Source organism: Rutilus rutilus (genome assembly GCF_951802725.1).
Source record: "Rutilus rutilus genome assembly, chromosome: 1".
NCBI classification, from domain to species: Eukaryota; Metazoa; Chordata; class Actinopteri; order Cypriniformes; family Leuciscidae; genus Rutilus; species Rutilus rutilus.
Window position 1 is genome coordinate 24,642,082 of NC_140209.1, and position 144,179 is coordinate 24,786,260.

The 144,179-nt window shown below is 38.7% G+C and overlaps 6 protein-coding genes across 7 annotated transcripts in view; 1 reads left to right on the forward strand and 5 right to left on the reverse strand.

Annotated features, from left to right (window-relative positions):
• Window positions 1–5,424: 5,424 nt before the first annotated feature.
• On the reverse strand, window positions 5,425–18,329 carry slc25a38a (solute carrier family 25 member 38a). The gene is made up of 8 exons (XM_084430035.1): window positions 18,105–18,329; window positions 17,777–17,838; window positions 10,311–10,423; window positions 10,144–10,228; window positions 9,143–9,322; window positions 8,368–8,536; window positions 6,302–6,468; window positions 5,425–5,571 (listed from the first exon to the last, which is right to left on the reverse strand). Exons 2-8 carry the CDS (start codon window positions 17,789–17,791, stop codon window positions 5,449–5,451), a joined length of 852 nt encoding a protein of 283 aa, XP_084286161.1. The 5' UTR covers window positions 17,792–17,838; window positions 18,105–18,329; the 3' UTR covers window positions 5,425–5,448.
• A 937-nt stretch (window positions 18,330–19,266) lies between these two features.
• myh9b (myosin, heavy chain 9b, non-muscle) lies at window positions 19,267–78,687 on the reverse strand. Of its 2 annotated transcripts, XM_084434324.1 has the most exons (41): window positions 78,446–78,687; window positions 61,689–62,020; window positions 59,018–59,174; window positions 55,622–55,649; window positions 55,436–55,529; window positions 54,372–54,392; window positions 52,924–53,016; window positions 51,471–51,534; window positions 50,363–50,461; window positions 50,130–50,273; window positions 49,236–49,331; window positions 48,186–48,457; window positions 47,219–47,392; window positions 46,707–46,880; window positions 46,509–46,623; window positions 43,862–44,049; window positions 42,784–42,905; window positions 42,622–42,691; window positions 42,274–42,434; window positions 41,275–41,383; window positions 41,065–41,196; window positions 40,508–40,714; window positions 40,190–40,327; window positions 39,966–40,089; window positions 39,422–39,593; window positions 38,963–39,175; window positions 37,691–37,835; window positions 37,393–37,599; window positions 36,386–36,490; window positions 36,140–36,292; window positions 33,485–33,733; window positions 32,503–32,715; window positions 30,325–30,537; window positions 29,977–30,138; window positions 28,917–29,045; window positions 28,733–28,821; window positions 28,291–28,414; window positions 22,557–22,765; window positions 22,262–22,370; window positions 22,010–22,182; window positions 19,267–20,689 (listed from the first exon to the last, which is right to left on the reverse strand). In XM_084434324.1, the coding sequence occupies exons 2-41, from the start codon at window positions 62,013–62,015 to the stop codon at window positions 20,581–20,583; spliced, it is 5,883 nt and encodes a 1,960-aa protein (XP_084290450.1). In that variant the 5' UTR covers window positions 62,016–62,020; window positions 78,446–78,687; the 3' UTR covers window positions 19,267–20,580. The 2 variants fall into 2 exon arrangements, with proteins under 2 accessions (XP_084290450.1, XP_084290451.1); XM_084434325.1 differs by lacking the exon at window positions 54,372–54,392 and having other exon boundaries at window positions 78,446–78,665.
• Window positions 78,688–88,477: 9,790 nt separating this feature from the next.
• Window positions 88,478–94,678, reverse strand: txn2 (thioredoxin 2). Its single transcript, XM_084387299.1, has 4 exons — window positions 94,547–94,678; window positions 92,246–92,571; window positions 89,945–90,068; window positions 88,478–89,093 (listed from the first exon to the last, which is right to left on the reverse strand). The coding sequence occupies exons 2-4, from the start codon at window positions 92,569–92,571 to the stop codon at window positions 88,977–88,979; spliced, it is 567 nt and encodes a 188-aa protein (XP_084243425.1). The 5' UTR covers window positions 94,547–94,678; the 3' UTR covers window positions 88,478–88,976.
• Window positions 94,679–103,690: 9,012 nt separating this feature from the next.
• LOC311300423 (alpha-2-macroglobulin-like) lies at window positions 103,691–114,405 on the reverse strand. Its single transcript, XM_084424675.1, has 34 exons — window positions 114,228–114,405; window positions 111,549–111,732; window positions 111,318–111,474; window positions 111,149–111,201; window positions 111,001–111,021; window positions 110,731–110,896; window positions 110,565–110,649; window positions 110,380–110,494; window positions 110,182–110,302; window positions 109,991–110,100; window positions 109,751–109,918; window positions 109,453–109,677; window positions 109,167–109,379; window positions 108,939–109,088; window positions 108,579–108,728; window positions 108,415–108,490; window positions 108,041–108,197; window positions 106,966–107,191; window positions 106,756–106,879; window positions 106,564–106,685; window positions 106,436–106,487; window positions 106,258–106,341; window positions 105,997–106,173; window positions 105,808–105,883; window positions 105,565–105,721; window positions 105,399–105,473; window positions 105,167–105,329; window positions 104,905–105,089; window positions 104,618–104,836; window positions 104,418–104,539; window positions 104,221–104,302; window positions 104,053–104,136; window positions 103,874–103,979; window positions 103,691–103,791 (listed from the first exon to the last, which is right to left on the reverse strand). The coding sequence occupies exons 1-34, from the start codon at window positions 114,305–114,307 to the stop codon at window positions 103,751–103,753; spliced, it is 4,326 nt and encodes a 1,441-aa protein (XP_084280801.1). The 5' UTR covers window positions 114,308–114,405; the 3' UTR covers window positions 103,691–103,750.
• A 9,885-nt stretch (window positions 114,406–124,290) lies between these two features.
• Window positions 124,291–127,065, forward strand: LOC311277138 (uncharacterized protein). The gene is made up of 2 exons (XM_084387319.1): window positions 124,291–124,349; window positions 126,111–127,065. Exons 1-2 carry the CDS (start codon window positions 124,334–124,336, stop codon window positions 126,935–126,937), a joined length of 843 nt encoding a protein of 280 aa, XP_084243445.1. The 5' UTR covers window positions 124,291–124,333; the 3' UTR covers window positions 126,938–127,065.
• LOC311304461 (uncharacterized protein) overlaps window positions 127,007–144,179 on the reverse strand; it is a gene marked incomplete at its 5' end in the record, with an annotated part of 21,877 nt that continues 4,704 nt past the window's right edge. Inside the window, 10 exons of the mRNA XM_084431457.1 lie at window positions 127,007–127,987; window positions 132,051–132,169; window positions 132,251–132,273; window positions 132,352–132,582; window positions 133,301–133,402; window positions 133,514–133,938; window positions 139,279–139,767; window positions 143,231–143,349; window positions 143,431–143,453; window positions 143,559–143,789. Of these exons, the coding sequence (XP_084287583.1) occupies window positions 127,494–127,987; window positions 132,051–132,169; window positions 132,251–132,273; window positions 132,352–132,582; window positions 133,301–133,402; window positions 133,514–133,938; window positions 139,279–139,767; window positions 143,231–143,349; window positions 143,431–143,453; window positions 143,559–143,789 (2,256 nt within the window). The 3' untranslated portion in view covers window positions 127,007–127,493. The remainder of the gene's footprint in view (window positions 127,988–132,050; window positions 132,170–132,250; window positions 132,274–132,351; window positions 132,583–133,300; window positions 133,403–133,513; window positions 133,939–139,278; window positions 139,768–143,230; window positions 143,350–143,430; window positions 143,454–143,558; window positions 143,790–144,179) is intronic.

Here is a 144,179-nt window from a genome sequence, read left to right on the forward strand (position 1 = left end):
GAAAAAGAAGAAGAAAAAAAACTACACAAATGTCCCAGTAACACTGCCATGAAACATTGTGTGCGTTATAAACATGTGCAGCAAAATGTGTAGTGAATGCTCATCTATATTTACCCTCACGTTATCGGAAACTTGGTGAAGAATGACTTTGGATAATAATGTGGCTATAATAAGCAAACTAATGAAGTTCTTCTTCCTTGTGTTCTGCTGTAGCCTACTGTGTTTTCCTCGCCTCTGGATGGCGCTTGTTCTCAGTGTTGTGGTTTCTATGAGTCGCTGTACTGTGTTTTCTGTCCTCTACACTAGACGGCACTGTTGTGACCATATTAAGACACACGGGATGGATTGTCCATATTAAGACAAAGACCATATTAAGACAATGGCGAGACGCGGAGAGACTTCTCGGTTGAACTCTGTTGTACATTCTGTCGCAACTTCTGTTTGCTTTGAGACTTACTGTCCTCGATGTCGGAGTCACGAATGTTTACACAGCGAACAAACATGTTTGAATGTTTTTAATTAACGTTTATTTTATATGGAGACATGAACAAACCTCAATAAGAGAAGCAGTGAAAGTGAAAATGAACGGAAAACTAGGACGATAATGTGCGCTCTGTGTGTGTGTGAGTGTGTGTGTGTGTGTGTGTGTGTGTGTTATCAATAGGTTAAAGTATCTATGGCAAGCCGTTTTAACTTTTATTCATTTCCGGGATATGAATTGTTGATATCAACAATTACATTTTTGATATCAACAATTACATTTTTTGATATCAAAAATGTAATTCTTGATATCAACAATTTAATTTTTGATATCAACAATTGAATTCTTGATATCAACAATTTAATTCTTGATATCAAAAATGTAATTCTTGATATCAACAATTGAATTCTTGATATCTGTAATTATATTTTCACTAGTGAAATCTCACCATAGGCTGCCATTCAAAATCAATTGTTGATATCAAGAATTGAATTGTTGATATCAAGAATTACATTTTTGATATCAAGAATTACATTGTTACTAGTAAAAATGTGAATTACTGATATCAATAATTCAATTGTCACTAGTTGAAATATATATTATTGATATCAACAATTGAATTGCTACTAGTAAAAATTTTCATTTTTGATATCTGAAAATGTATTTCTGATATCAATATTATTTCAGATATCTAAAATGGCTTTCTTACTAGTAACAATCACATTCATGATATCAGAAATTAACATTGTCACTAGTGAAAATGGAATTATTGATATCAAAAATGAACATTGTTACTAGTAGCAATTCAATTGTTGATATCAAGAATAGACATTTCAACTAGTGACAACTGAATTCTTGATATCAAAAATAAAGGTTTTTACTAGTAAGAATTGTATTTCTGATATGTGTATTCAGAATTTTAACTAGTAAGAAATACATTTTTGATATCTGTAATAGTTTTGTTGCCCTTTTAACATTTAAAACACATGTAGGATATGAATTGTTGATATCAACAATTAAATTCTTGATATCAACAATTAAATTCTTGATATCAACAATTAAATTGTTGATATCAACAATTAAATTATTGATATCAACAATTCAATTCTTGATATCAAAAATGTAATTGTTGATATCAAAAATGTAATTGTTGATATCAAAAATGTAATTGTTGATATCAACAATTTAATTGTTGATATCAACAATTGTATTTTCACTAGTGAAATCTCACCATAGGCTGCCATTCAAAATCAATTGTTGATATCAAGAATTGAATTGTTGATATCAAGAATTGAATTGTTGATATCAAGAATTACATTGTTACTAGTAAAAATGCAAATTCCTGATATCAAGAATTCAATTGTCACTAGTTGAAATGTCTATTCTTGATATCAACAATTGAATTGCTACTAGTAAAAAATTTCATTTTTGATATCTGAAAATGTTTTTCTGATATCAATATAATTTCAGATATCTAAAATGGCTTTCTTACTAGTAACAATCACATTCATGATATCAGAAATTAATATTGTCACTAGTGAAAATGGAATTCTTGATATCAAAAATGAACATTGTTACTAGTAGCAATTCAATTGTTGATATCAAGAATAGACATTTCAACTAGTGACAATTGAATTCTTGATATCAAAAATAAATGTTTTTACTAGTAAGAATTGTATTTCTGATATGTGAAACTGGAATTTTAACTAGTAAGAAATCAATTCTTGATATCAACAATTGATTTTGAATGGCAGCCTATGGTGACATTTCACTAGTGAAAATACAATTACAGATATCAAGAATTATAGTTTTTACTAGTTGAAATTCAATTGTTGATATCAAGAATTATCATTTTAACTAGTGAAAATGTAAATGCTGATATCAACAATTAGCATTGTTACTAGTGGAAATGTAATTCCTGATATCAAAAATTGCCATTGTTACTAGTAGAAATCTAATTCCTGATATCAATAACTATCATTTTAACTAGTGATAATGTAGTTGTTGATATCAAAAATTCGTATCCTGCGAATGATTAAAAGTCAAAACGGCTTGCCTATTGCCATTCCCAGGATATAAATTGTTAATATCAAGAATTATAGTTTTTACTAGTTGAAATTCAATTGTTAATATCAAGAATTATAGTTTTTACTAGTTAAAATTCAGTTGTTGATATCAAGAATGAACATTTTTACTAGTGGAAATGTAATTCCTGATATCAAAAATTGCCATTGTTACTAGTAGAAACATTATTCCTGATATCAAGAATTATTATTTTAACTAGTGAAAATTTAATTGTTGATATCAAGGATTCATATCCTGGAAATGAATAAAAGTTAAAACGGCTTGCCATAAAGTATCGGCTAATCAGGATGAAACGAGAGCACGATCATCACGTCCCTAATTTAACTGGGTTAAAATGTAAAATTAAAACAACTAAAAATAATAATAAAATTAGCTGTACAGTATTTCATAGACAACTAGATGTTTACTTACACAAAAATGATATTATTAATTTTCTCCACAATTCCATTATTATTGTTGCAGCAGTAAAACTGTGGTAGTAATAATTAAAATAGACATGAAATAACAAAGATTCTGAATAAATAACTTTTTATTTAAAATAAAAGACCCTAAAAGCCTCTTTCAATTTTCTTTTTTCAATGTCCTAACCATAGACTGTAAAAAATAACATAAAATAGGTCCTAACTCTAACATACAAAAAAAAAAAAAAAATTGTGGAAATGTTCTGGTAAAATTATTATATCAGAAACAAACTATATAAACCATCCAAGTGGTAAAAATATAAATCATTGCAGTGGCATATTTGTCAGAGCCAAATGTAAAGCATTTCACTTTTTTTTCAGCCTGTCATGTAATGATTGTCCAGATCAGCATGTGTCTGTTGTCTTGTAATGGTGTTCTTTCCTTTGACTCGTTTGCGTAAGAGACTCGTTTGAGGTCATCGGTCTTATCAGCGCCCCTCATTCAGAAAGGCTTCGTTTCTGCGGATGACCCTCGTTCATATCAGAAAAATACAGATTGAGCTGGAAAAACTCAATTTACCTCACAGGTTGATCATTACAGAAACATTTGTGACAGGTTGAACTGGCAGACGAGTTTAGGAAAGGCATGTCGATTTCCCAGTCTCCTATAGCCAGTTTGAGCGATCTGCCCCAGACAGAAACATATATTGTTGGCCCAGATGCATTCCACATGTGCTAGATTTGGGCTGGATCTGGGCTGACACTTTTGAATGAGGGTACTTTACATTTACATAAATAAGGAGGGATTGTGTGAATGGAGGGAAGCGAAGAAGCCCCTCCCTACATTTGTTCTCGCCAGGGGGGTAATCGAGCGCTCGTTTTCCGTACCACCCCCGGAAGCCGCCATTGGCTAACAAGCCTTCACCTGCTGTTAGCATCCCATTGACTCCCATTCATTTTGGCGTCACTTTGACAGCGAATAACTTTACATCTGAGGTGTTTAAAGACTCCATTTGTCCATTATTTATTTCTAAAGAAACACGACAATGTATAAAAGGCTCCATTACCTTGTAGCTTCCGTTATGGCCCCGCAGCAGTTTTTGTAAAAGTAGGCTAACGATTGCGTCATAACCACGCGACTCTCTGGAAATTACCGTATAGACAGGAGGAGAAGCTCGCAGTCAATCGGGGGGACGTGGAGGCATAAAGTCCGATAAAGTCAAGGGAGAAGCCCATAGAGAGTCATGACGTTGCACCTGCTCCTAGCTCATGGACAGCTCCTACTCACGCTCTCCGTCTCTGCGAGATTCGGAAGGGAATGGTTCAGATTTCGTTTGGCACAGCTACTAGAAAACTTACAATTGTCAGGCAGGCTGCTCACGTCACATCCACGTCGTTAAAGGTGAACTAAGTAACTTTTTTACCTTAACTGAACAGCTTCGGAGTCACTGGAATGGTTATAATACTTATTTCGGGTTGAATGGTGGTCGTTTCGCACCCCTCCTGGTGCCCGTGAGCGGAAAATACGCACTTGCAACTTTGAGACGGCGGGCCGCCGGCAGCCGCGTCAGGAAGTATCGCGTGATATCAGGTCTCGCGATGTAAACAACTGCTTTACGGCCAAAAGAAATCTGCTAAAATGCTGTCACTATTGCGCTCCCTCACGCTGTTCGAACCCGAATGAAGAAGACGTTTTAAAGAATATCCCATCTGCTTTGATGTCGTTGATCTGCTAGCCTCTGGTGTCTGAGAATCGCCAACGAGTTTTTACAACAGTGTTGTCAAATATCTATTCCGAAGCTGTGGGGGGAGCTCTAGAGAGAAACCTGCGAACAAAAAGCGAGAATACAGCGTAGAAATCCCGAAGCTACTGAGTGCTGCTTTAAGCTCAGTTTGAGTCTGCGCAGTACGCTCAGCCATCAGGAAGTGAAAGCTTCTAATTTGCTTCACTTCTCTCCGTTGAAACCAATGGGGTCGCTGTTTCCAGTTTATATACTGTCTATGGTTCTCGCAGAAGCCGTTGCACTTGGATATACATCACAATAGGGAAGAAAAATGATCACAAATTCTGTTTCATGTTGGCTTTAATAATAATAATTTGATTTAAACAACATATCAAGTTAACCTGGCAATCATAACCTGCAACATAAGACTATAAAATAAAACAGATTATGACTGTCTTAAAGCAGCTCATGAAGCGACACTGTATAAAAATGTTAGAAGCAGCGTAATTTACTCAAAAACAGACAAGACAAGCTGAGCTGACATATAAAAGTGCGTTTCAAAGCTCAATATCGGTGTTCAAAACGTTTCTGGCTTCAGTTCACTGTGATTGAGAATCAAAGCAGTTTGTGATGATCAAACAGCTCAATTTCTCTGGACCCACATGATCCTCACCATGTAGGACCTCAGAGTCAAACACTGAAACATCAGACGTCCCGTGTGAAGATCTCGATCAGGCTGTGATGTGTTCGATCGCTCTCAGGACTGGAGGCCCATCTGAGCCATCAGCTGCTCGTACACCGTCCAGGCCATCGCCGCCATCATGGTTCTCCTCAGAGAGCGAGGAACCGCACCGCGGAAAAACCCCACCAACCCCTGATCCTGACAGACAGACAGACAGAGGCATCACTTCAATTAGTTTTATTTGAATATTTTAGGTATAGTAATTTTGTTGTGTGTGTTTGTCATTTTAATAAGCTTTTAATTTTTAAACTATATATTTATATGCCTTTTTTGTTATTATTATTTCAGTTTTTCGTCATTTTAGTTTTAGGAACATAATTTTAGTATTCAGCTTAATAAAAAAAAAAATATTAGTGGAAGTGGATTTACACTAGAGGTCGACCGATTCATCGGTTTTGCCGATATATCGGTAATATATACATAATGTATATAGACGACAAACCTGTGAAATCATTTAAAAAATATCACATTCAAGAGGCTCACACAGAATCTACAGACTTTTTTTTCTATATTTTTGGTATCTGTGGAATTATGAGGAACGCAGATTCAAATGGTGAAGAGTGTAATTTTTAAGATTCAAACAGAAATGTTTATTTAAGCGTCAAAAACAGAGCAGGGAACTACTAGCCGATGGCAGAAGTGTTTGGGGAAACCTGTATGAGCACAATCAGATTCAGTTCTAGCTTGTAATGACTAATCTATCTAATGATTATTATTGCACTATATTACAGTAATATCTGCCTTGCATCATGTCTATAAAACCCCTCAATCATGGTTAAATCAAAGTAATATACAGCCTCTCATAGAAGCCGAGTGCCAGTCTGAGGCAGCAGAGAGAGGTGCATGTTGGGAGACGAGCACCTGTTACCTTGTAAATGTATCGCAGCACATCTGACGTCCTGCTGAAGACGTCTGGACTCACTTGAACATGAGTTTTCACCACATCCGCCGGCTGGGTCACGACGGAGGCCAGGACGCCGGCCAGAACCCCACAGCTGAAGTTAGCCAGCGGCGCGTAAGACGACTGACTGATCTCTGAGAGAGTAACAGAGTTTATCAGTGCAGTCTGTTACACAATGAAGGAATGACTGGACAGCTCTCTTATCTCATATGGAGAAACATTTCCACATCATGAGCAATATTCCTGTTACCTGTTATCACACCAAACCTCTCAAGGCTCTGAGAAAAAAAATGTCCCAAAAGGACAAGGGGATGGAAAAAATATGAGATGGGAGGAAACACTGTATTTCTTTTTTGTTTACTTGCAAAATCTTTGCTTTCCTATGAGAAACTTTGCGGGAAATCGCAAAATTTTGGTGTTCCCGTGAGACATGTTGCATTCGCTTGCAAAACTTGTGTTCCTCCGGGGAACTGCATTCACTCGTAACAATTTTGCATTTGCTCACAAAACTTCTGCGTTCCTTCGAGATATTTTGCAACAATTGCGTGTTTATATCTGAGAAAAGAAATCAGAATTGCGATAGATAAACTCCCAATTGCAAAAAAAAAGTCAGAATTGCGAGAAAAAAGCCAGAATTGCGAGAAAAAAAGTCATAATTGCAAATAAAAAGTCATAATTGCGAGAAAAAAGTCATAATTGTGAGACATAAACTGGAAATAGCGAGAAAAGAAATCAGAATTGCGATATATAAACTCCCATTTGCAAAAAAAGTCAGAATTGCAAGAAAAAAGTCAGAATTGCGAGAAAAAAGCCAGAAAATTGCGAGAAAAAAAAGTCAGAATTATGAAAAAAAGCCAGAATTGCGAGAAAAAGACAGAATTGCAAGATATAAACTCGCAATTGCAAGCAAAAAGTCAAAATCGCGAAAAAAATAAATAAATCTGAATTGCTAGACATAAACTGGCAGTTGCAAGAAAAAAAAATCTGAATTGCGAGATAAATTGCAATTATCTTTTAAATTGCTTTATTCTCCTGAGAAACGTTGCATTTGCTTGCGATTTTTTTTTCGTTCCCCTGAGAAACATTGCATTTATTCGCAAAACTTCTGCGTTCCTTCGAGATATTTTGCAACAATTGCGTGTTTATATCTCACAGTTCTGAGAAAACAAATCAGAATTGCGATATATAAACTCCCATTTGCAAAAAAAGCCATAATTGCAAGAAAAAAAAGTTAGAATTGTGAGATATCTCGCAATTGCAAGTAAAAAGTCAGAATTGCGAGAAAAAAGTCTGAATTGTGAGACATAAACTGGCAATTGCGAGAAAAGAAATCAGAATTGTGATGTATAAACTCCCATTTGCAAAAAAAGCCATAATTGCAAGAAAAAAAAGTTAGAATTGTGAGATATCTCGCAATTGCAAGTAAAAAGTCAGAATTGCGAGAAAAAAGTCTGAATTGTGAGACATAAACTGGCAATTGCGAGAAAAGAAATCAGAATTGTGATGTATAAACTCCCAATTGCAAAAAAATCCGAATTGCGAGATTATTAGTAAGATAATTATCTTTTCAATTGCTTTATTCACGAGAAACGTTGCATTTGCTTGTGATTTTTTTTGCTTTCCCCTGAGAAACGTTGCATTTGTTCACAAAACTTGCGTTCCACTGAAAAATTCGTAAGACTTTTAAGATCAGCTAGAAATTTTGCATTTTTTAACAAACAAAATAATAACAAAATGATTGCGTTAAAATTATTCCGTTATAATAATAATTAGTTCCCCTGAGAAAGTCACGTTTGCTTGCAAAAAATTGTTTTGTGAACAAACTAATAATATAATATTTCCTCCCATGACACGGATGTTCCAGTACAAATTTTGTTTTTTAAATCCTAACTTTCTTTCTATAAAATAATTATGAGCCAGATGTTTCTTGGTAAAATGAACCCTTTAAAGCTGCTAAAATTCTATTGAATCAAACACATAGTTGAAGTACATGTAGTGTATATCACACTCTCTATCACAGTGTGTGTTCAGACCTGGTGGCAGTGAGTATTTGGCCTGGCTGTAGATCATGACGTATATCCCGGAGAACGGTGCGTCTCTGAGCAGTGTGGCCGTCAGACCGGAGAACAGGGCCTTGGGTCCCTCCGTCCGGCACACGGACCGCAGCGCTCCTGACACACTGCTGTACTGATAGCGACCACTCTGAAACACACACACACACACACATCATGGTTTCACACTCTCTCATGAGGCCAATCTACATTAGTGTTCAAGAGTTAGTAAGATATTTGAATGTTTTTTAAGGAAGTCTCTTCTGCTCAACAAGGCTGCATTTATTTGATCAAAATACAGTAAAACACTCAAATATTATTACAATTTAAAATAGCTGTTTTCTATGTGAATATAGAGTAAACTAATTTATTCCTGTGATCAAAGCTGAATTTTCAGCATCATTACTCCAGTCTTCAGTGTCACATGATCCTTCAGAAATCATTCTAAAATGATGATTTAATGATCAAGAAACATTCATTATTATTATCAATGTTGAAAACAGATCATATTTTTGTGGAAACTGTTACATTTTATGTTTCAGCATTCTTTGACGAAAGGAAAGTTCAAAAGAACAGCATTTATTTGAAACCGCAATCTTTTGTAACATTATAAATGTGTTTACTGTCACTTTTGATCAACTTAATGCATCCTTGCTGAATAAAAATAATTTTTACAAATAAAAATGCACATTTTGAATGCTAGTGTATTGATTTATCTACACACATAATGTATGTGTGTACACACACACACACACACCTCGAAGCGTGTTTTGATGACAGTGACGGGCAGCATGCAGACGCCGGCCACACATCTGGCTCCGGCTCCCAGCAGCACTGAATGCAGGGGCCCCGGGGCCCCGTCAGCAGAAAAACGCTGCTTTAGTGTGAAATACGTGCTGAAGTAGATCCCGACTCCTGGAATACAGCGCACAAACGACTGTGGAGAGAGAAACAGAGAATATAATAGGGTTGCACAATTAATCGCAATGAAACCGCACGCGATTTGGCAAAAGGCTGCGATTATTTTATACCCAGTTTGTCAGTGCAGAACGGCTGATCGGTAGTAAATGCCTCTCCATCTGAACACCAGAGGGCATCTCACACACACACACACATACACACAAACACAAACACACACACTACATATCCATCTGAACACCAGAGGGCATCTCACACACACACACACACACACACACACACCACATATACATCTGAACACTAGAGGGCGTCTCACACACACGCCAAATATGCCCCGCCGCAGAAGTAAGATAACACACATCATTCCAGGAAACCCCTATTGCTGTATCTGAATAAACAGAAGATTGAAGCGCTTTGATTAAACATGACTAATAAACACACGACTGCCTAACTGTGTAGGAAGCCTCACAGAAGGAGGAGCTCAGCTCTCGTTATGAAGTGAGTTTGGAGTAAAAGCATGTTATTAAATGTTGTCTTTTGTTGAACAAGAGGTTCATAAATGCTTCTCATGTTTGGAAAGATGTTTGACGCGTGTTGCTTTTTCAAATGCACGTTATAAGAGACTCAAACTCAGTGCTTCCAGATGGAGCAGCGTTTACAGAGCCGTACGTCACTGACAAGCTGCGCATAAAAAATAATCACAGCCTTTGCGATTTCATAATTGCGATAAGCCAAATCGGTTTAAGTGCGATTACATGTAAATTGCGATTAATCGTGCAGCCCTAGGATATAACCACACAAACAAACAGAAGTATCGTCTCGGATGAGTGTGACACTCACAGGTGAGACGCCTCTCCACAGTCCCAGGAGCTTCTCGGTCCGCAGGACACTCACAAACACCTCCACCATGCCGACCCGACCCGACCTGAAGCACAGAACACAGTTCAGTCACACTTCCTTCAGCCAGACTGAAGCGGTCCTCGACCCCATCCCATGTGTGCACTGACCCGGGCTGTAGCGTCTGCAGGCGCGTCTTCAGCAGGTCCAGGGGCTGGAAGAGCAGCGTGGAGCATGTCCCGCTCAGAGACCCACACATGAACGCCTTCAGGGCCGGATGAGCCTGAAACAGGGTTCAACAGGCATAAACAGTCAGTCAAAAACTGCTCTGATCATATCATTTTAAATAATTCTGATTATGGTAAAAAAAAATAAAAATGTGTGTTTATAAAAATAGAATATATAAATATGTAAAAATGGAAAATAGCAAAAAAATTATTCAAAATATTAATAAAAACTATAATAGTATATTAGTTATACTAAACTTAAGCAATAAAAATGTTTGCTACTTGAAATAAAAATAAATAAAAATAAAATCAGCTAGTCAATATTTCTCAATTTACTTGTTTTACATTTTATGAAAAGAAGTAATCAAATAATACATATTTTATATAACATATAGAGATGTTTATATTATATTATATATATATATATATATATATATATATATATATATATATATATATATATATATATATATATATATATATAAATTTAAATGGAAGATATATAATAAAAAAAAAACACTGTTACACATTAGTTTTAGCTGTGGTGTATTTTGGCCATCATAGACACACCGATCAATGAAAGGATTTCATGAGTGAAAGATATGAATGTGATGATGTAATGCATGACCCAGCAAAGATTCAGTTCTGCTAGACTTTAACTGAAGCTTCTCGCCTGTGTGTCTGTCTACCATTTAACCAAGCCCCACCTCTTTTCAGAGGACTGCTTCACACGGACCAATCAGAATGCAAAAAACGAGAGGCTTGGCTAAATCCCGCCCCTTCATAGGATTAACAGAGAAATTGGCAGTCTGCAAACGCTTGAAGTAAACAACAACAAACTCTGTATAATCAGCCCGTTCAGGCCTTTAACTGCATATTACAATCACTATATATGATCAAATGCACTGAACATGTTAAACCCCATGGTTTGAAACGTGACAATCCTCCAGCTACTGTGATATGGCACAGTCAGAGCTAAGTATCTGCCATATCACTAACCAGATAACATGACTGATATGACCCTGTAGAAACAGGGCAAGTTGATGTGACAGGATCGAGTCAGAGGTCAGAGTTCAGAGGGAAACTGCAGAACAGACAAAATTACACATTTCAACTAAACTGAATGTCCAGTTTTGCGTTATGTAGTGTATAGCCTACTTTCTGTTGCATACATTATACTGTAGAAGGTTGCATGTGAATGAGAAAAACATTTCAATTTCAATAGATTTCAATGTTCTCTTGCAAACTTGAATTGTCGTGAGAAACTGCGTTCGCTAAAAAAACTATTTTGTTCATCTGATAAACTTTGCGTTGGCTCTTGAAACTCTTGCGTTCCCCAGTGAAACTTTGCGTACATCTGATAAACTTTTCGTTCGCTCTCAAAACTCTTGCGTTCCCCTGAGAAACTTTGCGTTCATCCAAGAAAAAGAAACTTTTCGTTACCCTGGGAAACTTTGAACGTTGATCTGAGAAACTTTTTGTTGGTCTGAGAAACTTTATGTTCGCTCTCAAAACTCTTGCGTTCATCTGCTAAACTTTGAGTTCATCCAAGAAACTTTGCGTTCATCTGAGAAACTTTACGTTCATCCGAGAAACTTGGCGTTCATCCAAGAAACTTTGCGTTCGCTCTCAAAACTCTTGCGTTCCCCTGAGAAACTTTGCGTTCGCTCTCAAAACTCTTGCGTTCCCCTGAGAAACTTTGAGTTCATCCGCTAAACTTTGCGTTCGCTCTCAAAACTCTTGCGTTCATCCAAGAAACTTTGCGTTCGCTCTCAGAACTCTTGCGTTCATCTGCTAAACTTTGCGTTCATCCAAGAAACTCTGCGTTCATCCAAGAAACTTTGCGTTCATCTGAGAAACTTTGCGTTCATCCGAGAAACTTTGCGTTCATCCAAGAAACTTTGCGTTCGCTCTCAAAACTCTTGCGTTCCCCTGAGAAACTTTTTGTTCTCTCTCAAAACTCTTCGGTTCACCTGAGAAACTTTGCGTTCATCCGAGAAAATTTGCGTTCAACTGAGAAACTTTTTGTTCGCTCTCAAAACTATTACGTTCCCCTGAGAAACTTTGCGTTCATCCAAGAAACTTTGCGTTCATCCGAGAAACTTTGCGTTCATCTGATAAACTTTTCGTTCACTCTCAAAACTCTTGCGTTCATCTGCTAAACTTTGCGTTCATCCAAGAAACTTTGCGTTCATTTGATAAACTTTGTGTTCGCTCTCAAAACTCTTGCGTTCCCCTGAGAAACTTTGCGTTCATCCAAGAAACTTTGCGTTCATCCGAGAAACTTTGCGTTCATCCGCTAAACTTTGCGTTCATCTGCTAAACTTTGCGTTCATCCAGGAAACTTTGCGTTCGCTCTCAAAACTCTTGCGTTCCCCTGAGAAACTTTTTGTTCTCTCTCAAAACTCTTCGGTTCATCTGAGAAACTTTTTGTTCGCTCTCAAAACTATTGCGTTCCCCTGAGAAACTTTGCGTTCATCTGAGAAACTTTGCGCTCATCTGAGAAACTTTTCGTTCATCCGAGAACCATTGCGTTCATCTGAGAAACTTTTCGTTCACTCTTAAAACTCTTCGGTTCATCTGAGAAACTTTTTGTTCGCTCTCAAAACTATTGCGTTCATCTGAGAAACTTTAAGTTCGTTCTCAAAACTCTTGCGTTCCCCTGAGAAACTTTTTGTTCTCTCTCAAAACTCTTCGGTTCACCTGAGAAACTTTGCGTTCATCCGAGAAAATTTGCGTTCAACTGAGAAACTTTTTGTTCACTCTCAAAACTATTGCGTTCAACTGAGAAACTTTCTGTTCACTCTCAAAACTATTGCATTCCTCTGAGAAACTTTGCGTTCATCTGAGAAACTTTTTGTTCACTCTCAAAACTATTGCGTTCCCCTGAGAAACTTTGCGTTCATCCAAGAAACTTTGCGTTCATCCGAGAAACTTTGCGTTCATCCGAGAAACTTTGCGTTCATCCGAGAAACTTTGCGTTCATCCGCTAAACTTTGCGTTCATCCAGGAAACTTTAAGTTCGTTCTCAAAACTCTTGCGTTCATCCGAGAAACTTTTTGTTCTCTCTCAAAACTCTTCGGTTCATCTGAGAAACTTTTTGTTCGCTCTCAAAACTATTGCGTTCCCCTGAGAAACTTTGCGTTCATCTGAGAAACTTTGCGCTCATCTGAGAAACTTTCGTTCATCCGAGAACCATTGCGTTCATCTGAGAAACTTTTCGTTCACTCTTAAAACTCTTCGGTTCATCTGAGAAACTTTTTGTTCGCTCTCAAAACTATTGCGTTCCCCTGAGAAACTTTGCGTTCATCTGAGAAACTTTAAGTTCGTTCTCAAAACTCTTGCGTTCCCCTGAGAAACTTTTTGTTCTCTCTCAAAACTCTTCGGTTCACCTGAGAAACTTTGCGTTCATCCGAGAAAATTTGCGTTCAACTGAGAAACTTTTTGTTCACTCTCAAAACTATTGCGTTCAACTGAGAAACTTTCTGTTCACTCTCAAAACTATTGCATTCCTCTGAGAAACTTTGCGTTCATCTGAGAAACTTTTTGTTCACTCTCAAAACTATTGCGTTCCCCTGAGAAACTTTGCGTTCATCTGAGAAACTTTGCGTTCATCCAAGAAACTTTGCGTTCATCCGAGAAACTCTTGCGTTCATCTGCTAAACTTTGCGTTCATCTGAGAAACTTTGTGTTCATCCAAGAAACTTTGCGTTCATCCAAGAAACTTTTTGTTCATCTGAGAAACTTTGCGTTCATCTGAGAAACTTTGCGTTTGCTCTCAAAACTCTTGCGTTCCCCTGAGAAACTTTGCATTCATTCAAGAAACTTTGCGTTCATCCGAGAAACTTTGCGTTCGCTCTCAAAACTCTTGCGTTCGCTCTCAAAACTCTTGCGTTCCCCTTGAGAAACTTTGCGTTCATCCAAGAAACTTTGCGTTCATCCGAGAAACTTTGCCTTTATCCGAGAAACTTTGCGTTCATCCAAGAAACTTTGCGTTCATCTGGTAAACTTTTCGTTAACTCTCAAAACTCTTGCGTTCATCTGTTAAACTTTGCGTTCATCTGCTAAACTTTGCGTTCATCCAGGAAACTTTGCGTTCGCTCTCAAAACTCTTGCGTTCCCGTGAGAAACTTTTTGTTCTCTCTCAAAACTCTTCGGTTCATCTGAGAAACTTTTTGTTCGCTCTCAAAACTATTGCGTTCCCCTGAGAAACTTTGCGTTCATCTGAGAAACTTTGCGTTCATCTGAGAAACTTTTCGTTCATCCGAGAACCTTTGCGTTCATCTGAGAAACTTTTCGTTCACTCTTAAAACTCTTCGGTTCATCTGAGAAACTTTTTGTTCGCTCTCAAAACTGTTGCGTTCCCCTGAGAAACTTTGCGTTCATCTGAGAAACTTTGCGTTCATCTGAGAAACTTTTCGTTCATCCGAGAACCTTTGCGTTCATCTGAGAAACTTTTCGTTCACTCTTAAAACTCTTCGGTTCATCTGAGAAACTTTTTGTTCGCTCTCAAAACTATTGCGTTCCCCTGAGAAACTTTGCGTTCATCTGAGAAACTTTGCGTTCATCTGAGAAACTTTAAGTTCATCCGAGAAACTTTGCGTTCATCCGAGAAACTTTGCGTTCATCCGCTAAACTTTGCGTTCATCTGATAAACTTTGCGTTCATCCAAGAAACTTTGCGTTCATCTGATAAACTTTTCGTTCACTCTCAAAACTCTTGCGTTCATCTGTTAAACTTTGCGTTCATCTGCTAAACTTTGCGTTCATCCAGGAAACTTTGCGTTCGCTCTCAAAACTCTTGCGTTCCCCTGAGAAACTTTTTGTTCTCTCTCAAAACTCTTCGGTTCATCTGAGAAACTTTTTGTTCGCTCTCAAAACTATTGCGTTCCCCTGAGAAACTTTGCGTTCATCTGAGAAACTTTGCGTTCATCTGAGAAACTTTTCGTTCATCCGAGAACCTTTGCGTTCATCTGAGAAACTTTTCGTTCACTCTCAAAACTCTTCGGTTCATCTGAGAAACTTTTTGTTCGCTCTCAAAACTATTGCGTTCCCCTGAGAAACTTTGCGTTCATCTGAGAAACTTTGCGTTCATCTGAGAAACTTTAAGTTCGTTCTCAAAACTCTTGCGTTCCCCTGAGAAACTTTTTGTTCTCTCTCAAAACTCTTCGGTTCACCTGAGAAACTTTGCGTTCATCCGAGAAAATTTGCGTTCAACTGAGAAACTTTTTGTTCACTCTCAAAACTATTGCGTTCAACTGAGAAACTTTCTGTTCACTCTCAAAACTCTTGCGTTCATCTGCTAAACTTTGCGTTCATCCAAGAAACTTTGCGTTCATCCAAGAAACTTTTTGTTCATCTGAGAAAATTTGCGTTCATCCAAGAAACTTTTTGTTCATCTGAGAAACTTTGCGTTTGCTCTCAAAACTCTTGCGTTCCCCTGAGAAACTTTGCGTTCATCCGAGAAACTTTGCGTTCGCTCTCAAAACTCTTGCGTTCCCCTTGAGAAACTTTGCGTTCATCCAAGAAACTTTGCGTTCATCCGAGAAACTTTGCGTTTATCCGAGAAACTTTGCGTTCATCCAAGAAACTTTGCGTTCATCTGGTAAACTTTTCGTTCACTCTCAAAACTCTTGCGTTCATCTGTTAAACTTTGCGTTCATCTGCTAAACTTTGCGTTCATCCAGGAAACTTTGCGTTCGCTCTCAAAACTCTTGCGTTCCCCTGAAAAACTTTTTGTTCTCTCTCAAAACTCTTCGGTTCATCTGAGAAACTTTTTGTTCGCTCTCAAAACTATTGCGTTCCCCTGAGAAACTTTGCGTTCATCTGAGAAACTTTGCGTTCATCTGAGAAACTTTTCGTTCATCCGAGAACCTTTGCGTTCATCTGAGAAACTTTTCGTTCACTCTTAAAACTCTTCGGTTCATCTGAGAAACTTTTTGTTCGCTCTCAAAACTGTTGCGTTCCCCTGAGAAACTTTGCGTTCATCTGAGAAACTTTGCGTTCATCTGAGAAACTTTTCGTTCATCCGAGAACCTTTGCGTTCATCTGAGAAACTTTTCGTTCACTCTTAAAACTCTTCGGTTCATCTGAGAAACTTTTTGTTCGCTCTCAAAACTGTTGCGTTCCCCTGAGAAACTTTGCGTTCATCTGAGAAACTTTGCGTTCATCTGAGAAACTTTAAGTTCATCTGAGAAACTTTAAGTTCACTCTTAAAACTCTTGCGTTCCCCTGAGAAACTTTGCATTTATCTGTGAATAATTTGCGTTCATCCAAGAAACTTTGCATTCATCCAAGAAACTTTGTGTTCATCCGAGAAACTTTGCGTTCATCCGAGAAACTTTGCGTTCATCTGATAAAATTATTGTTCACTCTCAAAACTCTTGCGTTCATCTGTTAAACTTTGCGTTCATCCGCTAAACTTTGCGTTCATCCAGGAAACTTTGCGTTCGCTCTCAAAACTCTTGCGTTCCCCTGAGAAACTTTTTGTTCTCTCTCAAAACTCTTCGGTTCATCTGAGAAACTTTTTGTTCGCTCTCAAAACTATTGTGTTCCCCTGAGAAACTTTGCGTTCATCTGAGAAACTTTGCGTTCATCTGAGAAACTTTAAGTTCATCTGAGAAACTTTAAGTTCACTCTTAAAACTCTTGCGTTCCCCTGAGAAACTTTGCATTTATCTGTGAATAATTTGCGTTCATCCAAGAAACTTTGCGTTCATCTGAGAAACTTTTCGTTCATCCGAGAAACTTTGCGTTCATCTGAGAAACTTTTCGTTCACTCTTAAAACTCTTCGGTTCATCTGAGAAACTTTTTGTTCGCTCTCAAAACTATTGCGTTCCCCTGAGAAACTTTGCGTTCATCTGAGAAACTTTGCGTTCATCTGAGAAACTTTAAGTTCATCTGAGAAACTTTAAGTTCACTCTTAAAACTCTTGCGTTCCCCTGAGAAACTTTGCATTTATCTGTGAATAATTTGCGTTCATCCAAGAAACTTTGCGTTCATCTGAGAAACTTTGCATTCACCTGAGAAACTTTTTGTTCCCCCGAGAAACTTTGAGTTCATCTTATAAACTTTTGTTCGCTTACAAAACTATTGCGTTCCCCTGATAAACTTTGTGTTCCCCTGAAACCTTTTTGTTCGCTCTTAAAACTCTTGCATTCCCCTGATAAACTTTTTGTTAATCTGAGAAACTTTTTGTTCGCTCTCAAAACTGTTGCGTTCTCATGAGAAACTCTGCGTTCTCTCGCAAAACTCTTGTAATGGAAATAATGATGTAAGATAAAATACATGAATGCTTTTGCGAGCAAATGCAATGCTTTATTTTTATTTTATTATAAGAAACAAATTCACTGTCTAAACTTTTGACTATTGTATAACAGGTTTGCAAAAAGCAATAAAACACAGACTTACCAGCAAGAACTCCATGTTGTTTGAGATGATCAGTAAGTTTGTCCTTGAGAGCAGCCCAGCTTCTGAAAACACCAGTGATCTGAGAATGAATTACTGACCGCATCTATTTAATTTCACACGAACTAACATCACTTGACTATTTCTCTCAACACACACACACACACTCACTCACTCACGCGGTGCTTATTATTCTATGAGTGTGTGCACCGTGCCTCTCATTCATGCGCGCGCTTCCCACGTGAGGTGCACATTCATTTGGTTTTGACTGAGTGATGTTTTAAGCCAGAAAAAGTAACAACAGCTTACTGAGTTATAAAGATCAGCTCACCTCTTCTAGTCTATGATCCGCGGCGGGTGTTCATCATTCTGGGAAATAGGGTTTCCAATTAATGTTGCTGCAAAGGTGGAAAATATTCCCAAATGACCTCGGTGGGTAATTACTAAGCTTTCGAAATAAAAAGTAATAAAACAATAATATAATAATAACGAAAAGAAACAGAAGATGTGGCGATCACACACCGGTCATCAGTAGGTTCAGTAGCACTGTCAGTCTGTCTGCACGCGCTTCACAGGTAGGTATTAAAGAAAGGGGCGGGGCCTGGTGAAGGTGTGTCATACACTAAATCTGATTGGCCCATTACCAGCTAGCGGTTGCAGAACAGTGCCCAAATGTAACAGTTAAGAAATAGGCTAATGTTCTCTCACACAAGAAAATAATAGTGATAAAAATTATCTCAGTGAAACACAATCATAAACACACAGATTTATAAATTCGCTTCAATGCAAAGCAGATAAATCCGCTCAAAACGGCTCTGTCTGCATTTGTGCGCGCTCTCGTGGCAGAACGCGGTAAAATTGCATTTATTATGGTCAGTCAGAACTGGCTGTACCATTTAATTCATGAATACTGTTCGGGACAGGTAGCCTACCATGTGGCAACTCTCCTTTTGAAAACCATTTTCATCAGTCATTTATTACACGGTGAACATAAATATTTAATATTGAGTTCCGTTCACATATTTTGCAAAATGGATTAGCAACAATGCAGCAACAGGTTCTAGACGCGCAGGCTTTTTTCAAGAGAAAAAAAGTATGAAAAATATGTTTTGCCAATAAATACGGTTGTTGTATTTTCTTGTATAGGCCTACTTGAATATTTGTAACATACTCTCCTTTTTTTGTTAATTAAAAAAATATTTTGCCAATAAATATTTGGTGAGAAAAATAGATGAAAGAAATGCTGAGGTAGGGAACAACAGTTATGTTTTACATTCAGATTATAAACATTTATTTTATTTGTTGCTTCATTCATTTGATGTTAAAGTTCATTACTTTATAGGGCTACATCTATTATGTGGTACAGCAAATTGTTCAAAAACAGTCCATTTTACTATTTAAATTCAGTTTATGGACCTTGTTTTGTAGCTACTAGCTAGCCTAGAATAAAAAAGACAAGAAAAAAAATCAAGTAAAGAGACATACACTTTAAGCGGTTTTGGAAAAGCCATTTTATTGCATATCATTATAACGATTTATGACAAATCTCTCCAGATATCATTTAGGAGCTGCAGAGAGAGAACATAACACAACATCACAAAGTCATTATTGGGAGACAATGAGAATGAGAGAGAAAAATGCTCTACGTATCCATACATAATCAATAATAGTACATTTCTCTCACTTCCCAGCAGTGTGAGCGGAAAAGCAGAAACTGAGCACGAGCTTCGAGGAGTGAGATCGACAACCCCTTAAAATCCTCAACAGAATAATCTCTGCCTTTCTGCGAGAAACCCCGAAAGAGAAATCCAATACAGATCGCGGAATAATCAAATATGATGTCAGCGAGTTTTAAACGTGATCAGAGGTAGCCACGGAAACCGTTCCATATTTCAAAAACTCCCGCCAAACGGTGGATTCCCGCCCTGCGAAGCCGTGCTCAGAGTTTACAGTGTGTATGTGTGTGAGAGAAACCGTCAACCCATCCACCCTTCATGCCCTGAACATTAATAAAGACACATATACTTGAAGGAAAAGAGGATCAGAAAATATCCAAATAGTAGATTTAAGGCGATAGTGCATAGTCTAAATGAGTTCGTGCATTGCCTACTCTGTCTTTATTCCTTCAATCTGCAGCAACAGTGCGAAAACACACACCTTTTATTGCTCAGAACAAACAGACACAAATCTTTCCCCATTTCATGTGCATATATGGTGACAATCTCTAATATTTTCCGTGCTGGTTTGAATTACTAAATGCCTTATTTGTGTGTAAAGCCCAGAAAGCGTAACTGTATGATACTATCTGTAATTATCATCACAATCTCTTATTTACCAGCAGAGGCGCAAGCGCTATGTTCATCCTTATACCATTATAAAAACGTACGAATAAAATACAGTTGTGTAGAAAGCAACGTCGCTTTGGTCCCCTTCAAATAAGTTCTTTCTTCACTTGTTTTTTTTTTGACTCATTTTTTTTCTTTTACTTCACTTAGAAAAATAGATCCAGAATCGGGACTATCATTGAGGGAATGTGTCCTTACAAAAAATATCATTCCGCTCTTTTCTAATCTAGACGATGACATGAAAACACGAATTTGGTCCTCAGTGCGAGTGAAGCTGTTGAGTGTGATTGTCAAGAGAACCATTGTGTGTGTTTTTTTTTTAATACACTATGGCACTAAAATAACGATAATATAAAAAGACGAGAAGGAATCTCTGAGTTTTCCTGGACGTTATCGTCCGAGACGTGTGTGTGTGTGTGTGTGTGTGTCTGTGTGTGAGGGAACGCTGCGGTTCGGCTTCTTTCACTCTGGTTTGGGTTCAGGGGTTTCGCTCTTGGCCTCTGGGTCTTCATCGCTCTCGATTCCCGAGCGGCTGACGATGCGACGCATGGTGAAGGGTAAATCGCCACGCCTGGACACAAAAACACACATTTCAATGTCAGATATGCATTTGATCACATATGCAAGGTACTGGGATATTGACCCTCCGGTGACTTGTCCTGAAAACTGTTGGTTTTTTTTATTGCGTAATCTAAAAAGAAAAAGTATAGGAACATTCTGGAAGCTTGTTACACGGAACGCAACTTTCAATTTTCTTTATTTTATCTCATTGCGACTTTAATTTCATAAACTCAAGACTTTCTTTCTTGCAATTGCGTGATAGAAAGTCGAAATTACCTTTTAAATCGTTTTATTCCGTGGCGGAAATAAGATCAGATAAAAAAAGAACAATAGAAAAATTCCAAATAGTTGAACATAATTGGAATGTTTTTTTTGGAATTATTGTATACATAATTAAACCGGAGAATGTATTAATTTATATGATTAATATAATAAATCAGGAAACTAGATGAGGTAAAATAAACCATGCGTATGAGTCGACATTCCCTTTATTTGTGCTTATGTGAACCAGTGTACACTATTATAGTTTTTATGTTTATATTTTCAGTTTAATTTTAAAGGTTTAGTCATTTTGTTCCATTTCTGTCATTTTTATTAGTTTTTTTTTTTTTTTAATGTCTAAATAGTTTGTATTCATTTTTAATTTCAGTATTAGTTAAGTATCATTTTCTAGCTGAAATTGTAGCTATGATTTATTTTATAACCCTGATGTGAACGTGCTATAACTCTGATGAAATATAAAATTTCTCAAATTGACAGATTAATAATCGCAACTGAAATATTGAGCAAAATGACGAGAGTAACCGATATATGGTTTAGCTGTGCTGTTCTTGCGCACCTGAGTTTGCTGTCACTTACAGTGTAAGCCTTCTTTACTCAGGCTCATTTGACTTACTTTATTGTTGTGAACATGTATAATTTTAACATAAGGTAACACTTTATTTTACAGTGTCCTTGTTACATATGTTACATAGTAATAAGAGTAAATTATGCATAATTACATTCAACTAACCCTCAACCAAACCCTAATCCTACTCTAACCCTAGAGTAAGTACATGTAGTTGCTCATTATTACTCAGTACTTAAATATATAATTACACTGTAACAATGACACCTTCAAATAAAGTGTAACCTAATATTATATAACTTACTTTATTTGGATGGCAAAAGGTGATTGAAATTTAAACTTGTTATCTCAAATAACCGCAATGAACCGTTTATAGTTTTAGTTTACAACAACCCTGATGTGAACGTGCAATAATTCCGAGATGAGTCACAGTACGTGTCATCGGTCGTGATGAATAATTGCAGCTGTGGTGTTGTTGCGCACCTGAGTTTGCTCTTGAGACTGTTGACCTCGCGGTTCATGGCGTCGGCCGATTCGGTGGCGTCCTCCAGCTCTCTCTGCAGTTTCCTGCGGTTAGCGTTCGCTCGCTGCGCCTCCTCCTCCGCCTCCTCCAGCTGACGCTTCAGCTGCTTCATGCGGCTGTTCAACTTGTCCGACTGCAGACAATCACAACCAGCGTCACAATCTGCTCAAACGTGCTGCGGTGGTGTAATGTGCACAGAGAGCGTGAGTCACCTGGTCTTTAAACTGCTCGGAGTTGCGTCTCTCGTCGTCCACCTGCAGAATCACCTCCTTCAGCTTCTTCTCTGTACGACGCACCAGTTTGGACGCCTGCTGCCGCTCTCTAAACACACACATCATGCACAATCAGTCAAGTGCTTTTACTGTCATTAGAAATACACATTTATGTCTACAAATAAAAATGCATCCAAGTAAGTATGTAATTGATATATCTTGTATGGTACATAGTAGGGGTGATACAATATATCGCAATACAAAAATGCAACTATGTATCGTGGATTCCCCTCACTTGGTCTCGACGTCGAGCTGCTCCTCCAGCTGAATGATCTTGGCCTCCAGGGCGGCGATGGAGGCCTTGTACTTGCTCTTCACGGCACCCTCCAGTTCAGTCAGTTTGAGCTTCAGCTCCTTATTCTGCCGCTCCATCTGTGATCGAGCGCCTTCCAGACGCTGTGTGGTGCTGCGCTCGGCCGTCAGCTCCACGTTTATCTGGTCCGTCTACACACAGAGAGAGAGAGAGATATTGGTAGACATTTCGTAGACACAGAACACGTTTTGTTAATCTTGCGTTCGTCTACAGACAAACGAGAGCGATATTCGTAGACATTTCGTAGACACAGAACACGTTTTTAATCTTTCGTCAGTCTACAAACGAGAGCGATATTCGTAGACATTTCGTAGACACAGAACACGTTTTTAATCTTTCGTCAGTCTACAAACAAGAGCGATATTCGTAAACACAGAACACTTTTTTTTATCTTTCGACGGTCTACAGACAAACGAGAGAGATATTCGAAGACATTTCGTAGACAGAACACGTTTTGTTAATCTTGCGTTCGTCTACAGACAAACAAGAGCGATATTCGTAGACACAGAACACTTTTTTTAATCTTTCGTCAGTCTACAAACGAGAGAGATATTCGAAGACATTTCGTAGACACAGATCACGTTTTGTTAATCTTGCATTCGTCTACAGACAAACGAGATATTCATAGACATTTCGTAGACACAGAACTCTTTCAACCATCTACAGACAAATGAGAGCGATATTCGTAAACACAGAACACGTTTTTTAATCTTTCGATGGTCTACAAACGAGAGAGATATTCGAAGACATTTCGTAGACACAGATCACGTTTTGTTAATCTTGCGTTCGTCTACAGACAAACGAGAGCGATATTCGTAGCATTTTGTAGACACAGAAAATGTTTTGTTAATCTTTGGTCTGTCTACAGACAAACGAGAGCGATATTCGTAACATTTCGTAGACACAGAACACGTTTTGTTAATCTTGCGTTCGTCTACAGACAAACGAGAGAGATATTCGAAGACATTTCGTAGACACAGATCACGTTTTTAATCTTTCGTCAGTCTACAAACAAGAGCGATATTCGTAAACACAGAACACTTTTTTTTATCTTTCGACGGTCTACAGACAAACGAGAGAGATATTCGAAGACATTTCGTAGACAGAACACGTTTTGTTAATCTTGCGTTCGTCTACAGACAAACAAGAGCGATATTCGTAGACACAGATCACGTTTTTAATCTTTCGTCAGTCTACAAACAAGAGCGATATTCGTAAACACAGAACACTTTTTTTTATCTTTCGACGGTCTACAGACAAACGAGAGAGATATTCGTAGACACAGAACACTTTTTTTAATCTTTCGTCAGTCTACAAACGAGAGAGATATTCGAAGACATTTCGTAGACACAGAACACGTTTTTAATCTTTCGTCAGTCTACAAACGAGAGCGATATTCGTAGACATTTCGTAGACACAGAACACGTTTTTAATCTTTCGTCAGTCTACAAACAAGAGCGATATTCGTAAACACAGAACACTTTTTTTTATCTTTCGACGGTCTACAGACAAACGAGAGAGATATTCGAAGACATTTCGTAGACAGAACACGTTTTGTTAATCTTGCGTTCGTCTACAGACAAACAAGAGCGATATTCGTAGACACAGAACACTTTTTTTAATCTTTCGTCAGTCTACAAACGAGAGAGATATTCGAAGACATTTCGTAGACACAGATCACGTTTTGTTAATCTTGCATTCGTCTACAGACAAACGAGATATTCATAGACATTTCGTAGACACAGAACTCTTTCAACCATCTACAGACAAATGAGAGCGATATTCGTAAACACAGAACACGTTTTTTAATCTTTCGATGGTCTACAAACGAGAGAGATATTCGAAGACATTTCGTAGACACAGATCACGTTTTGTTAATCTTGCGTTCGTCTACAGACAAACGAGAGCGATATTCGTAGCATTTTGTAGACACAGAAAATGTTTTGTTAATCTTTGGTCTGTCTACAGACAAACGAGAGCGATATTCGTAACATTTCGTAGACACAGAACACGTTTTGTTAATCTTGCGTTCGTCTACAGACAAACGAGAGAGATATTCGAAGACATTTCGTAGACACAGATCACGTTTTGTTAATCTTGCGTTCGTCTACAGACAAACGAGAGAGATATTCGAAGACATTTCGTAGACACAGAACATGTTTTCTTAATCTTTGGTCTGTGTACAGACAAACAAGAGCGATATTCGTAGACATTTCGTAGACAACACTTTTTTTAATCTTTCGTCAGTCTACAGACAAACAAGAAAGATATTCGTAACATTTCGTAGACACAGAACACGTTTTGTTAATCTTGCGTTCGTCTACAGACAAACGAGAGAGATATTCGAAGACATTTCGTAGACACAGATCACGTTTTGTTAATCTTTGGTCTGTCTACAGACAAACAAGAGCGATATTCGTAGACATTTCGTAGACAACACTTTTTTTAATCTTTCGTCAGTCTACAGACAAACATGAAAGATATTCGTAACATTTCGTAGACACAGAACACGTTTTGTTAATCTTGCGTTCGTCTACAGACAAACAAGAGCGATATTCGTAGACATTTCGTAGACACAGAACACGTTTTGTTAATCTTGCGTTCGTCTACAGACAAACAAGAGCGATATTCGTAGACATTTCGTAGACACAGATCACGTTTTTAATCTTTCGTCAGTCTACAAACAGACCGATATTCGTAAACACAGAACCCTTTTTTTTAATCTTTCGACGGTCTACAGACAAACGAGAGAGATATTCGAAGACATTTCGTAGACAGAACACGTTTTGTTAATCTTGCGTTCGTCTACAGACAAACGAGAGCGATATTCATAGCATTTTGTAGACACAGAACATGTTTTGTTAATCTTTGGTCAGTCTACAGACAAACGAGCGATATTCGTAGACAACACTTTTTTTAATCTTTCGTCAGTCTACAGACAAACAAGAAAAATATTCGTAACATTTCGTAGACACAGATCACGTTTTGTTAATCTTGCGTTCGTCTACAGACAAACGAGAGAGATATTCGAAGACATTTCGTAGACACAGAACACGTTTTGTTAATCTTGCGTTCGTCTACAGACAAACGAGAGAGATATTCGAAGACATTTCGTAGACACAGAACATGTTTTCTTAATCTTTGGTCTGTCTACAGACAAACAAGAGCGATATTCGTAGACATTTCGTAGACACAGAACACGTTTTGTTAATCTTGCGTTCGTCTACAGACAAACGAGAGAGATATTCGAAGACATTTCGTAGACACAGATCACGTTTTGTTAATCTTGCATTCGTCTACAGACAAACGAGATATTCATAGACATTTCGTAGACACAGAACTCTTTCAACCATCTACAGACAAATGAGAGCGATATTCGTAAACACAGAACACGTTTTTTAATCTTTCGATGGTCTACAAACGAGAGAGATATTCGAAGACATTTCGTAGACACAGATCACGTTTTGTTAATCTTGCGTTCGTCTACAGACAAACGAGAGCGATATTCGTAGCATTTTGTAGACACAGAAAATGTTTTGTTAATCTTTGGTCTGTCTACAGACAAACGAGAGCGATATTCGTAACATTTCGTAGACACAGAACACGTTTTGTTAATCTTGCGTTCGTCTACAGACAAACGAGAGAGATATTCGAAGACATTTCGTAGACACAGATCACGTTTTGTTAATCTTGCGTTCGTCTACAGACAAACGAGAGAGATATTCGAAGACATTTCGTAGACACAGAACATGTTTTCTTAATCTTTGGTCTGTGTACAGACAAACAAGAGCGATATTCGTAGACATTTCGTAGACAACACTTTTTTTAATCTTTCGTCAGTCTACAGACAAACAAGAAAGATATTCGTAACATTTCGTAGACACAGAACACGTTTTGTTAATCTTGCGTTCGTCTACAGACAAACGAGAGAGATATTCGAAGACATTTCGTAGACACAGATCACGTTTTGTTAATCTTTGGTCTGTCTACAGACAAACAAGAGCGATATTCGTAGACATTTCGTAGACAACACTTTTTTTAATCTTTCGTCAGTCTACAGACAAACATGAAAGATATTCGTAACATTTCGTAGACACAGAACACGTTTTGTTAATCTTGCGTTCGTCTACAGACAAACAAGAGCGATATTCGTAGACATTTCGTAGACACAGAACACGTTTTGTTAATCTTGCGTTCGTCTACAGACAAACAAGAGCGATATTCGTAGACATTTCGTAGACACAGATCACGTTTTTAATCTTTCGTCAGTCTACAAACAGACCGATATTCGTAAACACAGAACCCTTTTTTTTAATCTTTCGACGGTCTACAGACAAACGAGAGAGATATTCGAAGACATTTCGTAGACAGAACACGTTTTGTTAATCTTGCGTTCGTCTACAGACAAACGAGAGCGATATTCATAGCATTTTGTAGACACAGAACATGTTTTGTTAATCTTTGGTCAGTCTACAGACAAACGAGCGATATTCGTAGACAACACTTTTTTTAATCTTTCGTCAGTCTACAGACAAACAAGAAAAATATTCGTAACATTTCGTAGACACAGATCACGTTTTGTTAATCTTGCGTTCGTCTACAGACAAACGAGAGAGATATTCGAAGACATTTCGTAGACACAGAACACGTTTTGTTAATCTTGCGTTCGTCTACAGACAAACGAGAGAGATATTCGAAGACATTTCGTAGACACAGAACATGTTTTCTTAATCTTTGGTCTGTCTACAGACAAACAAGAGCGATATTCGTAGACATTTCGTAGACACAGAACACGTTTTGTTAATCTTGCGTTCGTCTACAGACAAACGAGAGAGATATTCGAAGACATTTCGTAGACACAGATCACGTTTTGTTAATCTTTGGTCTGTCTACAGACAAACAAGAGCGATATTCGTAGACATTTCGTAGACAACACTTTTTTTAATCTTTCGTCAGTCTACAGACAAACATGAAAGATATTCGTAACATTTCGTAGACACAGAACACGTTTTGTTAATCTTGCGTTCGTCTACAGACAAACAAGAGCGATATTCGTAGACATTTCGTAGACACAGAACACGTTTTGTTAATCTTGCGTTCGTCTACAGACAAAAACAAGAGCGATATTCGTAGACATTTCGTAGACACAGATCACGTTTTTAATCTTTCGTCAGTCTACAAACAGACCGATATTCGTAAACACAGAACCCTTTTTTTAATCTTTCGACGGTCTACAGACAAACGAGAGAGATATTCGAAGACATTTCGTAGACACAGAACACGTTTTGTTAATCTTGCGTTCGTCTACAGACAAACGAGAGCGATATTCGTAGCATTTTGTAGACACAGAACATGTTTTGTTAATCTTTGGTCAGTCTACAGACAAACGAGCGATATTCGTAGACAACACTTTTTTTAATCTTTCGTCAGTCTACAGACAAACAAGAAAAATATTCGTAACATTTCGTAGACACAGATCACGTTTTGTTAATCTTGCGTTCGTCTACAGACAAACGAGAGAGATATTCGAAGACATTTCGTAGACACAGAACACGTTTTGTTAATCTTTCGTCCATCTACAGACAAACAAGAGAGATATTCGTAGACATTTCATAGACAGAGAACAGGTTTAGTTAATCTCGGGAGTGTGTCGGACCTGCAGCAGGGATCTCTTCAGCCGATCGTTCACCAGCTCTGTGTTGTTTTGCTCCTCCTCCAGTTCCTCCTCCAGCTGAGCGATACGAGCCTCCAGACGCCTCCTCTCCTCCGAGCCCAGAGCACTGATCACACACACGTCATTATTATATATTTTCCCATTAGGGAAATCAAATAGAAAAATCAATCGAAACACTGGAAGAATATTAATGTCTTAGTTCTGAATCATATTTTCTTAAAAACTAAGTTTTTTTTGTCCAAAAAAATAATAAAACAGTTGGGCATTTAAAAATAAAGTTTTCAATTTATTTATTGCAAATACAAAAGTCTGTGTTCTTGATAACAATGAAAGATTTTTAGCAGTATTTCCCCCCCCTAAAAATTTGTAAATCATCATCTCACATTACTGATGTGATAATGACGTGATCTAAATGTTTTCTCACCCTTTAGCGGCCTGGTTGTTGATCTCGTCCTGCAGTTCGTCTCTCTCCTGCTGCGCTTGTCTCTTGGCTCGCTCGGCGGCCGCCAGTTCCTGCAAACGCATCGAGAGACGGAGAGACGTCAGACTGGCCCGTGACCCGATGCGATGAGCGATGAGGAGAAAGAGAGAGAGAGAAACACACTGACCTCCTGCAGCTGGATCATCTCGGCCTCCATGCTCTTCACCTTCTTCTCGTTCTCTTTGCTCTGTGCCAGAATCTCCTCGCGGGACAGGCGCGTGTCGTCCAGCTCCCTCAGCAGGTCCTTCATCTGAGCCTGAAACACAACAGCACACACGATCACTCAGATCCGCTTGTAGACTGGTTAAGGAGTGTTTTGTGATGTAACGTCCATTACAACAGACAATGTGTTAAAATAACTCGTATTAAAGCATTTGCAATGGAGGCCGAATGTGACGCTAGTCAGTACGTCACATGAATTCATCCTTAAAATATTACGTGGTATTTTACTATCAGTATTAGTATTTAGTACTTATATAGTTTTTAATATTTAGAATTTGTTTTATTTTAATATTTTCCATTTTAATTTGGTACATTTGTAGTATGTTTAAATTTGTTCTATTGTAATATTTTCCATTTTTAGTATTATTTTAATATTTTTTATTTAATTTTGTTACATTTTTTGTATTTTAAATTTTTTGTTTTATTTTAATACTTTCCAATTTAATTAATTACATTTTTTGTATTTTTTAAAAAATTATTTCAATTTGAGTTATTTAAGTACTTAAACTAAATTAAAATGATAAATGTAGTTAAGGCAACTGGCTGAAATAAAAGTCAACATTTCTCATTTTCGTGGATTTTAAATTGAAGAACTAAACAAATAAAAGTGACAAAAATGCACAACTAAATTACTAAATTCAAATGAAAACCAATATAAAAAAATATTAACAAAATACAGTATATAATAACAAATACATGATATATCCTAATAAAAAAAAAAATCTGAATCAAATCAATACCTGTATTATTAAGCTCTTATGACTTGTATTTATGCTTTTCAAAAAGTGTGTATTTAATGTTTTATTGATTATTATTATTTATTTAATGACTGGTAAACATTTAATTTGCCTCACCACAGTTTTTGCGCACAAAAGGCTAAGGGTGAGTATTTTGAAGAGTTGTTGAGCTCATCACAGGAGTGTGTGTGTGTGTGTGTGAGTGTGTTTCTGGCGCTGAGTACGAACCTGCACTTTCTTGAGCTGCTTGAGCGCCTCGTCGCGGCTCTTGTTGGCCTGGTCGATGGCGGCCTCCAGCTCCTTCAGGTCCAGCTCCATCTTCTTACGCGCCGCCATCGCCACCGTACGCTGCTTACGCTCGTCCTCCAGCTCCATCTCCATCTCACGCACCTCAAAACACACACAACAACAACAACATCAACCACTGCTGCAACAACTGTACATATAAAACTCTGCTTCTTCATCCAATTAATCGAGGAAATAATCGACAGATTAATCGAATAACAAATCATCAATGAAATAATGATAAGTACAGCCGCATGTTTCATCAGTGGAGTGTGTGTGTTGTAGTGGCACCTGTTTGACGAGCTGCCTCTTCTTCTCCTCTCCCAGCTCATCGCGGCCCTGCAGGTCTCGCTCGTACTGAGCCTTCATGGCCTGCATGTTGACCTCCAGACGCAGCTTGGCGTCTTCAGTGGCCTGAAGCTCGTCCTCCAGCTCCTCCAGCTGAGTCTTCATCTCCTCCAGCTGCTGCTCCATCGAGCGCTTCGACTTCTCCAAATCGTGCACCTGAGAGAGAGAGAGAGAGAGAGAGAAACCGTCAGACTAATGAACTCCAGCGTCTCAATGTCCACACTATCCATCCTAAACAGTGTGTGAGATTAGAATAAGTGTGTCCCAAAGCATAGTGTGTTGAAAAGAGTATGCCAGAAGTCCCCGGATGATATTCTATTCCCGGTGGAAATTCGAAGTGTGGATCTGTGCTCACTATAACAGATAACATTACTAGGGCCCTATGATTTCCGTGATGCGGAAAACGCGGACGGAATCACAGAATTTACACATGAAAACACATTATCTTATACGCGCGGAATCGCACCGAATTTGCATATATTCTGTTGACATATTAAATAAACTATTTTTTTTTTACTTCCTTCTCATTTTTTCAGTTTAAAACAACAAACGTAGAAAGGTCTCTACCTAAACAGTGGCCAAATGGCATTGTTAAACATGTTGCCTAGTAACCATACGTCCTCACGTTCCCGCGTAAGGAAAAAAATGTCGAGGCGAGCTCGTCAAGGGGCCGTTCACAAGTCGTGTCTTTTGCGCGCTCTAAGTTCGTTATTTCGAATGTAGGCGCGCAGCAAGCGCGCTCATAATTGAAGCGACGCGCTCATTTTTTTCTTTTCAGAATGCCGCAAGCGCACCGCAGTTCATGTGACAAGAACCAACATATCAACTTCACCCTTTCCGTGACAACATTGAAAGCTCAGTCAACATGAAGGATGGGGGTGCACCACACACACTACGGGTGTTTTTCTCTTCTCCGTAAATAGATCTTGTAGCAGAGCTACAGCAAGCGTTTCTCGGTGGTGGAAATCTATTAGCTACTAAAACTTCTTTGTTGTGGAGAGTGCAGTGCATGGTTGCATAGCAACGACAGACGCCACGGGAAAATCGGACCGAATTAATAATAAAAGATAAGCTAATGTGCATTGTATTTGTAAATGTCAGTAATTTATCTTTTTTTGCTTACATGGAGGGGTCACTGATGATGATGATGGGTTAACACTGTACTTTTAGGCTGTAATATGTCATTGTGTTGGCTTTCTGTCAGGCACATATTGTTGTTTCAATGTTTCTGTCTCGCTGCAGCATGGCTGCATTTAATCTTTAATTTAATATTCAATCAATCCTACCTTGTAACTGTTACCTTCATGTTACTGTTATTTTTGGCCAGAGATTTGTTGAAGGTTTGGCTGAATTTTGAATGTGCTTTGCTGAATATATTAATGGTTTAAATAAAAAAGCTGAATTGTGAGTTTGTGTAACTGAATTTTTAAAGGTCAATACTGCTTAGAAGTGAAAAGAAACCAAGCAAATCCGAAAGGGCTAAAAATAAATCCAAAAAAACGGAATTTGAGAAAAAATAAAACGGATTTCATAGGGCCCTATATTACCCACAATCCACTGTGCTTTGGAGGAGGAACTACAAACACAAGTAAAAAGTGTTAAAAAACGACAAAACATGCCGGATATACGTGACCGATGGGTAAATAGAGGTTTAGATAAAAGGTTTGAGTGACTAATCTATTAAAATCTAATCTAATCTGTTAAAAAAAATCTATTTAATGTTATCCGTGTTATATTTCATCTGCACCAACAATGTGGGCTTTTATAAAGATCCGTTTGGCCATTAACTTTTATATGCATCGTTATGAATTAATATGAGGAGAGTCTCCGCATGAAAGACCCGCGACTGCAGATCAACATGCTTCTGCATTTCTCTCCGATACGGTAGGAAATTAAATGAAATGAAATGTGGAGGATTTTGACTGACAAGATGATTGACAGGCCAGTTTACTGTGACAGGATGTGTGAAACTAAGTGACAGAGAGCAACCGTTAAAGATGTGATAGTCTTTCCCAAAGCTTGTGTACTCTTCTGCTACACACTTCACGAAAGAGTGCATAGTTTGAGGGCGTGGTATAAGCAGGTGAACTGAGGTTTGGTGGAACTGGTAAAGGCCCTTACGCTCTTGCCCACGTCGTCCTTCGAGGACACCAGGTCCTCCATCTCGGCGCGGAGCAGTTTGTTGGTTCGGTCCAGCTCCTCCTTCAGGTCGGTGACGGCCTCCAGCTCTCGGGCCAGTGCTAACACACGGGTCTCCTTCTCACGGGCCTCAGCCTCGGCCCGGTCACGCTCCTCAGCGTATCGGGAGGAGATCGACTTCTCCTCCGCCAGCATCTGCAAAACACACGCACGTCAGGCACTCGCCACTCATGTTCAGCTGGAAAACTACATCCCTTAAACTAAAATAAATACAAGTGTTTTTAATTAAAAACGAATTAATATATTTCAAACTACAAACAAATAATATTTGAAAAATGTATAGTAAAAATGCAGGTCATTTACCTGACACAAAATATTTAAAAATGGGTTTATGAAAAATTACATTCCTAAAACAAAATATATATTTTTTTTTTAATTAAAAACTACAACAAGGAAAATGTAAAAAAAAAATTACTTTAAGGTATTTAAAAATACCTGATGTTGTTTTTTGATTTTTTTTTAAGGATTAAAAAAATACCTGAAAAAATATTTTAAAATGACATCCCTAAAACAAAAAAACTAAACAAAATTATTATTATTTTTACTAGAAAATGTACATTCATAAAATATATATTAAAAATGCACATCGTTTTAATATTTTATTTTTTTTAAAGGATTTTTTTTTTAAATTAAAAATACATGAAAAAAAAAATACATAAATTACTTTACTAAATTTCTAAACTATACTTTGTTACTACATTACTAAAACTGAAACTAGCAAAACGAAAAAAAAAAAATTTTTTTTTAAATTTAAAGAAAATTTGTGAAAATGCTCAACGTACATTAAAATGGCCATGTTGTTTAAAGATTACTTTATTTTAACTATAAAAATGAATTCAGCTCAAACAACCACTGAAACTACTGCAAATCAATGTCTGTCTTAGTTTACGTTCAGTCGTCTCACCTGGTCGAACTTCTTCTGCTTCTTCTCCAGGTTGGACACGATCTGCCGGAGGTGGTCCTGGTCCACCACCATGTCGTCCAGCTCCTGCTGTAAGCGGGTCTTGGTCTTGTCCAGCTTGTCGTAGGCGGAGCATCTCTCGTCCAGACGCTGCGTCACACTCTCCAGGTCTCGCTGAACACGCTTCTTCGTCTCCTCAGCGCTCTCCAGAGAGCCCGCCTCCAGCTCTATCTTCTTCTTCATGTCCACCAGCTGCACCACACACACACACACACACACACACACACACACACACACACACACACACACACACACAGAGTCAGTGTGTAATGAGACTTATTACACTGTTTCATATATTCATGCATCAAATACAGTTGTACCATTAAAAAAAGGTGAAAAACAATAGCATGCACTACACAGTATAGACTTAACAGTATGCTATGTTTTTTGCTAAAAAAGCCATATTAGCAGCAAGAAAAGAGTAGAAGTTAAAAACAATCATAATAACATTAAAATAAAGAAAATTATCTAATTTAACAAAAAAAAATTTCATTGCAAAATTCTAAAAAATAAAGCTATTCTATAACGCTTGATGACCAGCTGTCCTTCACAGATCACATTTCAAAGACAGCTCGATCATGCAGGTTTGCACTGCACAACATCAGGAAGATCAGGCCTTTCCTAACTGAGCATGCAACACAACTTCTCGTCCAGGCCCTGGTCATCTCTAGGCTTGACTACTGTAATGCTCTTTTGGCCGGACTTCCAGCATGTGCAACAAAACCTCTACAGATGATCCAAAATGCTGCAGCTCGTCTTGTCTTCAACGAGCCCAAGAGGGCCCACGTCACCCCTCTGTTCATCTCTCTGCACTGGCTACCTCTCGCTGCTCGCATCAAATTCAAGGCATTGACGCTTGCTTACAGATCTATCACAGGCTCAGCTCCCTACTATTTTCACTCACTCCTACGAGCCTACATCCCTACCAGACGCCTACGATCGATCAACGAGCAATGTCTCGTGGTTCCATCACAGAGAGCCACAAAATCACTTTCCAGAACATTCTCATTCACAGCTCCATGCTGGTGGAACGCTCTCCCCGGCCTCATCCGGAATGCAGAATCACTGGCAACATTCAAAAAACAACTGAAAACCCATCTCTTCTGTGAGCACTTAACCTCATAAAAAAAAAAAAAAAAAAAAAAAAATTCCTTTGAAACATCACTTATCATGCTTATGCTACTCTGAATAATGCCTGAACTTTGTATTCTGAGCACTTCTTGCGTTGTTGTTGTTTTTGCCTCTTCATGATGACTCGCTTTATTTAGTCCTAATTTGTAAGTCGCTTTGGATAAAAGCGTCTGCTAAATGACTAAATGTAAATGTATAAGTTAAATATTCCTATATTCTTTAAGCTATTCTATTCCACAACCATTTGTGTTCACGAAAAATCAGACCATTAATGAATCATTTAGACCACTTTATGAACAGACCCGACTGAAAAACAAATCTACAGCAGATCAAATTCTATAGTGAAAATTCTATTTTCACTATAGAACTTTTAATGAATTTCCACAATCATTTTTGTTCACTGGAGAAGGATTAAAAAGCCATTTTGATTCAGACCTTTAATGAATCATTCAGACCACTTTATGAACAGAACCGACTGAAATGAACAAATCAAATTCTATAGTGGAAATTCTATATTCACTACATCATTCAGACCACTTTATGAACAGAACCGACTGAAATGAACAAATCAAATTCTAATCAAATTCTATAGTGGAAATTCTTTATTCACTATAGAATTTTCAATGAATTTCCATAATCATGTGTGTTAAAAAAGCCATTTTGATTCAGACCACTTTATAACCAGAACCGACTCAAATTAACAAATCTACAACAAATCAAATTCTATAGTGAAATTTCACAATCATTTTTGTTCACTGGAGAAGGATAAAAAAGCCATTTTGATTCAGACCTTTAATGAATCATTCAGACCACTTTATGAACAGAACCGACTGAAATGAACAAATCAAATTCTATAGTGGAAATTCTATATTCACTACATCATTCAGACCACTTTATGAACAGAACCGACTGAAATGAACAAATCAAATTCTAATCAAATTCTATAGTGGAAATTCTTTATTCACTATAGAATTTTCAATGAATTTCCATAATCATGTGTGTTAAAAAAGCCATTTTGATTCAGACCACTTTATAACCAGAACCGACTCAAATTAACAAATCTACAACAAATCAAATTCTATAGTGAAATTTCACAATCATTTTTGTTCACTGGAGAAGGATAAAAAAGCCATTTTGATTCAGACCTTTAATGAATCATTCAGACCACTTTATGAACAGAACTGACTCAAATGAACAAATCTAATCAAATTCTATGGTGAAAATTCTATATTCACTACATCATTCAGAACACTTTATGAACAGAACCGACTCAAATGAACAAAAATCACCCAGAAATCAAACATTACTACAGCTAGCAAAGTGAATTTCACTCTGTTACACCACATAAGCTCTAAACTAGAGACATTCGTTTGCTTTGAGGATGTTTCAGACAGTTTTGATGAACTACTTTAGAACAGAACACAACTATAGAATTGTGTAGAGCGCTAGAGTTGCGTGTGTGTGTACCTGCGCCTGCATGGTGTTGAGCTGCTTCTCCAGGTTCCTCTTGGCCTCCTCCTCCTCCTCCAGCTGCTCCTTCAGGCTGTTCTGCTCGTCCTCCAGCTGACGCAGACGTGTGTTCAGAGACAGCTTCTGACGCGTCTCCTCCTGAAGCACTTCCTGCAGACACACACACACTCAGGTGAGCCACACACACACACACCTGTAGTATGAGTATCCCATGATCCCTCAGTGTTGTTCCCTCATGTGTACCTGCACGTCCTGCAGCTGCGACTCTACGGCGGACCAGTCCTTCGTGGCTTTGATGGACTTCCCTTCGGCTTCACTCAGCAGACTGTTGACGTTATCCAGCTCCAGCTGAACAGGAAGATGAGCATTAATATTACAATAACCACTTAAATACAAGTTCAAATGGAATATCATCAGATCTAGAGTGTAAAAAAATTGGTCGAAATGAAACACTTAATAAATAAAGGTGAAATATTTTATGACATGTGACCAGTGACCGTTACCAGAGGACCAGGGACATGCGAATGTGTCGTTAAATTATTGAAATAATAACTTAAATTATCCAAGGTACTTCCAGAAAATATGGGTGACGAAAGTATGGAAGCCCATTTTTGCTACAAAAATCGTAACTATGACATACAAAGTAGAAGTTATCACATAAAAATGTATGTGACATTATATTATGACAAAAGTTGAAATTATGACCAAGTCAAGATGAAGACATCAAAATTATGACAAATAGTTGAAATTGTGACATACTAAATTAAAATAATGACATTCAAAGACGAAATTACTACAGAAAATTTAAATTAAGTCAAAATTATAACATAAATAGCGATTGTTGACTTTCAAACTTCTGTGATCATATCAACTGACAATTACATCTGTGAAAAGTCAAATTATGACAAAGTCAAAATTGTGTTAAAAAAAGAGGGAAAAAAGAAGAAACATTATTTTGACGTTATCTTATAATTTTGACTTTTCATCTCATGATTTTAGCCTTTTATGTCAGAATTTCAACATTTTATGCCAATTAAGATTGACCAAAGCATGAATTTTTTTTATTGTGGCAGTTTGGAAATCACTGAAATATATATATATATATATATATATATATATATATATATATATTGTTTTGTATTTATTCACGTTGAGTCTCTTGTGGCCTGCTGATTTAAATCTGTTGTTCACTAGTGTTTTGTAACATGAGCATTCTGCAGTGTAAGTGTGTTGTTGTTGTTGTTGCGCACCTGCATCTTGTTGACTCTCTCGGCCAGTTCCAGCCTCTGTCTCTCGCTCTCGGCGTGTTTGACCTGCAGCTCCTGCACCTGCGTCTCTGCTTTCTTCCTGCGGTGCTCGGATTCTCCTTTACCCTGCATGAGCGTCTGCAGCTCGATCTGCAGCTCGTTCCTCTCCGACTCCAGAGCCTGCTTCGTCTTCTCCACCGACACCTTGTTCTGTCCACAGAGACCAGCGAGAGAGAGTGAGTGAGGACACAGTAGCGCACGCGTGTGACTGATCTCAGGTGTGTGTGAGTGTGTGTCTTACCCGTTTGACCTGCTCCAGCTGCTCGTTGAGCTCGTCGAAGGCCTGACCGTGTTTCTGCCGCATCTCAGCCACAAGCTGCTCGTGAACCTTAGCCTCGTCCTCCAGAGTCTTCTTCAGATGAGCCACTTCAGTCTCACGCTTCGTCCTGCACCAAACACACACACACTCGCGTGAGGAACGTCAGCCATATTTAACCAAACTCTGATGACAATTTACATATTTGTTTTTAAGGGCTATGTTAAGACATTACATTTCAATCACTGTTGTTAAATCAGCTATATTGAATTATTATTTTCATATTATTATTATTATTGACTATTTTAACTGTACTTCGAATATTTTAAATAGACTTATAAAATTAAGAACTGTAATGCAGTTGTATTGTTATACAAAAAATGTATCTCTAATAAGGTACAAATATATATATATATTAATCAAATAAGAATAAGACAATTCAATTATCATATTATTATTATTTTAATTGTAATGATAAAAATGGAATGAAATCATAATGTTAAATAAATAATGAATATATGATCAAATAAAAAATATAAAAATATAATAATCAAATTGAGCTATTATTTTCATGTTATTACTTTAAATATAAAACTGAAAAACTGCAATGTAATTGGACTGTTAAATAAAAAATGTATATCTAATAAGATAAAAATATAATAATAATACAATTACTATTAGTTTCTTATTTTAATTATTATTATTTAACTAGTTATACAAATCTAGAATTGTAATACAATTGTACTGTTACACTAAGTAGTAGTATCTAATAAAATAAAAAATATAATAATATAAATAAAATTAATATTTTTATGTGATCACCATTTAACTCGATATTAATTAAGAATTCTAATGCTATTGTACTGTTACATGAAAAATAATATCTAATAAAATAAAACAATTATGAAATGTATTAATAATAATAAGATTTATTAAGATTAAGATTTAAAAATTAAGAATTGCATTGCAAAATTGTACTGTTAAATAATATCTAATAAAATATAATAAAATGTAATATTTTTTATATTATTATTATTTAAACTGATTATGAAAAAAATTAAGAGCTAAATGTAATGGTACAGTAAAAATAATATTTAATAGAATAATACATTTAAATAATATTGTAATTATTATATGCTATATGTTATTTAATATTATTTATTTTTCACTTTCGCATGTAAAACTGTTCAGGCTGTCTGTGAACTGAAACGCTCTCTGTGAGAACACGTGTGTGTGTGTGTGTGTGTGTGTGCTGACCTGAGCTCCTGCTGCGCGGCCGTGGAGTCGAGTGTGTCCTCCAGCTCAGTCTTCAGGGCCTCCAGCTCCTCTCCCAGGTCCCGCCGGTGTTTCTCAGCTTTGGTTCGAGCGTTTCGCTCCAGCTCCAGGTCTTCCTGAAGTTCACTCAGCTGAGCCTCCAGCTCGCGGATCTTCTTCTGCGCCAGGTTCTTCTGCGCCGCTTCCTCCTCGATCCTGGTGTGAAACAGAAACAGTCAGACACACACACAGAACATAGACTGTGAAATGTGATGGACGACGCTTCACTCTCTTCCACTGGTGAAAAGTGAAGTCGCCAAATTCCTGACATATTGCGCAGATTTGGGACCTGATTCTTCAGTAGTGAACATGAAGTGGACATTATATTGTGCATATTAAGGCACTTAAACTTAAATTCTCAGTTGTAAGGTCCCTCACACACACACACACACACACACACACCTGGCCAGCGCCGCCTGCAGCTCCTCCTCCTTCTTGGCGAGCTGCGCTCTGAGTTCAGCGATCTGGGCCTGTAGTTCTGCGATCTGATCCGTCAGCTCGGTAGAGTCGCCCTCCAGCTTCCTGCGGTTCTTCTCCAGCTCCTGACGCTGCTTCTCCTCACGACGCAGGCGGTCTAACACACACACACACACACACACAACTCAGCACAACTTATCCTGTATCAATCCTGGCAATCCTCCACCAAATCACATCACTGTTAGCCAGTGCCTGATTTCTTCATAGCATCTATGTGTAGTTAATACACACTATAAACGAACATATGATAAACTATATATACTATATACATTATGAATTACATGCATTATGCTATATTTTGTTGTATTCCTCATTTGTAAGTCGCATTGGATCAATGAATAAACATAAAAGTACAATAAACATTAAATGCTGGTTTTATAGCCATGCTCATTCACAGCAGAATAAAGCCTAACTGTAGTTTCTGCACGTGTTTTGCTAACAGCGCTAGGATCTGAGGTTCTGCACTCACCCTCCAGGTCTGTGATCATGGCCTCGTGTTTGTTCTTCAGCTTCTGCAGGCTCTTGGACTTCTCCTCTTCCTCGGCCAGGTTGGTTGTGAACTCAGAGACTCGCTCCTCCAGAAGCTTCTTCTCCTGCAGGAGCAGCACACACACACACACAACAGTGAGGAAAACCATCAGCGTTTGAACACAACATCTAAACCAGCGCGTGTGTGTGTGTGTGGAGACAGACCTTGGACAGCTTGTTGTTCTGGTCGTCCAGGATCATCACTTCATCCTCTGTTTTCTTGAGCTTGGCCTCCATCGTGACCTTCTCCAGCTGCAGCTTCTGTCGGGCGGCTTCCTCCTCGTCCAGCTGCTGCTCCAGATCCTGTGGGAGCAAAACACACACGTTCATCACTCAGCCAATCGCAGACACACACCTGAGCCCGTTCCTGAGAGTACAACGCTCTTTAATTCAGTTCAATTCACATTTATTTGTATTAAATTATGCATTTCAGAAATGTAGAATGCAGAAACACTGAGCTCATTGAAGTAATGAATACTTTACCGCGATGTTCTGCTGCATCTTCTTCTTCTCCGTCTGCAGGTGATTGGCTCGCTCCTCCTCTTCCTCCACGCGAGCCTCCAGGTCGTGCAGGATCTCCTCCAGCTCCTGCTTCTTGGCCACCAGGCGGTTCCTCATCTCGTCGGCCTCGGCACACAGATCCATCTCCGCCTGCAGCTGCTCCTGCAGCGCCATCTTCTCCGCACTCAGCTGGAGACACAAGCACAGCGTTCACATTACCACTGGAATACCACATTCATTAACTATATACTACAGCTGCACCATTCATTGTTAAAACATTGCGAAATGTAATGAGAAAAGTGAAGTGTTTATGAGTAAGTTATTAAATCATTAATTCAAGAGATTTGTTTAAAAAAAATAAAAATTGCTGATTCATTCAGAATCATGATTAAAAAAAAGATTCTCGATTTATCCAGAACCGTGCAGCTCTATTATATACTATATGTAAAATATAGCACTATATATATATTCATGATGTATAATTCATAAAATAAATAAAAAAGTAACCCTTTGGAATACTCTGTTAATGCGCTTCACACCTGCTTCTGTTTGACCTCGAGCTCCTGCAGCTGCTGCTCAGCGAACTGCTGCTTCTCCCGAACCTTGTGCAGCTCGTCGTCTTTGGCCTGCATCTCCTCTTCCTGTCGGCTCACCTGCAGCAGCGGCTTCACCTGAAACACACACAGGGCATCAGTACAGAACACACATCAGGCACATCTGAACACCTGTGAGTGTGTGTGTGTGTTAACCTTGGTGAAGAGTCTCCACCACTGCCAGTTCCTGAGCTTCAGGTAAGCAGCGCAGTTCCTCTGGATCACTCTCATGGCCGTCAGCTGCTGCTGTCTCTTAGCGAACGCCCTGCGCAACACACACACGCAGTTCAGCACCACATGACATCAATATTAGGGATGGACATCTCAAGCAAAAATAATAAATCGCTGGGAATTATTTGATTATTATTCGAAAAATTGCACCTCTCCCCCACATGCTCACCGGTAAAACGCATTTGCTCAAATTCCGCTCCAACATTAAATTTCTCTGCACTGTAGGCTAATATATGTGTTGTACTCATTAAAGAAAACGCATTTAGTTTCATATTTATGTTTAAATAATATGTTATATTTTAATTTCATCTATGTTGACTATTAACAGCATGAGTAAGATACAATCATAAGATGCGCAATATATCGGGAGACACATGGAGTGGGTCAGACGTGATTTTGACCACTTCATTAAGTCCAGTTTTGTAGAAAGCCTTTCTTTATAGTGAATTTCGAGTCAGTAGCGTCAACCGACACTGACACAGAAAACACTAGTTTATTAATAAACAGTTAAAATGTCTCCTTGCTATATTTGACATTCATAATCATTACTTTTGCCGGTTCTTTGTGATAGCTTTTTGGTGCGTTACATCACCCTCTGGTTACATGACAGCACCACATCAGCACCAAAACATGGGGATTTTTTTAGACAATAATCGCACAACCTATTCGATATTCTATAATTAAATCAACTAATCGAATATTCACAAATCGTGACTCATCCCTAATCAATATCGCTGTTTTATGGATTACCACATAGAAACGTCCCTCCACCTGATACCAACTGCCTCTGACAAGCAATAACTAATCAGCCAATAATTTTGTCATTGGATTGTGCACTTGTTCTGCTTTCATTTTTGAGTAATTATTGTGGAAAACAAGTGTTCATCTAACTAAGCTGTATTATGGGTGTGTCGTAAGGCTCACTTGCGGGCGACGTATCCACGGCACCAGGCCTGGAAGTTGATGATGACGTCGGTGATCTTCATGTCCCGCTCTTCCTCGAGGTGAGCCAGGACTCCAGCACGGAAAAACACCTTGCTCTGTCCGATCCGGTACAGGTTGGGATCCAGCTCCAACGCTTTGATCTGAGACACGGATGAAGAGCTTATATTTAAAAACTATTTATTGCCTGATTAATTAACTTTCCACTAACTCCATGCAGTTCCCTCACCAACCACCAGGGGTTTGCAAACCCCAGTTTCAGAAACCCTGTGCTAAAGTCACACCGGACGCCTTCAAACCGGTTTATTTCAAATAATAAATTGGTCTCACCATCAGCACACAAGCCTGTTTGCCGTCCATGAAGCCCTTGGGAATGGCGTTGGGCGTGAGGATTTCATACCTGAGCGAAAAAACACAAACCACCATTAACACCAGTGAAAAAACACAATCAGGTCAGAACTAGTTCAGAACAGATGCTACATATACAGATACCTCTGTCTGAACTCCTGGAAGACGATGCGGTTGGGGAATCCCTGTCTGCAGATTCGGATGCCCTCCAGCACACCGTTACACCGCAGCTGATCCAGAACCAGATGAGGGTCCAGCTTACCCGCCTGAGACGGACCGAGACACAAAACACACACGTTAACGATGAATTCAGGACACATTAAGCCTAAATACTACAGTTATGCGTACACTAAAGCAAGTAGTTCACGTAATAGTACTTTTTTGCAGTACTTAGTTGGTCCACAAGCCAGTGTTGCTAACTTAGCGACTTTGGCGTTAGATTTAGCGACTTTACAAACCCAAAAGCGCCTACAACGTTTTGGACTGCTGGTTAACATGCATAGTCAGTCACTGTATCATACTCAGGAACGGCTTTATTGGATATTCTGCTATTTTATTGTTAAAGTCCCCCTGTGGTGAAAATGTTACTGTTGTTTATATGTCTATGTAGTGTTTTTAATATGCTTTAAGACACAAACCATGTGTAAATTCATGAGTCGACACCATTGCTGAGTATTTTCTCCTTAAAACTGCAGTGAACTAAAGACAGTCAAGCACTACTTTTTTGTTTTTTAAGGAATACAATCAGAGATCTCACTAATCAAAAGATAACTTTATTACCTTTGAATTAAAAAGGTAAATAGATACATAAAATACAGTACAAATAAAGTGCTGCAAATGCAATGACTGTGGTAACTTTAGCCATTGAAAGGAAACTATCACATCGCTTTCCTTATTCAAACTGATTTGAATAACTGACCTAAATAAATGAAAGTTGTATCATATACTTGGATTTAAGGAATATTCAGCTCATAGCCATGCGAAATGGCCCTATATCTATATCAGACGGGCTGCAGCGTTCACTTTGTGTGAAAAGATAGTTTAATCGATAAAATTAAACACTAATTTCAAATGCATTGTCTTTCAATAATTCACTCACTTTTCAAGTACCTTTTCATAAATATGGCTGTTTTGAAGGGTTTTCCAGGACTTAAATTCAAGCACTTTAAGCTCCTTGTATGAACCATTGAAATAATCATCTTTCTTCACAATCTTTTCGTACCTTTTTCTCGTGGTTGGGAATGATGCAGCGGACGAAGTTGGGGTTGGTGTTTCTGAGGGTGGCCATGAGTTTGGAGAGCTGCTCCTTATAGAGCTGACCGACCGTCCGAAACATTCCCTTACGGGTCTTAAACGCTCCCGGCAGCTCCGACATCCCGGCCACTTTATCCAGGCCCACGATACGGTCCACTGAGACAGAGAGAGAGACAGAGAGAGAGAGGGAGAGAGAGACAGGGTCACTGCGCTGCACAACGCTTCATCTCCAGCATGCAGTCGGGTCATGATGATGTGAAAACTTCCCACGGTTCAGTGGGTCAAACACACGTCAGCACTGGTGACAAAACCACAGACACACACGATGCTGGTGAAGAGTGGAGGGGAAACACACACGGGAAAACGGATCCAACTCAATGCAGTGCAGGTGACACGTACGTACGTGTGTGTGTGTGTGTTTGTGTGTGTGTGTGAGTGAGTGTTCATGGGTCCAAAATAAACACTCACCTCGTTCATGAAAACACCAGTTGGACTGAATGACACAAACTTCAGAACAATTACGAACAATTCATTCTCCTCGTGTTTCATGAATGAGGCTCAACGAGCACAAAAAAGTGCAAGTAAAACTAATGGTTTCAGTTTGCCACTGCTTTTCAATAAGCAGCACATGGTTTAAATTTGACCATGTAGGAACGACAGTCTGGTATTTTGTTGCTTTTTTTTTTTTTTATTTTATTTTTTTTTTAAATCAAGAGCAAATCAAATTAATTAAATCAAATTAGACGGCCAGGGACGGGCAGTTTTTACCTTTTGTTTAGATGAAAAAGTAATTTTATACAAACTGCATTTTTTTTCTATTTGAAGCAAATATATTAGGCAGAAAACTTGCATTGCACATGACATTACATGTTTTTGTGGGTCTGGCTAGTTTACAATGCTGATACAAGTAATATAAAAGTGGAAAAACAGCTCAATATTTATTATTTAATAGAATAATTATTATTTCCACAGAGCAAAAATAATTTTTTTTTTTTTTTATAAACCCACCATTGTCAGGTTTGGCTGAAGTGAATTTTTGAACCCTGTGTGTGTGCGCATGTGTGTAACTGCATACTGTGGTCATGTTTCACGAGTGAGAACAGAACCAAACCCATGCAGTTTATACCCATTTCTGCAGTACCACAGACCAACAGCGGGGGCGCCAAAGCACACTATTACACAGAGAGGAGAGACAGCAGAAATATCAGAGAAAAAAAACATTATCAACACCTCGGAGAAACACAGTCACGCAGGACAGCTGATGGATGGATGGAGGAGGAAAAGAAAGTCACGGGAGAGAGAGAAAAATCAAGAGAGACGTCACCTGGTTCTAAATGAAGGAATGGAAAACGCTGATAGAAATAAGCTCTCTGACATTTCTGGACCTCTGAGAGACGGACAGATGGAGACGGAGTGTACAGAGGTCCAGGAGGACAAGAAAAAAAGGCACGCACGGATGGATGGATGAAAACAGAGGACCAAACACCAGACGATACGAGCAGAAGAGAACAAATCCAGTGAGTTTCACCGATTTTGCCATGAAAAAGGAGGCCAGAGTCTAAATGCATCAGTCATCGTTCAGCTTCACGTCAACATTTCTCCATCAACCTGCAGAATTGAAAATTCCTGATAATTTACTCACCCTCACGTCATCCAAGATGTTCATGTCTTTCTTTCTTTAGTTGAAAAGAAATTAAGGTTTTTGAGTAAAACATTCTAGGATTTTTCTCCATATAATGGACTTCAATGGGGTCCAACAGGTCCAAATTAATAATAATAATAATAATAATTCATTACATTTATATAGCGCTTTTCTCTGCACTCAGAGTGCTTTGCACTGAAAATTACAGTTTCAGTGCAGCTTCAAAGTCTCGACACGATCCCAGCCGAGGAATAAGAGTCTTATCTAGCCAAACCATTGGCCATTTCCTAAACAAAATAAACATTTATATACTTTTTAACCACAAATGCTCATCTTGCACTCGTTCTGCGATGCACCACACATTACGTAATCACATTAAAAAGGTCAGGCGTCGTGACGTAGGCCGAAGTACCGACCTAGAGTTTACAAAGCGAACGTGCAAAGATCAAGGCAAACACCATTTACAAAAAACAAATAAAATAAAAGGTAAAACAACGATGTCGGACGATTTTGAAGTTGGAGGAGGGAACGAGATGGAGTTTTTCACCCTACTCTACATTTCTGAACCGGAACACGCATGACCTTTCAACGTGATTACGTAATGTGTGCCGCATCACAGCTAGTGCAAGACAAGCATTTGTGGTTAAAAAAATATATAAAAGTTTATTTTGTTTATGAAATGAGTGATGGGTTGTCTAGATAAGACTCTTATTCCTCGTCTGGGATCCTGTGGAGACTTTGAAGCTGCACTGAAACTCACATTTGGACCGTCAACCTGTTTAAGTCACTATATGGAGAAAAATCCTGGAATGTTTTCCTCAAAAACCTTAATTTCTTTTCGACTGAAGAAAGAAAGACATGAACATCTCGGATGACGTGGGGGCGAGTAAATGATCAGGAAATTTTAATTCTCAAGTGCACTACTCCTTTAATACTCATTGAAGAGCGTATCGAATGTGATCTCTCGACTCACCGTCCTTCCACAGCTCTGAAACGAACTTGTCTGTGGACTGATTGAGAAGCGTGGCCACGTTATCGTTCAGCGGGTCCATGTTCTTCATCAGCCACTCGTCCGCCTTGTAATCCACCTGAGAGACACAATCACAGACGGTTAATGTTCCCGATCGCGCCTGAAACCGCACGTGGGTTCAGCCGGGGAGCGCGTCAGCACCTTTCCAGCGTAGTGGATGACGCAGAAATCGGCCTCGTCCTTCAGTTTCTTGGGTTTGTGGAATTTGGGATGCGTTCCCTGTTCCTGCAGGACCTTCTCCACGAAGCTCTTGTCCGTGGCTTTGGGGAACCAGCACTCCTCGTCCAGCAGAGCCAGGATTCCTGGAGGACTCGTCTGGAAAACAAGCAACACGGGTTACACTCACAGAAAGAAGCAACAGAATCATTCAGGATTTAGTGTTTTTAAAATAATGGATATCTAAGTTCTCGAATCCCAATTCTAAACATCCGGATCTGAATAATATCTATCCACACATGAAAACAGCTCCAGTAAAGGTCACGTGATCATTCTAAGAGTCGCGTGATTGGTCAAGATGTTAAGAAATAATAAAGATTTTTGCATACTAACAGGTATCTAGATTCCCAAGTTTCCCAATCTTAAACATGTAAACCACCCCATTAGAAGTCAGGTGACTGTTCTAGGAGCCGTGTGATTGGTGGAGAGCCACTCACGGGTTTCTCGATGAGGTCGATGCAGGGCTGCAGGTCGAGGCCGAAGTCGATGAAGCTCCACTCGATGCCCTCGCGCTGGTACTCCTCCTGCTCCAGGATGAACATGGTGTGGTTGAACAGCTGCTGGAGCTTCTCGTTGGTGTAGTTAATGCAGAACTGCTCGAACGAGTTCAGCTGCGGAGACGAACACACACACACAGGATCAGGAATGATGGTTAATCCCACTGCAGACAAGATTCATTGCTTTGCTCTATTCCTCATTTGTGAGGCGCTTTGGATAAAAGCATCTGCTAAATGAATTACATGTAATGCAACTCTTAGGCCACAATATAAATACATCATTTAAAGTACTTTCATAAATGATAATAATTTTAATGATGATAATATATTTAATAGTTTAATTCATTCATAACAGTCACTACCAGATACATTTGTATGAAAATGTTAAATTCCTTTATGAGAAAACTATGTTTGAATGTTTTTTTCTATTATTTAAGGCTGACATATGATGTGACCATTTACAAAATGTGTGTATTTTTATTTACAGAGACCCATTTTCTTTTTGTATATGTTAATATGAAATATGAATACGAAAAGCTGAACGATATGTTTTTCTTTAGGTTTTAAGATGTCATCTTTAAAGGTGCACTGTGTAATATTGAGGAGGATCTGTTGACAGAAATGCATTATCATACACATAACTATGTTTTCAGTGAAATAATCAATGAACAAGTAACGATAATATTCGCAATATGTCGTTTTACGTAAACCTAATTTCTTAATTTATCTTTGTAAAGAAACCTCATTGCTGAACTGGCTACTCTCTGCTGTCTCAGACGACGACATCACTTCCTGTCGGCCAGCGTAACTTCTGTTGGGTGCAATTCGCAACCTCACCACTAGATGCCGCTAAATATTACACACTGCACCTTTAAGATAAAACATATCATGAACTCTCTATCCGTACTTCGAAGATCTCGAAGCCGGCGATGTCCAGGATGCCGATGAAGGAGGCGCCCTGACGCTTGGTCTTATCCAGGGCTTTGTTGATGCGCATCACCAGCCAGCGAAACATCCTCTCGTACGTGGCTTTGGCCAGAGCCTCCACCGCGAACTCGGCCTGCTCCTGCGTCTGGGCCTTCTGCACGTAATCACGGCCCACTTTGATCCGTGGCGAGAGGATGGCGCGCGTGAAATCGGTCACGTTCATGCCCATCAGATGACACACTTTCTGCGCGGCTGGAGAAGCGAAGAGAGAGTCGATTAGAGATATTCAATCTGATGGCACTCGGTTACTGGTTTACCATCTCTAGTGCTGGACTAACATGATCTACCAGGCAGCGCTGTTATTACTAACAAAAACTACAACTATTATTTTAATTTTTTTAATAAACTTTATCTTCACCAAAACTACAAAGATTTTATAAAAAAATTGAAATGTTGCCTTGGCAACGAACTGCAAATAAATGTAATTTAAGTAGTAAAATGACTAAAACTGATTATTAAAAAAAAAATTTAACTAAAAATGAAATAAATTATAAAATAAATGAGAAATATTAAGAAAACAAAACTACACAAAAAAAACACAAAAAAACTAAATACAAAAAAATTAATTAAAAAAACGAATTTAAAATATAGTTAAATATTATAATAAAATATAAAAAATAAACATTAATTCAAAATATGAATCAAGACCAAAAATAAAATACAAAAAATACACACAAAAAATCAAGAAATACTGTAATTAATTAGAATTAATATTTCATAAATTAGAAAATGAAAACTAGTTCAAAATATTAATAAAGACCAAAAATAAAAAATACAAATATTATTAAAGACTAAAATGCAATATTGAAAACTATAAATAAAAACTAATTCGAAACATAATTAAAGGCTATAATAGCATAACTCTACTACTGGTGGTCAGGCTGATTAACCATCCAGTGACCCTTTTGACCTTCCAGAGACCATGTGAAAAAGTAGTGCTAAACCAGACGGAGGTGTGTGTGACGCTCACCTGTATCATCGGGCATGGAGGCCTGGTCCGAGTGGCGCTCCTTCTTGAAGGACATGTTCCCGAGCTGCAGCACAGACGACATGACCTTCAGCAGACCTGCAGGGGGCGACACACACACACCATTACAGTCCCTCAAACACACTGCAGGCACATGATCCTATGCACTTGGGTTGGGATTCGTTTTAACGATTCGATTTTTATCGTTTCCTAATTTTGATTCCAATAAGGTAAAAAAAAAAAAAACCTTTGATATCATTCACATTTATTCTTATTGCAAACCATTTAATTGTAGCTGAATATCATGAACAAAAGTCAACAGGCTAAAGAACACTTACACAAGGCCTGTGGTTTAAAAAAAGGCTACCATAGAAAGAGAACTAGCCTAACTAATATACATTTCAATTATTAAAGACTAGTAAACACTCAGTAATTAAAAAAGAACAAATAAAAAATAATCAATGGCAACAAATAGATACAACTGAACACAGATACGAGTGAAATAAACAGTGTTTTAAGATGTTCAGGTACAGAAACTGTAATCAAATGTAAAATAACTATTTATAAATAAAATATTACTCAGTCATGAACGAGTGAATTTTCTTGCTGTTTGATTGGTGTTATTATCAAGATGGCAGTTGCAGTCACTTTAAGAGTTGCCTAATAGTTACACTCGTCTCGCGCTTGACTGGTTTAAAATCCCATTTTCTGTGAGCACACTTTGTGTGTGTGTGTGCAGCACTGAAACACAGCGCACGAGTCGTCTCACACCTGAATTGTTTAAAGTCATATGTAAATGCTCACAAAGGAATCGATAAGAGGAATCGAAATATAAATCTTATAACAAGTATTCGATTCGATTACCCGCTCTATACACACACACACACACACACTCACCGATCTGCTCCTCCTCCGCGATGCTCATGATCCTCATGGCCTCCATGGTCTCCAGGTACATGTCTCGGTCCTGCTGTCCCGGGATCGTCACGTTCCCGTTGGACAGGAACCGGTACTTATTGTAGCCCTCGACACACAGTTCAGCTGATGGACAGAGGAACAGAAACAGAGAGTGAGTCTCGCGCTGGAAGAGCCGAGATCAGACGAGCCTCGTGAAGCAGACACACACTCACAGCGCAGTTTGTCTCCGGCGCCGGTCAGCATGTAGTAGAACATGTGGAAGGCTCGCTCATCTTTGGCTTGACGGATCGCGCGGGACTTTTCCAACAGGTCTGACGCTCAGAGTCAAGGACTGACACACCAATGTTCGAATGGAGACTTAGGCTGCCGTGCGACTCCATGCAGCGCTACAATGCTAAATACTAACAGCCAATCAGAAAGCGGCTCAGCTCTGGCCACATTAATTATTCATGCTCTACATACAGTCACAAACTATCGTTAGCCATTTTTAGTTTCAGGTCATCAAAAGCAGGTCGTGCTAATGTTATCAACCTCATAAATATGCAAATAAGCCATCGTTCGCCATGAGTTAATTTCCAGCGTAAAGAAGCTCATTTTTTCACGTTTAAAACATCATCATATTAACGAGCACATTAGTACATTCCTAACAAGTTTAACACATTGCTAACATGTTTCTAGCAAGATTTAACATGTTGCTAGCATGAATTAGTCCATTGCTAGCATGCTGTATCATATTGCAAGCATGTTTTAACGTGTTGCTAACATGATTTAACTTATTTGTTAGAATAAGCTAACGTACGCATTGCTAACATGCTTCTAGTATGATTTAACTCATTGATAGCATGATTTAGTACATTGATAACATGTTTTAACGTGTTGCTAACATGATTTTACTTATTTGTTAGAATGATGATTAAGCGCATTGCTAACATGCTTCTAGTATGATTTAACTCGTTGCTAGCATGATTTAGTACATTGATAGCATGTTTTAACGTGTTGCTAACACAATTTAACTTATTGGTTAGAATAAGCTAACGTATGCATTGCTAACATGCTTCTAGTATGATTTAACTCATTGCTAGCATGATTTAGTACATTGATAGCATGTTTTAACGTGTTGCTAACACGATTTAACTTATTTGTTAGAATGATGATTAAGCGCATTGCTAACATGCTTCTAGTATGATTTAACTCGTTGCTAGCATGATTTAGTACATTGCCATGCAAATAAGCCATCGTCACTTTCGCCATGAGTTCATTTCCAGCGTTAAGAAGCTCATTCTTCAAAGCATCATCATATTAACGAGCACATAAAGATACAGGTTTCAATGTTGGCTCCAACGATGTAGCCGTTAACGTCAAAGTTGATTCTGATGAACTTGCCCTGAAACACAGAAGAGACAGAAGATCATTCACACGTATTGAATGGTTTAAGTTTAATAATTCAAACACCACAATGTCAATTAATAAACATATTTAATAGGCAAATGATTTTTTTGCCTATTAAAAATAACATTTAAAAATATACATTAAAAATCTTTTATTTATGAATTTACCATTTTTAAAGTAGATGAGCAAGCAAGTAGATGAGTAAAGTTTGATGAAAAACTTTGATGCTGGCTTGACAAAGCCTTGTCTGAAAGTTTAAAAATAACTTAGAAAAACTGGATGTTTAAGATTTTTCTTAAAATGTAACACGTTCTAGCACACTGCTAACATGTTTTAACCAACTCGTTAGCATTTTTTACACGTTATTAAAATGTTTTAACAAATTAAATTAGCATGTTTCTGACAAGATTTAACATGCTGCTAACATGATTAAGTACATTGCTAGCATTTTGTTTCATATTGTATCATATCATATTTAACATGTTGTTAACATGATTCTAATAAGATTTGACACATTGCTAACACAATTTAAGACGTTGATAGCATGTTTTAACATGTCGCTAACATGATTTAACATTTGTTCGAATGATGATTAAGCACATTGCTAACATGCTTCTAGTATGATTTAACACGTTGCTAGCATGATTTAGCACATTGCTAACATGATTCTAGTATGATTTAACGTTGCTATCATGATTTAGCACATTGCTAACATGATTCTAGTATGATTTAACGTTGCTATCATGATTTAGCACATTGCTAACATGATTCTAGTATGATTTAACGTTGCTATCATGATTTAGCACATTGCTAACATGATTCTAGTATGATTTAACGTTGCTATCATGATTTAGCACATTGCTAACATGATTCTAGTATGATTTAACGTTGCTATCATGATTTAGCACATTGCTAACATGATTCTAGTATGATTCAACACATTGCTAGCATTTAACATGTTACGCACATTTTACACAGTGCTAGCAAAATTTAAGACATTGATTTAGCATATTTATAACATATTTTATCATGTTGCTACCATGTTTTAACATATTGCTAACAAGATTTAACATATTTGTTAGAATGATGATTAAGCACATTGCTAACACGTCGCTAGCATGATTTAACATGTTGCTAGCATTATTCTAGTAAAATTTAACACATTGCTAGCATGATTTAACACGTTGCTCACATATTTTACACAGTGCTAGCATGATTTAGCACATTGCTAACATGTTTATAGTAAGCATGTTTCTGAATGTTGCCAGATAATTAGCATAATCAAACAGTTTTCAATCGTTTATCAATTTACCCCTGTAAACAGTCATGTATGTTTGAGTTGTTGAATCGACAGCTGTTGTGTGTGAGTGCTGATGGGTCTTACGAATCGAGAGGAGTTGTCGTTCTTGACGGTCTTGGCGTTGCCGAAGGCTTCGAGGATGGGATTGGCCTGCAGCAGCTGCTTCTCCAGCTCGCCCTGCGCTCAAAAACACCCATCATCAGACATGTGACTTCAAAACAACCAATCACTGTGAAGAAGAGCTCCTCAGCGCAACATCGCAAGCTATTCGCACACAAACCAGCTGAAACAAACACACAGATGAAGCGTGGTCTGATCCCCAATCCCAAACAACACCGGAGTGAGCGGCCCGTCACCTCTGAACACACACACTCGCCTCACACACACACACACACGCCTCATTCACTTTCAACACACAACTCTTACCTTGAATAGTATTAAAATATTAATAAAAACTATAATAAATTTTGCTGTGACGAACCACAAAAAAGCTACTAAAACTTCAACCAAAATTAAAGTGAAACATGATATTTCTTTTAAATAAAAATTCAGAATAGCATATTTGGTTGTAACAAAAACAGCAAAACTGCAGCCAAAATCAAAATGACATTCTAGAGACTTTAAAACAAGGAATGTAACGTTCTAAGATGAATTTATCAATTAAAAGTGTTTTGTTAATTATACGCGTGTTAATTGTCCAATTGAGCCAAGACCATGTTTCTAGGTGGATGGACTTCCAGTGGGCGGAGCCTAATCCGTTAGCTCTGACTTAACCATTACTTTACATGGACTAAACCCCGCCTACAACAGTGACATCACTAGAAGAACCTCCACCTAGGGGGCGGAGCCTAATCCATTAGCTCTGACTTAACCATCTAATTTACATGGACTAAACTCCGCCCACAACAGTGACATCACGAGAGGATCCTCCTCCTAGGAGAGCATCTCCACAGTTTAGAACATGTTTAACTAGCACTGTGTCTTTAAGTTAAACTAACCAGGAGAATCGTCTTGTTGAACTCATGTAAGTGTGTGAGATCTCCCTGTAAAGCGTTTTACATGCTCTCATAAAGCGAATCTCGTTAAACCCACAAAAACATTCCAGCAGCATGAGGTTTGTGTTTCCCAACATTGCTGACGTCATGAGACCCGCTGCAGGAGGGATTCGCTGATTCCTCACACACACACACACACACACACACACACACACACACACACACACACACACACACACACAGAGCAGTGTTCTCAAACCCAGATCCCACGAGCGCAGAAACACACACACAGACGCAGCGCGGGATTCAGACGGACGACACTGAGATGTTATTTGCACTGAAATCAAGTGCATTCACCACTAAGTTCTCAAAATGGTCTGGTTCTCTCTCTGCCAGACACTATTGTGATGAGATTGACTGGTTCTCAGGGTCGTGCGTCTGTGTTTCGGCTTCATTGGTTCACCCAGCAGCAGCGAGATTAGGGATACGGGATGGGAGATGGGAATGAGACGGAGATGGAGAGATGATGAGACTCACATGTGACAGGACGGAGATGCTCTGTTGGTACAAAGAGAAAAACACTCAAACCTTTAACTTACACACACACACACACCGGCTCAGTCCAGATCCACTCCAGGATGACTGATCAGAAACATCAGAATCCCAGGAAAACACACTGAACACATCATTTATTTTTCCCAAAACACTCTGGATTGATTCCTTTTCCATGAACAGGGAACAAATGAGGACAAGCGTATTGGCAAACCTGCGCTAGTCGAGCTCAATACTTCAACACGGTCAATAAAGTCACGGCTGCAAACTAGAGAGACATTGTTGAAATCTACAACCCGGTTACAAAATCTAAAACTTTATTTTATGTATATTTAATGTATATTCCAATATGTAAAAATAAGTATGCTATTAATAAATATAAGGTATTAATATAAGGTATTAAATCTGATTGAATATGCTGAAATACATCTCAAAAGGCTTGCAAAAATAAAGTATAATATAAACAATTGATCTTTTCATTTATTTTCATATTCAATATATTAATAATGTGTAAATAAATAAATGGTTTTAAATATGATTAAAAACTGTATGCAGAAATATGGCCTAACAAGCTTTCAAAAATAATTTAATTAATACATTTTTTATTTTCATTTCATTTATAATGTATAGTACAATTAGCAAAAAAAGTATGTTAAAACAAACGTAATATTTTTTAATTTATGTATATTTAATGTATATTACAAAATGTGAAAAAAAATTATGTGTTAAAAATAATTTTAAATCTGATTGAAACGATATGCATAAATATAGCCCAACAGGCTCGCATAAACAACTTCTATTTTATATATTTTTTTTATTTTAAGGATGAGGAAGTGACGTCATCACTGATTAAACTGGACCTACGGCTGCTCTAATCGAGGATGATGTTTGTGATCTGCTTCAAACTCCCTGCCATCATCAAAACCAGCCGGATCTGATCTGACAGGATGATGTGAACCCAGACGAAAGATCGGGGTGGAGAACGCAAGAACACGTTACTTTACTCGACTTCTGCCTGAACAGAAGCGCTTTGGTCGTCAGGAACTAACCTGGTCTTTCTTGGTCTTGTGAGACGAGGCCACGTGAGCCAGATACTGGATGACCTTCTTGGTGTTTTCTGTCTTTCCGGCTCCAGATTCGCCCCTGAACACGCAGACAAACACGAGTGAGACATCAAGCACAGATTTCATGGACAAATCATAATCAGAGAAGACATGCAAGACCATGTGACTCACGTGCAGAGAATGGATTGGTCCTCGCGGTCTGTTGGAGGAGAAGAACGAATCATTTACACAGTGCAAACACATTCGCTAAGCACTTCATTTCTCTCATTTTATGTCTTTTGAGTGAGAAACAAAGATTTTTTGTATTTTATGTATACTTGAATTGTTCACTTTTTGCACATTTTTATTAATAGTTTCAATTCCATTTCAATTTTTCTTTTATTTATGATTTTTTTTAAATGAGTTTGAGTAAGTAAATGTGGCAGGAAGTAATACTTTTAGATTTTATTTTATATTTATATATGTTTTAACTTTGATTTTATTCATATTTTATTATTATATTATATTATATAATTTATATTTATATTTAAATTTATATTTATTTATATATATATATAAAAATTATATATTATATTATATATATATATATATATATATATATATATATATATATAAAATGTTTATATATATATAAAATATTTTTGTTTTTAAAAACGATGTATTATAAGTATTTTAAATGATGTTATTTGGCAGGAAATAATAATTTTGTATTATATTTTTTATATTATATATACGTATATCATTCATATTTTAAAATAACTTGTTTTGTTTTTTAGAAAAGCAGTATCATTTTATGTATTTTGATTATTTGGCAAGAAATATTCATTTTAAGAGATTGTCTTATCAATCACAAGTTCTGTACGGAGTCCCACAAGGCTCAGTACTAGGACCGTTGCTGTTCGCTCTGTACATGCTACTCTTGGGAGATATCATTAGGAAGCATGGCGTTTCTTCAGAAGAAGAACATGAACTGATGATGACACATGATAAACTGAACAAGCTCAAGTTTGGCTTTAATGTCAACTGTAATGTTGTTCTTGTCAGTGTTTGTCAATCAGTGGTCATGTTGGTCAGTTGAATGAGGCTATAAATGGCTCCGGATGGAAACGCTCCTCTATCGGCTCTGAACAAACCCTTCTGAGCTCCTGCAGCAGGAAGTGCTCACACCACAGAACAGGAAGTCAATATCTGGCTTCCTGTGACTGGAGAAGGAGCCGCCTTTCCAGAAAACCAACAAAGATAAACTAACACTCACTTTTACTAAACGACACATTCTTAGAGATTAAACGGCATATTCTGAAGATTAATAAGATTAATAACAGGTGAAACTCTTGATAAATGGCACATTAAATGAAGATTAATAAAACTCTTGATAAAGCAACAGTTTCAGGGATTCATTTCTTTTCATGATTATTGATTATTTGTAACAAACTTACTTTTGAATCAATTCAACAGGAGTTTTTCCTCGCTCATTTATAAATATGCTTTTTTTTTTAAATGTCATCTACAAATAACGTGGTGAAATTTTACGTTACTATTTATATTTCAGGGAATAAATATGAATTAATGGTGTGATTATTTTCACTAGCATTCAAAGGTTTGGGGTCAGTAAGTTTATTTAAAGAAATGAATGCTTTTATTCAGCAATGATGCAAAAGTGGCAATAAAAACATTTATAATGTTACAAAAGATTCTATTAAATGCTGCTCTTTTAAACTTTCTACTCATTAAAGAATCCTGAAAAAATTAAATGCATCACGGTTTCCACAATTTTTTTTACTATTTTCAACATTAGTAATAATCAGAAATGTTTCTTGATCATCAAATCCTTATATTAAAATGATTTCTGAAGGATCATGTGACACAAGATGATGGAAATTCAGCTTTGATCACAGGAATAAACATATGAACATATTACATATGAACAAATATTCACATAGAAAACAGCTGTTTTAAATAGTAATAATATTTCACAGCATTGTTCAGTAATGAAGCGCGTGTCTTGTAAAGGCCTCCACATGAGCGCCTGCAGAGCTCAGTAATGAGTGTGGGTCAGAGACTCACTGCAGGAGGCTTGAGGAGCAGTAAACCCTGACACAGCGGGACAAACACTGCATTATTGAGCAACGGTCAGAATCACATCAAGATGCAGTTCAGTTTCAGGATCTTTATTCTCATCGGGACTTCAGTCGCATTTCTGAACAAACACAATGTAGAATTGCAATTCAAATTTGGATGATACATTGGATGATTAATGCTACTTTTAACAATGAATCTGCACAGCAGAAAAATGTAGAGAAACTGTTGTTTTCCAACTTCTCTTCAGGATCTAGAATTGCAATTCAAATTTGGATAGTTTTTAATACTACTTTTAACTCAATGTTTATTTTTATGAGTAAAATTGAATCCGCACAACAGACAAAAGAATGTTTTTTTTTTTTTCTATTGGATCGTTAAGCCTTATTTTTCTTTGAATATCGATTCAGCGTGTGGATTCTGCTTTAACTGTAAAACTTTTTCTTACGTATTTGTAAATATCATATTTTTCAAAGAATTTGAACTGATGTAAGAAAACAGGATGTAGAAGTGAAATTCGAATTTGAGCATTAACTAAGTAAAACTAATTTATTAAGTAAATATAAATGAAATTGAAGTAAATTAAGTAAAATAATGAAATTCATATAACTGTTGTAGTTTAGTTTTAAATACATTTTATTCAAATATTTTTTTTTTATTACTTAATTAGAATCCACACACCATCCTAATTTAAAGAAATATTAAGGTTTTTTATATATATATATATATATATATATATATATTCAAAAAGCCAAAAATATTATAATATATCACTTTTGTTGTCTTGTGTGTTTATAAATATTTAGTTTTTGAAAAGGCATCTTTAAATCACGGATTTTCATTAACATTTTTATGTTGTTGCATTTCAGCATTCAAATCTGTTTATTGTCCCGACAGCAGAGAAAACATCTCAAATCAGCTGATAAAATCTATTTACATTTCAGGGAATAATATAATTAGTCTATATTAATGATGTAAACATTTATGTTTTGTCTGCGCTGGCCTAATGAAACCACATTGTTGTGTGACTTTAATTTATTTGAATGACAGGAAGAGGAACTGACTGAAGTTCCAGTCAGAATCTACATCCTGTAGGACGTGTGTGTGTGTGTGTGTGTGTGTGTGTGTGTGCGCGCGTGTTTGTTTGTGTGTTTATGTGTGTGCTTGTGTGTGTTTGTGTATGTGTTTTTGTGTGTGTGAGTGTGTACATGTTTTTCTATCCCGGCAAGGACTTAAACCCGAATGCACACACTCATGAGGACTTAAACTGAGGTACACAAGCTTATAAATCATACAGAATGAGGTTTTTTTTTTTTTTTATGTAAGTGTGTGTGTGTGTGTGTGTGATGGGTAGGGTTAGTGTAAGGAGACAGAAATAACAGTTTGTTCAGTATAAAAACCATTACGTCTATGGAAAGTCCCAACAAAGATAGCGAACCAGACTGTGTGTGTGTGTGTGTGTGTGTGTGTGTGTGTGTGTGTGTGTGTTACCCTGCATCATGCTCCTGTAGGCCGTGTCAGTGATGGCGTAGATGTGCGGTGGCATCTCGTGGCGTTTCTTGCCCTTGTACATGTCCACGATCTCCTCGGAGTAGATGGGCAGGTTCTTGTATGGGTTGATGACCACACAGAACAGACCCGAGTACGTCTGCGGCACACAACAGAAGCATTCAGTCAGCGTGAGCTCACACACACACACACACACACACACACACACACACACACACACCATCCACACTGGCCTTCAAACGTCTCAAAAATACAGTAAAAACTGTGTAAAAAACAGTAACATCACACAGCTGCTTTATTTAGTCCCAAACCGTCAGATGAATTTACGTTTACAGTGTTTTCTGAAGTGAAATGGACGCGTGTCCACATCAGGTCTGGGTTTCACTGCGGTTCACAGTCGGTATGAAACTAATCTGGCCTGATTTGCATAAGCAAACCGCACCTGATGAGCAGGATCGCATGAACTCGGGGCCTTCAGAACAGCACAAAGCATCAGGATATTATTAAATATCAGTTCTGTAATCATCACTAAACACATTTCATTTGAGAAAATGCAAGTCCACAAAGTCCGTCTGCTAATAAATGTTGCATTTCTTTATTGCAATATAATGTAATATAATATAATATATGTATAATCCTCACTGCAGAAAGAGCCTGTGAGCAAGTTTCATTTGTTTTCGTCATAAAACCACAAGAACAAAAATAATCGGCAAAAAGGTGAAGTGAGAACTTTCCATTGCTGGCATGTTAGTTCTCCTCATGTGTGTTAATCGAGTTAACGTAATCAGATTGAGCTTTTCCAAAGACAAAACCTCTTTATTTTCTGTTAATGCAACTAAATTGTTGCACTGCAAAAAAAATGTATGTGGTTGTCGTGCTAGTTATGACTCAAATCGGCTTCAGAACGACATAACAGACCTGTTAGATCCAGATTCAAGAACCGGAACCAGTGTGAACCCAAACCCGGATCAACCAGGCCTGACTTCTCTTAACCAAATGATATGACTGTCTAGTAGAGACTCTCTCTTTCTCGATCACATTTAACTCAAACCTGCTCTCCCCTCCCGCACGCATCATTTCCTGTCCCTCGGGGGCACATTGTTCTTAAAGCTTCCTGTTTGGAGAAACGGCACTGAACAGTTTCAGCGATCGAGTCAGTGAGACCCCGTTATCTGCATTCAAGGCTGTTGAATAACTTAAAATTTCTCAAAACAAACCTCTGACCCACAAAAACACTGAACGAGCTCCTGTTTTACCTGGGGAAACAATCAAACTGGTGGGACTGTGGAATTGTGGGAAATTCAATTGTAGGACCTAGTTCTCGTATTAACCCTATGAAGCCTGCTGGTTTTCTAGATTATCCAGACATCCTTTTATGGAAAAATCATCGTTATATTGCATTTTATGTTTTAAACCTACAGAGCTTTGATCATAAATCTAAGCATTTAAATATCATCTTATTAAGATATTATTGGCAGATGACTGATATTTATATGCATTTTTTGCCATTTATAGGCAAGTATCTTCCATACTGTTATAAAGATCTCATTAATACAGATTACAAGCAGAATTTCATACTTTTTTTCCGTATAAATATCATAATATCTGAATAAATGTCAGTCCTATCTGCACAAAATGGCATAGTTTTTTCAGTTTGGGGTCTCTGAATAAAAATTTGCTGTTTTTTTCCTCCATATTCTCACTATATCATACTTATATGAGCCATAAAACCCTGGTGTATCAAATATGAAACAAAAATGTTGTATGTATATATATTTGGCTACTATTTCATGTCAGGCTTTACAGGGTCTAAAAATATAGACTATTCCAAGAACGTTTTTTCTAATATTCCCATTACGTTACAAAAAAAACATTTCTGAACGATCTCAGAACGTTCAAAACGTCCAGCATTTTAAATGTTTTAAAAAGGTTATTTCCTGGTTTTGCGAACGTTCCGTTTTGCAAATGTGAAGGAAACGTTACTTTTGAACATTCTAAAACTGGTAACATTTAAAAACGTTAAGAGTTTCAGAGAAAACTCTTCATGTGCGATGTATAAATAATGTTTCTGTGCTAACATTTTGAGAACATTACAGGTAACACTTTACAATAAGCTTCATTAGTTAACATTACTTACCTACTTTAGTTAACATGAACTAAGAATGAACAATACTTCTTCAACATTTATTAATCTAAGTTTATATTACTTTCAACATTTACAAATACATTATTAAAATCAAAGTTTGTATTTGTTAACATTAGATATTGTATTAACTAACATGAACTAACAATGAGCAATACATTTGTTACTGTATTAGTTAATCTTTGTTAATGTTAGTTAATAAAAAATACAACTGTTGATTGTCATGGTCATGTTAGTTCACAGTGCATTAGCTAATGTTATCATTAATGATTTTAATAATGTATTAGTAAATGTTGAAATTAATATGAACTAAGATTAATAAGTGCTGAAGAAGTACTGTTCATGTTAAGAAAGCTTGTTAACTAATGTTAACTAATGAACCTTATTGTAAAGTGTAACCACATTACTTTGAACAAACGTTCTATTAATGTTCCTGGAAGAAGGTTTGTTCAGAGATGTTCCCTGTGATCTGTGTTGGCTCTCTGAGTGTGTGTGTGTGTTCAGACTCACGTATATGAGTCCGGAGTAGTATCTCTCCTTGAGGTTGTGCAGCACGGACGCCTCGTTCAGACAGGTGAGCTCCGCCATGTCCTCCACCTTACTGAACTTGGGCGGGTTCATCTTCTGGATGTCATCCTTGTTGACCCGCACCTTCTTCCCCGAGTCTGCGAGCTCCACCACCACTTCGTCCCCGTGCTCCTCCTTCACGGAGCCCGGCTCGAACCCCAGCCGCTCCGACGGCACCCATACCAGCTTCTTCGTGGCCCAGTCGGCCTGAGCCAGAGGGTTGCTGACCAGGTTACGGTCCACGTACAGGAACTTGTCTGCGTCCGACATGGTTTCTGGAGGAGAGAGAGGAGAGCGGGGTGTTACGGGGCAGAGGAACGACCTTTAATACACACACAAATATTACAGATGTGTGAGTGAGTGAGTGAGTGAGTGAGAGAGAGAGAGAGTGAGAGAGAGAGAGTGAGAGAGAGAGAGAGAGAGAGAGAGAGTGTGTGAGAGAGAGAGAGAGAGAGAGAGAGAGAGAGAGAGAGAGAGTGTGTGAGAGAGAGAGAGAGAGAGAGAGAGAGAGAGAGAGAGAGATGAGTGTGTGCGCGTGAGAGTGTTTGTGCGTTTGTGTGACAGTGAGTGAGTGAGTGTGTGTGTGTGCTTTAATAATAAGCATGTTTAATAATGTACACAGTGTTTATTTCAAACCCTGACTGGCAGAATAAACAAGAAACAGCAAAAATAGACAATTACATCATCCGCCTGAAGAAGCTTTTCCAGTTTATTTTATCAGCAAATTGTTTGTGCATGCTATTCTAAATACAAAAATGTGTTATAATGGTTTAGAAAAATCAGATAACTTTGTAGATTTTTGTAGATAACAAGATACAATGCTAGGTTGTCGCTACGCCATTGCTAGTGTGTTCTGAATGGTTTTGCATGTTTCTATGTGGTTGCCAGGGTGTTCGGGTGGTTGCTAGGCCCATCACATTCACAAGGGTGAGGAGGATCTCTGATATCTGCGTTTAACATCTTAAATAAACAGCAGCTGAAGAGGCTCTTGTTAGCTAATGCTAGCAACGCGAGCGGACGAGAAACAGATCTACAACGGAGCAGTTTCCTGCACGTCTTACACACTCGCTCAGGAATGCTGGGTCTGTACAGCTCGTCCAAACACAGGTTAGGTCAGCAGCAGCTCGTAAAACACAGCATACATCTCGCTCCTGGCGGACACATGAATTGACACCGCCGCCTGTAATTACAGCTAAGCGTCTCGAACACACACACTTGCACTGATAAATGAACGTGGGATGTTTCGTTTTAAATGCGGTTCAGCCAAACACATTGTTGATTATACTATTCAGAGACGTGTTTGGACAACGGCGTGCTTGTTTAAACTTCGTGTCAAAGAGCAGCGGGTCTCCGGCGGGTCACAGGCCTGTTCAGATCAACGAAGGCAGGGAAGAACAAAGCTAAACGCTAATAAAACTACACAACTAACCTTTTAACTGTGCAGAGTTGGTTACTATAGTGCAATAAAAATATAAATTAGAGAAAAACACTTCCCAAATCATTTACGTTTACTCATTTCCAAATTTCCATTGATTCCATATCCAAAACGACTTACAAACAAGAATTACGACAAAGTGATTCATCCTAAGGAGGCAATACCATTAACAAAGGTAAAATTTGACATTTCAAACACTGTTTAGAAGAATACAGGGAGGGAAATGAGACATATTGAGGATTCAGTCAAATGGTGAAGGAAAAGATGCGATTTTAGGTGTTTTAGAGTCATGCAAAGATCAAGCCACCACTGAGGAACAGCGAAAACAAAGGTTCTGGAAAAATGACTTTGCGGCTTTTACTTGAAATCCTATATAATATAATATAATATAATATAATATAATATAATATGATATTATAATGCAGTCTAATTAAACCAACAAACGTGGGTGATGGAAGACCTTTGACTATCTTTGTGTACTACAACTTCATAATAGTGTTTTTTTGTTTGTTTTTAAAAGTGCATAATTATTGTGATTAGATTGAATAACCACGATCAGATGCTTAATCAACAATCGCGACATGTCTAGTTTCTGGAGGGGGTGTAAATCTATGGTTTTTTAATGCTTTTTTCCCCCTCACATATTTTAGTAATCATCATTCGAAAGCTTAAACAAAACAAAATTGTTTTGAAATTGGTGTTATCATAGAAATTGTACTTTAAAACCTTTAAGACGGACAATTTTTTTCTGGTTAAAGCTTGGTTAGACAGCCTATGGTTTTAATTTATAGTGATTTTAGAATCCAAATTATTTAGAAAAATATGTATTTTATTTAAAATATAATTCAGAACATTTGCTTTACAGTAAACCTAGGCTAATCTTCTTTAACATTTGTACACTATCATTTTTTGAAATGCTTTTACTTCTGCAATAATCTGTTGAGTGTCTTCCTATATATAAAAAAGTCTGTTTTTCAAAGCTTTCATGAAGTACAATGTTTAAGTTCGGATCTATGCTCAAAAAGCGGTGTGAAAGTTAACAGGTTAAACCATCCAAATGAAATTTTGCACAATAAACCATAAATAATAGAGCGGCCCAGTGGTTTGGATCTTGCAGTGTTTACAAAAACTCTTGGCGCGAAGGAACTGGTAAGGCAGGTGAACTCACGCAGGTGTCGGGTTAGAGCAGTCGCCCAAGGACACAAACAAATCACTGAGTTCAACTGAACTGCAACACTGCAAGCCCAAACAGGCGCAAGATGGCCGACAGCGGTTCCCACGCGCCACTGAATCTCACAGCGCTCGAGCTGCAGGAGAGGGTGGGACACAACAGGTCTGACCAGATCATACCAACACACACAACCAGAAACAACAATGTGTGCGGCTTCAATGGACAGTCCAGAAAACACCTTCCTTTTGGCACTTTCACAACAAAACATTCTTAAAACACGTTTGTTAGCTGGGTTTATAGTGGATAGGAACGTTATAGTGGAAAGTTTATAGTGGAAAGTTAATATGGGCAAAAGTGGCAGGAACAAGATTGAACCTGACTAAAAATTAGGGGTGTAACAATATATCGTGTCACAATATGTCGTAATACAAAAATGCATCAATATGTATCGTAGATAGTGACAACCTGTATTGTGGATAGTTCACCCAAAATATAAATTACTGTGAGAAAAAAAAGCTTACAGAGTTTTAGTGTCAGTACTATATTAAACTACTGTATATAATGTTGAATATAATGTATAATAATGCAACAGGGGAATATTTGTGGGTCCTGATAATGACAAATGTCTGTTACCAGTAAAAAGTGGCCTACATTATTTTAAATATATCTAGTCAGTGAAGGAGTGCAAACATATTCGTTTCAGAAATTTAATAATGCTTCAGCTTCAGAATCATGAATATTGTTATTCCGGTGTCTCTATTGTCCTGTGCTTTGGGTTTCCAGCACAAGTCCAAACCTATTCATTTTACACACACAATGTAACACCAAATTTAACATTTTAATCAACAGTGCGTTTTTTGTTAACCTTTTATCATGTGTCTTGGAGTATCGCAATAATATCGTATCGTGAGTTAGTTCAGTATCGTGATATGTATCGAATCTTGACACCCCTACTAAAAATAATCGTAATTTCCAAACAAGCTTGCCAATGGTGGGCAAAACACATTTTGTGAAGATTAACATTGACAAAAAGCAATTTCTAGCTAATTAAATCTTTTACAGCTGAACAGATCAAAGGCAATTTAGCTTTAGACATTTCTAGATGTTCCAAACATGGGAATCACAAATGTCCCCTATTATTTCCAGGTTTAAACCTGAGCAGCAAAAGGGTTGTTCTGATAGCGGGACTCATGGCGTTCCCCCGCGCCCGGGAACTGGTTTGGGTGGTTAGTGATTCAGATCTGCACACTCCATTGAGTCTGTCAGGTCGGTGAGTTATTTTAGTGTTTGACGCTCCTCCACACCCTGAGCGAGTCGCAGATTCCCACATGGGACGACTTTGGCTGATCCAGATTTAAAATAGATGATTCGATGTATTTGTAATGGCAGACACTTGTATGTTGAGTTGATAGTTTGACAGAACTATGACCAGTGCTGATATCTAGAGAGCAGAGACTGGTATAAAGCCAAAACTGAACAGTAAACTGGACAATATTTAATCATTCTGCATCAACAGCCAGCTTGCCAACGCCTGATCAGTTAAAAATGCATTGTTGTTTTCTTGTTTTCCAACATTCATTCGTTCATGCCATAATAGCAGCACAGGCTATTTTAATTGCAAACCTAAGAGAAGTAGAAAATAAAATAATCATAAATAAGACTTCAATAAATAAAGAAAATTATACATAATAATTGATCAATATTTTTCATATATCAAAACACAGTAATTATATAAGCTCTGTCAGTTTCTGATTTCAAATATTTTTGGCTGATTTTCAGTCATATTTTGTGAAATATTCATCTAAATTCCATTTAATGGATTTAGTTTCAATTAACTACATTTGTTTTCATTCGATTTTAATAACATTTTATGACATAAACTCGTAAACATACTTTATCAGTAGAAAAAAATTTGTTGGAAAATAGCCCATTGAACATGAAAGTGTTATGCAATCATTTAAAGGGATAGTTCACCCAAAAATGAATATTGGTAACCAAAAAGTTGAGGGCCCCTTAACTTCCATACCATAGAATAAAAAAATAAAAAAAAACAAAGTCAATGGGGTCAATCACATGTTTGGTTCCCGTATAATAAAGAATGTAAATTATGACATTCAAGACATTTTTCCTTATTAAGAACCTTTAATGGCAGAAAGTGTTCTTTAAAATAGAGTCAAGAGCCCTAGGATTACATAGAACTCATCTGAACCTTTCTGCATTATCCATTAACAACGGCTGTAGATTTGGGAAAACGTCTGTTGACCAGCCATTTGGTCTCAAAATAGCAAAATACTGGTTAATTAATGGGAATGGTTGGTTAATACAGTATTACTGGTTAATCATTGGTTCCAATTTTGTGTGTGTGTGTGTGTGTGTGTGTGTGTGTGTGTGTGTGTGTGTGTGTGTGTGTGTGTGTGTGTAAAACCCTTGAGAAAACACATCTGCAACACAGTCCATTTGCACCCAAACGACAGACAGAGAGTGAGGCGACCGCTGGGATGTTCTCATGACCCCAAATACATCAACAAAACCTCAAACACGACGACCTTACACAGCTGCTCGCCAGCTCAGAGACTGAAAAAGAGAGTTCTGAAAGAGAGTTCTGAAAGAGAGTTCTAAAAGAGAGTTCTGAAAGAGAGTTCTAAAAGAGAGTTCTAAAAGAGAGTTCTAAAAGAGAGTTCTGAAAGAGAGTTCTGAAAGTAGGGATGTGCACGAATATTCAAATTTTAGAATATTCGATCTGTAATTATTATTCGAAAAATAAAATACTATTCGAATTTTATCGAATTTATGAAGCCGTAAATACTTTGCGGGTCGTAAATGCAGTGAATCCCTGATGAATCCCAAGCACTAACTCGCAGTTATAATCAAATGCACTGGGTGGCACTGTGGCGCGTGTTTAACAAGTTGTTTGTATTTGATCATAATGTCGTCGTCTGCCTCGCGAAGTTTGGAATTACTAGTCGAAAATGAGGTTACTAAATGATTTTACAAAATGGAATTACTTTTGATCAAATTAATTAATTAATCTGGAGTTATAATATCATCACCACAATGAGAAATCACATGAAATCCAAACAGCAGTTGACCGACAGGTAAGCGCAGCTGTAGTGCGAGTGATCCGAGATGATAACTTATCTAAAAGCAAAATGATTTTGAGACATAGGCCTATTCTTCCTTTAAGTTTTCTTTGAGAGAGGTTTAAGAACAGAAAACGCACAGTGCTGTTAGAAACTTAGAACTAGAACACCGTTATCTTTATTTCTCTGAAACGTCTGTCAGCGCAGCGCGTTTTCTCACTCGAGCATAAATTGCTGGCAGCGCCCCTCCATGTGGATATTATTGTTTTTCTCAACATAAACGTGAAACAATATAAACACGATAATCATATGCTGACTCGAGTGTATGTGTAACGTTCTGTACGATAACTGGCGCAATCTGCTACTCTGCTTTATTAGGCGTTTTTTTCCGTTCGCGCTGCTTGAGCTTATATCCTTTTGTTCTTTATATTTTTTTGTTTACACATAGGCCTACTGTTTAATGTTTTCAATTAAAAGAAAACTTTAACATATATTGTAAGATTGTTGTGTATATTGCAAGCTTGTTGTGTACATTGCCTAATCGTAAGCTTCTTCAGAAATGGTGACAAAAAAAAACAAAAAAAAAATTACCTTAAAAAATAACGTCTTTTTCGTTAAACGACATTTAAATAAACGAATATTCGGATTTTATGAGCCCGAATATTCGAATGCAATATTTTTGAAAAATGCCCATCCCTATCTGAAAGAGAGAGTCCTAAAAATAGTTCTGAAAGAGTCCTAAAAAGAGTTCCGAAAAAGAGTTCTAAAAGAGAGAGTTCTAAAAGAGAGAGTTCTAAAAGAGAGTCCTGAAAATAGTTCTGAAAGAGAGGATGAACATTAGCAATGCAACTGATCCTGCTGCCACCGAGACTGATGGGAAATGTAGTTTTATTGCTCATAAACCAGCTGTGTAAGCAATATGAACTAAACTGCCCAGTGGATGAACTAGGGATGCGCGGTATACCGGTACTGCAAAAATACCGGTATATATTATATTTCAAACGGTACAATATCATAATTTTGCTCACTTCGGTATTTGATGCGCTGCTGTTTCGAAGTTCACCGCTAGGCGGCAGTGCACTATCCAAACTGACGCGGGTCACGCAAAACCGGCAAACGGTGACAACGGAGGAACACGATGGATCAAACAGATGAAGCTCATTCTACACGCCCGAAATTAATAAATAAAGAGAGCAATAGGAGTGAAATATGGCATTACTTTGCCTACAAAAGTAATGAGAAAGGTGAAGCAACAGACCTCAATGCACCACTGTACAAACGCTGCTTTAAATTTGCCACGGGAGGCAACACATCAAATCTGGCTAACGTTGACCACTTGTCACTTGATCATCCTGACTTGTTCAAAGAGTTCAGAGATCGACACGTGAGTCCATCATTCAACTGATTTAATTTAGACTTTTATTCACAGCGCACATAGAGCTTATCAATTAAATATGACACGGTAAACACGAAAGCTCAAATGTGCTTTCATGACACGCTAGAACCAATGAAGTTTAGTTCTCATATTTTTTTTGCCCTTTCAAACAATCATATATTAATTGAATTTGAATGAATAAAGAGATAAGTGATATTAATTTTAGTATTGGTGATAGTAAAATGAAAGGCATATCTATCACTGCTGCTGTGGCGACCAACTGAGGAATCAGCTGAGAGAGAGTAATAGTAGTAATATGGATATTACTAATATGAATGTTAGAGTAACACTTTACATTTAAGCTACATTTGTCATCATTCATTAGGTAACCTGACCTGACAGTATTATAGCATTTATTAATCTAGAATAGATCAATCCGTAATTATTATTTAAATATACTAATACATGTTTAGCATGTTAACATTACTTTATGCATTAAACTAATATGAACCCAAACCAAACAGTAATCAAACCAAGATGAATAAATGCTATAAATGTTGATAATTCTTTTGATGCATGACAGCTAATGGTTTACATTTCATTTCATTATTCTATTATTATTCTATATTAATCAATTATTATAGATAATAGATATTAACCTATTTTAATTGTATCATTTCAGGTGTCCTTTTCTTTTTTTTCTTTTTTTTTTTAAATCAAAATTTAACCTACTGTAAGTTCCCTGACTGTTTTTTATTTATTAAAATTTTTTTTTTTTTACATTTTGATAACTTTTTGTTTGCACATTCGGTGCAGCAGAGTTTCAAGCAGTGTTTTTTAATAAAACTGTTTCAATTCACTTAAATTTTGAGGCTGGTTATTTGTCACCTGTGGTATCGATTTAGTATCGATACCGAGGTATTAGGTTCTGGTACCGTACCGAAACCAAAATTGTGGTATCGAGCCATCCCTAGGATGAACACGTAATTATGATCTGCTTACGCCGTGACTCTTTAATGCTAGACTTGAGTTTTCAAGGTTAATGTTTTCCACAATTACAACATGTGTTGTCGTTCATCTCGTAAATACAGTCATTAGTCCCTCTTATGCTCGACCACCCATCTGCGTTTCTTTATCAGAGAGCGCTTGAGTTATTCCACCCGTTTCTTGCCCTATTCCTTTCATTTCTGCTGTTTTCCCCAATCCTTCTCTCCCAGAATGGGTCGCACCCTTATTCTCAGTCTGACGAGTACACTCAACACTGAAACTCAATCAGACTGTACGGCGTTACTCAACCTGCTACATTTAACGCATTTATTCATATTCCTACACATATTAAAAACATTTTGTCTGGAATCACATCTAAATCCATTCAGATTACTCCAAAAATCAGTTTGTAACCAGATTGTGTGTGTTTTTTGCTGCTTTGACTACAAACAACTAAACACTTTAACTTTATTTGGATATACAAAAAAGGCGCTGTTCTACCTCTCGTGGTTTCAGACCAGTTCGCAATCAATGAATATCACGCATTTATGACCTACTAGAGCTACGATTAATCGTTAAAAGATTAATTAATCGTTGTTGTTTTTTTAACAATTCATTCAGTTTAATTAAACATTTGAACCTTCAGTTAATTTCATGTTTTTCGTTTATGGTCATGGCCTACTGTTAATGAATTGTGACATTTACTTTAAGGTGTTTATATTGTAATATGTTTTAGAGAGTTTATCAACCCCATCTTTTTTTTATTGACATTTCAAAATAAAAGTCCCTCTGTAATTCCAGGCTCGTTTACAATGAAAAGTCCATCATTATGCATAAAGTTTGTTTTTTTTTTGGGGGGGGGGGTTATTGGTTTTTATTTATCTAAAGGTTCCTTGTAGTTTTTGGGCTGTCCCGTAACAGGAAGGAAAGATAAACACACACACACACACACACACACACACACACAATTTACACAGCTTGAAACAGAAATATTCAAATGAAAAAACACATAATTTGATCATTTTCATTGCAATCCTGAACCTTTTTAATGCACTCCTAAATTTTTTAAACTCAGGTGCATGCATTGTGTAATAGTACATTTATCTAAGTAAACGTAAAATAAATAAATAATGTTTTTTTCTTTGTTGTTTTAAAGGCAGACTGTTGAAGCACATTCTCAAGCTCGGCGTGAAATGATTGTAAACTTCCTCGTGAAATCAGATCTGATAAGGGCAGTAAATCTTCGACTGTGTTGGAATCACACAAAGGTGTAAAATCTGACGAGGAGGAGTGTGACACAGATCTGTCTGACACACTTGAGCCTCCTGGTGCTTCTGTCAATCTAATTTTACCCGTCCGTCTCTCAAGACTTCCTTCAATACAATCGTTTCAGAGCAAACACTCTTTCTTTAGGCCCCGCAAACCAACCATTTCATGTGATCGCTGACAGATTCACTCATATAATCCCTTCAAGAATATGAATCCAGTCAGCGAAACTGGCAAAGATCACATTTCAACCCACAATCAAATGAAAAAAACACTAAATTATAATACAAAAAGTACATTATTGCTTAATAGATGTTTTGCATTGTGATATTATTCTCATCATGACTGTAATATTTCACTCTATTATAGCAAAACAATATTGTGCAACAACTCATTTAAATCACCATGATTTAAAGTCATAATGTGTAAATACTTCATTTAAATCTTTTTATTTTTTTCCACAAGAACTTAATTCATTCATTTACTCATTCAATCAATAAATCATTTAAGTTGTTGCAAATAACATCACGACGCAAAACATCTTAACACACCTTCAGTTCTTCATGCTAATTAAAAACACTTAACTTATAGCCTAATATATATTTTTATTTTGGAGGTAAAATATAACCGTTTAAAACTGTTATTTGTTTCTGGATTCGTTAAAGCACAAGAAAATAAACCGTTCTGTGCAAATAAACAGGTGGTTTTTGTTGGTTTTTTTTACGTCATTTTTGGAAGCTTTAATCACGATTAATCATGATTTAGAACAAAAGAGAGAGATGCAAAAGTGATAACACACACACACACACACACACATATCTAATCCAGACCACATTTGTGTCTTTAGATCAGTGTTCTGACCGAAGGTCTCCGGGGAAAAACACGCAAATGCTCCAGTCGCCAGTTAAAATATAACGGAATGTTCTGCTTTCCGTGTGTGTGTGTGTGTGTGTGTGTGTGTGTGTGTGTGTATGTGCGAGAGAGAGAGGAATCCCTCCAGCCAATCAGACGAGAGCTGCTCATCTCAGATTCACATTAATCAGCCACACCTCATGTCCTTCACATCATCACAGCTGTAAACAACACGCCTCCTGCGGTACATATTTGACTGAGCACTTATAACTTCATGATAAATGTGACCGCCGGGTAATAAAGTGTTTTATATCTGACTTTATTATGACTCTTCCACTGAAATCTGCAATGAGGGGATTGTTTTCCAAATATTGTCCTTCCTCGACCTCATGAATCACAACTCTGTGTCACTGGTTCATGAATCCATTCTTACACAAACAACTGAACTGAACTGAACGTGTGAAGAGGTTCATGAACATTAGGCTCCTCATCCTGAACCTAAAGATTTATGAGACACACAGAGAGAGAGAGAGGTGGAGAGAGATGGAAAGAGAGAGAGGTGGAGAGAGAGAGAGAGGTGGAGAGAGAGAGAGAGAGAGAGAGAGAGAGAGAGAGAGAGAGAGAGAGAGAGAGAGAGAGAGAGAGAGAGAGAGGTGGAGAGAGAGAGGTGGAGAGAGAGAGAGGTGGAGAGAGAGAGAGAGAGAGAGAGAGAGAGAGAGAGAGAGAGAGAGAGAGAGAGAGAGAGAGAGAGAGAGAGAGACACACAGGAAACCGTAAACAAAGAAAAGGAAATGACAGAAGTATCTGCCACTGAGAGTTATGAAAATATAATTACAACAATATAATACACATATGTATAATAATACATTTACAAATGCATGATAATTAATAAAATAATATTTTTATAATGTGCAAATAGACATTAATGCCCACTGATTGCTGATTATTCTAAAAATATTTTATGTGCAGATTAAGTATAAATGATTTTAATAAAAAAATAGTTTATAATAAAATGCACAGTTTAATGCATAATTACATACATAAATGTATCCATTACATGTTTTATAATAAAACGATTAAACAATACTTATACATATATTAATTAATTAATAATAAATATAAAAATGTATTATATTAAAATACTGATAATAAAAAAGCGAATCTATTTTTGATCAATAAACTAATCTATAAACATACATTTATTTATTAATAATTATAAATTTGCATTCATTTATTATTACATATAGATTGTAAATAAATATACACATGTATAATGAAAAATAAATGAATAAAATAATATATCAATAATATCAAATCATTATTGTTATTTCAACATTAAAATGTTTTATATCCATACATATGAATAATACATGAACATTCATTTATTTAAGAACTAAATTGTAATTTATTAATAATTATATTGAATTAATAACAACAATAATACATATAAATATATTACACAACAATAAATATGAATATTTATAATTATTTTAAATATAATAACCAAAAAAATGAAATATAAATCAAATCAATATTTTTTATTTGCACATTAATTAATTAATCTGGTAAATATTGGTCGAGTTAACAGGTTTATTTGCACTGTGGGGTTTGTTTAGCAGTAATAACGACCTGAAATATATCCGATAGATCTCTGTTCATCTGTTGCAGAAGATTTGAGCTTTATAACATCAGGAGACGTGGATCTCTGACTGGAGTAAGTCAATATTTATGAGTGTCTTTATCTGGAAATCTTGCGTCTTTCATTCGGTGGTTTAGCATCTTATCTCACTCTGCTTATCAGCGTTTGTCGACGCCACACCCAAATCAAATCAAAGCTCAAAGTCTACGAGCTCTAAGCGGACCCTGACCCGTCACGGACCGGAGCACACCATCATTTCTGCAACAGGAAGTGACATCATGAGCCTGGCAATCAGCCAATCAGCAGGGGGGATGAGTCTGCAGTGCATCATAATGCAGAGTCATGCAGCAAATCATGCGCTGAACGACACGGACGGAGGAGGAACTAGACGACTATTCACATGTGCATGCGCTCAGCAAACAACCAGGACGTGGAGGAGCGCTTTGTGTGTCTGGATATCAGCTCATATCCTGCGATTGTTGCGTTCTCCAACTACGCAGGTGCACTGTGGGAGGGGCCGCTCGATGGGAAAGAAAAGAACCAAAAAAGGAAAAGGAGGATGAAGAGCAATTGTATGGACACTCCCGAAAGCCTGGAAACGACAGCGGTGGGAAATGTAGAAAAAGCAGGCGGGCTTCACTGTGGAAAAACACTTTCCCCATTCATTTATGAATGTTTGAAAAACAAGACAAGATACAAGAATATGATATCGCACCTAAAATGATGATTCTGGCATCATTTACTGGCCCTCGTGTCGATCCAAACCACGGACAAAACACACTGAGACACTCTTCAAAATATATTCTTTTGTGTTCAATTTAGTTCATAACAAATGTACATTATTTATATATTTTTATTTAATTTTAAATATATTTAAAATTATTTCTTATTAATTTAATTTTAAAATATTATTTATTTATTATATATTTATTCATTTAAATGTATAATTATTTATTAATTTAATAAAATATTTATAATTTATTATAATTATTAATAGTATTCAATAATAATAATAAATTATAATACATAATATAACTCAATAAAAATAAATATAAAATGTATTATTATTATTATTATTATATTAAACATAATAATTAATAATTTTGTCAATCTGGAACAGACAGAAGTCTAATCAGCAAAGACAAAACAAAAAACATGATCTCTGACATAAAAAACAAAAAAAATCATAACTAACCACAAATGATAAACATAATAAACAAAGAGACATTCTCCGAAATGTTCCACTGAAGTCATTTGTTTATTAATAATAAATGTCCATTAATTTATTTTAAAATTAAACATTATTTTTAGTTTAATTTATGTATTAATATATAATATTTTCAATCATTTATCAATCATTTACTTAATATTAATTTAGAAATAAATTCATATGTATTTACTACTAATAAAAATACATATATAATAATAAATAAATATAATATATTATAATACTGAATGTAATAGTTAATAAAATAATTAAATCGGCAAAGACCACACAGAAACAGGCATGATCTTATTTCTAAAAAACAAATCATAATAAATAGCCATAAATATTAAACATATTTGACATTCTTCTAAAAATCTTCCACTGTGTTCTTCTGAGCAAGAAAGACAGTGGCACGAGGGTCAGAAAATGATCATTTTAAGGTCAACTATGCCTTTAATGAGCTACGCTTCCCATGAAGCACTGCAAATGATGTAATCCCATAAAACAACAACGCTCTATGGAGAGAAACAATGGGATTGTAACTCCCAGAGTTCAAATGCAGACAGAAAACAGAGGAATTTAGGATAAGATCAGAGGAAAAGACATGAATCAGGTGGATGACATCATACAGGCGAGACGATCACGCATCATTGGACCTCGCACCCGAACATGACCTCACTCCATCAAACCCTGCGGCCACTCGCATACTTTTCCCACAATGCCACGGGCTCAGGGTAAACAACACCTGAAGCTGGATACAGTCCTGCAAGTCCACACCTGTTCACCACCACACACTGCGGTGCCTGTGGATTAACATCTATCCGCCTGCGGGCATTTTCCCTCCACTGATCCCGGCAAAGCCAACAAAAACAGCTTTTGAGAACGCAACGCTGCCATTAAATTATGAAAACATCATTTCGGGTTGATCTCTGGACGTTCAAAGTGTTTCAAACATGCTTTTTTTCTTGCCGATTCGAACCTTATGGAACATTCCATTTTGCAAACATTATTGGAATGTTTTTTAACATTCCATTTTTATTGGAATTATTGGAACATTATTGGAATGTTTTTTGAAATTAATGAAATTTAGGGATGCACGATATATCGGCCACCATATCAGTATCGGCCGATATATGATCATTTTTTACGTTACCGTAATCGGCGATAAGAAGGTTTGTCTTTGTCCGATATATTAAAGCTGATAAATAATGTATTATTTCCTTCAGCTGAGACACTTCAGATGCGCACTGTTCAACATGATGGTTTTGAACTGCTTGAAATATGATTGGAATCACTTCAAAAAAGGAAAATACATTTCAGCGCAAGTCTGTCATATCGGCTACATAAAAGTATGATGAGAACATCATAATTGTGTGTTTGTGACATGGCTTTTAATGGTGAGACTTTTGTTTTTGTAATCAGGCTGTCAAAAAATTATCTAAAAATGTACATTTATTGGCCAATATATATCGGTTATCGGCTTTCAAATATAAAGAATTATCGGTATCGGCCAAAATTTTCATATCTGTGCATCCCTAACAAAATTCCCAAATAAAAAAAACGTTCCATGAATGATGTATAGATAATGTTTTTGTGCTGACATTTTGAGAACGTTATTAAAGAACAGATAACGTTGCACGGATGTTTTATTAATGTTACTGGAAGAGCGTTTGTTCATAACTTTGAGAGAATCTTGCTAGCTGAAGTTATGAGAACGTTCCCTGTTAGCTGTGACATGTCTCAGGAAACACTGTGGTTTAACTCGCGGGTCTCCTGAGGATGCAGAAAGATGGCGGCGAAATATTCACACAAAGCACTTTATGAGATCCACAACAGCCTAGAGAGGCATAGCTCAGTACAATTAGTGTTACTGATGAATGCAATGATTTATTTTATGAAAGAAAGCAACAAGTAACTCAAGTTACCGTGATTTTACCGCACTTGCATTGGGACTAAGACCCTGAGCACACGGTAAAATCACTGCAGTGCATGGCTTGGCTCTACATTGCTTATTGCTTTATTCTGCACTGAAGCACACAATAAAGCTGAAAATGTTTTAGTTTGTCACGTTACCAGTGCAGTATGGCTATTAGCTTACTTAATATTTTGCATTTTTAAGGTTATTTGTATTTCAAAACGTCCTAATCTATGAGTGTTTGATGAAATGATGAGTCATAAAGCGAGATAAATATGGTGAATGTTATTGCCTCTGGCTGTATACTGTACATTTTGGAAAACAGGTGCAGGTATTTCATGCGTATGGTGTGTTTAAGTACTCTCGGGATGCTGGGAAGATGTTATATTACAACATCAGGTGTGTTCAAAACACTTTTCAAGATGGTGATTGAGGTGAAAAAAAAGGACATTGCAACAAATGTACCGTAGTTGCATCCATTGTGTCCGTCATATTTTCCCACTTAAACTTTTACACTGGTACTGTGCAGTAGTAGTATTCCCAAACATAACATGTCAGGGTTAACAAACGAGAACAACTAAAACAAAATGCAGAATAAGACCAGCATGTGCTTTTAATGGGTCACAGCGTCCTAGACACACTCCCTCACAGGAAACCAGGTCACACACACACACACACACGCAGCAGACGTCCTCTAAGAAAGTGAAACTGGTTTGTCTATGTTAATATTTGCAGATTTGTGTGAGTTAACCTACACCACAACTAAATCTAAATCAAATCAGTACCTGAACATTAAGCTGACGTCATTGTGTGAACTAACTGTCAATCACTCAATGACTAACTTCAGTTCTTCATGAACATCCTGTTCATTTTCCTGTCGTCGTCGTGTAAGCCATAAATATGTACATCTATGGTGAGTTATAATGGATAAAGCTAAAGTCCGTTATGCTATTTTACATACAATCTTCCTTAAAGTACAACACAAACCAATTTATTTGTAAAACTAAAAGAGTTGATACTGTACTGCAAAGTCGGCCTAAACAACAGGAGCACGGGCTCGCGCAGCGCGCTCCCACGGACGACCGTGTGCGCGCTTCACAAATATAAAACATGTAAAACTGTCTTATGTACGTTTCTTGCAGCCTCTGATTAATATTATACAGTTTTAGATCGCGAGCGCGCACGCAAATACAGTAAATACGCTCATCGAAGTTTGAGAGCGCGCGCGCGCGCCGCGTAACCTATTTGTAACCGTCACTTGCCCAGAACCCCCTAAAAAGTGTCAGAAACCGTTCAGGACCAACCGTGTGCACGTTAATGTTCCCACCCCGGGAATAATTCGTTAATTCAGCTTTGTCCTGAAGCTCGTGCGGTAACTTAACGGAAAACGCACCGCTCGGCCCAGTTTAACGCGAGCGATGACGTAATGAGCGCCCGTGAAACGTATCTCGTCACTGTAAGTTACATCAAGCTCACTTCGCCCTGCTGCACTACACAATAACGGGTTTCTGTCCCGTTAACGCATTTCCGCGTGCCCGGAGACCCCGTGAAGGCCCGCGCGAGCCGGTGAGCACGAGCACTTCCTGAAACTCACCTCGCGTCTGTTGTGGCTGATCTGATCTGACGCGTCACAGGTTATCAGCTCCCATTCGCACGAAATAAAGATGAAGCGTTATGATTTCTCGCTCGGAAGTTTGAAAGTGCAGTGAAATCAGGTCGCGTCAGTGAGCGCACCGGTGCGAGCGGTAACAAGTACTGTTCTGGAAGGTTTACCTGCGAATCAGATGCAGACGTTCGGGAGGACGGTTGTCAAAAACTCCAGGGATTCAGTGTGGATTCGTGTCGCTGCGCTTCCAAATTTCAATTTTCTCAATCCACAGCAACTGCGCACAAGTTTTCTCTTTTTTCTTTTTCTCCTTTCTTTCTCTTCCCTCCCTCTTCCACACTCAGTAGTTGAACTCCGTCCTGCTGTAATGGTTCGGGGTGCGGTCCCGGCGGGGGGCGTGGCCTGCGCTGCGCGTAACCGCTCCTCGTCCAATCACATCCCGCTCGCTCTGCATTCTCAAGGGCTTCGGCCAATCACAGGCGGCGTGTGGGCGTGACGAAGCGGCAAAGTTCGCGTCAGAGGGTGAACTTGAAATAGTTGGAGCCGCAGGGGCCCGTATGTGTGTGTTTAATGACTGAGGTATGTGCGCGACTTTGGGCTTTTGTGACCATATAAGTCGCCGGACCGTGTTTACACACACACACACACACACATAAAGGAATGTCGGGAATCAGGAAATTTCTTCACAAAACCTTTTTTTTTTTTTTTATAAATAATGAGTGGCAGTGCTGACATGCATTCCACAATATGAAGCGTTTATTTTACTATCTCCATTCAAATATTTGTGTCTATATAGTTCATTTTACTATTTAAAAAGTTTATTTTTGTCTTGTCACAGATATCTTTGTCTATCCATACATCTTATGGGTTTGTATGTATTTTTTTATTGAAATACAATTTAACATGTATATGTTTAATATGTATAATATATGTATAATATATATATATATATATATATATATATATATATAATTATATAAATATAACATAAATATATTATATATATTTAATTTGTTTTATTAGCATGTTATTAATTTTATTGTCATATTAATTTCTGAATATTTAAACAGGATTTATTGCCATCTCAGTGCTGTGGAATTCAAAAACAAATCGAAACTAATCCAAAACATCCGAAACATGAAAAAGATAAAAGATAAAAGCATGCAAACACGTAAAACCTGAATGATATCTGCACAACTCAGCGCACATGTACAAAAATAAATGTGTGCGAAAGCATTGATCTGCTCTATTTTGTGTTTTGTGTGTTTTTAATATTATTGTCTAATGTTTTTTTTTATTATTATTCATGTATACAACACAAATATTGTATATGAGCATTATTCATGTATATTCATGAGCTATTGGAACATTTCTCATGTAAGTTGCTTTGAATACAAATTGAATACAAGCTAATGCAAATGTGTGTTTTCAGGAAACACTGTCACTCATGCAAAAAAAATCAAAGCTGCATAAAAACGCATGCATGAATGATCCCGTGTGAGAGTCTGGAGAGTCTCGCTTCACTGAAGTATGTGAGGAATGCGGGATGATGTCCAGGGAAAGGGACGCAGGACCTGCCGGGAGTCTTTATCAGCACGCGAGGAATGTTTGTGGAAGAGCCTCGGTCGCTCTGAATCATCACTAACTCTCTCCACTCGGGAAAATCAATCCAGCGTCTCTCTGCTGATTGGGCAACTAGAGGAATTTCGAACTCAAAGTCAAAGGTCTGTATCACACACACACACACACACACACACACACACACACACACACATAAAGTCACTTATACACACACAGTCACTTACACACACACACACACACAGTCACACTAACTCACACACACAGTCACTTACACACTCACACATAAACACACACACTCACTCACAGTCTCTCACACACACACACACACACATACACTGAGCGATACCAGATGCAGAGAGACAGACAGAGAGAGAGAGAGAGAGACAGATTACCAAATAAGGTCACTTCTGACCTCTCTCTCTCTCTCTCTCTCTCTCTCTCTCTCTCTCTCTCTCTCTCCTGCAGTTGTGTGTGTGTGTGTGTGTATGCTGCCCGGTCTGGGTGTGTCCCGGCCGCTGGGTGTGTTTCCCTGTGAATGCATTCATGCAACGTCTGCAGTGTGTTTGCAACCTTTGTGCTTTCTTTATTTCTGAAAAACTAAATGAGATTTAATGTATGTTGTAACGCAAGCTATTTGTGTGTCAGAACTGTTTACGGCACTCCCATGATCCTTTCTCTGTGTGTGTGTGTGTGTGTGTGTGTCTGTGTGTTTGTCCTTAAACGGCTCCAAAGAAAACCTCAGAATAATTAAAAACAGCAGCATCAACAGAAGAACGGGAGCAGGCCGACGCATCCTGATCTCTCTGTGTGTGTGTGTATCTGTGTCTCTGTGTGTGTGTGTCCTCCCGCCTGCTCTCCTCCAATCAGAGTGCAGGAAGCACCGGTCGACCGGACGTTTGTTGACTCACTCGCGTCGGGAATGTTTTCGAGAAGTTCCCTTTCTTGTGAAATTTAGCCCTAGTCTGCCTCCCTCACAGTGAAATCACACATCACACACAGCAAAAAGAGAAGTGTGTGCGGTTGAGCGTGTATCAGATTCAGAGTGTTTAAATTACAAATAATGCATATGCAAATATTACTAAATACATATTTAGTGTAAACACAGACTAGATTAGAGGTATTTAGTGTTTCGCACACACACACTCACAAATACATACACACACGCACTCACACACAAACTTACTGTAAAAAATGTTTTTGTTTTTTTTTAACGGTAAAAGACCGTAATAATGATACAGTGAAAAACTGCTAATTGGTTAACATATATACAGTGAATAACTGTGATAGATCTAACCGTACATTTAATATGCGCTCTGAAGAAGCAGTTGAGCAACAGGAGAGGACATCAACTTGTGTTGAGTGTTTACTTTTCTCATTAGATTTTAGTGCGGTTCTTCATTGCTAGGAAACTTTGTTTTGTTTACTGTGTTTACCGTGGTAAAACGCGCGCTGAAGTCGCGCTTGTTTGTTTGTCGTGCATCTCGAGTGGCTTTTGAGTTTTGCTATGCTAAGTAGTAGGGCGTGGCCTGCTGAATTCAATAACGAGATATTAGGCGTGTATATAATTGGTTAGTGCACCGCGGCCGCCCTAGTGTGAAGCCCTCATTGTGTGAAGACCGAAGAGTGTAAAGACCAGCGACTCTACCTGCGCGACTCCACCAAGCAAAGACACCGACAAGGCACTTGAGTATCATTTTCTTGTTTGCTTTCTCTTCTACACAACTTTTCTTCTCATCTATTTGTTTGTGACCTCTCTTTCACTGTGTGTTTTCAAATCCCTACTATTACTAACACGCGTAAATCAAATGTCACAAGTAGGAGGCAGCACAATCCTAGCAACCTGCATACCTTTCCGGTGTCTTCTAGTACTTTATTCTCTTTTCCCATCGGTCTCTGGAATTGCCAGTCCACTGTAAACAAAGCTGATTTCATTACATCTATTTCTAGTCATTCAGGTCTCAGCCTACTTACTGGCCCTGACTGAGACCTGGATCAGACCAGAGGACACTGCCACACCTGCTGCCCTCTCCACTAACTTCACTTTCTCACACACCCCTCGCCTGACCGGTAGGGGTGGAGGAACTGGTCTGCTCATCTCAAACGATTGGAAATTTGATCCTTTACCACCTCTGTGTGACAACAGCTCATTTGAATCGCACTAGTCCTATTAAAATCCATTTTGTAGTTGTTTATCATCCCCCAGGTCAGCTTGGCAGTTTCTTGGAAGAGCTTGATGTGCTTCTCTCATCCTTCCCTGAGGATGGTACCCCTCTCGTAGTTCTTGGAGACTTCAACATCCACCTAGAAAAACCTCAGGCTGCTGATTTCCACACTCTACTTGCCTCATTCGACCTCAAACAAGTATCTACTGCGGCTACTCACAAATCAGGTAATAAATTGGACCTTATTTACACACGCTACTGCTCCACTGACCATACACTGGTCACTCCGCTGCACACCTCAGATCACTTCCTCCTCACTCTCAACCTCAACCTGTCTCAGAACACAACACACACTCCTCCACAGGTCACCTTTCGGTGAAACCTACGCTCACTCTCACCCTCTCGCCTATCCTCTTTGGTCTCATCTACACTTCCTCCACCTGTTCAGCTCTCAACACTAGATACTAACAGTGCAACTGATATTCTTTTCTCCACTTTAACATCCTGCTTGGACAACTTCTGCCCCCTTTTCTCCAGGCCAGCCCGCGCCACACCCCGCGGAAGTGGCGCAAATCGAAAGATCCTACTGACCTTGGTCTTTATCAATCCCTCCTCTCTTCCTTCTCTGCTAATATCTCTACTGCTAAAATGACTTTCTATCACAACAAAATTAACAATTCTTCTGACTTTCGCATGCTTTTCAAAACCTTCTCCTCTCTTCTCAACCCTCCTCCTCCTCCTCCTCCTTCATCAACCCTAACAGCTGGCAATTTTGCCACATTTTTCATAATGAAAACAACCACCATCAGCGGCCAATTTACCAATCCACAAACTGACATGCACATCTTACCAGCTAACACACACATTCTACCTTCCTTCTCTCCACTTTCAGAGGCAGAAGTCTCCAAACTCCTCCTTTCCAGTCGCCCTAATACCTGTCCGCTTGATCCTTGATTCCCACTAATCTACTTCAAGCCATTTCATCCTCAGTTGTACCCGCACTCACGCACATCATCAACACCTCTCTTCACACTGGTACTTTTCCCGCAGCATTTAAGCAGGCTCGGGTAACCCCACTGCTTAAGAAACCCACTCTAAATCCAGCATATCTGGAGAATTACAGACGGGTCTCCCTTCTTCCATTCGTTTCGAAAACACTTGAACGAGTTGTTTTCAACCAGATCTCTTCCTTTCTTACACAGAACAACCTCCTGGACAACAACCAGTCTGGTTTCAAAAGTGGACACTCAACTGAGACTGTTACTGAAGCTCTGAGACTTGAGAGCAGCTTCCAAATCCTCAGTTCTCATCCTGCTGGATCTGTCTGCCGCCTTTGACACGGTTAACCACCAGATCCTCCTGTCAATCCTAAATATGAAGGGCATCTCAGGAACCGCACTCCAATGGTTCAAGTCTTACCTCTCAGGTAGGTCCTTCAGGGTGTCGTGGAGACCCAACATCTAGCCACTGGAGTGCCTCAGGGCTCAGTGCTTGGACCACTTCTCTTCTCCATCTACATGACATCACTAGGATCAGTGATTCAGAAACATGGCTTTTCCTATCACTGCTACGCTGATGACACACAACTCTACCTCTCATTCCAGCCTGATGATCCGACAGTAGCCGCTCTCATCTCAGCCTGACAGACAGACATTTCTGGCTGGATGAAGGACCATCACCTTCAACTAAACCTTGCGAAGACAGAGCTACTCGTGGTCCCGGCCAACCCAACACTTCATCACAACTTCACCATTCAGCTAGACTCGTCATCCATAACTCCATCAAGGTCAGCCAGGAACCTTGGTGTGGTAATTGATGATCAATTGAACTTCACAGACCACATTGCTAGAACTGCCCGGTCCTGTAGATTTGCCTTGTTCAACATTAGGAGGATCAGGCCCTTCCTATCAGAGCATGCTACACAACTCCTTGTCCAAGTGCTTGTTTTATCCAGACTGGACTATTGTAACGCTCTCCTGGCTGGTCTTCCAGCTTGCACGGTCAAACCTCTGCAACTGATCCAGAATGCCGCAGCCAGAGTGGTCTTTAACGGGCCGAAGAGAGCGCACGTCACTCCTCTCCTCACAAATTTGCACTGGTTGCCAGTTGCCGCTCGCATCAAATTCAAGTCACTGACGTTTGCCTACAGAACAACCACTGGCTCTGCTCCCTTTTACCTAAACTCATTACTTCAGACTTGCGTGCTATCCAGAAACTTGCGCTCTGCAAGCGGACGTCTTCTTGTGGTGCCATCTCAAAGAGGCACAAAATCTCTTTCTCTGACATTTACCTTGACTTGGAGGAATGATCTGCATAACTCAGCCAGAGTGGATGAGTCCGTAGCCATTTTCAAGAAACGGCTGAAGACGCATCTTTTTTGGCAGCACTTGATCCACTAATACTAACACCTTCTCTATGTATATAAAAATAATAATAATAATACATGTACTGCATTAGATTAAACTGAGAAGGGTCATAGCACTTGCATATTGTTGTCCTATTGTTAGTGTAACTGTTTCTATTGTTCTCATTTGTAAGTCGCTTTGGATAAAAGCGTCTGCTAAATGAATAAATGTAAATGTGATGTAAATGTAATATAAAAGTTTTTGGAAGTGAAAAAGAAGTCATTGTATAATTTACAGAGAAAAAAAATTTAAATTGACATTCCCACAATTCCCTGCATGACACAATTGATGTATTTTTGTTGAAATCACTGTTTCTTCATAGTTTTTCTTAGTTTTTTGTTGTTGTTATCAGTTATGTACAGTGGGGTTTCATGTTCCCATTAATGTTAAATTAATGTTTATTGCATTTTAAATGTTTCGTGTGTTACCGTGATGGTGTTTAGTGTTTGTGTGAATGACACTGTGCAGCTTCTATATATTACTATTATCTTTCTTGAGAAAAAATAACTTGCCATGAACTATGATTCATCATGTGACTATCATCACCAGTGAGATTGGTGGTTGTCAGTGTATTACTATGGTACAAAACAGATTCACACTCACCCACCCACACACACACACTCTCACAAACACTTAGCTTAGCTGACATTATTTACTTTATTTATAGATCATTTATATATATTTTTGTCATCAATATGGAGAAAGATCTTATGATATTTTGTATTTATGTATTTAAATCAATCAACCAATAAATTAATTAAACGCATAATGCATTTAAATATTTTAAAATAAATTATATATATATATACATACACACACACACACACACACAAACTTTTCTGTTGGATGTGATTTATGTTAATCGCGATTATTATTTTTTTTATTTTCTGCAATAATCCATTGGAATAAATCCTATTGTCCACGTCACTGCAGCAATCATTGGCAGTTGTTCATTATTTCCCCTCAGTCTCTCCTGTGCACACTTAAAGACTAGCTCGTCAGCTTTGACACAAGTATGAGAAGAACTGTCGTAAAGTGTTGAGTACTACTTGTCATAATATACTGTAATATTAATGTAAAATGCGACGAGCTTGAGTGTTGAAAGTTGTTTTCAGCTAAACACACACACACACACACACACACACACGTTATCTCTAGCATCTGAGGTATGTAGCAGAGCAAGAACAACGCGAATAAGCACACTTCTACTTTCAAGTCAAACAGCCTGAGAGAGAAAAAAAATTATTAAACGTGAGAAAGGGAAAAGTGACGGAGTGTGAAAGAAACGAGAGCGCGGAGGAATTCTGTTCATGCTCTGTGTTTTTGCCTTATATGGTCACACAGAGAGAGAGAGAGAGAGAGAGGTGGAGGTGGAGGTGTGGTCTATTGTTTCAGAGCGGAAGAGGTGTTGAGTTTCTCTCTCTATTGCGTCATTCTTTCACTTCTGCCATGTTGTTTGTCGCTCGCGGACAACGCGCCTCTCAGCAGCTCATAAGTCTCTTCACAATCATCCAGTATACTGGAGTGGAGATCTGTGGAGTTTAGTGACTTTGTCCAGCACTTCCTTCACGAACGCGTCGGGTTAATCAGCTCCTCTAAAGCTCATGGAGACTTAGCCTAATGTTGTATAAATTGTTTCACCTCAAAATAAAAAGATAAAAACAATAAATATGTTGCATATTATGTAGGACTTTTTGTTTCTGTAGGCTATTTAGGCCCGAGTATCGTTAACTAAAATAACTATACAACTTAAAATAAAATAAACTTTAAAGACATATACATTTTTTTTTTTTTTTTATTATAGCAACTAATTAAAATATGAATCACTTCACAGTCATCCATGATACTGTAGATGTGGAGGTCAGAGACTTTATCCAGCACTTTAAAGCATTAATCATATTTAAAGCATTAATTAAATTTATCCAGCACTTTCTCACAAAAGCGTTAATCAGAAGATTTCATGGAGACCTAATGATGTATAAATTGTTTCACCTCAAAATCTAAAGATAAAAACAAGAATTTATGAATCATTGAATAAGAATTAGAATAATTTATAAGATTTTTTTTTTTTTTTTTACGCGTGAGCATTGTTAACTAAAATAACTATACAACTATCTACAACTAGCAACTAATTAAAATATGAATCTATAACAGTATCTCAATGATAGGCTACTAAAATAACACTGAGCTCTTTTGAGAGGAAGTGCTCGTGGCTGATGATGTGAGGTGATGATGTCATGTGCGGTCAGGTAATAGCAGGCTGTCATTGGTGGGCTGGAGTTCTGCTGGATGATGTCATGCGGCGAGATTAAAGAACCGCAGCGCAGATGTCCGAGCAAGACGGACGCCGTGACGTCATGAGAGAGAGAGAGAGAGAGGTGGAGAGAGAGAGAGAGAGAGAGAGGTGGAGAGACAGGGAGAGAGGTAGAACGAGAGAGAGAGAGGGAGAGACAGGGAGAGAGAGAGACAGGGAGAGAGAGAGACAGGGAGAGAGAGAGAGGTGGAGAGACAGGGAGAGAGAGAGAGAGAGAGGTGGAGAGAGAGAGAGAGAGGGAGAGGTGGAGAGAGAGACAGAGAGAGAGAGAGAGAGGGAGGGAGAGAGAGAGAGAGACAGGGAGAGAGAGGGAGAGACAGGGAGAGAGAGAGAGGTGGAGAGAGAGAGAGACAGGGAGAGAGAGGGAGAGGTGGAGAGAGAGAGAGAGGTGGAGAGACAGGGAGAGAGAGAGAGAGAGAGACAGGGAGAGAGAGGGAGAGGTGGAGAGAGAGAGAGGTGGAGAGAGGTGGAGAGAGAGGGAGAGAGAGAGAGAGAGACAGGGAGAGAGAGGGAGAGAGAGAGAGCGCGCTGCCTTAGCAGGAAATATAAGTCACTTTTAAGAGCCCTAGAAAAAACAAAATCTGAGTCTGGATGGAGTTTGAGTCATGAAAAAGCTCCAGTTGACGATGATGATGTAACGGCAGCTGCTGACGGACCGTTATGAGTTTAAACACACCTGTTGAATTGCATCATCACTGCTCTGTTATTAGAGAAAATGGTATTTGGCTTTAGATGACAGACATGTATATGAATTCCCCAGGCCACAGTTATTTAGGTTATGAATCCTTCAGTTAAAAAGAGCCTCAGGCTGAACTAAAACAAGACCGGCCTCTCTGGAGATTCACACACACGCTACACACAGACCGTAAAAGCAGTGATCATATCGACCATTATCTCACACACTCACTCACACACACACACACACACACGCACACATTTATACATGGGGGAAGATGCCACTTTCAGAACAATGTGGATTTACTTTTAAACAGTAACATATTTAGATACAAGTTTAGCATGTGTGCTAATGTGTTATTATAGGAAATTATTAAAACATTTGCTAATTAGTTATTATAGCACAAAATGTCAAATATTAAAAGAGGGGTAAGAAGCCCCAGGGCTAAAGTTTTACAGAATGTATAAATTACCTCTGATATAATTCTTATTAATATTTATATCTTTTTTAAAAGTGTCATTGATGTAAAATACTAAATCATCTATTCTATTAAATTTTTTTTGACAATATAGTTGATAATGATTTAATAATAACCGATGAATCCGACAAATCCGAATGCTAGTAAAAGATATTAATCTGAAAGGTGAAATTATTTTATGACATATGAATATATACATATTTAATTGCAATAAGAACTCAATTTTAAAATAATAACACCAGTAACAAGATGTCGCTCAGGCCCTTCTGTGTGGCACATTTTACCCCAAGGGTTTACTTTTATCTTTTCACTTCAAAATAAAAACTTTTACTCCACAAATCTTAAAACATGAATGTGTCCACAAATCCCTCATTAACAAACAGACACATAAAACTTCTGTCATATTCATAATATTATAATGTTATAGATCACTATATTTTCCAGAGACACAAAAGTAGACTAAATGTTGATATTCAGATGAAATAACCAAATAAAAAAAAATAGTGTAGCCATTCATCAAAAAAGTGCTGAGATGAGATTGTGTGTCATCTATGTTATATATATATTCAACACCAGCCATCAGTCAGAGTTAAATATTGTACAGTTTCTTTATTCATAATTTTACTTGACTAGTTGGTTATATTACAGTTTATTTGTGTTAAAGTCTAAACAAAACCATCATCAAACTCATGCATTCTGCACAAAATTCACAGTCATATCCAAAAAAAGAAAGAAAGAAAGAAAGAAAAGCAAACAGAGACGAACACACACACACGTCTGTAATCATCACACACTTTCACATTAATAGGCATTCAGGTGTGAAATGCTGTAAGGTCGCCCTCCTGTGGCCCGGATGAGTCGACCAGTTCTCCGACAACACTTTACTACACTTGTACCGCGGTAAACACGGTTAAAGCACTGCCCTCTAAAAAGCACATGATGACACAGACACAGTCAATAAAAGCAGGAGAGACGGTGAAGCGAAGACAGTCCAGGTTGCAGCAGTTGTCCGTGTTTGTAATCAGATGTAATGGCGTTTCCAGAGGGAGGTGGGTGGGGCTAGAGGGGCGTGACTGACAGCTTCACTGTCCAATCAGCTTCTGCACAAAGGAATCCAGCTGGTCTTCATCTTTGATGCCCACAAACTGGTCGATGACATCACCGCCCCGCATGGCGATCACCGTGGGAACGGCCGACACCTATACAGCACATCAGGAACAATCAGCATCCCATAATAGTCGCAGGAATCATTCCCGTGTGCTGTTGTGATTCATTTATTGCCTTTTTGTTTGACGTAAGAATCAAGAATCAGAAACATCTGACTGCCGTGGTGGTTGACCAATCAGAATCAAATATGCCAGAGAAATAATAAAAGACATCTGGAAAAACACACTGTAGAGAAATGAAGTGTATTTCTATATATCAGAGAAGATTATCAAGTGAAAAACCAATGAATCTATTTAGATTGTATTCCTGTGGTCTCTGAGAAACACTATTATTTTTGTATCATTGATACACTTATGGTTTATATTAATATTTAGATTTTCTGATTTCATTTTTATTTTAGTTCAAGTTTTAGTCATTTTGGTTGTGTGATTTTATCATTTGTCTATGTTTTTATTATTTTGTATTTGTGGATAAGTTTTAATTAGTTTAACTTGAACTAGAGTTAAACTGCCTTGGCACTAGCTGAAATTAAATACTTACATATATCATTTTGTTTGTAATGTTAGTAATGAAAGTGTGTGTTTTTTGTATTAATACACCAAGAGTATACATTCATTTTTTTAATTCACTTTTATTTTTAATTTTAGCTTAAACATTTTAGTCATTTGTTGTAAAAAAAAATTGTACTTTTGTCATTTTTATTAGTTTTTAAAATATTAATAATAAATAAATAAAACAAGTGAAAAAAACAACAAAATTCAGGTTAAACTTATTTCAGTTATTCACCAAGGCACCATTTAGTTCAGTTTACATTTTTCTAACCTATTTTTATTTTATTTGATCTCAGCTTTAACAAATGTGTGTTAATAAGCGCGTGTCGTACCCCGTACTCGATGGCGAGGTCTGTGTGTTCATCGATGTCCACTTTGGCCATGGCGACTCGGCCCTTCTGTTTAGCGATGGCCTTCTCCAGCCGAGGGCCGAGGATTTTACAGGGGCCGCACCACCTACAACACACACACACACACCTGCAATCAGATTATCTGACGGTCCCTACCACACACACTTCATATCTACAACTCAGAGAACTATCATCAGACTGAGGCTCGCAGAAACTGACATAAAAACGAAAACATCATAAATTATTCATTCATAATAAATATTAGGTTTTTGGTGAGTCGCACCACGTGACATTTTATAATCTGAACAAACCCAGTTCCCAATTGATATTTAATACATCATAGCGTCACTGTTTGTAAAAAATTATGAATGTATTTTAGAAATAATACAGGACAAAATGTTTGTATAGTTTTATTATTTTTAATAATAAAAGTATTTGTAAAAAAAAAAATATTTATAATTCTTCCACCACTAATATACTGTAGATCATTAGTCTAACTGCAGTTTGCTTTAATAAAAAACTTATTTTTAATATTAATAAGAAAAATATGAATTAGTGTTTACTGACTGAAAATTCTGTTTAATAATATTAATGTTCATTAAGTAATATTTTTTATATTAATTTTACTTACAATTTACAGACTGAAACTATCTTTAAATAATATTAAATTATTGAATTATATTTTTTAAATATTTGTTCCTTCATCACAATTTCTGTTTGTCAAAAACCAAAATCAAACATTTTAATTACTGTTTACCGACTGAAACTTCCATTTAATGATCATCTTTTTAAATAAGTAAATTTAATAATATTATATTAGTTAAAGTTTACCTACTGTAACTACCACTAAATAATATACAATTTAATAAAGTGCTATTAATAATATTATTATTAATGGTGTTAATAATGATATTAATTATCATTATTATTAATACTAACTATGGTTTACTGAGTGAAACTTCTTTAATAATATTAATTTGATCTAATATTAATAACTTTAATCATATTAATATAAATTACTAGCCTGGGTGCCAGCCCGAACCCCGCCCACAATATTTTTTGGTCGGGAAGTTCGGTCTGGACTCGCTCCGTTGAGGAGCTATTATGCCCGAACAAAAATTGTTCGGACCAATCAAATTGTCAGGGCGGGCTTTATACGATGATGGACAGATAAGCAACGGTAACGTCATCATCCACGTCATCAACGAGCGCTTGGGTTGAATTCAAATGACTGCCGCTGAAGAATTGAGATTTCACGAGTTCACGCTTACAAATAAGTCAGATAGAATAAATGCATATTTGGCGTGCTGTCCGAGGAGAGGCTTCGGGCTCGGTATTCGGCCCGAACCCAAAGTACTCCCCCCGTATTCCTGGCTGTGGAAGAACAAGCCAAGAGTGAGTGCAGGGATGCTGAAAACTGTCATGTTAGGTGAGTTGACCGAGTGAATAAATATATGCTTTCCTCTCATGCTGATAGACGGTTGATTGGATTGATTATTTGAACGTGCTCCTCCTGAAATTTGTTTATAAAACATCATGTGTAGATTCCGCCATCGCGTCTGTTATAGAAGATATCCACAGCGCATTCATTTTAAAAGAGGAACAGAGAACCGCGATCGGAAACATGAATGAAAAACATACGTCACTTACTCCGTTGCTCTGATTGGTTGTAGGTCTATCCAATTGAGTGCAGAGGAATTTTTTTTCCTGGTTCGGTTGAAACACGCCCCATAATCAAAGCTCAATGGAGAAGTATCAGACTCACATTCTGACTAGAATTGAGTATGACGACGTCAGGCTAATAAATTACCATTTGCAGACTGAAACTAACAACTGATAATATTACTGTAATATTAATAACATAAAAATGTAGTGATTCAGGTTAAATACAATTGTTATTCTTATTTCTTATGCATATATTGTGATTATTTTATGATTATTTTAATTCGTTCACTATGTAAAGTACTTTGAAATACCATTGTGTATGAAATGTGCAATATAAATAAACTTGCCTTGCCTAATATTCATTTAATAATATTTTTGTATTACCATTTACCAACTGAAACCGCCGTATAATAATAATAATATTAATTCAGCAGACTATATTTAGCAGAGACATCTACGAAAAACCCTTTCAAAAAGCAGTGTTAATATCAATCCTTACACTTATAATATCATAATAATAACTCATAGACTCTTTACGTCTGCAGTCCCTGAATCAGATGATCTCTCTCCATCAGTGTGTGTGTGTGTGTGTGTGTGTGTGTGTGTGTGTATACGTACTGTGCGTGGAAGTCTATGAGGACGGGCAGCTGGCTGTTGATGACCCTCTCGGTGAAGTCGTCGTGGTCCTGCACGCTGAACGACACACTCCTGCGGGAGGAGAGAAGCGGGAGAGACGGGAGCGAGCGGGAGAGGAGCGCAGGAGACGGGATCAGACACGAGGAGAACGACACACTCCTGCGGGAGGAGAGAGACGGGAGCGAGCGGGAGAGGAGAGGAGGACACGGGATCAGACACGAGGAGAACGACGACACGCTGGCCGGCAGACGCTGGAGATCTCGCACAGACACTCCACACACTCTCCGCACCAGGAGCCTGAACGCCATCTGACAACACACACATCATTACATTCAATATCATACAACACATCACTTTACAATAACCGTTTTCTGTGTGGATATAGTTTATTCCTGTGATCAAAGCTGAATTTTCAGCATCATTATTCCAGTCTTCAGAGTCACATGATCCTTCAGAAATCATTCTAATATGATGATCTGATGCTCAAGAAACTTTTATGATTATTATCAGTGTTGAAAACAGTTGTGCTGATTAATATTTTTGAGGAAACTGTGATACCATTCAGACATTTCTGATAAAAGTGTGGTAAAATTTTAGCCTGGGAAAACCCAGACAACTTCCGGCAAATTTAGATTTGCTCTGCAAGTAGTCTGGCAAAGAGCTCATTCAAGCCCATTTCTAATCCGTCGAAATCGCGGCACCAATCAGAAACGTTGGGGCGGGCTTTACACAATGACGATCGCTCTGATTGGTTTTAGGTCTATCCAATTGCGCCCAGAGGCATTTGAGCGACGTCCGTTGGTGAAGCGCACATTATTATATTCAAATTGCAAACACATGAGGACAGTCTCCATGAAAGACCCACTGGCAGATGAACGTGCTACTACATTTCTCTCTGAAACTGTAGGAAATTAAATTAGCCTAGATTTAATGGAGGATTTTAACTGTGACACAATGATTGACAGGGCAGTTTACGTGACAGGATGCAGGCGACTGATCCGTCCGATAAAGATGACGAAGTAGTATGTCCCAAAGCTTGCCTGTTTTTTTGCTACACATTCAAAAGTAAATACCTTTTCTTCACAAAAAGAGTACATACTTTTATGGCGTAGTGTAACTTAGGCGAATTGGGACACAGCATATGGCTTTACACGATGACGATCGCTCTGATTGGTTTTAGGTCTATCCAACTGCGCCCAGAGGCATTTGAGCGACATCTGTTGGTAACGCCCCTTTGGAAATGAGTTATTAATGAAGCTTTGCCAGACCATAACTCAGTTACTACTGAGAATGGTCTGGTTTTAACCAGGCTAGTAAAATTTAAAAGAGTGAGAGAGAAATGAATACTTTTATTCATCAATGACGCATTATATTGATCAAAAGTGACAGTGATGACATTTATAATGTAACAAATACTTTAAAAAAAATTGTAAATGCAAATAAATGCTGTTCTTTTTAACTTTCTATTCATCAAAGAATCCTAAAAAAAGCATCACCATTTCTGCATAAATATGAAAGCACAACTGCTTCTGATAATAATCATAAATGTTTCTTTTTCAGCATCAAATCATCATATCAGAGTGATTTCTGAAGGATCATGTGACACTGAAGACTGGAGTAATGATGCTGAAAATACAGCTTTGATCACAGGAATAAATTACACTTTAAAAATATATTCACATAGAAAACAGCTGTTTAAATTGTAATAATTCTTCACAATTAAAAAAAATATTTCCAAACTTTTGTCAGGTATTGTAAATATAGCCTACACATTTTAACGTGTATAATGTTATATCATAGGCTAACATTTGTATAATATATTGGACTATAATTGGGCAAAACACACACACTAAACATATTTTCCTACATAGATAATACCAATTTAGCGTGTTTTGGACAAAAATAATGTAGAAATAAGAAGCAAGTATATATTATTGAATGTAACCTCATGTGAGTGTTGTTATGAATGAGTTTCCAGTTTCAGATACACTATTGACAGTCTGACAGACACGGAGTCTCTATATAAGTTAGCTACCCATCGCTCATTCTGTGCGCGTGTATTTGCGTCTGTGTGTTTTTCATGTTTTAACTGCGGTTGTGTAAGTTAAATCTGTGTGGTTTTTAACCTCCATGTGACTTTGAGCTTCTGATCTGTTGCGTGTGTGTTTATAACAAACCTAGTGAGTTTATGAACGCGTATGTAACGCGCCAAATCGGATTATTTCAGCTTCAATATTGTTTTACGTGTTTATGATAGTTAGGAGACGTAAAATAAACTCTTACCGTGAGCTCTACAGTCCTATGGTCACACGGACCACTGACGCACTTCCGCTCACGTGGAGGAATGATGCGTCACAGCGACAGCCCGCGGCGCGGAGACGAACTGCAGCAACCACGACTATGCAGTGTATGCTATTAACCTAGGAACGCCCACCTGGAGGCCAAATTAAAGGGGTGTTATAATGCCATTTGTGCCTAGTATTCAGTGTTGCCAGATTGGGCGGGTTCCCGCCCAATTGGGCGGTTTTGAATTTGATTGTGCGGGTAAAAAAGGGTTTGGGCGGGTGGACAAAATTTGGGCTGGTTTGGGGTCAGGTCGGCGGTTTTCAAACATCTACATTTTAAAGTATAATTGATTAAAAAACTAAACTAAAGTGTGCATGTAGTCCATAAAATCAGTCATCATGACATTACTGTACACACACGCGATTGATACAAACAGATGCGATTGAGCGCGATAAGTTGTAGCTGTATATTCAAGTGATCGCTAATGTCAAAGTGATAGGCTAGCTATAGCCTACTAAACAGTAAGTTTTATCTACACAGTAAGAGTAAGATAGTGAGCAACTCTAAAAACGTAGGCTACACCTGGTGGGAGATAGATGGTGAATAACTCTGAGGAGAGCACAGTTGAATGACTTGAAATTAAATGAAATATGGGACGTGAAATATGTCCATGGCCATGTGCACACTAACCTAACCCAGACATCGGCAACTTTTACACCGTCCAGATTGCACTATACTCGACCCTGACAGCTGCTGAAAAAGGTCTGAATCAACGATGAATGAGTTTGACTGCTAAATTCTGCGTTATGTTCTGCAATGTGTACTTCCGAGGGTTAAAGTAATCGGTTCATTTCTTGATTGCCGTTTTGACAGTGTCCATCTGGACATTTTAGTCATATTGGCTAATTCTCCTTTATTATTGCCCTGTTTTGATCTGTTTTCCTGGAATTTTATTTTTTATTTTATTTTATCATTGTTATTTTGTTTTAAGGAGATAAAAATTGTGCTTATCAACCTTGAATGACATGGTAATGAATTTATATCATATTATTTTGGCGGCAGTAAAATTTTGGGCGGTTTTTTCTTGTAGTGGGCGGGTTTTGGTGAGCTTTTGGGCTGGAAATCACTGTCCCAATCTGGCAACACTGCTAGTATTAACTTGAATGTCAGGCAACCCCTTAAAGTCAGTTGAATAACCGATACTGATAACACTTTATATTTGAAATCCGATATCCGCAATAAATCTAAATGCAAATTTTGATATAGGCTACTTTGAAAGCCTGAATACATAAACAAAAGGCTCACCATTATAATCCATGTCCCAAACACTTAAACATAAATCAAACATATACAATATAGTAGCCTAGTTTGAACCAGTTTAAGATTCCTTAACTTTTAAAATGAATTTTATACTCATATGGCCAACTCTCTCTTTATTAAAAAATGGTAACACTTTAAGGTTTCATTTTGTTAGCTTTAGTTAACATGAACCAACAATTAGTGAACAATTACTTCTACAGCATTTATTAATCTTAATGTTAAGCTCAACATATTGTATGACATTTTTAAGATCCAAAACTGTATCTGTTAAAAATAAAGTTAATGCACTGTAAATAAACACATATTTTATTAGGGGTGTTAAAGGAGAACTCCGGTCAATTTTAACATTGAGCTCATTTTTTTGTACATTTGGAGTGCTGTCAATACAGAGAACAACGACAAAAATCGGTGTTGCCTACACCGAGTTATTCTATTTTTAAAATTTGCACCCTATTGACTTCAATGGGGCAAGTAGTAAGCCTGCTTTTTAGCCTCTTAACATCCTTTAAGTGTCATTACAAGTGCACAGAAAATGTGAGTGATTCCTTCCGAGTGAACAAGAGTGGATCTGACTGCAGTAGATGTTAGAGATATTAATAAAAATGAAGTTAATTCAGCCAGCGCTCATACCTTTGTTTACATCCTTTTTTCGGTGGAAGACCATAGTAATCGATTGTCGAGTTCACGCGCATAGGTTTAGTACCTATGATCACGCGCGTGAACTCGACAATCGACTACTGTGGACTTCCACCGAAAAAAGGATGTAAACAAAGGTATGAGCGCTGGCTGAATTAACTTCATTTTTATTAATATCTCTAACATCTACTGCAGTCAGATCCACTCGTGTTCACTCGGAAGGAATCACTCACATTTTCTGTGCACTTGTAATGACACTTAAAGGATGTTAAGAGGCTAAAAAGCAGGCTTACTACTTGCCCCATTGAAGTCAATAGGGTGCAAATTTTAAAAATAGAATAACTCGGTGTAGGCAACACCGATTTTTGTCGTTGTTCTCTGTATTGACAGCACTCCAAATGTACAAAAAAATGAGCTCAATGTTAAAATTGACCGGAGTTCTCCTTTAATTTAACACTCATATTTTAACACTTTAACACTCTTGAGTCTGGAGCCAAATAAACTCCCAGGAGAGTTAATTTAAAGGGTTAGTTCACCCAAAAATGAAAATTCTGTCAGTAATTACTCACCCTCATGTTGTTCCAACCATGTAAGTCTTTCGTTCATCTTCGGAACACAAATTAAGATATTTTTGATGAAATCTGACAGAATTTTGACTCCTCCAGGCTTCCAGTGTGACCGAAACTCACCGGCCCAGAATAGTTATTAAAACATCGTTAAAATAGTTCAAGTAACTACAGTGGCACTACATTAAGTTTATCATGCGACGACAATACTTTTTGTGTGGAAAAACAACAAAAATAACGACTTTATCCAACTATTAGTGTTCCTCAATGTGGGCCTCTGACGAGAGTTCACGGGAGCGCCAGGACGCATGCGCGAGAACTGAGCTTAAATACTCCCAAGGAGTGAGCAGTCAGTAACAAGTAGTAGTAGAAGAAGAACGCCGTAAGCTCAGTTCTCGCGCATGCGTCCTGGCGCTCCCGTGAACTCTCGTCAGAGGCCCACATTGAGGAACACTAATAGTTGGATAAAGTCGTTATTTTTGTTGTTTTTCCGCACAAAAAGTATTGTCGTCGCATGATAAACTTAATGTAGTGCCACTGTAGTTACTTGGACTATTTTAACGATGTTTTAATAACTATTCTGGGCCGGTGAGTTTCGGTTTCGAAAAAAAAATAAAAGTAAAATACCAATAAATTACGTTATTGGTACGTCATGTGTGTTGCTATTTATCAGGAGCAGTTTCCATGTTTCTTTACCAGTTCTTCTAGTATTGTGTATCACCATGGTAGCCTAATTGTTGTTTGTTTCCATAATAAAATGCCACTTACTGGTTATTTTGTATATTTTTATATGACTGTGGTGGCTCATACCAAGATTGTATTAACAAAAACTAGTTTGGGACTAGCCTACTATTTAATAGCTTAACCTCGAAGTGCCTACTGTTTATCAGTATTTGTCATATTCTTACAATTTTTTTTTGTATGTTAAGTAAAGGGGGACAGAACTTGTGTGTCAACAATTTTTGTGTAAACAAATGTATTATAATAGGCCTATATACATTAATTCCTAAAAAGGTGGGTCGTGGCTTGATGACCATGAGGAAATGTGGGTCCCATGGCCAAACTATTCAAAACATCATTCAATGTTGTGATAATCGTAATTAATAATCGCAATTACAATTTCAAGGGAATAATCGACAATGATCATTTTTGTCATAATCGTTCAGTCCTACTTTATTCAAATAAAATGTGGATGCATTTGACATTAATTGTTGTTTACTTGTTTGTTTATATCCATAATTAATTGATACCTGATTCCCTTACAAGAATTGTTGGCTAAAAAGTCACTGAATCGATTTCAGGTCACTGAATCAGTTCGGATCGTATCGTTCTAAATGAACCAATATCGTCCTTGAATCGGATTGACAACCACGAATCGCGATACGAATCGAATCGTTGTTAAAACGAATCGTTACACCCCTATTTGGGAATAATTTTTGGTGTTAGAAAATTTCACCAGTACTTGTATGGCAGGCAGTTTATACTGCTAACTGATCACCGGCCTTTAACCACCATTCTTGGGCCACACACAGGTATTCCCTCTCTGGCAGCAAGCCGAATGCAGAGATGGGCTCTGCTGTTATCAGCACACACATATTAAATAAGATATAGGAAGGCAGAGCAACACGGAAATACAGATGGTTTATCAAGACTACCATTACCCGTGACATGTCCCGAGAGTAAGCAGAACGATTTTTTCTACTTTGAGAAAGTCACAGTGGCTCCAGTGACTTCCACACAGGTAAGAAGATGCACACGGAATGATCCAATTCTGTCTGCAGTCATGGAGATGGTAAAAGATGGACATGTGCCAAAGGACACCACCAACTTGAAGCCGTACCTGTCTAGAAAGAATGAACTGTCATTTCATTCAGGATGTCTTCTCTGGGGACAAAGAGTCATCATTCCCCCATCGTTGAGAAAACCGGTCCTCCAGCAGCTCCATGTGGGCCATTGTGGTATTGTGCGAATGAAGGAAATAGCTCTGAGTTATTTTTGGTGGCCAGGTCTTGAGGGGGACATTGAAGGAAAAGCAAAGTAATGTCCATCCTGCCAGCAAGTGATAAATGAACCTCAATTGGCCCCATTACACCTGTGGGACTGACCAGAAATCCCTTGGCAGTGTGTACATGTGGATTTTGCTGGACCAGTCGAAGGAAAGATGTTGTTAATAACGGTGGATGCCCACAGCAAGTGGCCTGAAGTTGCTGTTATGCACTCTACAACTGCAGAGAAAACAGTAGTGAACCTGGGAGAAATGTTTAGCCGGTTTGGCTACCCTGAACAGCTCATCAGTGACAATGGGCCACAGTTTACATTACAAGAATTTGCTGTGTTTTTACAACGTTGTGGGGTACAACATATTAAATCAGCTCCGTACCACCCAGCCACGAATGGTCTCACAGAGAGAATGGTTCACACCATCAAACATGCCTTAAAGACATCACAAGGACAAGGGAGCCTTCAGCAGTGCCTGAATGATTTTCTGTTGTCATACTGAAACACCAGCCATGGGACAACAAAGGTTTCTCCAGCTTCTCTGACGTTGAAGCGTTTGATTTACTGAGACCTTCTACTGTCAAAGAGGTGGTAACTCGTCAACAACAGAAGCAAGTTCACAGGAGAGACATGAAGGCTAAAAGCAGACTGTTCCATCCAGGACAAAATGTTTTGGCACTCAACTATAGTTCAGGACCAAAGTGGGTACCAGCGACAGTGATAGCTCAAGTGTCATACTGTACACTGTACTAACATCTAACAAGCTTACCTGGAAAAGAAACTTGGATCAGCTGTTGCTGGGATCTGCTACTGAGGTGGAGTCTGCCGTTTCCACACCCACTGCTTGTTTGGACTCTCCGATGGTTCCAGAAGTGACTGTGGACACACCACTTACACCAGAAAAAGGACCTGTGCCACCCGAGACTGAAAACATTCTGCAGATGCAAAACTTGGAAAAACAACCAGGATCAGTATCCAACATAAATGTTTCAGAGCCCATGTCAAGCACAGAACGCCGTTATCCCACTAGGGAAAGACGCCCACCTAAAAGACTTGATTTATAGTGAAAAAGAAAAAGAAAATGAGTGACTACAAAATCTGATAGTTTAAGTTCTTTATTTCAAATCAGTTCAGTAAATAAATGAAGATGTCCTTGTGTTGACATTTGTTACTGTAAAAAAGAGGAAAACAAAGAGGACATTCTGTTTTGGGGGGAATGAGTGTTGTGTATAAAGCGTTGCTACTTTAAGACATAAGTTATGGGTGGAGTCATGTAATGATGTGCTCAAGTGAATATACAAGTGAATGTGAGCATTAAAAGAGATGCAAGTTCTTCCGTTCCTGAATTGATTGTTCTGACTCTTCAGTGTCCTCTGTAGTAGGAACGTAGATTGACCGGTAAATCGAGAGCTTCGCTGCTTTCTTCACCACGACAGACTGGTACATCGGCCGCATTGCTGCAGAATCTGCACCGATCCGTCTGTCAATCTCCCGCTCCATCCTTCCCTCACTTGTGAACAAGACCCCAAGATACTTGAACTCCTCCACCAACCTGAAGTGGGCAAGCCACCCTTTTCCGACTGAGAACCATGGCCTCGTATTTGGAGGTGCTGATTCTCATCCCAGCCGATTCACACTCGGCTGCAAACCGCCCCAGTGAACGCTGTAGGTCCTGGTCTGATGGGGCCAGCACGACAACATCCGCAAAAAGCAGAGACGAAATCGCGTGGTCCCAAACCTGACACCCTCCGGCCCCTGGCTGCGCCTAGAAATTGTGTCCATAAAAATTATGAACAGAACCGGCGACAAAGGGCAGCCCTGCCGGAGTCCAACATGCACTGGGAAACAGTCTGACTTATTGCCGGCAATGCGAACCAAGCTCCTGCTCCGGTCGTACAGGGACCGGACAGCCCTTAGCAAAGGGCCCCTGACCCCATACTCCCAGAGCACCCTCCACAGGATGCCGTGAGGGACATGGTCGAATGCCTTCTCCAAATCCACAAAGCACATGTGTACTGGTTGGGCAAACTCACACGAACTCTCCAGCACCCTGGAGAGGGTATAGAGCTGGTCCAGTGTTCCACGACCGGGACGGAAACCGCACTGTTCCTCCTGAATCTGAGGTTCTACTATCGGCCGTATTCTCCTCTCCAGTACCCTGGCATTGACTTTCCCGGGGAGGCTGAGAAGTGTGATCCCCCTGTAGTTGGAACACACCCTCTGGTCCCCCTTCTTAAAAGAGGGACCACCACCCCAGTCTGCCAGCCCAAAGGTACTGTCCCCGACCGCCATGCGATGTTGCAGAGGCGTGTCAGCCAAGACAGCCCCACAACATCCAGAGAGTTAAGGTACTCAGGGCGGATCTCATCCACCCCCGGTGCCTTGCCACCGAGGAGCTTCTTAACTACCTCGGAGACTTCAGCTTGGGTGATGGACGAGTCCACCTCCGAGCCCTCAGCCTCTGCTTCCTCAATTGAAGATGTGTCGGTGGGATTGAGGAGATCCTCGAAGTATTCCTTCCACCGTCCGACGACATCCCCAGTTGAGGTCAACAGCTGCCCATCTCCACTGTAAACAGTGCCGGTAGGGCACTGCTTCCCCCCCCTGAGGCGCCGGACGGTTTGCCAGAATCTCTTCAAGGCCAACCGATAGTCCTTCTCCATGGCCTCACGAACTCTTCCCAAGCCCGATTTTTTGCTTCCACAACCACCCGGGCTGCAGTCCGCTTGGCCTGCCAGTACCCGTCAACAAAGGGTTACAAAGTCGATCATCGACCTCCGGCTCCTTATGCTTGAACATGGTGTTCTTTATAGACAAGCTGTAACTAGCACAGAAGTCCAATAACAGAACACCGCTCGGGTTCAGATCAGGGGGCCGTTCATCCCAATCACGCCCCTCCAGGTGTCACTGTCGCTGCCCACGTGGGTGTTGAAGTCCCCCAGTAGAACGACGGAGTCCCCAGTCGGAGCACTTTCCAGCACCCCTCCCAGGGACCCCAAGAAGGCCGGGTATTCTACACTGCCGTTTGGCCCGTAGGCGCACACGACAGTGAGAGACCTATCCCCGACCCGAAGGCACAGGAAAGCGACCCTCTCATTCACCGGGGTGAACTCCAACACATGGCGGCTGAGCTGGGGAGCTATAAGCAAACCCACACCAGCCCGCCGCCTCTCCCCATGGGCAACTCCAGAGTGGTAAAGAGTCGATCCTTTCTCCAGGAGTGTGGTTCCAGAGCCCAAGCCGTGCGTGGAGGTGATCCCGACTATCTCTAGTCGGTACCTCTCAACCTCGCGCACAATCTCAGGCTCCTTCCCCGCCAGCGAGGTGACATTCCACGTCCATAGAGCTAGTTTCCGTGTCCTGGGATCGGGTCGTCGAGGCCCCTGCCTTCTGCTGCCCGATCCTCTAAGCACCGGCCCCTCCTACGGGTGGTGAGCCCACGGGAGGGCGGCCCCACGTCGCTCCTTTGGGTGGAGCCCGGCTGTACCCCATGGGGGGAGGCCCAGCCACCAGGCGCTCTCATATGATCCCCAACCCCGGGCCTGGCTCCAGGGTGGGGCCCTGGCTGCGCCATGCCGGGTGACGTCATGGTCCTTGATTTAAATTCCATCATAAAGGGTTTTTTGAACCGCTCTTAGTCTGACCTGTCACCTAGGACCTGTTTGCCTTGGGAGACTCTACCAGGGGCATTTAGCCCCGGACAACATAGCTCCTAGGGTCGTTCGGGTACTCAAACCCCTCCACCACGGTAAGGTGGCAGTTCAAGGAGGGGGGCTGCACATATCCACCACTGTTAAATACATATTTTCTTATAAAAGAATATAAAAACTGCTTCACTGAGAGGCTCATTGAATAATGCCTTCTATGCATTCCAGAATTGTTTATTGCACTTTTTTTTTATAGTAATACTGGCTACAGTGGATGTTAGTTTAACTGAATACCTTCATACATTTAAAAAAAAAAATATTTGCAATTGCACACAGATTTTCAACCAGTCTTGACTGAACACAGGAAATCTCACAAAATCTCACGAGACTTCAGAATAAGCATACTGAATTATATGCAAAAAAAAAAAATTATATAGTTTGTTGTTGGAACAACAATACTTGTAGGAATTATCAACAAGCTGAGCCTCCATTTCTCAATTTCACTGTTGCACCATGATTGATGTTTATGCTTCCGCCTTCCATCATCTCGCTTTCTGATTGAACATGGTTTTGTTTCACGTGAATCTCCAGAGTGTAAGTGTGAGTCCCCTCAGGGTTCCCCACACATATCAGCATTTCTGATCATAAATATTCAACATGTTGAATATTTACGATTGGGGCGGCTCCAACGTTCTTCCGAGCAGGTTTGGACACTCTTAACACCTCACACCAAGGGAAAAATCTGATAAAATAATCTGTAGAACCATCAAGATAGTCGGGACATAGCTAGGATTGTCAAAAAATAAAAGCCTAAAATCAGCCCGCTTATCTTTTGGTGTGTACCCAGCATGAATGAACTACATTTCAGTCATCTAACAAGATTTGAAGTCAAAGGACAAATAGAAACTCATTAACACTGCAACTTCCTGCTTCAAACTAACGTCAGATGACAAACAAAACAGGCAACAAAAGGACTGATTGTGTAAAAGCAGTTTTATTTAAGTCATGTCTCCTACAGCCAGTACTGAATCAAATCATGGACAGGGGGACGTATAGGTGGTCTCAAATGAATCACCTGGAATAGGAAGAGAAAATGAGCTGGATCATTTTAACAGTGAATTCAGCCAGAGCAAAGCATGATTAGGATGAAAGCATACTTGTCTGATAGTAGTCATAAACGTTGATGACTGCAGGCTTGAGATTTTTAACTGCAAGAACCTGTTTCAGCTGCAGTGTGTAACTCATGGGAACACCTTTGGGAACCTACAAGACAGAAAGGATGAACAGCAACATACATAGCACTCAAGATGGCAGCTAGTAATATACCCAGTCTCACCCCTTTCAGATACACTAGGACATGATCATCTTCAGCATCAACCCGCTCCACTAACGGAGCGAATGATTGGGGTGAAGAACCGAGCTGAGGAAAAGACAATCGTTTACAGACAAATACATGTGAAGGAGCTTCAAGCATGTGACTTTCTAAAATCTTAAACCTACGAACCAGTGACGTGTCTGCTGTGAAGCCCGACAGGAGCTTAATGTCCACTAGAACCATGTTAGTGCTTGCTTTTCCACCATCGTATCTGAATGAGGGTGATGGGGGAATAAAGAGGTTTAGTCAAAAGGATCAAGAACAGCTTCCTTTTGGAACATGTAAAAATTAGCTGTTTTAGGACACAAATTCAAAGCTGTTCTTACTTCACCATGAAGTTCAACATGAGATCAGCTCCAAGCGGTTGGCAGTCTCCAGTCACCTTCGCTTCAACACTCAACGTTTTGGCGGCTTTAACGGGTGTTGGGATGTTGTAGAAACACGCAACCTATAGTATGAGTGCAGAGCAGACACAGCACAGTAAGATTTGGATGTGCACAACAGAAATGGGGTTGAAGATACAGACCTGCACAGACACACAAGTGGATCCTGATGCTTTAACACTATATTTGCCAGGAATGTTCTTCAGTGGCTTCTCCTGATACAGCAGCCTGTTGTCCCGATTCACTTTGAAGCTATAAGAGTCTCCTACAACTGAGGACTGTACGGTAACAGTGCTGGTGCCATCCAAGCTAAACACTTGAGCAGCGTACACAGACAGAGCATGAAGAGCCACCACAGTGTCCTAAAAACAAGCACCAGATTAAAAACTCCTCATAAATGATTGCACTCATGTTTGGTAGTCAGAGGCACCTGGGTGGAGGAGAAGCCTCCATAGGGATTCTGCTGGGTCACGAGCCAGTTGACAATGCGGTTAGCATAACCTAGATTAGCTGTCGTGAGAGGCTGAACAGTGAGAACCGCTAGCAGCACGTAAGAGCTGATCTCCACCGCCAGAGTATCACCAGATGTCGTCTGAGACCAATGGACCTTAGAGCCTTAGGATGAGATGGAGGGGAGAAAGTTGATGACAAAGAACCTGATGAACAAACATCAAGAGGCTGGTAAATCTCACCATCAGAAATGCCAAGATTGTTCAAGCAAGCTAAAAGCTGTGAGTGAATGGTGGTCTCTCCAGCCAGACTGAAGGTGTAGGCCAGCAGAGCCGTGGCATATGGGTTTCCCACGTTCCCAACGACAGGCCTCAAGCATGACAGAGCGTTGGTAATGACGGGATCCTGAAATCAAAACAAATATCAGAAAAATCATCTGCAAGGAGTTCACAGAACTACTGGAGATGCGTTTACCGTTGTGGGGACGCCTAGTTCGAGCAGTGATGCAACAATGTAGGCAGTCATGGTCACCTCGTCACCAACACCACCCTAAAAAAACAAAACAAAAAATTTGATTTAGAAGAATTGACTCATCTCAAGTCAATTGGATGGGGCATAGTTTAAGAAACATGTGTTGCACCTTCATGTCGATGTGGTGCAGAGTTCCCTGCTGCATGAAACAGCCGTCTGAACCCTGCTTGCTGATCAACCAATCCTTTGCACTCTGCAGGACATGTGGATCAATGAAGACAAATTGCCTCGCTAGACCAAAAGATCTCATGACAAAGGCGGTCAACCTGGTCGTGAAAAAGGTTGTGACAAACTGAACTTACAAACTGCTGGTGTCACAGATTACACAAGAGTAGAACAGAGCGAAACTCACCATGTATTTGATTCATCATAACCAAATGTACTGTATGAACCATCACCATGTCTGTAGTTCAGTTGTCTTTGGTATCCTGATTGGGGCAAAACCCACATGTAAAATGGTCAAAGAGTTAGTATGGAGAAGGACTAAACCTCTTTGGAATTTAGTCTCCTACAAAGGTAAAGTGGATTTGGTCATCCATACCGCTCTTAAGGAAGCCTGTGGTGGTCTCTCGGATGGCTGCGGTGAGTTGCTCTGTGACTTCCAGGTACAGCAGGATGTAAATATTGGGAGCAAGAACAATCATATTCTGTTCTCCACAGCCATACGGCATCTGTAATAACCTATCCAGATTCTTCAGCGCACGACCCATTATGTCCCCTACAAGATGTCAAGCATTAAACCCACATCAGAAACAGTTATTCAACCAACCTTCACATGTCAGTTTCTACTCAAATGTTTTACCAAGGACTGAAACAGAGCATCTGGCTGATCCTTGAACCACATTTTTTGGAAATGTCAGAGTCATGTCTTCAGAAAGAACGTTTCCTGCAGACCGAAAATAACGGATCAGAATTAAGCACTGGCTAAATTTTAGCTGTACAGGGAGAATGTATTCGGGAATCATTGAGTACTAACAAACCCTTTGGACATAGTAACCAACTCTGGGTGTTTGTCCTTTCAACTCCTTCAGGCTATAAAAGCAATAACACCACATCAGTAGCAGCATGATCTCCATAATCAAACTCCAGTAGGCTGGTTAACACTCACCAGGACAAGAAGACTTCGAGTGACTACATCAATGCGTCCTCTCGTAGGCACAGTCACAACTTCAGTGCCACATCGAGACCGGGATGCTTCAGCTGAAGCACTGACAGTCACATTGACAGTTCCTGCAGTGACAAGTGTATATTAGGCATTGCTCACTTCCGGTCTAATTTAGAGAGGCAATCCAAAACTGACCTAGAACCGAAGCTGAGAGAACCCATTTGAAGGTCTTTCTCCCATTAGCACAAAGACAGGATGAATACGGATCAGTATATGGTTTAAGAGTGAAGGCAGTGGATGAAGCTGGTGTTACTTTAACCTGCCAAGGAAACAGAGCACATGGAGCAAAGGCACATGAACTTCTATACACATCTCTATAAATATTTCAAAATAAACATTGCAGACCATGATGCACTTGGACAGATAGCTGAAGACTGTGGCCTTCAGCTCAAAAGACTCCCCACGGACGATGGAGTACGGCAGGGAGAGCTCCAGGAAGAAGGGCTGGAAGACCGTCAGGAGGGCAGGAGGAGCCAGACCGAAACCTTTTGAGGAAAGGCAGAACGCCTCAGTCTCCCATGTGGTAATGGTGTCAGGAACAGTGAGAGGAACTTGTGTGGATCCAGTGTCTCTGAAGGACAGCACAAGAGAAAGATAAGAGGAACAGAAGTAAAGTGGTTAAAGCTGCAGTCGGCAAGATTTTTTTTGATCACATTCAATGAAACAGACACTGCTCCGACAGGACATAAATCAGCCGGTTTAAGAAAAAAACCTGCACCTCCACCTAGAGCCTGTTATTTGTTTTGCAAAAACTCCAGTTTCACTCCCAATTCTTCTGGTTCAATCAGCACAGGGCTGTGTGAGATCTGACAGTCAATCACAGGTCGTGCACACGCCACAGATACCCCCTCCCCCCTCTCGCACATTACAATATCACGTGCATACGGCTGAAGTTCGCAGGTGTGTTGAATTGTACAAAGCGTGATGGCGTAGAGAAAATCTACTAACAAGCTTCCATTTCCTCAGTTAACCAGAGCTATGAGGTCCAAAACAACTGAGAAAGACACCTGTAGAAAAGGAAACAAAGAAAGCGACTGTGCCTGTAATAAAGCCAGGATCAACATCGGACCGGCATTTGAAAGGTGGAGGGATCCAAGTTACGGTATTTCAAAGGGTTCAAGCTGGATGCAGAGTGTGCCACATTTCATCTGGACAGGTAATTGTGCTTTATCAACCATTGACTATTTCTGAGTGTTAAGTAATCCAAGTATTCTTGGTGTTGAGGATGCTGAAGAGACAGGCGCGTTCACAGAAAATCTGGTGCACACGCACTGACGAGCACAAACTCAATGGAAGGGTGCTCAGTGGTTCTGAGGGAGGGGCATGAGAGTTGTAAACATTACAAATTTTGGCTAAGTCTCCTCAATCTGCCAGGCTTGCCGACTGCAGCTTTAAGTAGCTTTACAAGGAATTCACTAACCCCACTTGAGCAAGCTGCCAGAGCCATGTTTCTGGAAAGTAAGTCCTGACAGTCACTTCTGAAGAGGGAGTGTTGGGTCCAGGCTTTTCTGCTTCTGGAAGAGCCATTTCAGCAGGAGCCATTTCAGTCATGGCTACAGGAAGACCATTCAAATTCACTGAAAGAGACAAGTTATTTTACCCATTTACCATAAACAGTATTAGTGTCTGCAGAATAAGCATCGTTCATAACTGCCCCTCCATTGTAATTATGGAAATTTTAACAAGCAATTTGTCCATCCACAAAGCAAGCGGAATAACCTCCTACAACAAGGCAAGTTCACCATGTCATGCAGAATGGTTTATGGAAAGAACTTCCCATCTGCATGGACCTACTTTCTGGACCTCTACGATACAGCGGGCACGGAGGGGCTTGTACAGCAAGATTTGTTGCGATCTTCATTCCCAGGCTCTGTCATAGTATCAAGTCAAAACAGACCAATTTAAAGTCAATGACTCCATACTATTCAGTGACTACATGATCATTTATGGTTTTCTACCTTGAAGGTTGTGTAGGCTTGATTTGTAGGAGCAGTGTAGGCAGAATCTATATTAAAAGCTAGACGGGGTCGAAAACCTAGACACTCTGGTTCATCCTCAACACCGTGTGGGTAACCTGATAGCGATCGCACTGGGAGTAAGTCAAACACCTGGGACCATAAATCAGTGTTAGTATGTCACATGTTTAACTAAACACATTGTTTGGTATGGTGGTCACAGTTTATAGGCGTTAATGTAAACTAAAACTGCTATAACATAGGTTTGTCCATTTGATCCATTAGCATTACTCATTCTAAAGCCGAACTATACTGTCAATCAAGACCAACAACTTAAACAAATGAAAAACTGCACATGGATACCATTTTAGCACTCAGATGTCTTCCTGGCTCCAAGATCCAGATGCTCTGATCTACAGCACTGATGCCACACAGAGATCCTGCTTCAGCAGAGACAGTCAGAATATTTTCCTCAGCAGGAACAGCCGTAGCAGGAGAGAACTGTAGAGACACCTGGAACAAGGACCAACACGCTGTAGGACACGTCATCATACCCCACTTGAAGGCAAAAGATGCTAGTGCACATTATACCTGGTTTTGGAAACGAGTTTCTGTCTCAAACAATGCACTACCAACAACAACATTCTCACTGGGCAGAACACAGTAGACCAGAATCTGCACTACTGGAGCCATATCGGCACTGACAGACAGCTGGAAAGACACAGAGCCGCTCGTGATGATATTAGAAGCCCTCGCTTTCACCGTCTTAAATCCATGGAGGACGATCAATCCTCTGGACAAGACCTGACAAACAAAAAGGTGCATAAAAACAGGCGAAAGCAATGTTTATAAAAAAAAAAGCCTAATGTCCACTCACCATATAGATGATGTCAACGCTGTAGTCACCAGCCTCTCCAACAAAAGAATACTTCACTGTCACTGGAAAAGCAGCATCAAATTTGAGTGGCTGCTCGAGCTTCACTATAGTCAGTTCACTAGATGGGTTACTGGAAGCATCAGGTTGGAGAAGTTGAACAACCCTTGTATCTGCAGTGAAGTATGGCGATTTGTAACCATTGACAACTGCTGGAGTCGCACTTGCCTGGGGAACAACGAATGGAATGGGTTTCTAGCAAATGTGAGAAGTCCATTTCACAAAACAGAGCAAATCGTACCACCAGATTCAGAGCAGCTTTAGGAAGACTAGCAGTGCAGAGGGAGAATGAGGCCAGTCCTTTCTGGTTTGTGGTCAGATTCTGCAGCAGTTTGTTGGGCCAGCTGTTATCAAGGAGATAAACCGCTTTGTTTGCGACTGGAGTACCATCAAAACGAGACACAGATATCTGTTGGGAATCAAGGTTAGAAAAGGGAACAAATGTGAAGGCTTCTGCAACAAAGGGTGAACTTTTACTTGCCTTTCCTTTAATCGTTGATCCAGGTTCAAAATAATCTGGGAGGTCCACAAACGTGACCTTGCCGACTTCAAATGTAATGGACACTGTTGCTGATTTTGACATCAATACATCTGAAAAAAATAAAAAAATAAATAAGCAAAGTCAACTTCCTTCGTACGCATGTCATTGGTCCAGATCAGCCAATAGCTCACCTGTTCCCTCCTCAGTGACATTCACATTTACAAGAAGCGCATCTTTCAGATTATTTTCAAATTTGGTGTTAAAAAACACTGATGTATCGACGGTAAGGGAGGCGCAGCCTGTGGCACTCATCTGGTAGCAGAACAAAGTCACATTTCAGTCAAGCACGAGCAGAAGAAAAACCCTCCACTGCAAGTCAGGAGTCACACCTCTGCGGTTTGAGACGAGCACCAACGGGTCAACTCAGGAACCACAACGTATGGAAATGGCTCACGACATACTTCCACCAAGGCTTGACCGGGTACAGGTTGGCCATATGTGTATCTGGAAAACGTCACAAGAAACACGATCAAGAACTGTCCAACCACAAGACAAGAAAATAACAGTCACTCACTTGGCACAAGCCTCAACTTTCAGTCCCACATCTGCAACGCTATACATCTGTGGTGTGTTTACGGTCACGTCAAACTTGGGCAAAACTAAACCAGAAATAAAAAGTGTTGACCTCAGATCGGTCATTGAACTGTTGCACATTATACAAAATTTTCATAATAGCTTACCATATTTTTTCACCTCAAAAACATGGGCGATTATTTGGTCACCAATAAAAGCCTTTAGTGTGTACATCCCTATCTGAGCCTCTGGGTTTAGCTCATGAGAAAGCTGCAATATCCACCCCGTTGAGGAAATGTTTGTCCACTGACCAATTCTGTTATTATTATTGTCCTATTAACACAATGAACAGCTCAGAGAAATACTGCAAACAAAGCAAGTGCAAACAAAGCAAGTGCAAAAAAAGCATTGTCTCCATTGCACCGGAGAATTCTCACCTCCACCACCACCAGACTATACTGCAAGACATAAAGATAGGAATGTTAAGCATTTAAAAAGAACATACTAATGCAGCAATCATGCAAAGAAATTCAAATTGCAAAACTATGCATGCAAACATGCAATTTGTTCATGGTCAGGCCTTACCATCTGATCAAGAGGCAAAAACTTGCCATCCATGGTGACAACTCGGAAATTCACTGCAAAAACAGCAGTAAAGGCCCACATTGCATAATGCAACTGAAAACACATCAGAACTTGTAGTGTAATGGCCTATACATCTCTAATATTCAACCAAGGTTCATTCACAGCTCACCTGTTTGTCCTGGATTGTAGATGGGTTTGTCTGTCTGGATGAAGGTCAAAGGCAGGTAACGTCTAAACATGACTTTCCTCTCTTCAGTTGCTTTGAAGACCTTCCCTTGGACTTCTACCTTCATCGTCTGCACAGCTTCTCGATCTACTTGAGGAGCCTGTAGAGAAACTGTTACCAACAAACCAGACAAAAAACAAAAGAACAAAACAAAAAAAGCATCTAAAAACAAACCTGGAAACAAAAGCATTGGTGAAATGGCTTTGAAGAAACCTGCTGCACAAGTTGAGTCATCCCATTTTCCTCATCAAGCAGAGAAACTGTAATCGTAAGACTTTCTTGGGGTTTCAGAAGACTTGCACACAATTTGGCATTAGATCCAGTTTCAATCACTGCAGGGAACGTCACCATGAATAACCTGTGTAAACATCATAAGTTTAGGTTCAGGAACCAAAGGGAATCAGGTCACAACATTTACATGTTGGTTGAACGTCCACAGAAAGTGGCTACCACAGGGTTGCCAGGTCTGTGCATCAAAAATAGCTCAAATAAATAATCTGTCAGGGAGGGGTTGGAGTGGGCAGCAGGTGTTGTATTAGAGCTGCACAATTCTGGATAAAATGTTGTGCAACTTAGAAGTTCAAACAATGTTAATTGATGCAGTGTATTTAAAAAAAGGGGAAAAAAAATCAGTTTGATTGAATGATTCATAAATACTTCACTTGTTTCATTACTGCATGAATCAGCTTTGAGTGAATTCCTTGAATGATTCAATGACGTTTTAACCAATCACCACCTAGTAGTGTACAATCAAAACAATCATTTGAAGCAACAACTTCATACCTATGACAACTGCTCTCTCTGGCTCAGCAGCACCAATGCAGATTTGAATGTTCCGTTTGATTGTCAAAGGTTTAATTAAGTCAAATCTTTGTCACTTAGGAATAAGGCTGTGTGGGTGTTTGAATCAAGATCACAATCTCTTAGCGATTAATCATTCACCTCTAAGTTGTATGTTGAAGCTCTGAATTTAAAGGGGAAATATCATAAATCTTAAAATATTACCACCACTTAATCTGCACATTTCCACCCACGGCGCTGCCATCTGGTTTTCGCAAGCAACAGTGTAACCAGTTCTAACGCAATGGCAAAAGTTCGAGCAAAGCATGCATGTTTGTCGTTGGCTGCACAGATGAGCACTGAAAACTATTTGACAAAAACAAAATGTCACAGCTGTCTTATAAAGACCTCAGGGAACTGTGTTGACCTGTGTAAAAAAAGTTAAACATGTACATGCAAGTCAATGAGCTGAAACAATGCAACTCCACAACAACTACATAAATGTATTCACTAACAAGTCTGAAATGTCCAGATGCATCTAAAAGTTGAACCACTTACTGAGTCTCTCCATAAGGCTGCACTCGCTATTGGTTATTTCTGAGATTTTGGATGAGACATGTTTTGTTATTGCTGGAGGATCCAAAGCTTGTGTAAAGGTTTGGCCTCTTCTGAACAGAGGTGGAGCAGCAGCTCATTTACATTTAAAGGGACACAAAAACAGCACATTTTTGCTCACACCCAAAAAGGGGCAAATTTGACAAGCTATAATAGATGTACTGTGGGGTATTTTGAGCTGAAATTTCATATAAATTGAGGATTTCCCCAGATGTGTCTATTGTACCTTTTGAAAGGGGGCATAATGTGGTTGGTTGTCTAGGTGAGAAAAAAAAAGAAAAAAGAAAAAAAAAAGTTGCCAACACTAGACTGCCGTGGTCCAAACATTTTTTTTTAATATTTATATTTTTATATATATAAAAAAATTCAACAATGATTCGTAACAAGATATATAAACACTCAGTGAACACCATTCATCATTTGGTCACTAGATGGCCACAAAGTACAACATGATAAATGAACGTAAAGGGATAGTTCACTTTGAAATTAATTTTTGATATGTTTTAGCTTACCTCAAGGGCATCCAAGATGTAGGTGTCTTTGTTTCCGCAGTAGTTTCAATTTTGATATTTTTAGGTCAAACCGTTCTTGTCTGTCAGTCATATAATGCAGGTCGATGGTCACTGGCTCAAAACACAAGCACAGAGTCCAAATTAAAACAATTCCCCATCGTCCAAATGAAACAATTCCCCATCATAAGTACACATTGATGGCCTAAGACACGAAACGAGCGGTTTGTGTGAGAAAACGAACAGTATTTATATCATTGTTATCTCTTGAAAACAGCACACGTCCAAATGATCTGACGGCGCGGGCGGGTATAGATATATACATAGATGTCGCCTTGGCTACTGCAGTTCATTGGAACGAAACCATAGCCAAGCGACATCTAGTGTATATATCTATTCCCGTCCGCTGGCGGGTATAGTAGATGTCGCCTTCGCTACTGCAGTTCATTGGAACGAAACCGTAGCCAAGGCGACATCTATGTATATATCTATACCCGCCCGCACTGTCAGATCATTTGGACGTGTGCTGTTTTCAAGAGATAACAACGATATAAATACTGTTCGTTTTCTCACACAAACCGCTCGTTTCGTGTCTTAGGCCATCAATGTGTACTTATGATGGGGAATTGTTTCATTTGGACGTGGGGAATTGTTTTAATTTGGACTCTGTGCTTGTGTTTTGAGACAGTGACCATAGACCTGCATTATATGACTGACAGACAAGAACGGTTTGACCTAAAAATATCAAAATTGAAACTACTGCGGAAACAAAGACACCTACATCTTGGATGCCCTTGAGGTAAGCTAAAACATATCAAAAGTTAATTTCAAAGTGAACTATCCCTTTAACATATGGTTAAAGCTTTGTGGATTCATCTAGCCATCTTTAAAACTGCATCAGCATAAACATTAGGCTGCTTCTGTTCTCTTCAAAGCCCATGGTACTCACGGCCTTTTCTGTCCATCAACAGCAAAGAGGAAAAGGGCTAAAATGAGCCCTTTCCAAACACAAATCTCCCTCACAGCCATGAAGAGCAATCATCCAAGACTAGACAGAAATCAAGAGTCTCTTTCAGAAACCCTGCAGCACTTCTGTTAAGATTCACACTGCTCTACAGCTTAACCCTAAATCAGCTGCACTGATGCCAGCGTTATTTAAACGCTCTTAATAATTCAGAACAGCTTGATTTAGCACTCACAGGCAATCTGGACGTCTTTAGGGCGGAGCCCCGGTAATTAATCACAGGGTTGCCAACTCTGAAACACGGTTAGTTTTTTCCCTTGCGTTTGGTAACAAATCCTTCCCTCCCGAAACCCTAAAATTATATATATATATATATATATATATATATATATATATATATATATCAGAAAGCTTATTTTATTTTATTCTTTCTTATTTTTTATTTTATTTACCTTTAAATTACTAGATTTGATCAATAAATAATAAATAAATAAATAAATAAATAAATAGTAATTGCACAATCCTCACATTTTTTCAACTTAAATTCAAAATAACTCACAATTTCATGCATAAACCTTTTAATTCAGCTAAAAAAAATCACAGATTGTGTGTCTTTGCCGAACTCATGGGGGAAAAAAAATAATATAACATAACATTTCATGACTCCTCTAGATGACCTTATAGGTCTATATGGAGCAAATGAACAGTTTCCCGCTGGCCCCTAAAGTCAGTTTCTCTTCAGTATGCATTCAGATACACATGTAGACATTATACAATTATTTTTTGGTCAAGTGTTAGCATTTTTAGTTAGAATATTTAGCTTTTTAGGTTTTTCTATGTGTACTGAAGCATTCTTCGCATTCCATTAATTCCAATGGGCGTCAAATTGACCGGCGAGCGAAGCATTGTTACTTTTTTCAATTTCAACCACAAGACGATAAAGTTTTATATGTGGATATTTTTCTTACACAAACCCATCGCTTCACTTCAGAAGGCCTTTATTAGCCCCCCATGAGCCATGTGAAGCACTTTTATGATGAATAGATGCAATTTTATAATGGATAGATGCACTTAATCATGATGGATGCGCTTTTATGGACTTATATATATGGCCATTCACTGCCATTATAAAGCTTGGAAGAGCCAGGACTTTTTTTTATATATAACTCTGATTGTATTCGCCTGAAAGGAGAATGCCATATACACTTAGGATGGCTTGAGGGTGAGTAAATCATGGGCTAATTTTCATTTTTGGATGAACTATCCCTTTAATGCAAAGGGATATTTTGTATTATTTTCCTTGGGAAATAAGATACATTTGGCCCATTGGCAGACAATTTGCAAAATAAGCAAATTTTCCCCCAGGAAAGACTAAATACCTTATGCCATTTTTCTTATGTAAAAAATGATTTAAGAATCTTTAGATATTTTGACTGGAAACAAGACAAAAATGCTAAGTAAGAAAAGCATTTTTTGCAGTGCAGTCCATTAATTCATTGCACACTTTTCTACATAATATCGGGGATGCAGAGCACATTACTAAGGCAAGGCCGCTGTATGCAGAGCGGGAAGGAAAATGTGCCTCGCTCTCGCACTCGTTCTGAGAGTTTTTGTGTCTTTTCCTGGACACAAACCCGTGAGAGCCATCAAAGAGGAGTTTTACACGGTTGCAGGTCAAAGGTGTAGAAATCGGTTTAACTGAGGCTAATCTGATGATATGAAACGGGCTTGACTTACCCTGCTTTCTCGGGTTTAACAAACCTCCCATTCTGAAATGGAAAACCCAGAGATTCCCTCCTTATTTCAGGGTTAACATACGCAGAGTTTTCACTTAAGCTCCTTTCTGAAACAGGACCCAGGGGGCTGTTTCATTAAAGATGCTAAGAAAAGCAGACCTAACAAATAAGTTAGGGCTGAAGCGGTTTCATAAAAGGTAATTGAAGTTCACTCAATCCCACTAATTTGATCCAGGTTTGTGTAGTCTAGTGCTGCATCTCAATTAACCTACTAATATTACACCCTAAAAGTATGTACTCTTTTTATGAAGAAAAGTACATACTTTTGAGTGTGTAGCAGAATAGTAGACAAGCTTTGGGACATACTATCACATCATAAAATAGCGTTGCTCTCTTTCGCTTAGTTACACGCATCCTGTCACGTGTCCTGTTGTTTCACTGCCCTCACTATGTGTGGAGATATGCAGCAAGCTTAACACTCCTCCCTTTATCTAACCTCTCTACTTAACCGTCGGCCACGGACATCCGCCATGTTTTGAAGTTTTTAGTATTTCTGAATGGGATCCTCCTCCAAAGTGCAATGGCTTGTGGTCAATATTAGCTGTTAGGGTGTTTCTCAAACAGAAGGCTGCATATCTCGGCTGCCACGTCATCAAGCGACGCTGAAGGCCATCTCAATTTGAAGGATCCTTGGAAGCCCAGCTAACAATTTTTGGTTCCCATAACGTTAGTTTTTGGTACCCAGAACATTCTCAGAATGTTAGTTTATGGTTCCCAGAACGTTATTTTTTATGGTAACCACCCAGCAACGTTCTGGGAACGTTATTTTATTGTTACATAAAAATAAAACCAAAAAAGAACGTTCCCCTAACGTAAGTATTTGGTTCCCAAAAAAATAACCAAAAAATAACATTAGGGGAACGTTCTGTGTTAACTGGGAGGCAGCCTTCGTTTCGCGTCCTTCATTCTGCCTGTTTTGAAGGATGCATCGGATGTATCCTTTGCTGCCTTAAATCACCCACAATCCTTTGCACACATTCCAATTCACGAAAATAAATGGATGGAATTTTAGTCAGAGCTTAAAATCAGCTTAAACTTAAACTCATATTAAACTCAGAGCTTGTCTGAAAGATGAAGTTGACAATGCTGACTCGCGATCTTTGCAGGAAAACGCGTCAGAGAGAAATACACATTCATACGGATAAGCAGAGAGCAGTCTGTTTTCTTTCGTTTTGAATTGTTTTGTTAAAAGTACACATTTCAAGCTTTCTATAGATATATTCTCAGGTCTGTGAGGCAAGTAACTTTTAATAGCAGCGGTTAATTTTTAATAGTAGCCAAGCGGTTAATTTATGAGACGAGCTCCACACGCGCCGGCGCCTCCGTGTTCTGATTATATTGCCTGCTATATTTACTTATTATTTATTAAATCCAGGCAAAATGGTTGAAATTGACCAAATTAAATTTGGTTGATGAAACATTGATTAAAATTAAGATACAATTAATACAAAACAAAATTCACTTTAAAGAAAGGCTTTCTACAAAAACAAACTTAGCCTAATGAAGTGGTCAAAATCATGTCTGCCCCCTCGTCTCCCGATACTGCGCATCTTATGCATGATCTTACCAAGGGGGTAATCCATCAGCTGGAAACTGAAGCTTCCCTGGGAGCCGCCATTGGTTAGCAGACCATCACCTGCTGTTAGCATTCCATTGACTCCCATTCATTTTGGCGTCACTTTGACAGCGAATAACTTTTCATCTGAGGTGTTTAAAGACTTATTTATTTCTAAAGAAACACAAAAATGTATAAAAGCCTCCATTACCTTGTATCTTACGTTATGGCCCCGTAGAAGCAGTTTTTGTAAAAATTGGCTAACGATTGCATCATAATTACGCGACTCTCTGTCGCACAGTAGAGAATTACCGTATGGACAGGAGGAGAAGCTCGCGGGCAATCGGGGGGACGTGGAGGCAAAATGACAAAATAATTAATCAGAATACTTAGCAAAAGTTGCTCCTGCTCCTAGCTCATGGACACCTCCTACTCACACTCTCCGTGTCTGCAAGTTTCGGAAGGGAATGATTCAGATTTCTCTTGGCACAGCTACTAGAAGACAGACGGGTTACTCACATCACATCTACATCGTCAAGCTCAGTTTGAGTCTGCGCAGTACGCTCAGCCATTAGGAAGTGAGAGCTTCTAATTGACTTCACTTTTCTCCGTTGAATCCAATGGGGTCGCTGTGTCCATTTCTTTTACTGTCTATGGATCTTACTCATGCTTTTCACTTTTCATATAATCAACACAGATGAAATAAAAAAATAAATATATATTTTTTAAACATAAATGTGAAACTAAATCGTTTTCTTTAATGACTAGGCTACGTAGGCCTACCCAGTTAACACAGAACGTTCCCCTAGCGTTAGTTTTTGGTTAGGGGAACGTTCTGTGTTTGGTTTTATTTTTATGTAACCATAAAATTACGTTCCCAGAACGTTGCAGGGTGGTTACTTTTAAATAACCTAAAAATAACTTATAAAGAACGTTCCCTAATGGTTGTTTTTAAGTTATTATTTTGTAACCATAAAACAACATTCGCAGAACGTTGCAGGGTGGTTACTTTTAAATAACCTAAAAATAACTTATAAAGAACGTTCCCAAATGGTTATTTTTTATTATTTTGCAACCATAAAACAACATTCCCAGAACGTTGCTGGAAGGTTATTTTTTGAATAACCTGAAAATAACTTATAGAGAACGTTATTATTTTGCATAATTGACTGGAATCAATTGTAAGACTTAGTACCACATACTGCCCTGTCACTGAAAGGCACATCAGGGACCAAACGCTGCATATTATATATCTGTATCATGTCTTATAAGGGTACAGACAGAGAGTTATAAAACACTATGAAAATCTGGACAAAATAATACAAATAAAGAAACTATGTCTTTAAGAGTGGAACATCATGTACTCAGCTCACTGAGGTTATAGTTAAACAGGTTTTATTAAAATAGGAACAAATGGAACAAACCAAAGTTTTCAAGATATTTTATCTGATTATCAAATAATTCCCTCCATCAATTCTACTTTTATGTAAATGCTGCGTATACAAAATTCCCCGCCTCACGCATGCGCGAGTCGAACTTGTTCAGACATGCGCAGAAAGTTTCATTCGGCAGCATCCATACTGTCTATCCCAGTTAACACAGAACGTTCCCCTAATGTTATTTTTTGGTTATTTTTTTGGGAACCAAATACTTACGTTAGGGGAACGTTCTTTTTTGGTTTTATTTTTATGTAACAATAAAATAACGTTCCCAGAACGTTGCTGGGTGGTTACCATAAAAAATAACGTTCTGGGAACCATAAACTAACATTCTGAGAATGTTCTGGGTACCAAAAACTAACGTTATGGGAACCAAAAATTGTTAGCTGGGATGCATCCAGTACCAAAGTTATACGGAGTTTCCTGGCATTGTTTATTTTCTTTCTAAAAGTATTTTCCCTTGTGTGGTATTGCTGTGTGTTCATAACTAGCCTATGTAAGTAAAAATATGTAATGTCATTGTAGATGTTTTTCATAGAGTGTCAGAGCGTGATTCAGTTTATTTTACCTCAGAAATATTATTGTCAGTAGGCTATACATTGCTACAATCGAGCACAGCGCTCGCGCGTGTACAAGTCATTCTGTTGTAAGAGCCCAACTAATGGAAACACTAATCACTGTTATGTTGATTTCAAATGAAACACATTAGAGTTAAACCTCTGTTAATTCTCAATAAAACCTTTGTAGACGTCTGACAGAAATAAAGTCAGTCTGGTTAGTAAGTGAAGCTGGTAATGCTGTTTGTGGAGTTGTTTAATCCTCCTCTGCTGAGATCTTCACAGATTTAATGTCTTCTTTTCTCTTCAGTTGATTTTATCTAAGGCTGTGTCTGAAGTCAGTTGTAGTTCTTGTGTTTCTGCTCGTCTCTTTTTCTGTTCTCTTCTTTCCTTCAGTGATTCTGCTTGTTAACTTATTAAGGCTGAAATGACTCCATATTTAATATACACAGACTTTGTGGCTCAGATAAGGTCCAGTTCTGGTTTATTTCTTTGCTCTTGGCTGACATGTGGCATTGCTATGGCCTGCTTGTGGCCCAGATCTGGCAAACAGGAGTGAGCCACCCAAGGGCCGTCATTCCACGCTGCATGTGGGCCAGATCTGAATTCCACAAGTGCCAGATGTGGGCCGAAACAATGTTGCTATCTAGGTACCATTATTGTTAAAAAGAGTAAGTTTACTAGTGCGAGCTAAATAATGCTACTATTCATTTCAGTTTACTGGTTCAGTTTGATTGCCATCCTCTTCACTGGCTCAGGTACAGGTAAGGGAGAGTGTTGTTGGTCATCATCAGCAGGCGCTGCTGGTTCATCATCACTGACACTGACTGTGCTGCTGGGTCCAGCCTCGCTATCCTTGACCTCAGCTGTAATACTAAAGCCGTCAGAGCCTGCTGAACTGCAACTTCCCTTCACACCAAATGCATAATCTGTTCATTTGAAGCATTTCACAGCATCTACTACATCTAATGCTTTTTTAACGCGTAACTTTTCAGCTCCACCTTTTCTTTTCTTCCACCTTTTCATCCATGGACAATTTTTTGTAATTATTTGCTCAGAGAAATTCGCTGCAACGGATCAATCTCTCTCTCTCTGTAAATGAGACGTGAAAGGGGGCGTATTTCAAGATACGCAATGGAGTAGATCAAACTAATTAACAGGGAAGGAGGACAATACACTCACATGCACACAGAACACAAAACACACTCCTTGTCGACTCACTTATCCATTTGTGTAGAGATGTAATATTATTATGATTTCCATCACTTTTTAAAAATATATTTGTGTACTGGCCCACATTGGCCAGCGACCCACCGGGAAAAGTCCCGGTGCTCCAGATGGCCAGTCCGCCCCTGCCTTCAACTCTAATCTAATGAGTGTAATGTTGATTATTCGCTTATTTGAAATTAACATTAAGCGGTTAATAATGTTATTTGAACATTCCGTTTAAGATTTTAATTTGGTAGTCAATCAATCATGAATTCAAATAGTAGAGCCTAGGTGCAAATGTTACATTGACAAGTGAGAAAAGTGCAGGTTAGTAGCTACTATTCAGGATTTTCTTTTTTAATGATTAAATTGTGTTGTCACCCTTGTCAAAAAATCCTATTGGAATTTCGGATCTAATTTGATTCTTATAGGATCTTATTGTATTCTTAGAATCCTAGTGGACATTAAGATTTATTTTCATGGAATTTCAGTTTGTCCTGTAGTATACTTTTTTTTTTGTATACTCTAGTATACTCTCTCTCCCTCCCTCCTAAAAGGAGTGAGAAAATCATGCTGTGCACATCTAAATATGTATTGTAAATTGTTAGTAATTCAACACAAAGTTTTGAAAAGAGTTATTTTTATTTTATTTAAAGCTGATATCCTGCGCTAATATTTTGTTGTCAGCACAGTATGCTGTGCTGTTTTTCCAGGTAATTACAATAAAATATTATAAACATTTATACAGCAAGATAATTTTATCATTTAAATTCAGAAATTATATACATTATAGATAGATTCCTAAACAAAAGTATATAACTTTAATATTCTTTTAGAATATAACAAAAGAATAGGCTACAATTTAGATAAAATGTCATGTTGTTTTTAACTTTGCAAAGTTAGTGTTGTGGCTTTATTAGACACTTGTGGGTGTCATAATATTACCTTTTTTCACCGACCAAAAAAAAAATCAAGCTCAAATTGAGGTTTTTCACCATGCAGCGGATGTCAGGGATTTGTGTTTTGTCCGTCATTAGAAGGGTCGCATCTGAGTGCTTTGCATTAAGTTTTTTATCAACTTGCAGGTTACAAAGGTCATTGTAGCTATGTGGGCACTCTGTTTTTACTGTCTTTTAATATATTTGGCAAAAAGATTGAGTTGTAAAAGACGAAGTGTTATGCACAGGCTGTATTGGCTATGACTAGACAGCAAATAGGCAACTTAAGACAGTCTTGTCCGCCACGCAAAAACATAAAACATTAGCCTTTACACACATTGTGTTTTGCAAACAAGCAGAGACTGTCTCCAAAAATGCATGTTGGACTTCATTCACGAGTGGAGCTGCAGTATGAGGTTTTGGCAACAGTTTGAGGATCTGCTCGAGTTACGAGTTTTAGGCGGATTGTGCGCGTACAACAGCACATATGCAAATACAGAAGAGACAGAAGAATCACAACAATAGTACTGCGTATGTGTCGAACTCTGCCATCTTCTGTGGCATCCGTGGTTGGGTATACTTTGAAAGTTGTGTGGACACGTAAATTGAAGTACACCCGGGCTTCTGGAGGATTAGCTGGCTTGAGAACGTCTGGAGTGCTGACTGAGAGATGGGCGTCTGGAGTGCTGGCTAGACTGACTTGCTGACATCTGTAGTGTCGATTTCGGCAGACCTAATGAGATAAAATGACCAACAGAGAGTTCAAGGGTGACAATCAAGGCCGTAACGAGGGAACTATGACTGGAGCCAACACTGGAGCGGACTCGGGGGCTGGGGCCAACACCGGAGCGGGCTTAGGGGCTGGAGCCGACACTGGAATTTTCCATTAGGTGTTGTATCATATACAAACTGGATTGCCTGCCAAACAGGAAGTCACACTATCCAGATGAATCTGTCCCACCTACTTCCGCAGATTACTTCTGCCACTCACTGAGTATAGTACCTATTGCCATGATTCAAGTGGGTATCCAGAGCAGAGGTTTGACCTTATAAAAGCTCCAAGCTATGGAGACCTATGCACAGAGCTTCCACCCTAGCATCCAGATGAGAGGGAGAGCACCTACCATGGTCCTACACTGACCATTTCAGACTTCATCACGGGAGATCCTTGTGAGTTTACCAGACTAAAGCTTGCTCTTGAGAACCTTTTACCTCATGATACTACTGAGCTCTTCAGCTATCAGATATTGGATCATCTGAGATTAGATGGTAGCCGACTCCTATCTCAACTCATCATTCCCGTATAGTGATACCATGGCAGCTCTGACTGAAAGGTTAGGACAACCTTAAAAGCTTGCCCAAGGATAGCTAAAGTGATGGATGGAGCGTTGAGGTGATACACCAACCCTTGGTGATACACCAACTGGGATGATCCACAACTCCCAGGTGAGCTCAGGCAAGCATGGACAGACTGGAAAGGGGAGCTTAAATTTGGCACCCGAAGAGTGGAGTGATTTCTCAGGGCCACCCTAACGGACATGAGGTGAGGATCCGCTAATTTCTATGTAAGATCCGCACTGTTGGACACAGCCTTCCAGGCCAGGGGAAAGGCTGGAGATGTTGCTTTCCTGGATCGGGGAATAGTTGGATACTCTTGCGAGGCGGCCATGGCGGCTAGAGACTCTGGACGGGCGGAGACAAGGGAGCACACTGTTTTCTCAAAATGATGAAACCAAAGATTCAACTGTATATGATGCACTACCCCGCCACAGTACGAGGTCCAAAAATTGTGCCACACATCAGTTTTTCGTTCGCAGCAGTTTGCATGCAGACATTGTCATCTAATCCATCCTGGAAGCAGTTGATAAGGATATGATCATCCAACACCCTCAGGTAACAGTACTTCAGGAATTCCTCCACATACTCATCTATCTTCCTGCTATTTTGATATATTGTGCCGAGAGAAGACTCAGGTTCAGGAAAAACTCCAGCTGTGTCCATTATGATTTAGTTCTGGTCGTCTGTCACTATCAGAAGATGAGACAGCAGATTCAAAAGTTCTTTATTGAAATGTGCAAACACGAGGAATGAATCAGGTTAGCCAAAAGTATCATTGAAAGTCACTGAGTCACCACTTAGCTGGTAATTGAAAGTCTCTCCCTTGCAGGCATGGATGAATGAAGATTGTCAATGCAAGGAAGATTAAAATAGTAAAAAAAAAAAAAAAACAAAAAAAAAAAAACGAATGAGTATGAATGTTGGAAATAAAATACAATACAAAATAATAAATGTAAAAGAAAATATTGGGCAGTGACTGTTTTTTATTTTATCTGTTATCTTTAATCTGTTTCTTAACTGAGATAATGCGGATGTCAGTCAGTAATCATGGATTTTGAGTGAGTTCACTGTGTTGGTCAGAGCTTCTGTCCTGCCGTCTGTTTCATAATTCATGGACAGACAGAGAGGCGAGCTGCACATGCTTCATGCTGGTGAAGGTCACGACATGAAAGAGAGACAGAGAGAGAAGGGAGATTGAGAGATGCTGATTGGTCTTGCAGGACTCCATGGCAACAGATGCTGAGTGTGTTTGATAAGAGATGAAGCCGTCAGACTGTAAGTAGCTCTTCATGCTGATCTGTGTGTGTAAATCTGACCTCATCATCATCAGGTAGATGTTTGATTCTCATTCAGCTTATTTTTCTAAACTAAACTATTTCTCTCTTGATTTCATTCTCATCTATTGCTGTGTCTCTCTGTTTACTGTTTGAACCTGCTTTATTCTTGTCATCATTGATGATGTTTGTTCCAGAACATTTTAATTCAGAAATGTCATACCACTTTACTAAAAGTGCATGGTAATACTATGTTTACTTCAATATATACCACAGTACTGTGTGGTTACCATATTTATGTATCATTGTTTTTTACAATGAAATAAAATGGTGCTTTTTATAATTGCAACTAAAGTCAATCTAAGAAAAGTCCTTTCCTTCTTTGTTAATCAATAGATGAATCGAAATTTATTTAATAACAAATCTATTTTTAAATGATAGTTTATGGATGTTGCTAACTATTTGACCCAGGAGTTTTCAATATTTTAGATGCCAAACATGATCATCCTCGTGTGACGGACCCCCCATCCTAAAATTTAAAAGACATACGTGTCTCAAGAATCAATTTATACTTTGAAGAATTTATATTATTGTCTCAATATTTTTTTGGTAAATATATTCATCATTACGTACAGTTATAGTAGGCCTACTGTACTGTACTTATTTGTTAAAGGTGCATTGCGCAAGTCTCTGAGTTTTTGCAGAACTATGCCCCCTTCTGGCGACACGCGAAACTGCAACCAGAGTTGTGCAGGCGGTTATGTGGAGTTTGCGTTGGGGTTTGGGATGAACTAGAAGCCGGTCTCTTTGAATCCATCTTCTACTTTTGCAAAAGTCGCTTGAGTTGTCTTCGCTGATGCGGATAATGGCGGCGAATACACAAACCTGCCAGACATAGCCAGGTAAGCGTGAACGCGCATGACGTCACGCCCAGTCGATTCCGTCCCGAATCCCTCTTATTTATTTTACTGTACAGGATTATAGAGGCAATCGCAGTGATCATAGAAGGGCTCATTCAGCCCATCAGGCAATTGTTTAAGCATGTATGGGTTAGAAAAATGGGTATTTTTAACATGAAAAGTTGCTTAATGCACCTTTAAGTAAGTTTTACTATTTGTTTATTTTAGTCTAATGTTTATTTATTTATCAATGTAACTCCTTAATTATAATATAATTTTTTATTATTTATACATTTTTTTTTTTTACTTTTTTTCTAAACACACTCTAAAAAATGCTGAGTTAAAAACAACCATTTTTAGGGTTATTTATATACAACCAGCACCTGGGTAAAATATTCAAATAACCCAATTGTCACGCTGTGGCTGTAATAATCACACAATGAATTCTTTATTATTCTACAAAGTAAGTTCTCAGGAGCAAACTAACACACAACCACATAAAACAAAGACAATACCGGACAATGAAACAAAGTAAACTGAGAACTCAAATACACCAGGAAGGTGATCAACAGAACGGAAACAAGTGTGCGGAACCAATTAACAACCAAGGAAACTAACTAGGGAACACAGGCAGGCAAAACAGGGATAAAACACAGTGAAAACAAAACCACACTAAATATACATGTAACACCAATGAAATGACCCAACAACCTGAACCCATCATTTGGGGTAAAAATATAATAACACAAATAATGGTGTTTTTGGCATGAAGGAGAACCCCTATTTATTTTAATCTAAATAATTTTAATCTATGAACATGGATTTTGTGGAGTTGAAAATGTTGATCTCTGCTCTTCCTCCAGACTCCAGCATGGATGAAACTAGCGAGGACGGTGGGAAGCGTCACATGGTTAACCTCCGGCCCGCTCCGCTCTTCCGTACGGTGGGTCTGACGGGTCTGTCTGCTAGTTTACCACCCCATCGTCGCCTGCGTTCAGTCTTAAACACGACCCGAATCATATCGGGTCAATCTGTTGACCGTTCTGCCCTGTTAACAGGTGGATCTCACCAAAACACACCCTTAAACGGACTCAAATGCATTCAGACACGAGACAGGCAATTACCCAAAATTTCACGTGCAAAACCTCAAAAAGATGATGAGACATCCATGAATAAACAGTCGCAAACGGTCAGCGTTCAGCACTGGCATCATGGCAGACGGCTAAACGCTACAGCGAGGACCCGCGGCAGAGACGTGGGAATTAGGACTGAAAAGGAAGAGTACTTGTTTGAAGAAGTTTGGAGGGGACAGACGCCGAAGATGACGAGAAAAAACAAAAATAAACTTGTAAAAATCAGAGACGAGGCATCAGAGCTCAGCCAGTGGATACAGAGTTTAGAAATAACAGACAGGAAGAGGAAACAAACCACAGAACGATACTGGAATGACTCTGGTGGGCGTGGCTTCAGGGCGGAGCCAGTATGTAAATGGGAGGAGCAAAAGAGGAGAGACCGACGCCCACACTTCCTGCCGCCCCTTACTCAAAGCGACTGTTTGCTTAACGTCCCTCTGTTCCTTCCGGACAATTCCCCGCCCCCGTCGCCCTGCTCTCCGTCAGACATCCTGTTCTTTCCTCTGTCTGTTCCTCACATCCAGATAAGAGGAGACGCACCAGCTCAACATGACTGACACTGTCTGTCACTTACTGCAAGTGGAAAATATGAAATATACTTAAATGAAACATACAGGCAAAAGTTTGGACACATCTTTTGTTTTTTATTATTACCACATTTGAAAACTCTTAAATCACACAAATGGAAGTCTGGGAATGATAGTGATCAAAACATATGAGACAAATGTAAAATAATATTTGAGTTTCTTTTTTCATCTGAATTCTCACTCTAAACATTCACCAATCAAACTTCATAAACACTATTGGAGGAACATGTGTGATGAGCACTTCATGATGCTTTATAATTTGTCCCCGCTCCCAAAAATAGCATGAAACAATTAAAATAAAAAGACTATTAGTTACCCACATTTTTCAAAATATCTTTCTTTATGTTCAACAGAAGAGAGAAACTCATACAGGATTGGAACAACATGAGAGTCAATTATGAAAGATTTTTCATTTTTGAATGAACAATCCCTTTTTGAGCATTTCTGAGAAGTTTTACACATACAAATACTGGAAACATGAAGACTGTAAAAGATGAAAGCAGGTCAATCCAGACAGGAGTTACTTTTACTGACAATTGACCGGTAAGATCCTCAGAGAGTCAATCCAACACCAGAAGAATGGAAAGAGTGTGTCAGTGAAGGTGGTTGTGAATGTGTGTAGATGTGTGTTAGTTACAGGATCAGAGAATGACACCGTTCCTCTGTCATAGTCCAGATCAACTCTCACACACTCAAGCTTCTGTTTAACATGAAAACCATGCGACAGTCCATATGGATCATACTCCACGCTCCAGACATCAGTGTTAAAGAAAAAAGCTCCCTTCCTCTGGTTTGATGCTGTAGTTACTCCAAGACACCAGTATGAACTCTCTTTGACCTCCACATCCCAGCTGTGTGTTCCTGAGTTAAAACCCTCTGAACCCAGAACACAGTAATGCTCATCAAATCTTTCTGGATTATCAGGAAGAAGTTGTTTGTTCCAGCTGTCTCTCACACTGGTCAGATCATCAGACAGGACAAGACGTGGATGAGCCGAGTTTGGATCCAGAATCACAGGAGCTGATGAGACACAATCACAATGCTTTTATTATGATGTTCATATAATGATCAAGAGTGAACCGAACACAGATTATTATAAATTATGACCCTCGTCCTATTGATCAAATACATCAGACATTTCCCTCTGATCACTGTCAGTGTTTTTAGTGTCACACTCATTTTTATTATCAGTGTTTATTAATGGGATCAGCGACAAACATTAAATGTGTGATTCAAATATTTGTGTCTCATCAAGTTAAAATCACAAACAAACAATCAGAGCTGCTGAGATGAAAAACTGTATCTGTAAAAATTCTGATGATGTTCATTAAACTGAGTCTTAATGTGTGTGTATTTGTTTTAAATACTTTTAAATCAGAGTGAATGAACAGCACTCTCTTCCTCTATCACTTGAACAAGGCACTTTAACCTCCAATCGCTCCTCTGGCTCCTCAAAAAGAAATCCAAGAAGTGAGAATAAAGGAAAATGAGGATACTCTCTAAAGCGAATTTGCAAGAAATACTGCAGCGTCATGAGGAAGTTTTTAGGGAGGAATTAGGAACTCTCAAGGGGATGACAGCTACAATCCATGTTAACCCTTGTGTGGTGTTCATATTTTTGTTATTCAGCCAGTGTTCGTGGGTCTGGTGGACCCGCTGCATTTTTGGGTTTTTAATTCAATATAATCAAACAATTTATGTTAAAATACTCAACAGATGTTTACTTCATCCCAATTACAAGCAATATAAACAGCATATATGGTTAATATTTTTACCTTTACCTTTGTTAGATCACATTTAAGAATTGCAACCTTGTGCGGGAACGGCAGGGGTAGAAACAGAACCCACTTTTGCACTCACACTCTCTCACACTTACACACAATCTCTCTCTCACACACATGCACACACACACAACCACATACACACACAACACAACACACTCACACACACACACACACACACACACACACACACACACACACACACACACACACACACACACATACACACACACTCACACTCACACACACTCACTTGGATATGTGGTTTACGGGGACTCACCATAGGCATAATGGTTTTACTAATGTACAAACTGTATAATCTATCCCCCTACACTAACCCTACCCCTAAACCTACCAATCACAGAAAACTTTTGGCCTTTTTTTAATTTCAAAAAACACCATTTAGTGTTTTTTTTAAGCTGTTTGGTTTATGAGGACACAGATGAGGACACAGATACAGTTTATGAGGACACAGATAAACAGATTAGCAGAGCGAGCTGTCCAAACGTTCAAAGAGGGCATGAAGAAAGCGAAATGGAAACTAGATTGTCACGATTCTTGTTTAACTATCGTATCACCCCGGATGCTACAACAGGCCAGGCCAGCCTAGATGTTTATGGCAAGGAAACGGATATCTACTTTTGATCTTCTCTTGCCAGACATTAAAGCCAAAGTGCAGCAAAAACAACAAGAGATTCATGACAAAAATGCACATTTGAGAGTTTTCACAACTGGAGATGATGTGTTAATGCGTAATTACAGTTACAGTCCCAAGTGGATCCCTGCTGTTATTGTGAATTCCTCGGGTCCAGTTTCCTATACAGTAGCTGTTGGAAGAGGACAAATCCTGAAGCGGCATGTTGATCAAATCCAAATTCGACATACGGACAAGTTTCAGGACTCAGTAGCCAACAGTAGCCTACCCTCTTGACAAAGGGTCCCAGCTACCTGATATTCCCTCTTCTACTAAAACAGAGACCGTACCCAAAGTAGTAATTTCAAGCCAGAATACAACAGAGCCAGTTGCTGAGGATGAGCTTTACTCGCCTGACAAGTAAGATACACCAGCTGTACCACAGTTGCGTCGTTCTACAAGGGAAAGACACACACCTATTCATCTCCAGGACTATGTTAAATAGCTTAAAACATAGCTGTAACGAGTTATCAGAATGTTTCTGAGAAGCTATTTCATTCTTACATCTTAAATAACTGTTCTGTTCTAAAATGTTATTGGGAAAATTATTTCCTCTTATTTCTCAAATAGTAAAGTTACTTCTGGTGGGTATTTTAGTATATTTAGTAATATCCTACCATCAAAATGGGGCAGGGGGGAGTAAATGTGGTATCCTTACTACAATACTTTATATTGGTGTGCAGTTCACATAATGGCCACAAGAGGTTTATTATTTATAATAATAAATACTATTATAAATGAGCTGTTTTCTTTAGTTAGCTTACTCTTCCGAGTGAGTGCTAAACTGTAATCTTCTGTATTCACCTTTTGAGATTAAAAGTTTTTGTGGATATCCCTTAATCACTCTTTGGGGTCAAAATGACCCCAATGGACTTTTCCTTCATTTTTTAAAAATGTTACCTTCATCTCAGGGGCATGAAACTCTGTGACTTTTCCTAAATAATCTATCTAAACATGCACAAAAAAACTGGGCTTGATTTGGTTGTTCTAAAGGTGTGTAATTTTTTTTTTACCTTTTAAGGTCTTTGGGGTCAAAATGACCCCACATTGAAAATGAATGGGAAAATGAAAAAAATGACTTTTTTTTTTTGTTTGTCAAAAAAATAACAGTAAATCCATTATAAATCTGAAAAATTCTACAAATAAACCAAGGTCTGGTCCTAGAGCATAAATAAAAAGTAGAACAAACTTTCTATCTCATACACACACATACACACACACACACAAACACACAGATGTATGTGACTGCAACAGAGAGCATTTTCACAGAAATTGGCAATTAAAATAAACAAAACTGGCATAAATCTAAAAAAAAAATACATTTAAATGAAGGTCTGGTCCTAGAGCATAAACCCAAAGTGGAACGAACTTTCTATCTCATACACACACACAAACACACACAAACACACACATGTATGTCACTGGAACAGAGAGCATTTTTATAGAAATTGGCAAATAAAATCAACTAAACTGGCATAAATCTAAAAAATGTCACATATGCAACATGGAGCTTGTTCCCACACACACACGCACGCACGCACGCACGCACGCACGCACGCACGCACGCACGCACGCACGCACGCACGCACGCACGCACGCACGCACGCACGCACACACACACACACACACACACACACACACACACACACACACACACACACACACACACACACACACACACACACACACACACACACACACACACACACACACACACACACACACACACACACACACACACACATTACAGTCATGTCATAGTGGTGACTTGTAATGTTTATGCAAATGTATGTATAATAATTTGCAAAAGCAGATAATTCAAAATATATCAGAAAACAACAACAAATTCTAACTCTGACAAAACTACATATTTTTTATGTATTTCAAAATGTTTAAATAAATATTCACAAAATATATATCTTTTTGTGTTGTGAGGAGAAGTTGAAGCATCAAGAACAATGAAGTGAAAATGAATGAGTCTCTATGGCCCCTCTATTGGATATATGTGGTCATTGCACTTTCTTTCTTTAATTATAATGTCTAAAGTTTTTCCACAAACCAGCAGATGTCAGTATTCTATCCCTAACACTTAGAGCAATGTCCAAAAACTATTTAGATTTAATTAAGATCATCATTTAAGTGATTTTTTCTTTAAAAAATAATTTTTCATGAGCCAATTTATGGCCTAGTTATGTAATTGTGCAGTAAATAGGTAAAAAACTTCAAAATTTCCACAAAAACACAGCATAAATGTATAGTTGAGAAGTAAATAAAAAAAATGATATATAGTTTTCCATATAAAAAATGTATATTTCCTTATGCAATCGCTCTTTAAAAGTTTGGGGTCAAAATGACCCCAAAGACCTTAAGTGTTGTCCTTTTTTAGGAGTGATTAAGGGATATATGTATTTCAAGTTCAATCAGCACAACACCACAAGAATCACAAATGGAGCCTAAAGTATCTTTTCACATTTGCTGTTAAGGTTGTTCTGGACTTGAGGAGATGAAGAAAGAAGAAACATTCTTCTTTGAAAAACATGTCATGAAAAACCTGCCCAGCCATGTGTGATTTTCAGTGTGTAACAGCACAGATCTTCTCCAGACTCACTGTTTTGGATGATGTCCTGCATCTTCTTCCAGACTCTGAACGGCAGGTTGCCCAAGTATCGTGACACATGAATCAAAGCTCCAGAAGCCATCTGTGGATCCGGCTGTGAGATCTGGACTCTGGAAGAACATTCAGGAGTCAGAACTGCAGTGGCTTTGGATCAGAACCAGAGAGACCAGAGACACCAGCAGATCACTCACCTTTCCATTGAGCCTGGAAACTCCTGCAGAACAAACACACCATTTATTATCAAGAACTCAATCAATCAATCAATCAATCAATCACTGATGTGAAATCAGACCTTCAGAAAGCAGATGTCATTGGCTTTCATCATCTCCTTCATGTCTTTGATTGTGTATGAAAGATCTGAGATGTGTCTGTCCATCTCCTTCAGCTTCTTCTTCATCATCTGCTTCTTCTGCTCCTCTTCCTCCCTCAGTGCAGTGATTGTAGCTTCTTCTTCATCTCTGAGAAACTGATGAAGCTTCTCAAACTGCTGTTTAATCAGACGCTCTGTGCGCTCAGCTTGAGACTGAAATCAAATCACATTCACTTCAATCATCTCAAAGACGCAACTGATTCTGGAGCAGCAAGAAGAGTGAGTGTGGAAATGTGGGTTAGTTAAGTACAACTTTAACTTTCTGAAGTACTAGTACTAGTAGTAGATGTTTTGTGTCTGTAGGGTGAAAATACACATTATCAATCAAATCATCAGGTAGAAGCATAATGTCAGCAGCTCAGTGTCTGTTGTGCTAAAAGTTTGTTGCGCTCATGAATATGAATCATTATCTGCATTCAATTCAACTGTATCCAGATTTATTTGTATAGCGCTTTTCACAATAAATATTGTTTTAAAGCAGCTTTACAGAAATGCCACATTACAATTTAGAGTAATCATGTGTTTTAGAAATGTACATATACAAAATCGCAGTTAGCGAAAAATTAAATTTAAACAATGTAATAATTTAGTGCAGAAAAAATGAGCTCATTGAAGTAATGCATTCATCCAAACTAATTAGATAAAATGAAAATGTGGAAGGTGAGCGCTAGCCAATGGGATTAGGGCTGAAGCATTAGTCCCGCCCACTGCTGAATAACCAGCTGACACTGCACTTGATCATCTTGATACACAAACGGTTGTGTGTGTGTGTGTGTGTGTGTGTGTTTCAGTCAGTAACGGAACATGCCAGACACATCAATTCAGTTGTTCTAATCAAATTTGTAAATATGTCAAAAGAATCAATCCTCACCTTGATGTACTGAACGGTTTTCTTTCTTGTGAACTTTTCTTTAATGTTTTTATTGTGTTGAAGTTTCTCTTGTAAGGACTTCAGTGCTGTATTGAGCTCCTCCTGGAATTTAAAGAGAAAATCTATAAGACACCAGATATTTCTTTAATATGATCTTATATTTAATACATAAGCTTAAACAAGTGTTTATCCTCATCTTTAAATTCGTCTTACCTTATATGATGAAACCACTTCACCGATGGGTCTGAATGTGTGATTGACGTGTTTCTGTGAATCTCTGCACACTAAACACACAGGCTGTTTGTCCTCCAGACAGAAGAGTTTGAGTTTCTCACTGTGTAAACTGCAGATCTTCTCAGACCCTGATGAACACCTCTCATTTCTCTCCTTCAGGAACGACTCACACAAGTTTTTTAACACAAGATTACATGGAGGATCATCTCTTGAGGATCTTCTCCTGCAGACAGGACACTCCTGAGTTTTCTTGGTTCTCCAGAACTGTTGAAGACACTCTTTACAGAAACTGTGACTACATGACAGAAGAACAGGAGCCTTGAAGATTTCATTACACATGCAACAAGAAAAATCATCTTCAGATAGTGAAGCCATTTTCTGTTTGAGCAATAATATATATATATTTTTTTAATGTAAAAAAAAAAAAAAAAAAAATTACTTTTACTTTCTGAATCAAGGTCTCAAAAATGAATAAACAAGAGAATCACAAAGTTTTTCCTCTTTGTTCTTCACTGATCCCAGATTCTATATTGCTTTTGCCGAGACAAAGTCAGTATGACAGACAGGAGATATAAGAAGTCTGTTCTGATCATGTGAGTTTGTTTCCTCAATCTTTCCCCTCACACTGACTAGTTCCTTTTCTCCTTAAAGTCCACCACAATCATCCCTGTTCACAGAAAGCCACAGTCTCTTGTCTTAATGACTGCAGATATGATTGGTTCAATTGGTTCAAAAGCCCCAACCTTTTTCCTCTGTCACTGGCACAAGCAAACTCTGTTTTTGTGATTACTTATCACAAGGTTTGAGAAATAGTCATCGATCTGTCTAGTTTCATTTCCCCTAATTGTTATTTATGCACACACACACACACACACACACACACACAAAGTCACAAGTTTTCCCCAAAGAGTTTGGAAACATTTAAAAGCATATGAATGTCGTTCCTGCAAGAAAAACAAATGTTAGTTGATTAACCCTTTCATGCATGAATTATGATAACCTTTTTTTTTCCTATGTGTTTTTATTGCTCTTAGGGCATGAAAAACAAGAATTGATTTTTATTTTATTTTTTTTACAAAATTTTCAAAGAGATTTTCAGGTAGTTTAAACTGAAGATATAATGTATTAAATATAAGACAATAATCAAACAGATAAAGTATGTGAATTTAACAAACTAATCAATACAATTATATCAAATCATGTGAAAACTATAAAATATATACAAAAAATATAAATGCAAAATATTGCAAAGGCTTCATACAACTTCATACAAGTTGCACTTCGCGTATCTTTGATATCAGAACATGAGGACGTGATTCCATCAGAATTTTCTACAGCCTGTCAAGGTACAACTGTGGAAAACACTCAGATGCTCCCTCCAGTGCACCAGAGTATGGGGATTTACCCTTATTAGCTGATAATTCTGATTATGTTCAAGATGGACATGCACATTTCTATCATAGCCCTCCTCTGAGAAAAGGGTTTTTTCAATCTCATCTGAAATGATCAGTGTTGGGGGTAATGGATTACAAGTAACATGCATAACGCATTCAGATTACTTTTTTGATGTTACAAGTAAAGTAATGTGTTACAAGTAACATGCATTACCTAATCAGATTACTTTTTGATCTAACAAGTAATTAACTACAAGTAATGTGCATTACCTAATCAGATTACTTTTTGATGTTATGAGTAAAGAAACGCATTACAATAACATGCATTACGAAATCAGATTACTTTTTGATCTAACAAGTAATTAACTACAAGTAATGTGCATTACGTAATCAGATTACTTTTTGATGTTATGAGTAAAGAAACGCATTACAATAACATGCATTACGAAATCAGATTACTTTTTGATCTAACAAGTAATTAACTACAAGTTATGTGCATTACATAATCAGATTACTTTTTGATGTTATGAGTAAAGAAACGCATTACAATAACATGCATTACGAAATCAGATTACTTTTTGATCTAACAAGTAATTAACTACAAGTAATGTGCATTACGTAATCAGATTACTTTTTGATGTTATGAGTAAAGAAACACATTACAATAACGCACATTACATAATCAGATTACTTTTTGATGTTATGAGTAAGGAAACGCATTACAAGTAACATGCATTACATAATCAGATTACTTTTTGATGTTATGAGTAAAGAAACATTACAAATAACATGCATTACGAAATCAGATTACTTTTTGATCTAACAAGTAAAGTAATGCATTACAAGTGTCATACATTATGTAATCACATTACTTTTTTGATGGCAATGAAAATTACATTCTAATAATACAAGTACATGTGATTAATCAGAGTTTTCTCTCAATCTAAAATCAAAACTTGGAAAATTTTACTGTGATATGACTCATTAGATACTGCTTGATGCTGCAATATTTTTTTTACCTACAAGAGTTTCCTAGAATAGAAGGAATGGGTGGATATTCCGGAGCAACTTGGCATGTCTGACTGACCCTTGGCCATCTTGGTTTGGAGGGAAAAAAAAATCGAAACACAAAGGCTTGCCACTTGGTTGCAATTTATAGGATGATGCACCAGGGTCCAATGAAGAGGCTGATGTGCAACTTTGCCATAAAACCCCGTGCAAATTCAAGAAAATGCTTTTTTAATAGCTGTCCACTGTAGTGACCGCTATGAGTGAAAGGATTAATTAAAGTTGATTAATTAAAAAATTCATCACAGATGCTATTTCATTTACCATTCACTAAATTCTAACCCATTTGGAAAATAAGGACAGTTATGCCTGATTATTTTTTACAGTTTACAGTTTGGCATTTAACACCATCAAAACTAATAACCAAGCTGCATAACCTGGCGCTACATAACCTCCTGCACTGTGTAACGGAATACTGAGTTTCCTCATGGCAGATCCCAACATGATCAGAAAACACTCCTCCAGCACCCTTGTAATGAACACAGGCGCACCTCAAGGCTCTGTACTCGGCCCTATGCTGTTCACTCTCTTCACACACAAGTGTCGCTGCCCAGCTGAGCAACGTCATAATAAAGTTGACAGAGGACACCACAGTCATTTTTTTAAATGATAATTTATGGATGTTGCTGACAGTTTAACAGGAGTTTTCAATCTTTTAGATGCCAAACATGATCATTCTCTTGCGACGGACCCCCATCCTGAAATTTAAAAGACATTTAGGTTTGTGTATAAAGACCCAATTTATAGGCTACTGTGAAAAATTCACATTAATATGTCTAAATATTGTTTGGTAAATATATTCATCATTACGTTCTGTAATAGTACTGTACTTCTTTATTTAGTAAGTTTTACTATTTTTTTTTTAATTATATGTTTATTTTTATACAATGTTTATTTATTTCTCAATGTGTGAATCATTTATAATCATCTTTGTTTTTATTATTCTTTTTTTCCCCCACACTTTTTCTTTAAACGTCACTAAAAAAAATGCTGGGTAAAAAACAAACATTTCTGGGTTATTTATATACAATCAGCACCTGGGTAAAAATATTAAAACTAACCCAATTGTCACACGGTGGCTGTAATAATCGCACAAAGCAGGAGAATCCAAACAAACACATCTTTATTATTCCACAAATTAACAAAGCAGATCGAGGAGCAAACTAACACACAACCACATAAGATGATACCGGACAATGAAACAAAGGAAACTGAGGACTCAAATACACTGGGAAGGTAATCAACTCAACGGAAACAGGTGTGTGGAGCTAATTAACAACCAAGGAAACTAACTAGAGAACACAGGCAGGCAAAACAGGGATAAAACAGTACAAACAAAACCAAACTGAACATACACTAGATTGCCAAAAGTTTTGGGGACATCTGCCTTTAACATGTACATGAACTTTAATGACATCCCATTCTTAATCTGTAGGTTTTAATATGGAGTTGGCCCACCCTTTGCAGCTATAACAGCTTCAACTCTTCAGGGAAGTCTTTAGGTTTAGGAGTGTGGGAATGTTTTACCTTTCTTCTAGAAGTGCATTTGTGAGGGCAGGCACTGATGTTGGACAAGTAGGCCTGGCTCGCAGTCTCCGCTCTAATTCATCCCAAAAGTGTTCTGTCGGGTTGAGTTCAGGACTCTGTGCAGGCCAGTCAAGTTCCTCCAGACCAGACTTGCTCATCCATGTCTTTATGGACCTTGCTTTGTGCACTGTTGCGCAGTCATGTTGGAACAGGAAACGGGCCATCCCTAAACTGTTCCCACAGAGTTGGGAGCATAAAATTGTCCAACATGTCTTTGTATGCTGAAGCATTAAGAGTTCCTTTCACTGTAATTAAGGGGTCAAAAAGCCCAGCCCCAACCCCTGAAAAACAACCCCAAACGATAATCCCCCCTCCACCAAACTTTAGACTTGGCACAATGCAGTCAGGCAAGTCCCGTTCTCCTGGCAACCGCCAAACCCAGATTCGTCCATCGGATTGCCAGACAGAGAAGCGTGGTTCGTCACTCCAGAGAACACGTCTCCACTGCTCTAGAGTCCAGTGGTGGCTGCTTTGCACCACTGCATCCCACACTTTGCGTTGCACTTGGTGATGTAAGGTTTTGATGCAACTGCTCAGCCATAGAAATCTATTCTGTGAAGCTCTCTACGCACTGTTCTTGAGTTAATCTGAAGGCCACATGAAGTTTGGAGGTCTGTAGCTTGACTCTGCAGAAAGTTGGCGTTTTCGGCACTGTGCACCTCAGCATGCACTGACCTATTTTTACGTGGCCTACCACTCCGTGGCTGAGTTGCTGTTCCCAATTGCTTCCACTTTGTTATAATACCACTAACACTTGACCGTGGAATATTTAATAGTGAGGAAATTTCATGAATGGACTTACTGCACAAGTGGCAACCTATCACAGTACCACACTTGAATTCACTGAGCTCCAGAGAGTGACCCATTCTTTCACAAATATTTGTAGAAGCGTCTGCATGCCTAGGTACTTGATTTTATACAAATGTGTCCATGGAAGTGATTGGAAGACACACAAATTCAATGATTTGGAGGGGTGTCCCAATACTTCTGGCAATATAGTGTATATGTAACACCAATGAAATGACACAACAGGCTGAACCCATCATTTGAATTTGGATTAAAAAAATCATGGCGGATGGCTAAACGCTACAGCAAGGACCCTACGGCAGAGACGTGGAAATTAGGACTGAAAAGGAAGAGTACTTGTTTGAAGAAGTTTGGAAGGGAAAGACGCTGAAGGTGACACGAAAAATCTAAAATAAACATGTAAAAATCAGAGACGAGGCGTCAAAACTCAGCCAGTGGATACAGAGTTTAGAAATAACAGACAGGAAGAGGGAACAAACCACAGAACGATACTGGGATGACTCTGGTGGGCGTGGCTTCAGGGCGGAGCCAGTATGTAAATGGGAGGAGCAAAAGAGGAGAGACCCACGCCCACACTGCCTGCCGCTCACGTCCCTCATCTGCTCCTTCAGGACAATTCCCCGCCACCGTCACCTTGCTCTCCGTCAGACATCCTGTTCTTTCCTCTATCTGTTCCTCACATCCAGAGGAGAGGAGATGCAAAATATCTTTTTTTATGTTCAACAGAAGAAAGAAACTCATACTGGATTGGATCAACATGAGAGTAAATGATAAAAGAATTTTCATTTTTGAATGAACAATCCCTTTAAGAGTGTTTCTGAGAATATTAACACATAAAAATATTGGAAACATGATGAGTGTAAAAGAAGAAAGAAACTCAATCCAGACCTACAGGTGTAACTTTGACCGGTAAGATCCTCAGAGAGGAAGAACAACAGAAGAATGGAAAGAGTGTGTCAGTGAAGGTGGTTGTGAATGTGTGTAGATGTGTGTTAGTTACAGGATCAGAGAATGACACCGTTCCTCTGTCATAGTCCAGGTCAACTCTCACACACTCAAGATCCTGTTCAACACGAAAGCCAGACCCAATCAGACCGTACCGCCCACACCAGACATCAGTGTTAAAGAAAACGCGTTTCTTCCTCTGGTTTGATGCTGTAGTTACTCCAAGACTCCACCATTCACTCTCTTTGACCTCTACATCCCAGGAGTGTGTTCCTGAGTTAAAACCCTCTGAACCCAGAACACAGTGATACCAGTCAAATCTCTCTGGATTATCAGGAAGTGGTTGTTTGTTCTCGCTCCATCTCACACTGGTCAGATCATCAGACAGGACGAGGAATGGATTTGCAGTTTTTGGATCCAGAATCACAGGAGCTGATGAGACACAATCAACAGGTGCTTTTATTCTAATGTCCGTATAATGATCAAGAGAGAATTGAACACAGATTATTATGAATTATGACACTTGTCCTATGGATCAAACACATCAGACATTTCCCCTTTGATCTTGTCAGTGTTTTTAGTTACATTAAATGTGTGATTTAAATATTTGTGTCTCATCAAGAGAAACTGATAAACTGGAAAAGTTAAAATCACAATCAAACAATCAGAGCTGTTGAGATGAAAAACTGTATCTGTAAAAATTCTGTTCAGCATCATCTTATCATGTTCATTAAACTGGGTCTTAATGTATGTGTATTTGTTTTAGATACTTTTAAATCAGAGTGAATGAACAGTGCTCTCTTCCACTTTCACTTGTGCAAGGCAACTAACTTCCAATCGGTTCCTGGGGCCGCACCAAATATGGTTGCCACTACTCCGAGTGTGTGTTCACGGTGTGTGTGTGTGTGTGTGTGTGTGTGACGTCACCTTCATTTATATAGCGCTTTTAACAATATAGATTGTTTCAAAGCAGCTTTACAGTGATAATAGGAAATTAAAGAAATAGAGATTGTTTTGGCTTTACAGCAGCTCTAGAATAAAGTTATTGTCCAGCTTAAGTTAGTTTTGATCGATTGATTGATTCACTTCCGTTGCAAAGATCATTAGTTATTATTAGATCATTAATTAACTAACTATTAGTTAAACTAAAAGTTATTACATTTACAAGACACTGTTCGAACAGAAAACCCTCAACGCGCTCCGGCCCGCTCATCCGCACAAAAGAGTGCCTGGTGGCTCGAGAACGCAAACCCTAAAATAGGTTCCAAGGTGCAAGCATTGACATTAAAAAAATAACAGACATTAAAAATAATAATATTATCTTTGCACAAACCTCAAAAACGCAAACCCACGAAAATGCAGACAGCGTGCACATGCGCATCACGTGTTTAGTCCATAGGTATGCGCGTTTGCAGTTAAGCACAGCTGTTGTTCTTGTGTTTCTCTTTCCTTCAGTGATTCTGCTTGTTAACAACAGGTGTTCATCACTAATGCTCAATCATCTCTTAATTAATCACTTAATTATCTCATTAACTTTAACAATTTTAACACTCTTTAGATTGGGACAATATGTACTTGAGCAGTGTTGATTTAACACTGGGGATTTTGTTGTGTACCTGTAAGGTTGTAGTAATCATGAAGACCTTGATTATCTTGTTCAGGTGTGTTTGATTAGGGTTGGACCTAAACTCTGCAGGAAAGTGGATCTCGCAGTCCAGAGTTGAGGACCCCTGCATTAACCCAATATATTTTTCCCGATCAGCAGCTGGAGTGCCCTCGATAGTCACCAGAGGACGCTCTACCCCAGACTATTGCCACTCAATCAAGGACTACATTTCCCAGTACTCACTGTTCGGTCTCGATCATCCATGATTTTCCTCAGCTGTGTCTCATTAGCCTTGTTAGCTAAACATATATAAGCCTGGTTATCTCAGTCATTCTTTGTGAAGTCTTGTCTAATGTCATACTGCAATTCTGAGTATTCTCCTGGTTTCCTGTAACCTGTTTTTTTTTTATCTTCTGCTTGTTATTCTTGGATTTCTTTGTGTTTGTCTTTGACCCTGTTATTGTTTGGACTGTTTACCCTGTGTTTTGACCTATCGCCTGTTTATTGGATCTCATCGATCACAAGTCCAGTATGGCGTACCACAAGGCTCAGTACTAGGACCGTTTCTTTTCACTCTGTACATGCTACCCTTGGGAGATATCATTAGGAAGCATGGAATTAGTTTTCACTGTTATGCCGATGATACTCAGCTCTATATTTCTTCACGCCCTGACGAAACTTACAAATTCACAAAATTAACGGAATGTATAGGTGATATAAATAATAGGATGACTATCTCTATTTCCTACTACTTAATTCTGAAAATACAGAGATTCTAATTATTGGACAAAAAACTTCCTCACGTAATAATCTAGAATACTGTCTAACACTTGATGGCTGCTCTGTCAAGTCTTCGTCGTCGGTTAGGAACCTGGGTGTGCTCTTTGATACCAATCTTTCATTTGAAAGTCACGTGTCTAGTATCTGTAAAACCGCATTTTTCCATCTTAAAAATATATCTAAAATACGTCATATGCTCTCATTGACAAATGCGGAACAATTAGTCCATGCGTTCATTAAGCGTTCGTGCACGCTTAATAAACAAATTACAGCTGGTCCAAAACGCAGCAGCTCGAGTTCTTACCAGAACCAGGAAGTATGACCATATTAGCCCAGTTCTGTCAACACTGCACTGGCTCCCTATTAAACATCGTAGAAATGTTTAAATATTGCTGATTACTTACAAAGCACTGAATGGTTTAGCTCCCCAGTACTTGAGCGAGCTCTTAACGCATTATAGTCCTTCACGTCTATTGCAATCTCAAAATTCCGGCCAGTTGATAATACCTAGAATATCAAAATCAACTGCTGGCGGTAGATCCTTTTCCTATTTAGCACTAAAACTTTGGAACAGTCTTCCTAACATTGTCCGGGAAGCAGACACACTATGTCAGTTCAAACCTAGACTAAAAACACTTCTCTTTGACCTAGCATACACATAACACATTATAGACTTTTATAATTCAATGTTAGGCTGCATAGATTAGGTCAGCTGGAACCGGGAACACTTCCCATAAATCCTGATGTACTCGTTACATCATAAGAAGAATGGTGTCTATGCTAATATTAGTCTCTCTGTTTATCCCAAGGTTTACCGCAGTCCGCCGGATCCAGGCCGGTATCCAGATCTGATGAGGGACCTGCGCCTGGACCCGATGACAGCGCAGTCCTGAAATGTCAACTAGGCTCTTCCCTGCGAAGGCCTCCCTCCCCTCCCTTTACCTCTCTGCAGATAAAGCGTTGTTGGGATAATTCCGGTTCGCGTGGCTACATGGAAGCAAATTCTGTATTATTAATTTTAAGGCCAGACAAGTACTATGTTGAGGGTTGATTTGTAGGGAAGGACTACACGCCTGCGCACATATATTCAAACGCGCATACCTCTAGACTGAACTTGTAATACGCATGTGCACGCCATCTGCTTTCTCACTGGTTCGCGTTTTTGAAGTTTGCGCAGAAAGAATTAAAGAGTTTTCTGTTAAAACGGTGTCGTGTTAGTGGCCCCTAAGTTAATAACTTTTACTCTGCTGAGTTTGTTCTGGACTATATGAAGAAAAGATAAACATTCTCAAAAAAATAGTTAATATTCATTATATGCCAGAACTAGAATGAACTTCACTTACTACAAACTGAAATAATGTGTCATTATTTCAGTTTGTTTCATTACACAAAAGTAACATGACACAAAGTAACTTATTTCATGACACAAAAGTAACTAGTACTTTTGTGTCATGAAAACCCCATGCATGATTTCCACTGTGTAACAGCACAGATCTTCTCCAGACTCACTGTTTTGGACGATGTCCTGCATCTTCTTCCAGACTCTGAACGGCAGGTTGCCCAAGTATTGTGACACATGAATCAAAGCTCCAGAAGCCATCTGTGGATCCGGCTGTGAGATCTGGACTCTGGAAGAATATTCAGGAGTCAGAACTGCAGTGGCTTTGGATCAGAACCAGAGAGACCAGAGACACCAGCAGATCACTCACCTTTCCATTGAGACTGGAAACTTCTGCAGAACAAACACACCATTTATTATCAAGAACTCAATCAATCATCAATCAATCAATCAATCAATCAATCAATCAATCAATCAATGAAAGATGTGAAATCAGACCTTCAGAAAGCAGACGTCACTGGCTTTCATCATCTCCTCCATGTCTTTGATTGTGTATGAAAGATCTGAGATGTGTCTGTTCATCTCCTCCAGCTTCTCCTTCATCATCTGCTTCTTCTGCTCCTCTTCCTCCCTCAGTGCAGTGATTGTAGCTTCTTCTTCATCTCTGAGAAACTGATGAAGCTTCTCAAACTGCTGTTTAATCTGACACTCTGTCTGCTCAGCTTGAGACTGAAATCAAAATCACATTCACTTCAATCATCTCAAAGACGCAACTGATTCTGGAGCAGCATGAAGAGTGTGTGGGGAAATGTGGGTTAGTTAAATACAACTTTAACTTTCTGAAGTACTAGTTCTGTAGTAGTAGATGTTCTGTCTGTAGTGTGAAAATACACATTATCAATCAAATCATCAGGTAGAAGCATTTGGGCTGCATTCCAAGCCACTTTTAGACACTCACTTGCAAACTTCCCTAAGCACTTCCCCTCGGGGGAATCCCTGCTGCCATTTTGAAGTGCGTTCCACTTCGTGAAGTGGACGAGGGAAGTTTATATGGACAGTCCCTCGCTGCTCGCTCCTTCGATTTTTACAGAGGGAGCGAGTCTACTTCATATGTACACT

What these genes read in the sequence shown, in the direction of transcription:
- txn2 (XM_084387299.1), bottom strand. Translation starts at nt 92,571, where the DNA reads ATGGCGTTCAGGCTCCTGGTGCGGAGAGTGTGTGGAGTGTCTGTGCGA. An exon ending in CTCATAGACTTCCACGCACA is followed by an intron (nt 90,069 to 92,245) that starts GTACGTATACAC and finishes TGTGTGTTGTAG; the next exon opens with GTGGTGCGGCCCCTGTAAAA. An exon ending in ACCTCGCCATCGAGTACGGG is followed by an intron (nt 89,094 to 89,944) that starts GTACGACACGCG and finishes TGTGCTGTATAG; the next exon opens with GTGTCGGCCGTTCCCACGGT.
- slc25a38a (XM_084430035.1), bottom strand. An exon ending in CTGCAGACGCTACAGCCCGG is followed by an intron (nt 10,229 to 10,310) that starts GTCAGTGCACAC and finishes TCTGTGCTTCAG; the next exon opens with GTCGGGTCGGGTCGGCATGG. An exon ending in TCATCAAAACACGCTTCGAG is followed by an intron (nt 8,537 to 9,142) that starts GTGTGTGTGTGT and finishes TGTGTGTTTCAG; the next exon opens with AGTGGTCGCTATCAGTACAG.
- myh9b (XM_084434324.1), bottom strand. Translation starts at nt 62,015, where the DNA reads ATGTCGGACGCAGACAAGTTCCTGTACGTGGACCGTAACCTGGTCAGC. An exon ending in TCATCCACTACGCTGGAAAG is followed by an intron (nt 46,624 to 46,706) that starts GTGCTGACGCGC and finishes TGTGTCTCTCAG; the next exon opens with GTGGATTACAAGGCGGACGA. An exon ending in AGAGGCAGCTCGTCAAACAG is followed by an intron (nt 30,139 to 30,324) that starts GTGCCACTACAA and finishes GTGTGTTTTGAG; the next exon opens with GTGCGTGAGATGGAGATGGA.
- LOC311300423 (XM_084424675.1), bottom strand. Translation starts at nt 114,307, where the DNA reads ATGGCTGTGAGGGAGATTTGTGTTTGGAAAGGGCTCATTTTAGCCCTT. An exon ending in AAACTCGTTTCCAAAACCAG is followed by an intron (nt 109,089 to 109,166) that starts GTATAATGTGCA and finishes TCCTTGTTCCAG; the next exon opens with GTGTCTCTACAGTTCTCTCC. An exon ending in TCCTAGTGTATCTGAAAGGG is followed by an intron (nt 103,980 to 104,052) that starts GTGAGACTGGGT and finishes TCTGTCTTGTAG; the next exon opens with GTTCCCAAAGGTGTTCCCAT.